The following is a 144,179-nucleotide window of genomic DNA, read 5'->3' on the forward strand; positions in this document are numbered from 1 at the left end:
TGGAAGTCATCACCAAGACAGTAGATGAAGGCATCCCAGTAGACGTTGTGTATCTAGACCTGGCCAAGGCTTTTGACACAGTACCACATAGAAGACTAGTAGAAAAGATTAAAGCTCATGGCATTGAAGGCAAGCTGTTGTACTGGATTGAGGCATGGTTGACAGATCGGAAGCAGAAAGTAGTTACGCAAGGAGCAGAGTCGGAATGGAAAGAGGTGACAAGTTCGGTGGTTCAAGGATCAGTATTAGGGCCCCTCTGCTTCCTGATATATATGAATGACATGGAGAGCAATATTAGCACATCAGCTACAGTGAGCAAGTTTGCCGATGATACAAAGCTAGCAAATCCAGTGGCAACAGATAAGATACATAAAGAATATGCAAGACGACATAAACCACCTGCAAGTCTGGGCAGAAAGATGGCAGATGAGGTACAACGCAGACAAATGTGCCGTTATGCACTTTGGACATCAGAACCAGCTGGCTTTTAGAAAAACGGCTGAGTCGTTTCGACCTGAGCTGGCTCTGCGGTGTTGTAGCATGCGAAGAGGTTGGGCGGTTTCTCCTATATCCTGACAGGCTTGCTCACCGACCCGGGCTCACCGAACAGCGTACCCCGTAGACCACTCCACTGATCCTACCCTTAGGCTGTTTGTCCTTGGGATGCACTAAGGACTGGCGGATCGTGTTTGTAGGTTTAAAATGAGTGGTGATCCCGTGGTCGCGATAAATTCTTTTGAGTTTCTCAGACAAGTCACCGTGGTATGGGATACCCCGGTAGTGATACTTGTAGTTCTCCCCGTCTGATTCGTGCTCGTGGCAGCGGTTTTGGTGTTATCCATGTTCAGGGCCTTGTTTATAGCCCAGTCCTGGTAATCACAGTTACCCAGAGCTTTGCGCAGATGCTGATATTCCGTGATCTTGTCGGAGTCCTTGGTAATGACGGAATCAGCTCTATGGAACAAAGTATTTACCACGCCGAGTTTCTGAATTAGCGGGTGATTAGAACCGAATTGTAGGTACTGATCCGTGTGTGTCTGTTTTCGAAGGTGAGCGATCAACTTCCACGGACACTAGACAGTCGAGAAAAGCGAGTTTGTTGTCTGACAATCCTTCCTGCGTGAACTTGATATGAGGATCAATTTGATTGATGTGGTTAATCATCATCTCAAAACACTTCTCATCTCTAAACTTTTCGCTTCATTTATTTTACTTTTTTCAAAATTACAACAGTTTAAGTTTATTTCTATTCACCTCCTTTATTGACCATGTGTAGGCTTATGTTACTCACAGTTTAGTACTGCTAATACTAGGGTTGTTAGATTGTTTTACGTACATCATGTCACAATAGAGACATTGGGATTTCGAAACGTAGACATCGGACGTACGTTGATCTATTCAAAACCACTCTCCTGTATCGAAGCGAGGTCACGTATTTAGCTATTTTGAAGATATTCCACGTGCGAAATAGACGTAGATACATCGTTGAAAATGCACAAAATTTGTCCATTTCACAATATGTTAAAGACAGTCAAAGATAATAAACATACGAAGGAAAGTCTAATTATTATTATGATTCTTTTGTTTGTAACAAATCATTATAATAAAGGTACAGCGATGTATTAAAATGGACTAAATTTAAACGCAATATTCATACGCAGAGATTGCACATTGAAATGTGTGTGATACTTTGCGTACAAAAAATGACATTGCGATTTCCCATTTTGGATTCCAACGTAGAATAAAACGCAGATGCTTCGTTGAAATATGCTGATTTTACCTCAGGTCGAAGTCCATGCAACGCGCCTAATTTTCAGGACGAAAAAGTCTCATTTTGAAAGTAAAGTCATGCATGATGTATGGATGTAGTGATCTTTAATCTACCTAAATATATGTTTTTGGGCAACTATGATATTTGCGGAGGAACAAAAAACCCAATTAAGTTTAATCAGCATGTAGGTCAAAATTTTAGTCAAAATCAAAAGTGGCCTGTTTGAATTAGGCAGAGACTCAGCTTACTGTTATTTTTTCAATCACTATGCCCTCTATCGACCTAGATTAGATTAGATCAAATATTATAGTCTTCATTCCAGCTGACTTGTTCTGTTCTCCTTCGTGACGAATGAGCACAATCCAGTTTGGAACCGAGACTAGCAATATTTAACACCGTATTAACGTAGGGCCTACGTAAAAATGTACGTGAAAACGTATGTTCCACGTGCTGCGTTTGGAACATCGCAATCTCTCTAATGTGACGGATATGACGCGCGAAGATGATTTTAGTAAGGCGAGAATCATTTACGTTACGTGACGGAGATGATGCAGCAGCACCTCCATTCATTGACATCATCTCCGCCACTCTACAGATAATGCCCTATCTTAAAACTGGCCAAATGGAAATATAATGATATGTTGCATAATATTAGTTATACTCCTTTCCTCTGTAGGTAAAAAACAAATGTTCAATGTGCGACACATTTTTGCTATACTTCGGTGCAGTTGTGACATCAGGTGCAAAAAGGGCCGATAATATATAAAGTTGCAAATAAAAATTGAGCAACACTTTTCACTACATTGGGGACATAAATCTTTCTTAACCTGGAAAAAAAAATAGAAAAATCTTTTTGAAATGTATATTTTCCAAACCTTCAAATAGCTTACCGAAGAATGACCCACCCATGCTCGGTCCGAAAAAAAGCTAGACTAGGCCTATAGCGCTAGTCTCGAGACTCCCACAGGGTATCAAATAAAAAAAAAATCTCGACTTAGAAATCATATTCGAAAAGTGTCTTCTATAGTCATCAAATTCATCTCTTTTAGTCTCAAAATGGGTATCAAATTTTCTGATTTCATGCCCACGGATTTGTTTTGTTTTGTTTTTGTTTGTTTGTTTGTTTGTTTGTTTGTTTTTGTTTTGTTTGGTTTTGGTTTGGTTTTTCTAGAATTTTTGATAAAATAAAAATAAAACAAAATGTGTCCTTTTTGACTTTAAAAAGTCATTTATTGTACAATCACATTTGTGATACATAAATTATTTAAGAACGACACTATTATTACGAGCCCAACCAATAATCTCCCAATTTAATTTGCTCTCTGTCCTTCTAATTTCTTTATAGGCCCAATAGGCACTAAATAAATGCATGGTCTTCATCGACCCACCAGCGGATAGAAGCACGCAGCCGGCAGCCCCAGAAATCAATATGACAAATGAAAATCGATCAATTATTAAATTGCGACGGTATAATATGCTACAATATTTACAAACTATCGATTACCATAATGACCTTTGGCCTTCTGTTGGCAATGCAACCGTAAACATTATAGCTGCCAACTCTATTGCACACTAGTGAAGTAAAGTTAACTGACTTATTCGAAATTGTCATGTGGCGTCGATATATAATGGCTTTAATTGAAAAACAATAAAATTGTACAGCAGTAGGTCCTAAGCCACGTTAATCAACTTTTTACCAAAAAAGTCAGTGATAATTTTAGAATAAGCAGGCCTGCTAAGTATGGCAGCTACAACAGCATCTCTATATGGACCGGATGGTAAGTAAACCTAGAATAAAATAGTTCTAAATTAAACCATGTGTAATGGTAAAAACGGCTCGCTGAATCATCTGCGAATCGTTCGTCCTTATCATGTTTTCTGTTTTAATCGCTGAAATGTTGCATGAACATGCCAGTTATTTTGTTATGTTATTAAATGTGACTCTTTCCGTTGTGTAGTGGGGGGGTATCAAAGAAGTCAAGTAGGCTAACAACCATCACAGTATCTACATTGATGAATATGTCATTACCAAACAAAAATTAATCATGATAGGCCTACATTTATATAGCAGTCAAGTTAGCTTAGGCCCTATAAATCGATACGGCGTTCGACTATGGTGTGAGAGGTTATGGGTTCGAATCCTGCCGGTGGTTTAGTACACTGTAGTGGAAAAATTGAGTTAGCTTGAAAATTAAGCTCTGTTTATAAAATCTCTGAAGGGGTTTCCAAAAAAAGTTGGCAAATTTTGTTCTACCAACAATAACATTTATACTATAATAATTAGTATGTGTTCGAAAAAAATACACGGGGTCTTGAATGACAGCGATTCTGAAAAAAAAAGTAGCCTTTTAGACCTTCAAGGAGAGGAGTGCACCCCGTCCCGCTTCATGTAAAGGCATTTGTCAGAAGCCAGTGAGCTGAAAACGTGGAATTTTTGAGTACATGCTTATAATAGAAACTTGGGAGGACACCCTGGGAGCACAAGCTAGAGAGGTGACTCTACCAAAAAAATACTCGTTTGCAAATTTAAGCGCTGCAAGAAGCTCGAAGGTCCGTGCTGTAGGCTAATACATTGTAGCTGTCAATACGTGGGTTGGTCAATAAGTCCTCGCAACTACTATATATCTCCACTCAAACATGACTTTGGTGACTGTTACTTATCATAAATACAAGTTTGTACCTTTGTCTTTCAATGACAAATGTGTAATATATCGAGGTTGCATACTTGATGACGTAATCACATTAGCATAAACACAGTAGCCTATGGACACTGCATGATTTATGGTGAAAAATAGTGGGGAAAATACCAAGCCAAATTGAGGCATAGTTACATAATTCCAAATATCTGAAGAATAAAAGTATAGAATTTGGCGCGGTTTTGCAATTTTTAAAGCGATAACATAGGGTTGATGCTATACTCTTTTTAGACCTATACCGTTTTTATTAAAGATCAGGGATCATGTTGAATATCTGCATTTTTGAGTAGGCTTTGTCAGCCATTGGTCCTTACGTAATAAGAGATAGCAAGATTTATCAACGACAAAATTTAACAAATGGTACCTGATTCGATTGGGTAACTACTGATTATTAAAAAGGGAGCTTCCGGTGGGGAAATCACAAACATTTCTCTATTAATGAACCCTTTGTTTTTAAAATGTCATGTTTTGGTAATCAAAGTAGGCCTATAGCACACCATAAAGAGGCTCTAGATTGAATACAAATTGTGAATTTCAAAAGGTTCGTTTAATTTTAGCATGAGACTCAGTATAGCAAATCACTCACACTGTTACTGTCCCGCAATATTGTATTTAGTCATATTTTCAGCGCTTTTTTGATGAAATTTTCCTTTTTTCATACATTTTTGGCACTTTTAATCATATAGGCCTATACCAGCAACGCATGCGCATATTTACATTTTTATTGTAACAATTTCTATTGTCCTGAATATGACCTCTCATACCATACCAATAATCATATTTGATTTTGTTTCATTTTGGAGATAATTTTGATTAATGTGTCTACCTTGAATGGTCGTCTCTCATGATTTTCACAGCATTTTTGGTTGTCGTTAAGGCCTATTTTGATGCATTTCAAAGACGGTCTTTTTCTTCATCTGTTAATGGATACATTTCTTCAATATAGGCCTACTCAGATTACTTCATACCAAAAATAAGGCTTGTAAACTGCTTTGGTCCTTACTTCTACCTCTTTCAATTACACGTTCCTTAACTACAATTCAAATTTCCCGCCAATGTTGACAATTATTGTCAGTGCATATATAGCAGTGACTTTATGCGTAATTTAAGGTACTCTAATAGAAACTTTTTATGTGTTTTGAAAGACAAATGTACAAACTTGTATTTATGATAAGTAACTGTCATCAAAGTCATGCTTGCAGAGATATATAGTAGTTGCAAGGACTTATTGACCAACCCTCGTATGTGACAAATTGTTAGATATGTTAGATGTAGGGACCAACGTTCATTGTCCTCGACCGCCCGCTCGTCAGCTCTAAGCGGCACCTTTTTTTTTAAGAAAAAAAAAATGAAATGAAATAAATAAATAAATAAATAAATAAATAAATAAATAAATAAATGAATGAATGAATGAATGAATGAATGAATGAATGAATGAATAAATAAATAAATAAATAAATAAATAAATAAATAAATAAATAAATAAATAAATAAATAAATAAATAAATAAATAAATAAATAAATACATTAATTAATTAATTAAAATTAATTAATTCCCTCGAAATTACTAGTAGGCCTATAGCCTATCAATGTAAAAATTTGCCAAATGAAATGAAATTTTATTACCTTTCGTTTTGGTTTATGTTTGCCCTTTGCAGGACTCCTCTGTGACAGGAAGCTAACCACCATCTCCAATCTCATCGGTAATAAATACCCGGATCTTGGCTTCAAACTGGGTCTTACTGCGGAGCAAATCAGAGCTGCAAAATCTTCGTCACCAGAAAGGCTTGAACATCAAGTCTACTATATGCTAGCTACGTGGAAAGATGAATTTAAACAGGACGCAACCATGGATAGACTTAACCAAGCCTTGCAAGACTTGGGATGGATTTCTGTTCTGACACAGATACGAAACACTCCTGAACATTTTTATGTGGTTTTGTGATTACAAAACCTACAAATACAATAAACATGTAGATCCTCAGCTCAATGGTAATTAGCAATGCGTGATATCGAGAGCATCGAAGTTAAAGAACTTGACACTTGTCATGATCAAGGAGTGGCATGGCGGGAGCCATATTTTCCCTGTTTTAACCATCGTTAAACCAGGCATGAGAATGGTCATCCATGAAAAAGCCTGTAAAGTTTGAAAAAGCCTGAAAAAGCGTGTGAAATTTTCAATCCATTCCACGGAGCCAAATATCTATCAATGACAACGTGCGCTAATGATGCGTAAACTTCTTATAGACGAATCCAACGAGCCAAGTCATGGTCAGGATTTGGTCGGCCATATTTGGTTCCCCGCATGCACCAAACAGGTGTTGTGAGTGCCCAATTGGGTGGATTAAACCCGCTTAAAATTCGATGTTAGATTCTTTTGTGTGGTAAACTGTCATCATTCTTTTGTCTACGTGTAACACGGGTGATAGAATGCAGTTTAAAAACCCTTCAAGGCCGCATCATTTCACAATTTGTGAGATAGTTGGGTCCCCGTCGCGGCTATGGCTGCCATTTAGGAGTAGGAACAGTGAAAAGGGGTATAATCCTTCTTGTCTTCCATGAGCAACCGCGTCACATCGGGTATAATCTTCCTTCCAGGAGCAACCACTGTGCATGATTGACGGGCTATTCCATTGCTCGTAATAGGGCAGTGTATTTTAGCGGGACAATGCTGGATCATAGTGGTGCACGCGCGCGTGCACGATGTGCAAGGTAGACTTTCGCCCCTTGGCATGTGGTTGTTGGTGTAGGGGTGTGGGGGTGTGTGTGTTGGGGGAGGGGGCGTGTTGTCCGAGATGTTAGGAATGATTTAATAATAGTTATTAATATTGGAAGAACGTTTTAAACTTTTAATTTAAGGCATCATATAGGCCTACGATTTTATACTATTTTAGTTTAGACAAAATAATAAAATAGCATTTAAAAATTATATTAATAGGCCTATTTATTATCGCACGCCATGGTAACAATAAAAAAAAATGGCACACTTTCCGATAAAAATTTGGGAAACAAATTAATTTTTTTTAAAAATAAATAAAAATAATCTTTCTTAAACCAAATTTTCATGAAATTGAGGGCCAGCAATAAACCAAAATGCACCCCGAATCTGCCGCACATCCCCATAGTAGGCCTACCCTCCTTTCCACCCCCGTTGCCCTAAACTAGACGTGTAATATAACCGCCACAAGTATTTTTTTTTACCTGTAGGCAAGCTCACCCCTACAGTCGCAATAGTTCTAGCCCAGATAGCTTGTAACTCACGCCTACTAATAACGTACTTTCATCAAGTGATGGCGCTATAAGGTTTACCACGGAAGCTGTTTGGTTTACCGTGGAAGAAGATTATACCCTATATGGGAACAGTGGGGTAGCCAGTGGGGGACAGGGGGCCATCGGTTCATGTAAGGCCGTCGGTAGACGGAAGGCGTTGGTTAAAAAAATTGGGTTAACAATAGACTATTTTTTACCCAGGGTACGGTAACAGAAAAAGGGGAGAATTGTAAAAAAATGACGAAATATTTTACATAAAAATTGTGTGTTTTTATGTTGGTACCGCCTATAATCCTTATTATTCGTTTATATTTTATGAACGCGGTGGTCAATTGTCAAAATTAAAAAAGTATATGATAGCTGATTTATTCGACCACGACACCTGATATTTAATTTAGAATTAAATAGGCCTATAGGGACGTTCTAATTAATTAATTAAATCAGGGACTCATCACAAAGTTAAGAAAAGTAAAAAGTAGTGTTAACCCTTTTCTTGGATAAAAGACCTTTTTTCCTGTTCTACTTAGAACCTTTTGAATGTTCTTTCTTTATAGTTCCTGTTCTACAAAGAACATTTTTCTTGGCTACAGAACTTTTTAACCCCATTGAAAGCCAATGGGGTTCTTTGTAGAACCAAAAAAGTTCTATTTCAAAAACGGAGTGGTCAATTGTCTAAGTTGAACCTTTGTTTTCTAAGACTGAGAGTGTACGACACCGTACATGCATATCGTCCTAATTGTTTATTGAGTGTACATGTACAATGTAACTTCGGTGTAAAGAAAATTATTCAGAAAGAGGCATAATCGGCAAGAACTAATGTAGCTAATAAAGCGTAACAATTCTATAGAACCCGTAGTGACATTATTTTGATTCAATTTTTCACCTTGTAATTGTTAATAATCAACATTCCCTCCATCTAAACTTTTTTTAATTCCATAAATAGAAGACGTTATACACTCTAAGAAATAAAGGTTCTAAAAGTGTTCTAAAGTTGTCCTCTCAGGAGAACCCTAAGAGATTCTCCAAAGAACCGAAAATTGTTCAAAAACCGTTGAAAATGCCCCCCCCCCCCCAACAAAAAATGATACAGAACCGTTTTTGGTTCTTTAGAGAACAGTTAAGGGTTCTCCAAAATCAAAGAACCTTTTCGAGAGATTCAAGAGGGAGGGTTCTCCTGAGAGGACAAAAAAAGGTTCCATTTAGAACCTTTATTTCTTAGAGTGTATAGACTGGGAGCTGCTATAGCAGCCCAGCAAACACAAAACGTTTTCGACATCATTCGCAAAAGGTTATAAAAGGTAGTCAGAAAACGTTTAAATGTCGGGTTATATAAAGGGTATATTAAGAGTATAAAACGTTTTCATAACCTTAAAAAACATTTTTTGATAATATACTGCTCAGCAAACAAAAATGTTTTACAGAAAACGTTTAATTGTCGGGTTATATAAAGGGTTTAAAAACGTTTTAATAACATTGCAAAAACATTCTTGAAAACTTGATACAAAACATTCTAAACAGAATGTTATTTTGGGGTTGAAAAAATATTTTGCGAAAATGTTTGCCCAAAATATTTCCAATAACGTTTTAAAAACGTTTTCATGACCTTTATATAACCCGACATTTAAATGTTATTAAAAGGTTATAAAAAAACATTTTAAGAACATTTCTGTGTTTGCTGGGTTCAAATATTTTAACATAATGTTATTTAAGTGTTGACAAAATATTTGGCAAAAATGTTTGCAAAAATAGTTTACAATAACATTTTTGAAAACATTTAAAAATATTGTTGTAGTGTATTTTCATACAAAACGTTTTAAAACGTTATCATGACCTTTATATAACCCGACATTTTAATGTTATTAAAACGTTTTTACCTAAACCAAAAGCCAAAATATAACTTATTTAAAACGTTTTTAAAACGTTTTTGTGTTTGCTGGGAGCACCCCTCCTCCGACTAACCCAAACCACCGGCTTTTTTAGGTTCCTTCACTGTTAGAACAAAACTAAACAAGTTGTTGAATTTGTTAATAGGTCTGTCACACTACGACGGACTGGATTAACGTACATCACCGAATACAATGATATTTTATTCGGTGGAAAAATCACCAGTCCGGCAGAAGATTCGGTGGGATTTTGGGTCCGATTCCCGTTCGTCTCTCTATGCGTTGTGGCCGCTAATAACCCTGCAGGCGTCTTATATCCGATCGTTCAACGTCCGACAAATGACCGGATTTGGGGTCCGATTCCCGTTCGTTTCTCTATGCGTTGTGGCCGCTAATAATCCTGCAGGCGTCTTATATTCGATCGTTCAACGTCCGACAAATGACCGGATTTGGGGTCAACGTCCGACAAATGTACGGATTTTGGGATCCGATTCCCGTTCGTCTCTCTATGCGTTGTGGCCGCTAATAATCCTGCAGGCGTTTTATATTCAATCGTTCAACGTCCGACAAATAACCGGCGAATCCGTGGCATGTGGCACCAACAGGGACGTCCACACTATCAGAAAAGTGGGGAGGAGAGGGTGTTTGAGAGGGTTTTGACCCCTTAGAGGCAGTGACGTAGCAAGCACTTTTTCAGAGGGTGAACAAAGTGGGGAAAGACAACTTTAAGGGGAAAACTTTGACGAAAATGGTCAAATATTGGCTAATAAGTACAAAAGGGCTACAAATCTGATATATCAGGGCAACCAGAGTCCGGGGGCAATAGAGGTGAGGAACCTTTGGACAATGAAGGCCCAATTGAAGCCATTTGTCATTTTTTAGAGCCGCAAATTGGTGAAACGAAAGCCTAATTAAAGCCATTGAAAAGTTTTCACAATTATTGTATAATATAAACAATTGTTTTAAAAATAACACGTGGATGTCCATAGCAAAAGAAAAAAAGGAAGACTTGTCCATTTTTTAAAATGAAGGTCCAATTGAAGCCATTTGCATGGGGACTGTAGGGCCTATTAGGCCTGGGCCTATTGTGTAAAAATTTAGTTTTAAAATGGAAAATTTGGACACTTGTTTTTGGTGCATCATTTTTACACTATTATTGCCTTAAACAAAAAACAAAGAAGGCCCGAACTGAATTTGCAAAATTTAAAATGTTACACTGATCCACTGACACTTTAAGATATAAGACTTCAAACTCGTAATTTCAGGTAAAGCATGCATGGATTGATATGTTAAAGTCAGTAATAGACCGTCTTAAATACTGATTTTGGTGACAAAATGGGAGTACAAAATGTCACGGGCCCTACATATCGACGGGCCGGCAGTAATTTTCACAGGCTTTTGGGCCAAGGAACGACATTTAAAACACTGCCTATAATAATCACAGGCCTATACTTAGGCTTACTATATACTATCCTGGGCCTACTCAATAACATACAATTTAACCTGTTCCATGTTTTCTCTTCTTTTTTTCTTTCTTGTCAATCACTAAAACTGGTAGGAATTTGATATTGCGTCCTCTACCCTTCAGAAAGTGCCCCTCCCTCAACATGCTCAATACTACTTACATGCATAGGCCTACTAAATTACGTGCAATTTAACTTTTTCTCTTCTCTTCTCTCTTCAATTTTTCTCACTTTCTTTTCTTTTTTTCTCTCCTTTCCCCCTTTTTCTACTTGTCAGTCACTAAAGTACTGGGGGAAATATGATATTGCGTCACACACCCTTCAGAACCCCCCCATGATTGATGCACATGTTCGCCATAGGCCTACATCCGGCACAAGCGCCTGCGAAACCTTGCAAACACCTGCGGTATATAAACGAAAGAATAACGAACAAACCCAGGGTATATATACAGAACTGTACGAACACACATCGGACAACTTCCGAACATGTGTATTCGGCACACTCCGTTTCAAGTTTTGTGCATGCACAAATTTTGAAACGTATTGTCGACGGACTAAACAATCATCACCTAACACGAAACGCATTTGGCGGATAATAGCAGGACATATGAAGAACATAAAACGAACATTGACGAACACTAACGGATTTGCTAAAATACCATCCGTTTCTTATACGGAAGACCGATCCGGTGTAGTGTGACACTAACACGGTCTGGGTCAACGTACATCACCGAATGCATAAATATGCTATCCGGTGGTGAAGGCCTCACAGGAACGTATTTGCAACGAACACGGGCCGAGTGCAACGAACAAAGAACGAACATGAACGAAAGGAGAGCGAACAAACTCCGGCAATATTCAGCACCATACGAACACACATCGGATAAATACCGAACATGTGTATTCGGTACACTCCGTTTCAAGTTTTGTGCATGCCGATGGACTTAACGAACATCACCTAACACGAAACGCATTTGGCGGATGATAGCAAGACATAAAAAGAACATAAAACGATCATTGACGAACAACAACGGATTTACTAAAATACCATCCGTTTCTTGTACGGAAGACCTATTCGGTGTAGTGTGACAGAAGCATAAACAACCGCTGTTTACCGGGTGCATCGCTCGGGGATTTGCCATTTGGTCTAATACCATTTCGTCTAATACCCTTTTCGTCTATATCCATTTAATCTAAACCCATTAGGTCTATATCCAGTATGTCCAATAATCATTTGGTCCTATAGCCAGTTGGTCCGATTACCATTTGGTCCCATAACCATTTGGTCTAATAACCAATAAGTCTAAAACCATTTAGTCTAACAACCATTTAGTCTAATACCCATTTGGTCTATAGCCAATAAGTCTAATAGCCATTTGGTCTAATAGCCATTTGGTCTACAAACCATTTGGTCTAACAAGCTGTTTAGTCTACTACCCAATTGGTCTACTAACCGATTGGTCTAATAGCACGTGTGAGGCTGCATAGGCGCAATAACGCTATTTCACATACTGTGAGTGTGAGATCATAGTCCATGGTCACCGTGGTCTTAAAGGAGCATGTTTCATAAACAGTGTAAACATTTCTATATGCCTACATGTATTATCTACACGTAACTCCATATGCAAATGACAAAAACATGAAACCTAATTTGTTTTAATGTTGGAATGACAATACCGGCAAATGCCCTGTACCCGTGGCACCCCCAGTGATGCGTGATGAGCCTATATTATCATATTAACCTTAAAAGACCGAGGAAAGAAGGACAAATAATCCGGCAAAATGTCACTTTCACTCGAGTAGGCAATACATGCAGGATACATGTATCAGTCTTCATTTTTTGGATATATCAATAAACATTATTCTACTAAAAATGCATAAGATTTGATACATATACAATGTAGTACCTTTGTTTACATGTGCTCATCTCATAACACATGCTTGCCTCATTACATGTATTTTCAGCCCGTAACCAGTAGTAGACGAAATGGCAATTTTTTAGACCAATTGGCAAATAGACGAAATGGTATTAGACTAACTGGTTATTAGACCATAAGAGTATTGGACCTAATGGTTATTAGACCAAATGGTTATTAGACCAAATGGTTATTGAAAAAATATTAGACCAAATGGTTATTAGACTATATGGTTAGTAGACATACTGGATATTAGACCAAACAATATTAGACTAAATGGACATTAGACTATATGATTATTAGACTAAATGGCAATTAGCCTTTATGGTAAGAGACCAATTGAATATAGACGAAACGGGAATTAGACCAAATGGTATTAGACCAAACGGCAATAGACCGGTCGCTCAACCACGTTTAAAAATTCAACAACTTGTTTACCAATTAAACAACTTGTTTAAAAGTAACATTTATTTAAAAACAAGTTGTTTAATTTTACTTTTAAACAAGGTTGAGCGCGATGCACCCGATAAACAGCGGTTGTATAAGATCTTGCAAGTTGTTAAAACTTATACACAACATTCAGTAAATAGATGCATTTTGTAGGATTGTAGATCAAATAATTAAACATTTTGCAAGGCAAATCCAATAAAAAGAAACTCACGTCTTTAGCCTTCGCCATCTGGTCTGATGGCTTGATCACAAGTGTCTTGGTCCACTGCTTTTCCCGCGAAACGGCTTGTTGACATTTCCCGGAAGTGATGTTGTTTTTGTTTTGAGCAGTGGATCGTATACGTGATCGAGAGAGACGATACCTTCACCTTTGAAGAGGAGGATCATGGTAAAATCCCTTTCCTGGACACTTTAATCGTCCGCAAAGAAGACGGGTCCTTAAAGCTGCTGGTTTACCGAAAGAAAACACACACAGACCAGTATCTGAATTTTCAGTCGCAGCACCCCCTTCACCAAAAACTTGGGGTCATCCGGACTCTGATGGATAGGATGGATAACATCGTGACAGAGGAAGAAGACAAAAAAGATGAGGAAATAAAGATCAGAACAGCGCTAACAGAGTGTGGCTATCCAAAATGGTCTTTGGATAGAGTTAAACAGCAAATGAAGGACAAGAAACCGAAAGCGAGAGAGAAAAAGAAAGACGACACACCATCAAAAGGAATTGTGGTTATACCCTACGTTGAAGGCTTGGCAGAGAGGCTGCAAAGAATATTTAAAAACACAACATCTCCACGGCGATGCGGCCTACCAACACGCTAAAAAGCCTACTAGTCCACCCTAAGGACAAAAAGGACATAGAGCAGACAAGTGACGTTGTCTACGATATCCCATGTAAAGGGTGCATGTGACAAGTCCTACGTAGGGGAGACAGGAAGACTGTTTGGGACAAGACTCAAAGAACACAAGAAAGACTCTGAAACAATAGCCCAAAGAAAATTCACAAGGGCAAACAGGAAGGAATCAACTTCTGAACAACACAAATCAGCCATTACTGATCACATCGCGCAGGAGACCCGCGTCATTGAATGGGAGGGGGCAAAAGTTCTTGACAGGGACTCGAACGCATTCACCAGAAGAATAAGGGAAGCTATCCAAATCCGCAAAAAGGGGGCCAAAGCAATCAACCGCGACGAAGGTATCGTCTCTCTCGATCACGTATACGATCCACTGCTCAAAACAAAAACAACATCACAGCTCATCACTTCCGGGAAATGTCAACAAGCCGTTTCGCGGGAAAAGCAGTGGACCAAGACACTTGTGATCAAGCCATCAGACCAGATGGCGAAAGCCAAAGAAGTGAGTTTCTTTTTATTGGATTTGCCTAGCAAAATGTTTAATTATTATATACACAACATTGTTTGAAACTTATACAACCTTGTTTAAGATAGTATGTTATTACCAAAAGACTGAACAATGTTGTTTAAAACTTTAAAACTTTAAACAACAACACTTTAAACAACGTCTTTTTAAACAGCAAAATTTTAAACAGTGTTTTAACAGTATGGATGGTCAGTCAAGATGTTCCCTGAATCAAAAAGTGGCCCTAAACGCGTAGTTGTTTAAATTAGGTTACAATCCATACCAAAGTATTCCCCTCATCTCAAGGATTCAGAAAAAGTATAGTTTGACCTACCTGCGAAATACCGTTCTCGAGTTTAATGTATAAAGGTCAAAGCAGGTATAGTTTGCACTGTCTAGAGTGCTTCAGTACGGTAACGAGACAATAAAGGTCAGCCCCCATAGGCCCCATTGCAGCATATAGGGCTTTTTGACCATGACCACGCGTGCTTCTTCTATAGGGATCCTAGATGGTGAGAACTATTCCGTATTCAACTTGTTTGTACATAACAAACAATCTGAGACCACTTTTTGGAAGTCGAGTTGGAGAGTTTCTGACCCCTGCTGACAAAAGACTGATCACCCCCTAGATTCGACCTCTTTGTGTCATCACTCAAAAACCGTATGTCTCAGATAGGTCAAACTATACTTTTCAGAATCCTTAAGATAAAAACTTTAAGCACACTTTAAACAAAACCTACGCGCTTAGGACCACATTTTAATTTTGGGAACAGTCTTGAATGTGTTTTGGGAACCTAAAAAGATTTCGGTTAGTTCTGGGGAAAAACAAAGCCAGTGCTGCTCACTGTGTGCTCAGTCTATTAAAGTTGCAGAGAAAGGGTGGGTTTAACATAAACTGAAGTGATGCATTTCGGATGCTACATCAGACACAACGAGAAACAACGACTTTGTTTACGTTAAATTTATATTAGCGTTCAAGTCAAACTGCTGCAACGTCCATCTGGTATTTAACTAATAAGAAATCAAATCGGTTTACAATATCCGTCAATTTTGGTATAATACTTAAAATTCCACAGAAACACTCCATCTCCTGTTCATTGGAGAAATACTTCTGATAAGCTTCAACATTTGGATGTGTAAGTTTGGTCAAATTATTATCCCGATTCAACAACCCTGTCCAGGCACTCAGAAGAGTCTCCATCTCTCCCCGTGTCCTTGTCTGTATCTCAGCCTCAAGCTCCACTGGTAACTGTTTCAAAGTCTGAACAATCTCCATCTTCACAAATTGTCTTAAAATCCGAAAATTAGTGATATTTTTCAAAAACGATTTCAAAATTGATTTTAAATCAACATCTCCATTTATCTCTGCATCGTCGTCTTCCGTTTCTGTCCATGAAGAAATTGAATCTTCCACTTCACGTAAGTTTGAGAATGTACCATTTTCTTGTGGGGGTTGAATTTTTCGCAGTGCTTTGATGAAGTATCGAGTTGCTTTTTCGAATATTCCGGTGGCAACCAGAGCTGCGTCAAGCTGTCCTTTGAAATAATGGTGTAGTTTTCGTACTAAGTCAAGGAATTCTCCTTTTCTTCTTGAGGTTAAATCTACAACGAAAAAGTCAAGTAAAATATTAATGACGATATTACAAATAAAATGTAACATTACACATCAAGTACCGTAAAACCTCGTCTGCAAGCATATAGTGTGTTTTGATGAAAACTAAGTGACAGCCACACTGAAAGACAACCGTAAATATGCCAATACAATATATTGGTCTTACAATAGTACCTGTTTGTATCTCCATATTATTATAATTTTGTCGTTGGGATGGCGTCTGGATTAATTTAGCTTTTATCAAAGGCACTCTAGGCCTATATGCGTGTAGACGACGTTTTACGGTAAGTTAAGAAACAAGCGAATTAATTGAAACGATAAGCAAAACTATTGTGGATCTCTCATACACAATCAATCATTATATTTAGATATTTCCGGTAGAATGCAAAATAGTAAAACCTTTCATTTATCATGCCCGAATCAGAAAGCTTGACACTTTACTCCGAAAGTCGTTTGTAATTTTGTTTTGGTCATGGATTTGAAAAAAAAAATCATTAATAATAAATTTATGAATATCATACTGACATTTGGTTATGCCAAATAAAAAAATACATGTTTAGCGTCCATGTTTTTGACAAATTTGGAAGGAATATTTGGTAAAATGGTGCAAAACCTTTATTTGCATACATTACGTTACCTGGAAAAAGGAGGAGGCCTTTTTTATTTATTTTTTTCTGGTATAATTTATGCCCCTCTACTGATCACAAAACATTGCCGAAGTGCTTCTTAAACATTTGTAAAGCTAAGGAAGTCTATAGAACTTCTCAAATTTGTCATTAAAAATTTATAACTGAAATTTTAGAAAACAAAAGGAAAATGTAAGAATCTTCAAAAGGAAAGTGGGAGGGGACGCTAAACAAGTTTCTATGCCTATAGTTTTTGAATGGTCAAAACCACCATGTTTAGATATTGGAAATACTCAAACATTAAAGAAGTATTTTATGTATACTTAATGGGGTAAATAACACATTCAAACAAACTCAAGGAAACCTTTTTAGTAAGATAACAAAAGAACAAAGTAAGTTAAACATTGAATGTTCACTTGGCTATTAGACCTCGCACGTATAAGTTTCTTTCTATGTTTGTTTAAAACCATAGTTAAATATTGCTCCTTTACAATTGCACACACTGTCGTTTAAGAAGTCGATAAAAATACATTGATCAGCCATATGTTTAGGTATCGTTGGTTACTATGATTAACTTTATCATTAAATAGTATATTATTGTTTTTTGTTAATCTCGTAAAATTTGCAAGATATAAAACAGTACGAAACTCGAAGCTGTTAATGCAAAAACAAATCGTATATTATTGAAACGCCAAGTCGTTTAATAATTTTTTGTGCATTAATAATTTATATACGCGCTATTTCGTACGTTAATTCGTTAAAAAATTAAACACTTGCATTCAAATTTGTCATGTTTTTTGGTTTAATTAATATTTATTAATGCTGATATACTCTTCTTTATGGTAGTTTTAAGTAATTGATGACATTATAATTGAATTTTCGGTAGCATTCTTAGAGCCTCTACGTACCCCCACACACACACACAGACAGACAATAGGGACAGTGGTGGTGGTGGGGTGGTTGTGTGAGGCCTACTTACCAGTATTCAGTGGTGGACAAGACTTCACCACATCTAAATGAAACTTAAGATCCACATAATTTGTAAAAAAAACAGCAAAAAAAACCCCAAAACAAAAAAAAAAAACAAAAAAACAAATAAACATTATAATCAGCTATCAATTCTGGATCAAATGTTATTTTGGAAGAAGCAAGATTTCAATAAAAATCAAAACTGACGGGTACCGATTATTTTACAATATTATGTCAAAGATGACCACAAATCATTCTGGTGACAAAACTTGTACTAATAATGATTACCGCGATATCTACTGACCGTTTACTTCTGCCTCGCACTCGAAGTTGACTTTGAAGTCTTGTGCTTCAGCAACAAGAGAAATAATGTCATCAGGATCGGCTGCAAAATGTACTTTACTGTGGTTGGTATTCCTCGCAGACATTTTGCACTACCGTATTCACTCGATAGTTAGCACATGTGCTTACTATCGAGGGCTTTTGAAAACGTGCAAAAACGAAAAAAAAGGAACAGCGCCATCCACAAAAGTGACAAAAGTGTAAAGGGTTTTGAGCAAATCATCGATACACATAGCTATATACGAACAATTAAACCTACAAATTTGTGTGTTAACTACATTAGCTCAGTTGGTAAAGCGACATAATTTGAATCATCTTAAGAAGAGCGAACTGAGCAGGAGTTCGAGGCTCGTTATAAACTTTTCCGTTGTTTAATTTTTATTTTGGGGTTTGAGCTTTTCTTGATAAATTTAATCTTTTTTTGCTTTGTTTTTCATTTTGTTTCTTTATTTTTTCTTATTTGCTTTTTTTTTTTTTTTTTTTTTTTTTTTTTTCTTCTTTCTTTCTATTCATACTGGGGTCATGGGCTGTTTATTCAACAATGTAGTTGGGTATGCCCTCAATGTTAAAATGAGGTGGTCATGGTCCTCTTTGCCATTACACGCTACAGAAATTCCATATTTTTCAAAGGCTCTGATGATGGTTCCCTTCTATCAAATGACTATCATTGAAGACTTGAGTTCCGCAGTCTATTTCAAAATACTGACTTCGTTTTACATCAAGAAGGACACAATAACTGCGACTTAAACGTGATATGGACATGCTTTTTAACCGCAAAGAAATCTTTTGCATTTTATAATTTTAACCTTATCCATTATACTTTTATGATTTTGTGCAATACGAAAAATAAAAAACAAAGAGCGTGTGAGCAAGTGAGCCAGATTATGCGGTATTTAGCTGGACTGCCACGCAGTCTATATTTGTTTATGTTTTACTAACCATTGCAAATCTAGACTGCGCGGTAGTTTAGCTAAATAGCGAAAGATTGTCTCACTATAAACACGCTCATTGTGTAACATGTAAAATCCTGCTCCGATTCAATTGTGCCTGTTACATTGTGTGCTTTATTGAATCAGGGACCTTGTATAGAGGCCCTGCATGAAATTATCGATTGGCTCCAGACAAAGGATTTGAACCGGTGTCCTTCACCGTAGTTATAGCGGAGTGCATGCAGTCCATTCAATCAAATGTTGTCATCAACCTATTTGATCGTAGTGCAGGGTTATGTGTGTGAGACGAACTGTCACGGTAGATTGCAATCATGTTTTTATTGAATGCATTTGAGTAGTCCGCCATATTTACGGGATGATACGTCACATGCAAGGCCTCTATATGGAGGGACTGTAAACGGCTTCCACCCATTGTACCATGCGAGTTGCTGGTTTACAAATTATCCTCAGTTGAGCAAGCATGAATAATACGTTGATCAATAGACCCTGGTACGAATCCAAGCACAGTTACAACACAGCGCGTGGCTTGTCTTGTACATTGCGGAATGAGCCTACATGTTTGCCTATAATGACAGACTCTAGAAATGCCAACATAAATCTTCAAAGAACATCATCTTAAGAATTATTTCAGTATCGAAATCAGTAGGAATACCAAGCGTACGATGTACACATTCCAGAAAAAATATAATTTTGTTTGTTCTAGCATTCTGTGTCTCCACATTTTGTCTTCAAAATCCTATGTAAATGATTTTCCATGCTACACAGAAATTGTGCTCGACAAAGGATAGATATTTTACACAATTTTACATAACTTAAAAAAGATATTGGAATATTTTGATGTTTTTTTATATTTAGTAGGGCAACATGAGTAAATAATAAAATTCAAACATAGCGCACTCAGCGCAACTCGCATACAATCGAAGGTCGAAAAGATAATCTGATAACAATAGCTTGACAATAATCTGTTTCCAGTCCCTGATTAAATGGCCAAAAATACGCCAACAATGACATAACAGCAAGCCAAAGACGAATTCTGATCACCAAGTGGGTTGGAGAAGTATGGAAGGACATTACAATGAAGGGAACCAGACCTACTGTACATATTTCGATGCTCAGCATAACAAACACCAATTGGTGTCGTATGACCTTTGACATGCATGCATTCTTTTGTCGAGAGTGACATGGTCTTTCAATTCGTGCCGAGTGTCCTTGTCAGACTTGACTATGCATCAGTGGTCATGAAAGGATTCAATTAACCTCTGCCCCAGTAATCACAAGCAATTTTCTGAAATTGCTCCTCGGAGATGTATCATGATAGTCATTATAACGACCAAAAGATAAATGACTGACTATCATTGAGGACTAAGTTCCGCAGTCTAGGTGAAGCTGAGTCCTATCAAAATCAAACAGGAAACAATTTCGTGCCTAATTTTAACACCGGGATTTTTTTTCAAATGTATATCCAAGAACTATGTTTTTATTCAACATTACTGAAAAAAAAAAGTTTTTTATTTGACCGAGAATTTTCAAAGCAAAATGCGTATTTCTGAATTGTGCTGAGTTCAACATGTATCGACCGACTTTTAGCACGACTATGCGTAACAATTCGCAAGGGAAATGTTACGGGTAATCCGATTATCACTGTCAGCTGGATCACGCTTTTGAGTTCTGCACCACGATCGATATGATCGCAACACAAAGTCTATGGCATTCAACGCCATTTATTGTTCTATTGTGTCCCAGCAGCTATGTCTGCCATTGAGGTGTAGCATGCATGGGTGTAGAAATGCATGAAATTGGATGTAGGGGTGAAATTTTAAAGTTGATCCAATTATTCGCCAGCGAAGTGTTACGTGTAATCCGATTATCACTTTGTCTATTAGAACGAAATGAGCGTATTTATTTGCCTTCAAAAAGGTGCGTGATCCAGTTACCAAGGAGTTATGTAACCACTCCACTTTTAATCCAACTGATCTCTAATTGTTCCTTTGGTAAAAATAAATAAATAAATAAATAAAAAGCCCAGAAAAAAACCTTCAAGAATTGTCAAATGTAGGCCTATATTCGTAGTTAAAAAAAGACCTGTAAAACAAACATGGCAGAGAAAAAAAATCTAAATAGTGAAATACTGAACAGATTTGAACTTCATCGAGTCTCGAAGTCCGGCGTTTTCCAAACTGAGCTAATGGGGTTCAGACATACATTTGCAGGTTGAATTGTTCGTATATAGGTATGTTTTCAGTTGAATAAATAACCCATGACCCCAGTATGAATAGAACAAAAAAGAAAGAATGGAGAAAAAAAAAAGAAAAAACAAAACAAAATAAAGCAAATAAAAAAACAATAAAGAAACAAAATGAAAACAAAGATTAAATTTATAAAGAAAAGCTCAAACCCCAAAATAAAAATAAAGCAACGGAAAAGTTTATAACGAGCCTCGAACTCCTGCTCAGTTCGCTCTGCTTAAGATGATTCAAAGTCTGTCGCTTTACCAACTGAGCTAATGTAGTTAACACACAAATACGTAGGTTTAATTGTTGGTATATAGCTATGTGTATCGATGTTTTGCTCAGAACCCTTTACACTTTTGTCACTTTTGTGGATGGCGCTGTTCATTTTTTTTCGTTTTTGCACGTTTTCAAAAGCCCTCGATAGTAAGCACATGTGCTAACTATCGAGTGAATACGGTATCTCAATAATGCCGGGAATCCAGGTGCAACATCATTTCAATGGTAGATCTTGTGTAATCATGAGTATCATTTCTTGATGATGTGTAAGTACACGGTATGGTGGTAATGATATCCAATTAACCATGTAACATCTTCACTAAGGCAAATAAAAAAAAGATAACTAATGCCAAAGTCCATTTTTCGAATTATCCCTTCTTCCAGTGATATCAAAATAGAAACATAAGTATTTCACCCCATCATTTCCTCTCTGTGGTTTTAAGGAGCCGGTCGCATCACGGGCTATCGTGTCAACATTTATAGTATACTGACTCTGTAACTGACTTTATGATATTAGCTGACGTCATGTGCGACGGATTGACTTTGTTTTCAAAAGCAAACACTGGATCTCCATCCGGGGTCTCAAAGTTTTAGGTTTTACTTTTAATTAACCTTCAAAGGAATACTAAATATGAGCATCTTTGAACTAGGCCTACAGTACGGTGCATGTCTGTATTTGTAGGCCTACATATTTTACTTTCAATCTCTTTTAATGAGTTTTTCATAAAATGTCGGTGATTTTGTGCGCTACACCTAAGTACCAGCAAACTTCAACAATTATCCGCCCTAGCCCTACTTCGAGATTCAATTTCAAAATGCTAAAACAATGAAAATATATAGCCTACATAGGGTTATAATCAGACCTCATGTGTCCGATCTCAGGCAGTCGCCTAAAATCCCTTTCATCCATTTATCACCTATAGTTTAAAGCCATAAGTTTTCTGTGTTCTACTTTTGAAATTCCGTTTTGTCAACATGTCACTTTCCGTGTTTTTCCGTTTTTCACACTGTTTTGTCCGTTTTACAAGAAGTTTAATAAAAATATATTACAAACTATACGCACTTTTTACAGTTTTATTTTATTGAAAACAACAACAGACACATATTGTTTTCTTTTCTTTGCATTATATTCACTTTTTTCAATTATTTCAATTTTATTTATACGAAATCATGATTCCGTTTCCTACCTCCGATTTCTTCTGTTTTTCCTACTACGGAAAACGTATGGCTTTAATCTAGTTTCCTATAGCGTTTAATATTTTCTTCAATACAGAGCCCCATAAAAAGGTCTTACCTTTTGCACCAGTCTGTTTCCTTTTGCTTGATGTAGCTGGTTGTAAAAGACGGCGAAGCTCAAATTCCATGATTTATAAGATACTTGTTGAACGCGATCAGCTGTAGGCTTATACAGGCTCCGAAACTCCTCTCAATTTCGTAAAACGTACCCAATGGTGGACACTGAATAATTAATACAAAGCTTGGAATACAACATCCAACCCACCAGAAGTCCAGACCAAGTTTAGTCATTAATTGTATCATGTGTATGACAAGATGTTTAACAGATAATCCCCTTCTTGAGCTGAGGTCTTATTAAGAATAATCGCAGTGTTTGATCCGTAATTTCAATATCAAATGAATCACCATGTTGAGATTCAGCAAATCATAATCGATCATTTCTCATTAAACAATAAGTTGAGTATGTTTTAGTTTCAGAATCAGTTGTTTGATCAAAAGACCCCCGGGCCAATAAATCCAAAAGTATTCAGCTGAAGTCCTTAGTATTTGTGCTGAAATACTTGAAAACTAAAAACATCTTGAAAGTGGCATCTACACTGGCGGCAAATTGACGTGCGCATTTTCCTCCTGGGTGCGTGAAGATGTATCATCCACCGATGAGATTCTCACCTTCTCGTCTTGTGGGTCCGAATCAGAATTACACGCAGATATATAACTTTATACATAGTTATGATCAATTGATCAAATCTTTCACTACCAATATTATATTGGGTTGTGCTTTTTAAATACAATATAATATAGTACTAGTCCAGAGCACCAGCAACTTTCAAAAGTGCAACATTCGATTTATACCACCAGAGAGGCATGTGACACACATTAGATAAGATGCAATAAAAGCCCAAAACACTCATCCACAATTTAAACAAACATATTGTTAATTCTTAATGAAGCCACACTTTTCAAAACGTTCATTATTTACACCACCAGCTGAGGCAAGCCTGTGTGGCACGAAAGCTCCGTTGCCCAGAAACACCATGTTCGTTTTATTGTGAGTGATTTTATGATTGATTGCCATATAAACAAATACATATTAAATTGGATGTCATGACCTTGCTAATGACCCATACACTGCCAAAACTTTTGAGTATATAAAAGCATATAATAAAAAGTTACAGTCTATGATAAAAGGTTGCATTTTTACTGATTACATTTGACACCGGAAATTTGACAGTTTGAAGAAAACTTATCATAGTGTTCTTCCTTCTTCCCCACCCCATTTAAAAAAAATTACACTTTGTTTAAAAGTCAGTCTGGAATGTTACCAAATAGCAATAGTATGGAAAGTGCAGATTATTACATGCTACTGGTACCACTCTTGTTATTTTCTGAAAATGTTTCTAGCCTTCTTTGCGCACTGTCATATTATACATAAACACATCCAATGTAAATCACAACCACAGCAACAGGTTTATGTCCCTTTCAAACAAAGTAATCATTTTGATGTACAGTTTCAAATATGTCCAACACATACACAGTAATCATTTTTGATGTACAGTTACGCAGAGGTACAAAATAAAGCACTTTTCAGAGTTGGCAAAACAGGAGTGTGAGAGGCCACAGACCCAAAGAGGAAAATGACCAAAAACGCTGAAAAACAGCGTAAAATCAGTGGGAAAACGCCAAATATGGGCTGAAAATAAAAGAAAATGCGTAAATTTTGGCAACAAAAAAAGAGGAAATCAGCTGAAAAGAGGAACTCTCATATCCCTGGCAAAAACTGTTTTGTCATTTTGTTATTGTCTGCAAGATCATATTCATATAGTATGGGAAGTGGAAGAGAGAAACAAATCTGCCCGCCCTAACCTATTTTGCAATGACACAAGACTCCAATAGAACAATGTTTTGTTTGTTTTTTGGCGAAACTGGTTAAGGTGGAACTACACCCCTTGATAAATGTGTGACTATTTATGCATTTTTCTCAAAAATAATAACACACTGGTAACAAAAGTTATGTATATTATAGGGGCAAGGAATCCAGTTACTACACTAGAATTTCAGTGACTCAAGACAAGTGGTAAGTTATTTATGAAAGGAAAAGAGGTACCACTAGAATGTATCTCATTTCTTAACATACAGAATTAACCACTTGTCTTGACTCACTGAAATTTCAGTGAAGTAATTGGATTCGTTGCCCCTGTAATATACATAACTTTTGTTAGCAGTGTGTAGTTTTGAGAAAAATGCAAAATTAGTCACAAAATTTATCAAGTGTAGTACCACCTTAAACCTTCTAGTAACCTCAATCATAATTTAAATGATACAACAAAAAACATTTCTTTCTTTTCATTTTAATATCATTTAATCTCCATATAATTTTAGAGCCAATTTGCATTTTGCCAATTAAAGCATAATATGCAAGTTATAAATATCACATTTAATTGATTTTTTATACAAATATACACCTATGTGTGAAATGCTTTAAATCGGTACAATAATCATCTCATACATACTGACAAGCACATATTGAAGCTATATAGCATTTGATTTTCATTAGGACGTCATTAGTGATTATTTTTGGTCTCATTTTTGTTTGTTTGAACAAGAGTTTCAACCCAGTGGGCACAGTTTGTTTGTTTCACATGTTAGGATTTTGACGTTGAATCAACGTTGATACAACGTCGAAGTTTCAACCTAACCTGATTTAGTTAGTTGAAATCAGGTTGAAATTTCAACATTGATACAACGTTGAATTCAGGTTGAAGTCCATCAGGTTGAAGTCCATTTGCAAATACAACCTGATTTCAACGTCGAAATTGATTTGGATGTCGAGATTTCAATGTGATTTCAACATGATTTCAACGTCAGGTGTGCCCACTGGGAACTTCAGAGCTAGAATGAGATATTCCAGTTGACATCCATACACACCCTATTGAAGACTAGACTTAAATCATCCAGAGGGGTTGTGAATTTCAAATGGGGTTACCTGAATCACAGATCCTGGGAAGAAAGAGTTCAGTGCCTGAAAGGGCAGCTCCATTTGAAATCTACACCCCCTGTATGGGAGATAAAGGTCATGTCATGTGTATGTATTTCACCTGGAATAGACAATGAGGAAGTTATAAACCAAGCTTGTTTCACTTTCTTACAGTAAAACAAGTATTTAGTGGCACCATCGGAGGGGGATTTCACCCAACAAACTTGACCTTTGACCCCATAGTTTCCTCCACACCCAATCAAATCAAAATATTATGAAAAATGACACTATTTTGGACAAACATTGCCAACTTTCAGGCAAATTGATAAACTTTTACCCCCTCCTAGCCCTGGGGGAAAAAGTTCTGGCATCGCCACTGGAAATCTTTCTTAATAATACTGTATGATGAATGTGCCAGTATTATTACTATAGGAACAAAAGCATCCCTAACTCTGACCTATATTTATTGTTACACTAATTAATATAAAGACCTCACAAAAAGTAATGCACCCATTATAAATACGTCTATAGCTTCAGATATTCACAATATTGTAATATAGAAAGAAGGGGGGTTTATTTATGCGAATTTTGATACCCCATACGTCCAATGTCGTTCAATATTAACAACACAGTATTGTTTAAAAAAAACCCAAATTTAAAAGTTTCAGACATTTGTATTGATTTGAATTCAGGACAAAGATAATGGCAGAATTTACATTTGTAGCAACCATTGATCGCTGTAAACTGCCACTTTTAAATTCAAATATTTTCCTTTAAAAACACTATGGTGTTGTTAATATTAAATGCCATTGGACGAATGGGGTATCAAAATGCAGGTAAATAAATCCTCCTCCTTTATATGTTCATTGAGATTACAATACTTCTGAAGCTATAGGCATATTTATACCAACTGCATTACTATCTGTGAGGTCTTTACTAAGGGACACATCTACCATAATCAAAATATGGTAATTGGCATGGTCTCTTTAAATAACCCCATCATTGAAAGCCTTGTGGCTATTTTTCTGAAAAGCAAGGTTGCTTCACTGTCAAGATGCAATCCTCTATGTGTAGTTAGGTAAATATAAACAATATAGGGTCCACAAGTTATAAGTTCCTCCCTAAATACTTTTTAGAATAAATCGAAAAATATTTGAAGAAATGCAAACATGTAAAAAGGTATGGGTAGCCTTATTTGTTTTACACATACGGACCAAATTATAGCGTCACACATTGCATTCAGTCACAATGGTTCATTCAACTTCATTGTGTAAAAAAAGAAACCGTTTTAAACAGTGCTAAAAGTTGCATCTGAGTCCATAGCATTCAACTCTCAAACAATACAGTCAGCCAGGTATATTCATGTGTTTGTTAAAGAAAACCTGACTGCTATGCACTCAGGTGCAACTTTTAAAACTGCCTCTTTTCTTACACAATTAACCATTGTGATTGAACGCACTGATGTGTGACGCTACACATTGGTCCACATGTGTAAAACAAATAGGGCTATACACGCCTTTTTACATTGTTACATTTTGTAAAATACTTTTTGACTTATTTTTAAAAGTATTAGGGGGAACTTATAAGTTGTGGACCCTATATTTATGTCCTGAACACTTTTAATAATTATTGTAGCATTAGAATGTGAACAAATCAAATTTTTACTACAATCAAGAACTAATGTTTTTAACATGAGCATAATTTATAGTTCATATGATGCAATAATGTACATTAGCACACTAACCAGCAACTATACTTTGCAAGAAATTTCTTAAGCAAAATAAATCAGGTAAGTGGATTTCAAATCCAAGACACATTATAGATGCCTACAATTAGTACGAGCCTGGTACACATTTAAGAGGTTTTTAAAAGGTTTTGAGCCACAATTACTGACCATGTAGTATAGTAGCACTTACAAAAACATACACATTTTTCAACCAAAATGCTCCAAATCTTTGAACATCAAGGAACCCTGAAATACTCCCATATTTCAACATTCAAACTATAATAAATTTAAATAAGACATGCAGAGAGATCTGTCACTGTCAAAGCAAACCCCACCATCCACATTTTACATAGAAGTAACTTATCCGAAATTGATTACAACTGTAATTCAATGGAATGGAAGCATAATAATACAACAGTTTGAAATTGCTACTCAAAAATAAAATAGAAACACCACAGCTCCAACTAGACCATTTTTCACCAATGTGGCAGTGGGTCAGAGTGCATTTCATTGAGTGCAGCCTCAAATCGCTAGTGTTCGCTCAACGCACTGGTGTACACTCACAGGTGCTTAAAGATACCGCATAGATGCAAGAGCGAAACAGCTGTTTGAACATGTTGACGTCACTGTCACATCAGGGTGAAAAATGGTTTAGTCTCTGCTGCTGTCGATTTGATTCTGCTCACGTCACACAAACCGTCTACCAATGATAACAGATCAAAAGCCCTTTTCTGATGTGACAGTTGCATGTCAGATCTCTACAGCCAATCAGAAACAGTGTTAAGTTTTGTGTGGAGAGCAAGCAGAATTAAACTTTTGAAGTTACAGAACTACTTTCTGTTTCAAAGTTCTTGCTGTTTCACCTTGTTTCACAGAAACAAAGTTTACAAACACATTTTATCTAAATTCATTTATTTTATTTTTGTTGTTATTCTCTTTTGGAATTCAGTCCTTTTTTTTGCTATGTACAGCAAAATACATATTGCAAGAATTCATTTAATTCATGTATATATATTTGGTTGATACATATTAATAAGTATTTTTTGTCACACTCATTTTGGTAGCCTATAATGTACATATTATTTTGCAGTAGTATAACCATAGTTCTTGGACATATTGCATCACACTATGCATAATATATTGCATAAATGTACAAAATCAGTCTTGTTATTATGATTGGTTTCTCAGGCAAAGGGTAATTGTTTTTGTTTTTCTGTCATTTTTGCTGGACCATTTTTCATTGCAAACACTAAGTTAGATTGAGAGCGTAATATATGGGTATGACCATTTAAAACTACTGTTCTGAGTAATTAAGAAGTGTCAATTTAAGTATGAATGAGTATTAAATAAAATTGAAAGAAAAAATCCAGAAACTTCAAAATTTGGGTAGGTATTCTATTGTACAGTAAAAACTTTCTCAGAATTTTTCAAAATATGTGTCAGTCAGGAAGGCTGACATCATTCTAACCAACAATGAAAAAATATTGTTCATATTCCTTTACTTCCAGTCAAAAATGTTTTTTAAATCTTTCAATATTTTGAGATACACGCTATCACTTTTTTTTTTTTTTATGACTGACATTTTGTTTTTTATTTTAGTATGATACTGATTTAGTTCCTAGGAGACCTAACAAAACCTGTTCTACAGTCCTGACTAACCTGGATGTAGCATTTGGGGAATTTTGTTTAGCTGTAAGCGAGTAAAAACATCATTAGCTGTATGCAAGTACAAACATCAGCTTTTGGACAGAAATGAATGTATTTTGATGGAAAACTTCAAAAAGTTTTCAAAAACACATTTTTTATAGATATTTCAAGCTGCTTTTTGTGATTAAAAAAAATCCTGCCCCACCAACACTACTCGGAAGGTCTGCCTACCTGTCAGTTGGATGTTTTTGGTTGCCTTATCTATATTTCTTCCAAACATATTTGCATTAATAGAATGTGTTTTCTAATGTGTTCCTTTTAACTCAATTTGTTTCAGATTGTTCAAAATATTTGAATGAATACAGGAGTGATATTATTTGCTTTGTTGATTTCATCATTAATAGAAAAAAATAAAGAACAATTATAGAATAAATAAATGTAGATTACAACAGCCTGAGAGGGTTTAAAAATAAAAGCTGCTTAAACATGTTGACCTGTAAATGTGTAAATGACAGCATTAACATTTGTTGATCTGATATTTATCAAATTTCCCCCCATATCCAATCTAGTAGTCTTCTATAAGGTACTGCATTGCCATAATATGCCCTTTGTAATTTTCAAAGTGCACAGGTTTAATGGGCTATGCCATTGGATATCCATACACACCTTAAGGAAGACATGACGTTAATCTCCCACAAAGGGGTCACCCATTTGGGTAACCTTATTTGAAATCACACTCCCTGTGTGGAAGATTAAGGTCATGTCTTCCATAAGGGTAGTATGGAAAGTGGTCTGGCCGGCATTGTGGGATATAGGGACAGTCAAAGGCTAATAGTATACATGAGAAAGCCTGTATTGATCATTCTCCTAATTGGCTCACTTAAGGATCTACTGCCAGTCAGCGGCACTAGCTTTGAAGTTTGCCGTGTTCTACATTAGCTAAGCACTACTTGGTGCGTATACATACTTTTACGTGTGCAATCAAAGTGGCACATATGTACACACAAGAAGCAACGCTAAGCCAATGCAGCAACTTCAAAGCTAGTGCCGCTGACTGGAGGTAGAAATATAGACTATAGATGGGGTAAATAGCTTTGACATCCATAAACATACAAGGTCAGTTGGACAAATTTGACCTTTGGTTCTGGTTCATTTTATTTACGTTTATATAAAGGTAGATCAGATTTTTTTCGTATTGTGTTTTGTACCTCACACTGAGGCGTGTACCAAAATAAGCAAATTCCCAAGCTTTGAGGTCAATTGCACTAACCGTTTTGATATTAGAAGTTAAAATGTGATCCCAACGGTCCATAGAATAAGAAGGTATGTCTGATATACCACAAATTTCACCAGGATTATGATAAAAATATGAGCTTTCCTACTGATGCCAAAATCTCCATTTTGATAGGATAAAGTGTGTGGATGAGGCCACCCATCGTTAATTATCAGTGTCAAAGCTAAACCCCATCATCAGCTAAATGTGCCAATTACAAGCATGGTCTATTGAGTATACCATGACAGCATTTTATAAATAATACAAAATACATACATTATGGATACCTTATCACATAACCGCATAGGCATACACACACACGACAAAGATGGGTTTGTTTCTATTACATATATGGTGACCCACGATTCAACATGTATAATATTAAGAGATGTACTGTTATGGTTTGCTTCATGATGACGTTATGCATCATCACATCTTCAGAAAACAATCTCTAGTACTATTCCATGTAGTTATACCCTGAAAAGAACGAACAGAAATAAAAACAATTAATTTTGATAGCAATAAATGAGTACATGGGGCGTTTTATATCTTGCAAAAAATTTAGGTGAAACAACAAAGCCTTATTCATCAGAGACTTATTTTACAGACACATAAAAATGAAAATAAAAGACCCCCCCCCTCCTTCAATTTCTTCCTGAATATGTGCTGTACCTCAATGTTTGAGTAGTAACACACAGGCTTTATGTGCAGTTCACTCTGCATAATCCTGGAACCCAGGATTGATTGCAGACATCAGAACCATGCATGATCCCCTATCTCTTTTTGAATAGCTCCGACACTTAACATGCACAGGCAGCAGAACAATTTTAAAAGTAAGGGGGCAGTCAGTGGCTGATGATGTAGAAAATGTAAATAATGGCAGTGAAACGGTTCGTGACCATCATGTCACGCTTACGCAACATCTATAGGGTGTTTGAGGGGGATGTGCACCCGATCAGAAGTGAGAAACTTTTTCAAAAGGAAGCCCCAATTGAAGACATTTGGTGAGAAAGGAAGAGAAATAGTTCATGAATATTTATAGTATTAAACTATTTCAATTTGAAAAGCTACTCACATCTAGGATCCATTAACTTCCATTTTCTGACTCCCACTAAGTTGCACTGTCATACACTGAACAATATGATCTAATATATTTCTCTCTCTTCACCAGGAAGGGGGAAGGGTTTATTTGTAGCTAAAATAATATTTCCCCCATGATCCACTGCAAGTTACTGCAATAGAACCTTGCATTAACACACAATATACTGCAAAAGTGCCTTGCAGTAGTAGCCAAGTATAAAGGCTACTCTCATTAGCAGCGAAAGGGAGTTTCATGGGACCCCTCTTCAAAGAATCAACTTATTGTAGGCCTGTAAGCGGAACTTACACTGCATGAAGGGTCATATACATTTAAGAGACAGAAAGTCAACAATAACTAGAGCGGTTCTCGGCTTTCGCGGTTCTCAGCATTTGCGGTTCTCGGTGGGTGTTTTCGACGCAAGGCGTCGAATGGGATGCCTCCACCATGGGGCGATTTAAATGTGTACAAATATTATAACACTAAAAGTTAACTAAGTGGTAAACAAACAAACATAAGTAAAAGAGGAGACTGAATTTGACCTTAGATGACACCTGGAAGACCCCAAAACAACCTTTCAATGACCCCAAAATGACCGCCCAAAAATTCGGCTCTAAATGTTGACTGTACCCACCAAGTTTCATGCCCATATAGTAATTAGACTAATTTGACCGCAGATGACCCCTGGTGACCCCAAAATGACCTTCCAAAAATTTGGCTCAAAATGTTAACTGTACCCACCAAGTTCCATGCCCATACAATAGTTTTTACTAATTTGACCTCAGATGACCCTTGGTGACCCCAAAATGACCTTCCAAAAAATTGGTTGTTAATGTTGACTGTACCCACCAAGTTTCATGCCCATATGACAGTTTTTACTAATTTGACCTCAGATGACCCCTGGATGACCTCAGATGACCTCGAAATGACCTTCCAAAAATTTGGCTCTGAATATTGACCGTACCCACCAAATTTCATGCCCATATGACAGTTTTTACTAATTTGACCTCAGATGACCCCTGGATGACCTCAGATGACCCCGAAATGACCTTCCAAAAATTTGGCTCTGAATATTCACCGTACCCACCAAATTTCATGCCCCTACGACAGTTTTTACTCATTTGACCTCAGATGACCCCTGGGTGACCCTGGATGTCCCCAAAATGACCTTCAAAAAATTAGGCTCTGAATGTTGCCTGTACCCTCCAAGTTTTATGCCCATACGGCCGTTTTTACTAACTTGACCTCAGATGACCCTAGATTTCAGTTATTGATTTGACTTACCCTTTTTGATATTTTGATTTGTAAGATAGCATAATTGATGAATATCTCCTTCAAGTCTACCATTCTTTGTTTCTTAAATCTGTCTACCTCTGTTAATGCCTTCTCCATAAATGACCTGAAATAATGCACAAACAAAAGCATGAAACATATACTAATGAAACTCCGAAACATATACTGGCCGATCTGAACAATACAGTTAAATCTATTAGTGACGGATGTTGAGATTTCACAAACATTGTGAAACCCATAGCTTTGGCAATCTATAATATATTTGAGATGTTTGTTTTTACAACATTTTAACATTTCTCAAAGGTCTACTTTTAAAAGATGCAAAAATTGCTAAACATTAATGGCAAGTTTCTAATCTATGGCCAATACAATTCACCTGCTCAACCTTTTCCCCGATGTCCATTTCTAGATAAATTTGTGGTCGACATCTGTCACTATATATAAGCATGCCTTGATGGTTTTAGATATCACAGGCATATTTCATACTGTCTGAAATCACTCGAGAAATTCATTAACAAACACCTACCAAAGGAACTACCCCTTCATTAATTTTGAAAGACTATAATGTATAACATGTACAGCAACTTCACATTATGGAAAAGCAACAACAATTAAACAATTATATTTTCTACACATTTTGATCTCTCTTGTCCAATAGTCCAATTGCCATAAGCTGCACTAAAAAGTTACCCAAGTCAAAGCCAAACGCCTTGTTTTCATTGCAAGCATCGCTATAGCAACTATTTTTGAATATTGACACAAAAGTAGCATCAACATGTGCTAAAATTAAGTGGGCTCCTTTTTGGCTATTCTAGTTTGAAAATCTGATGCACAAGATTTGAACCAATCAAAAGGCAGTCATACTTTCCTGCCATTGCAGTGCACCATGGCAATGCAAAAAAGATGATACAAGGGATATATAGCTTTGTTTCTTTGAAGTAGCTTGCACCTAAAATGTTCTCTCAATCTGCTGCAAGTTATCTTTCATTATAACACAATGTAATATACTGCAATATGTATCTTGCATTAAACACAATAAACTTACTCTACTTCTTTGGTTGCCTTGGTGACCGTCTCTTCTCCTTCTTCAATTTGGTCTTCTAATAGTTTGACTTGTGCATCCTTTGCTTCTTGACTCTCTGGACCAAATATCTTGCTTCTCATACTTCTAAGTGAAAATGCTTTAGTTGGAGCAGTGCCCTATTCAAACAAAAATGAACAGTTATGTTAGAACTAGCCCTGTTTGCTAACCGTGACACCCCTGGAACAGCGTAAGCGAAGCGAGTCTACTGTTAGGCTGCCTTAGATCATACAGGTATCAGAAACCCAGCACAGAGACTTTGTCAAGTCATGCAATCATTTTTGGGTAACTATGAGTAGTAGGTTATCACAGTTGGCAAGAAATCCGATTGAATTCCAAACAAGAACAAAAGCATAATTTCCAGTATACAGAAAAAATTAGAATGTGAGCAGATTAATATCCTGTTCATGATTTGAGCAAAAGGATTGAATAGTATTCCTTGCATTTCGGTGATACACAACACTATATATTATGTAAATTTTTTGAAGTGTATGAGTACATCAATGTAGCATTTTCATTCAGTTTTAAATACACTGCCGTGTTTCTACATATAATAAAAAGAAATTTTTGAGCCCCTTATTGAATTAAGGAAAACTTCATGCACTTAAAGTTGGATGACCTGATTGACAGCCTCAAAGTTTAGGCCTGACATAATTTTTATGTAGATGTTTGAACTAAAGTGTGGTAGCAGCAGGGCAGTGTACCATGCAAGAGCATGTACATGTACTATTCTATGGGCCAATTAAATTGAGATTTTTACTTTTTGGGTGTTGGGCATATGTGTACATCCATATCAAAAGGATGCACTTGTCGGCTGCTACATGTGTCTCATTTCACATAATAACTGGGAATAAATACCAGACTCATTTCAAGTGGGGGTCCCTTTATATCATCCCCAAGTCACATAGCTTATTAATACAGAGAACATTCCATAACCATGTCACTTGGGGATGATTTGAAGTGACCTCCACTTGAGATGAGTCTGGTATTTATTCCTAGCTATTATGTGAAATGAGGCACATGTAGCAGCCGACAAGTGCATCGTTTTGATATGGATGTAGTGATTAAACTGGACTTCACACCTTTATAATGAAATGAATTCAACATTAACACATGCACTTTTATCAAATATGTAACAAAAAGTGTTTCGTTAATTCAACATTCAAGGGAAATTGGTCAGGAGTAAGATTTCTGTACATTATATGTGACACAATCTGGTCCATGGGGGCCAAAGGCGGCATTTTTGAAAATGGAGTTATTGTAATTATTGCATTACATTATACAATAGGCTATCATTTACTGAAAACACCAAAGTTCTAAATTTATGAAGGTTTTTGATGTCTATTTTCTTACGTATTTTATTGCTTTTTTTTACTCCATATTTTTACCTTTATCTCAGTTTCAAATTTGCCACCTTTGGCCCCCATGGACCAGATCGTGTCACATATGCAGATATCAAAATGCATTGGTGTCAGCTGCAGTAACCCAGATAAATAATGTTTGTGTGTAGTACAAACTTACCAGTATTTGATCTCTTTGTAGTGACCTTGATGCTAAGTTTTCTTCTGCCCTCTCTAATTCATATTGTAGTACTTCTTGCTTTCTACACACATTCCTGTAAAGACAACACAACATGCTTATTAACCAATATAATTTTTTTTAATAGAAATATTTCATATCTATGCAACTGTAGCTGTTTTTTATTTTGGTCCTAAACTCTTTAGGTCATGTATTTTGTGACCTGTAGAACAGGGCTTACATGGTTAACTGTTGGTAATATGGTTAACATCTTGCCTAATATATGAAATATAATGTACATTACAAATGGATACAATATTGCTCTTACTTTAATGACTCGGCAAAGTAAATATATTCTTTGAGTTGGTCAGCTATTTGTTCTTCTTCTGACAGGAAGTCATCTATATAATCTTTATACCTGAAAAAAAATCAAACATAAAAATTGTCATTTAAAATGAGTCTGGGAGATATTTCATCATCATATTGACCTTGATTTTGACCTTCGATATAGACATTGATTTTGACATTAACAGGGGCGGATCCGTTAGAGTGGGGAAGCCTCTACCAAATCCACAAAATCATGCAAAATCAACCTATTTCTTGGTACCAAAAAGCCAATTTTTGCCTACCAGCCTTGTGGTAATCTTATTCTTAGCATTTTTAAAATCCTGGCTTCAACCCTGATTCAGGACTGTACAAGAATCCAAGAAATGCATTGCATACATATATTCATATCATTAACATATTGATTTTTTTTTAATAGGCCTAATGCCTGATATGCCTAAACATGCGTAAGAATCATAACCATTCCAAAAAGTCAATTGGATTTTCAGAATTTTCAACTTTCAGGTATTTAAAATACCTCTTCCTGAACAAATAAACTTTACAATCTCTAGACATTGTTGTGAAGCACACTCAAAGCTATAACGAGAACCAGATAAGATGGGACAGGAATTACATTATTATTGGAAGAGGATTGAATTTAGAATGCAGGAGGGAAATCAGGGTACCCAAAGTAAAACCTACCAGGATGGGCTTGGATATTAAACCATGCCCAATTATGTCACTGCTGATGGGAATCAAACCTGGACCCCAGTGGTGAGAGGCAAGTGCTATGATCACTACACCAAGAAGTTCTACCGAGACCTAGATCTCAAATATATATATAATTGGGATGATTCATACCTAGTTGTTAATCCAACAAATCTCTTTTCATATCCTGATCATGGGGGTGCATGCATATATAACGCAACAGTTAAAATGTCTTCAGACTCAATTTATTTGAGTAGTCAAGTTAGCTCAATTGATAAGGCGTTCGACTATGGTGCGAGAGGTTGCGGGTTCGAACCCTGGCGGTGCCTAGTACGTTCTCGTGGAAAAATTGAGTTAGCTTGAAATTCCCCTGGACAAGGAACTAACTGCTAATTGTCTCATTGTAACCCGTCACGAAACTCGGGAGCTGATCCTGGTTGCGATGGTTATTTGTGGAATGTCTAGGGTGTGCGCTCTTGAAGCAGCAAAGTCCCTGATTTGTTGTTAAATGGTTTATGGAATGATGTGGGCCGTAGTGGTCAGCGACAACCTGTAAAGTGTGCTGAGGCTTGTGGATCAATGTCTAGGTGTTGTGCCTGTGCGTAGCGCACTATAAATCAGTGCGCTTTAAAAAAAAAAAAAATTATTACAAAACATTTGAAAGTGGTGACTGCAAAGGGGGTGGAAAAAAAAGGGGAAAAAAAGAAGCCAAATTGACTTACGCATCCATGAAGTGTCCAGCGCTCTGCAAGCCATCTCCCATTTCTTGCTCAATGCCACTCCACTCACTAAAGACACGGCCATAGTTGCCATGGATTTTATGTATACCATATAGTCTATCTGCTAGTTTCTGTATGGGAAAACAATTCAAATTTAACATATTTAGGAACTTTTTGTTTTATTTGTTTTTAGCGGGTTCACAAATCGGACAAATTTAGAACTGTCAAAGATTTTGTCAGGAGTAGCTCTGACTATTACTTTTCTGTTGACACAGAGTAATCTTCAGTATTAAATGGCTCTTCATTTCAGAACCACCAAAAATGTTCACATTAGCAGACAGGAGTGGTCTGCTTGTTCCCTGTTCAATGGGCAGTCTTTAGTGAACTGCTCTTTTCAGAGCCATCAGTAGGCAAGGAACAGCCTACATGTCTCATACTTAGGCACCTCGTCCTAGTTGCTCTCTCTCTGGGTTAGATGGCGCAGGATTGCGCTGCTGTGGTCTTCACAAGAGTACGCCATCTACTTCTATCAAAAGCCAAACGTGTTGCACCATACATTCCGTGTGATGAAACGTTATTCACATCATTTGTCCAAGATGTTGATGGACGTCCCCTTCCACACGATGGCCTTCCACAGCTCCCTGAAGAATCTGCTTCTCAACTCCACCATCCTTTCTAGTAGCTAGTAGTAGTAGTAAAATTCACTTATCAGATATGGCCATTGGCAAAACGAGTTCATATGTTGATATATGGTGCCCTCTACAGTAAATTTTCTATCATGAACACAATCTTCCTTGGTCTACATGTATATTAGGCTATAGAGGGCAGTGCATATGGTTTCAACTCAGTGGGTAAATTATTATCACAGAGCTGCATTCATCAAGGGACACAGGTTATGAAATTCATAATGAAGATAGCTTTCACTTTTATGTGAATATTTTAGCTCTAAAATTGAATGACATTCTGTCCTCTTACTTCAACATACACATACAGTGTCCACACTGCTAAAAATACACTAAGATTAAAATATCCATATTGGTGCTTCAGCCAATCATCAGTCATATACTGCTGACACGTAGACTCTAACGCATATCAAATACAGTTTGATTTTTGAGTGATGTAAATAAAATTTCATGATATAAACCTACAAGCAATAAAATTAACATTTCAGTGATTCTGCAAACCATATTCTGAACATAGCAATCAGGTGGTGGCCGCATTGCATTCTCTAAATTCAGTACATTTTCATCGTCAACCGTGTAATTGAATGGGATTATTTTGAAATTTTAAAACGCTTGAAATATCACAAACAAATAGGCCGAAGTTGATAAATAATATAAATACAAGCTAAAACCGTTGGGGTTCGATAATAAACCCCACAAAACTAACCGACTATATTGGAAAATGCCATACGGCCGGGCGGTTTCACAAGTTGCCGGCTCGATCATGTCATCCGCTGCCTGATCGCAATTAAAATTTGATAGAAAGTTCAGATAAAGTAGGCTCTAATCATTTCCTAGGACTGTGTAGTCTCCTCACAGAGGAGTAAGATAAAACAGAGCGCGTACCACCAGTCAAAGTCTCCGCCTCATCCGATAATGAGGGCCGATTGTTCCATGAAATGCGACAGGCCAGCTCGAGACTGCTAGGCAATTACCGCGTATTTGTCTATCGCGTAATCGCGAAAGTACGCCACGGGGACTTTGACTGGTGGTACGCGCTCTGTTTTATCTTACTCCTCTGTGAGTCTCCTTCATTTCGGAAGTCTCATGTTCACTGGGCTCCAATAAAAATAAGGGGATATAGGCAGAACTAAAATTGTCTGCTGAAGTGTATCCATAATGAAACTACATGTACATCTATTGACAGTTGTACATTTGTTAGTTACTACTGATGGGGAAATTGCCAGAAAAATGATTACATCTGCTATCGTGTTCCTGTTGTCATCCCATGTAAATTCCTGTAGGAACAATGTTAATCCTGTTGGCATTGTGTACAGGGATGATGATGAGGGAAGTGCATAGTATTAGGGGATTCCCAAGGGGTGTGGCTAAACTTGTAACAGTGAATTTTACATGACATTTCTTTCCTAAAGATGTTGACCTTACGTACATTAGTGCCACATAATACATAACTGCCAATTTAATTCATATGTAGAGCATCATATTTATCCCATGGTTGCCAACATGCATGGTGTGTCCAATATTTTACACTACAAACTATCAGGACCAGGAGCCATCTTTGGGACCATTTTTAGCTCCTGGTCCAGCCATACTTAATATATATAAGGCTTGTATGTTTGATGTTTTACTTAATTTTGCATGTATAATATTCAATGTAGTTCTATGTATCTAAAGTATACATGATCTGCATGTTTGCAAAGAACTGAAATAGTAATTGTAATGAATACATTTCAGAATGTTTAGCAACTAAATTTGTTTCATATGTAAATGCATATGTGCCAGAAATTAACCATGGATGCCTGAACGAACAAGTTTGTGACACCTGACTCTGAAATATATCTGCAGGATCAATCTTGTACATTGCTGATCTCCTGCAGGAAGGGAGGGTGTCCTGTAGGTTTGACCGTAGGCATTTCCCGTAAGATATCAGAACCACAAGGGGGATGGGGGAATACAGATAAAGACTGATCTACACTTGTGTGCGACATAAAAATGGTGCTTGTTCATCTTCACAGCTGTAGTCTTGATGATTGACAACATAAATTTGGTTATACTACTAATACATTTATTTTAGAATCGAAAACTTTTATTGGTCATTCATTATATCTATGTTTGCAGGAACATGACAACGCTACCATTTTATTGATGTCAAATAAAGAGTATCTTTTACAGATTTTAGTTTTGAAAACAAATATACAATGATTTTATGTACACAATATGTTTATACACTGTAAGGCCAAAAAAAAAAAAAAAAAAAAAAAAAAAAAAAAGGTTTGTCTCTCACGAACGCCACAAGATAAGTATGTGAAAGCGATACAGCTGCTTTGTCTCACGCTGACCGCCTTTTTTAAAGGTTGTTTTTTTTTTCCCGATTTTCCGGTTCCCGATAGTTCACCAACGTAGTAAAAATGAATTCCTCAATGTCAGAAAACCATCGAAAATGTCAGGCAGCGCGATGCCATTAGTGTTGCAGATAGCCCGTGATCCCACACCGTAGCCTCAGTCTCGCTAGTTTCACGCCATCCTTGCAACGCACGCACGGAGCGTAAAGTCGACAAGCAAAGTGGATGCAATATAAAAGGACTTAGCCTCACGGAGAACTCTGCGATCGAGTGAAGCCATGTTGTTTTCATAAATTTTTGTATTTTTTGTAGCTGTTTTTTAACTAATTTTTTACCGCTTATTTCAACATGATTGTTCAGATTCGTGATAGTTAAAACAGGGGGACTGTGCTGAGGAATTGGGCACTGCATCGGTGCTACCGATTCGGTTACTCTGAATGCCCTAAAAATGAGTTGGTGTCGGGCGATTCACCTCTATGGAAACATCAAATCTCGCTCATACCAACATTTGTATCGTAACTTTGTATTTTGCACTGATTTTTAATAGTGATCAGCTCTAGGAAGGCAAATAAAATACAGTTACAGAATATTAACATTGCAAATTTGTTGCTTCTCTTTCATTGTAAGACCACTTGTAGTTTTCCAATACCTGTCTTGTGATTTTCATTTGTCTCAGGCTAAAAAAAAACAAAAAACAAAAAAAAACCCGCATTAGCATAGCTTCTAAACCAAAAAAAAAAAAAAAAAAAAAGCATAGCACTTAGCTTTTTTGGCAAATGTTCGTGAGACAAACCTTTTTTTTTTGGCCTAATATCATTAATATTGCACCTATTATAGAATGAATCTTTTATTATTTCCTGATTACAACAGACATTTGCATGGACATGTTAAGGCTGTGTGTATTTATACTATTGTGAAAAAATATAACTTTAAATTTATAGATTTTAGTTTCTAAACCAAAAATAAATAAAATATATATGTCCACAAACATGTATTCTAGTTTGTTTATGTTACACTTACTGTTCTATTATTCATATTGTTCCTATTTTAGGATTAGAACTTTATCTTTTATTGGTCATTCATGCTTACACTTAGCATATAGGGAAATGACAAAGCAAAGTAATCAATGCCAATATGAAGATATTTGATAAATTTTAGTTTTGAAAACATGATTTTATGTCCGTAAACACTTGTTCTGTTTTTGTTATCTGAGCTACATGTATTATTATTGCAACTATTTCAGTATTATTGCAACTATATGTATTAGTACATGTACCTTAGAATTGAAACATATCATTGTTTATTGGTCATTCATGCTTTTTATACATGTATGTTGCATTTATAGGGAAATGACAAAGCTATTTGCAAATTTGATGTCAAAAGATCGTTTACAGATTTTTGGTTTTAAAACCACAGTTCAATGACATCAACAACACTTTCATTCTGTGTCAAACTGTCACATGGTGATAGGCCAGTTGCAGGGGTAGCGTTTTAAGGGGTCTTGGGGCCCAGGACTCATTGATTTGGCAGGTCCCCGTGATTTGGACCCCTTAATTTTGTACGTCTGTGTAGAATTAGATGCCTGGACCCCTTTATTTAACAATTTGGACCCGTGGACTCAGCAGGTCACCGCTTACCCTGGGCCAGTGTATATAAATCTGACTTGCTTTAATTATTGTTAGCCCGTCTTTGACAGCTACTGTGTTTAGTAGAGGCCTACATGTATATACATATGTAATTGTTTTCAAGTATCAAAACAGTTTAATTTCTTCAATGTCAATTTCTACTTAAGAAATATCTTCAGTTGGTGAAGTGATCCATTTCTAATAAATTCACAGGAAATTGGTAGCAGCAGTAAGATTTGTATGGCATGGCAAGGGTCAAATCTCACTGAATCATGCATAGCGGTGGACATTTTTGCCAACTTTTTATTTTCATATGTTTTTCACTGCTAATTTCAGATCCGCAAATATGTTTTAACATGTTTGATTATATATTAGAGGTTAGGCTTAGGTGTTGGAATTTAGGTTTGGGTTAGGGACAGTAGTGCTAAAATCACACAAAAAAACTTATATTGCTAAAATCACACAAAAAAACTTATACTGCTAAAATTTCAAAATACATTTTATATCATTGGACACTGGACTGCTACAGGAAACCTCAATATTTATGATAATGAAATCAAATTATCCTTAAACAGGTCCCTGACATGTATTCTCAAACCACAAATTTGTCAAGAACTCTTCAGTTAAAGTCACAAAAAATTAATACCGCTAAAATAACACAATACATTTTGTAATATTATTAGACATTGGATTTGCCACAGGAAACCTCAATATTTATGATCATGAAATCAGATTATCCCGAAACAGGTCCCTGGCTACCTAATTGAAACCACTCTGCAAGAATATAGCCCAGACTTTTTTTTTTTTAATATTATCAACACACAGTTCATACTTGAATTATGTTTGCTGGTGGGTCACTGTGACCATCAAGGTGCCTATAATACTTTTATTTGGCTTCTCATTGACTAAAATCATTTTGACCCGTATTTTATCGGTCAGCCAGTGGGTTGTGACCTGAGGGGCACAAGATCAACACATTTTTAACATGGTGTTACCAATGGTCTGACTTTCAAACAAAATGAATGGATACCTTGGGCTATACTGTGTCTCGTCTCAAGTTAAGATTTTGCAGTGGCAGATTCGAATTGGTGCATTTACAAGGTTGCCTCACCAGTTTACAGACAAATCGCCATTATACGCATGCATATACGACCACGGGATTAGGTTAACATGCCACTGCAAAATCCAACAGTCTCAAATTGAGACAATACAGACTATATAGGGCCTAATTCATGGGATGCAAATAACACTGGTACCCATGAGGCATCTGGGCAAGTAGGTTTGCCTAGTATTTAAATAAAATTGCCCACGTCCTATTACTTATTAAGAGCCAGTCTCCCTTATTATGTACATGAATAAGGGGGGTTGTGAAAAAAAAAAAAATAGAATTGTCTCTAAGAAATACATATTAGCACCAACAACTCACATGTAAAATATGAGCGTGCACAGCGCCCTCGTTCAGCTTAAAAAAATTCTTGAAATTTCAGCCTCTCTGAGTCTTACTTGCAAATGGTAAACTTTGGAGGTGCATAACATTGTGCGCCATCATTATCCCAACCTGCATTTTGCATTTTTTTTAAGTACCAAATGGTTACATTACAAAAACCAAGAAAACAAATTGGGATCTTGATGGCACACAAAATCAGCAAATCCAATGATTTGATGAAAAGCGCCCTCGTGCAAACTTCAAAGCATCATAACCGGCTGCGCCCATCAAGATCGCAAGTCCCAACAAGTTTGAAATTAAAGACCTCCATGGCAATTTTTCAGCAAAAATTTTTTGGGATTTCGTTGGCGCACCCGAGTTAACAGAGGTCAAAGGTCAAAATTTCCTATTTTCGCATATATTTGCATGCCTGTATTATCGCTACGCCAACGCCACCTGACTCTCCTAATAGCATTTCATCAAAGAAGAGGTAAGTCTCTGCAAGAACTGAAAAAAATTAGCTTGGGATCTCTTGATCTTCATATTTTTCTGATTTTTTGAAAAAATGGACCTCATTTTGGAGGTCAATTTGACCTCTTTTTCCCACTCGCTGCACAATGTGGGTTTTTTACTGCATCACAAAAAGATGCGCCAAAAAGATCCCAATTTTATTTTTCATCGCCTAGCTTCTTTGGCGACCAGTAGACAAAAAAACAAGCAACAGCTAATTGGGATCATGTGGGCGCACTAATATAAAAGAGGTCAAAGGTCAAGCTTTGTGCCAAAGTGATGCATATTTGCCTATGTGCAGCACGAAAGTGGAACTTTGACCATAATAAAAAATATGCGCCAACAAGATCCCATCTTACTTTTTGGATGATTGGATAAAGGGGCTTATGTATAACTAATAACAAGTAAAAAAAAAGTGGGATCATGTGGGCGCACTAATTCAATAGAGGTCAAAGTTCATACTTTGTGCCGAATTTTTTTTCAATGGGGATCACCAGACATGTCTCATAGAAACTTGTGTGAGTGCATTTCAGATGATGCTGATTCCATCATGGTAGTTGGTGAGAGTAAAAAAAATTTTGTCAAAATACTTTGTCATATTTTGCAAAATTTGAGTGAAAGGTTGCTGAATTCGGCAACTTTAGAATAAAAATCGATTAATTTTGTATGAAGTATGAACTTTGACCTCTATTGAATTTGTGCGCCCACATGATCCCACTTTTTTTTTTACTTGTTATCAGTTATACATAAGCCAATAAATAAAATTGGGATCTTGTTGGCGCATCTTTTTGTGATGCAGTAAAAACCCACATTGTGCAGCGAGTGGGAAAAAGATGTCAAATTGACCTCCAAAATGAGGCTAAGTCCATTTTCAAAAAATCAGAAAAATATGAAGATCAAGAGATCCCAAGCTAATTTTTTCAGTTCTTGCAGAGACTTACCTCTTCTTTGATGAAATGCTATTCAGAGAGTCAGGTGACGTTGGCGCCCAATAATACAGGCATGCAAAAATGTGCGAAAATAGGAAATTTTGACCTTTGACCTCTGTTAACTCGGTGCGCCAACGAAATCCCAACAAATTTTTGCTGAAAAATGAAACTTGCCATGGAGGTCTTTAATTTCAAACTTGTTTGGACTTGGGATCTTGATGGCGCAGCCGGTTATGATGCTTTGAAGTTTGCACGGGCGCTTTTCATCAAATCATTGATTTGCTGATTTTGTGCGCCATCAAGATCCCAATTTTTTTTCTTGGTTTTTGTAATGTAACCATTTGGTACTTTAAAAAAATGCAAAATGCAGGTTGGGATGATGATGGTGCACGATGTTATGCACCTCCAAAGTTTACCATTTGCAAGTAAGGCTCAGAGAGGCTGAAATTTCAAGAATTTTTTCAAGCTGAACGAGGGCGCTGTGCACGCTCATATTTTGCATGTGAGTTGTTGGTGCTAATATGTACCAAAATTATTTTTTAGAGACAATTCTTTTTTTTTTTGTATCGCAAATCCGTACATAATAAGGGAGACTGGCTCTTAATGTCAAACATTAACCAGACATCTATAGCATAATTGTGGGTTCAAAGTGTGTTGCTATGACCTTAATATTAAATAGACTTTCTCAACACCTTTAATTTTAATATTAAGGCATTCATTTTCCTGTCATAGGACTAGGAGTCAACTCCCTGTAAAAATGACAGGCAGATGTATGGATAGCTAAAAACACTGGCAGAGAGACACACGTCACAACATAAACATAAACAATTGTGTAGGACTTGCAAACTTTGTAGCATGCCAAATTGTCAAAATGAAATCAAACAGTATCCTCAAAGCTAATTTCTCTAATAACAGATTCCTGTTAAAGGTCTCATTTAGTCTTTTAATACAAGGCTATAGGCTTAACCACTAGCCAGCTATGTTAGCGTATGACACTAACAAATATGCCAAAATCTGAATTTTGATGATTTTTACGATCCTCCGGATGAGCTAATCACTGAGTAAGCCGGCCTTTAATGTACAACGACATTTGTTTGTACCTACATACGTACAGAAATGAGGTATCTTAATTGCAAAAATTGCCCCTAAAATTATGCATTTATTTTCATTTCTCCATACATGCATTTTTTCCAAAACCCAATACTTTATTCTGTGACATTTGTGGTTGGAATGTTATCATTTCTATCAAGTCCTTGAATTTGAACCTCTGAACGAGGTCTAGTCTATACACGACAAACCAACCAATCATACAGTAATAAAATGCTACATTTGTAATATATCCCACCAAATCATATTATGACATGGTCGATTTTGTCTGCATATAGTTTAGTCATATCGTCATTTAGGCTAGCCCAAAGTATGTATGATACATCTATACATGAACATCCCCATACATGAGGATGTCTACTATGTCTAGTCCTTGCAGACAAGCCCAGAGGCTTCAGCTCATCTGAGAGACAGTCCTGTCATGACTTGACAAAGTCGTTTCTTAAACAGAAATAGGAGTGTATAGTATTTGATTAAAGGGACACCAGTGGCGTACCGTGGCCGCCCCTTCCCCGGGGGGCTGAAGAAAAGCCAATTTTGCTGCCCCTTCCTCAACAGCCCGAAAAGGTTGCCCCAATTTTTTTTTACGTCCGTTTGAAAAGTGAAGAAAAAAAAAAAAAAGGGATTTATAGGCGCTACAGCCCCAAAAGCAACACATTTGATGTATAGTACAATTTTACTAATTCTTTTTGTCGCCTTCTTCTTCCGCCGCCTCTTTTTGCCGCCCTTCTTCTTCCCACCGCCCTTCGATTTTGCCACCCCTGCTTTGACTCCCGGGCTGGCGCCCAAAATTTCCATAACAAATAGAGTTTTAACTTTTTTTCCACAAAATGTTTACTTTTCACTATCAGATATGTCCCCTTAATTTTTGTCAGTCACATCACATACAGACCTATAAGTTTAATATCATTTTAAACACAATCATTTCACATACAGAGCTATAACTTAAATACCATGTTCCACAATGTTACTCAAAAGATTCGCATATAGAATTCACCAAAATTGAAACTTTCAAGTTCCTTCTTCATAAAAATACCGAGTTGAGAAAGTTAATTTAGCAATATTAAAGTTTGAGGCTAAATCTAAAACCAGTATTGTACAGCTCTGTATGTGAAACACTTTTGTCCGTTTTTGTATAGATCAGTATTTGATTGACCGACATTTTGAGCCAAACAAATGAGATAAAACAAACAAAATCGCTATTTCATTCCACGCTTATATCATCGATGTGTGTATTAGTTTGCCGATCGTTATGAGGTCGAACGGTTCAATATGCTATGAACATCACATGAATTCACACATGGACATATATAAGTAACCCGTATAACATAAAGACGCATACTAATATGCGTCAAATTTCATCTGAGCAATGAGACATTCCAGCAAGTTAATTAATTCTGTGATTTGATTTTATAACAGATTTTGCCATAAATATATTACCTAGGTATGTTAGGCCTTAATTTGTGTAGGGTATATAGTGCATTAAAACACATTACAATGGGTAAAAATTAGAATTTTGAAAATAAAATGATGAGAGCATTTGTCATAGTAAATGTTACAATACTGCTTTATCTCCTTCAAGGCTGTCAAATTTGAAAACCCATGATCAAGAAATGAATAGTCAACACTGGAAATACATTGTAGCCATACAAAATATAGAGTTACTTGCAATGTCTTATGAAAATAGGCAGGGGAATTTCGTGATCCACAGCCTCATCTCCCCTTGACTTTTCTCAAAAAAAGTTGAGATTTTTAGACCACTGGAAACTCTGGCTTCATAATGTTTATGTACACAAAATTTCTTCCAGGGTTTCGCAAAAATAACGTCAAATTTGAATTACGTTCTGGTACACCAGAACAAAATTACAACACAGTGGCCTATGGAGTAGTGTGATACACATTATCATGCCTAACTCGCAAACGTAAAATCACAATCAACTGAAATTCTCTTCTCGGAATAAGCTTTTTTGTGTGGATATCTACTGATAAATGTCATAAAAGGAGGATGCTAGGATCACAAAATACTCCTTTAATTATCAAAGGTATGCTTGTTGATCATTTGATGAGGCTGAAGGCAAAATATTTTGGACAGAAAGTCTGTAACTGTTCCTTTAATACAAACCTACATGTACAGGCAAGGAACCCTTTCAGTAAGATGATGAGTCCATAAGATACACCCTTCTGACATGAAAGGACTGTATATGCTACTTGCAATGACTAATATATTATCACAGACAATACTGAATTACATTGTGGCTGACTCTTTGACCTACTGATGAGGGGTGAACAATGTAGGAAACCCTGGATAAAATGTCATTGAAAAGTAGTGGTCTGATTATTATGCTGTGTTGCACCTTACATACAAATCTGTCACCAATTAGAGGTTAATAAATGCGTATCACTTGTTGGGAGTGAAATTGTACATTTGAAATAATGCACACAATGAGATGTTGATGCGTCTACAATGTATACGGAAGGGGGGATGTATTAGACGCATAAACATTATTTTGTACAATTTCTCAAGCAACAACTGATACACGTTTATTAACCTATTTCAAACATGAGAAAAAATCTCATGATTTTTGCTATTTTTATAACAAAAATTGTCCCTTAAAATGTGGTTAAATATGAACCAAAAGAAAGATGAATGCGTCCAAAAGCATTGCAGGTACATGTTTGTGCATAATACATAAATAATGCATTGTTAGCATATATTTCAATCGTTTGCTCTGATTGGTTCTCACTATCTAAGCGTGTATGAAAACATACTTAATCACAGCTTTTGAGTAAAATTTGCTTCAGCAGTTTGGCTATTAGCTGGCAAAAATGTGTATGCAGTACTGGCATGTGATAAACATGCATACATTTAAACTGAGCTGGAAAAAAAAACCAATAACTGAAAAACCTGAAAAAGTTGCAAATAATGTCCAGGCCCACATATATATTGTTTACTTACAGCTCTAGTCTTGAGTAATGTAGTGATGTTGCTTTGTAAGTCTGTAGCATAATTCTTCAGTTCTTCAAATTGTCTGTAAGACAATACAATCAAAATGTACATTGCTAGAGTCATAAAATAAAGCCTTATATTTTATCATTATTTCCTGCTAAACGAAGCTAATTACATAATGATTTGATTAAAAAGTTCAGTGTCAAAAGCAGTATCAGTATCGGCAAGAGGATTTTTTTTACATGGGGGATGTGGTGGCATTGGGGGGAAATGTGAATTTCAGGGGGCTATGGGGGGGGGGGGCAAGAGTTGTGACTGGGGAGAATTTTCACCCCATGCCCCCATGGCAACACTAGTATTTTTCTTTCCTTCCTGAAAGTATTACCTTTTATGTACAATTTCCCTTGTATCTTATCATTCAACAAAAGAATAACAGCAAGATTGGTTCCTGTACTTGTACTTGTTTTCTCTTATATTCTCAAATTTACAGTACTGATCACCTTTTTCCCCCAGGGAGATATCACATTACAAAATAGTGCAGAGACATATATTTCAATTGAATTGAGGAGTTGTATTATACACTCACCTGTCTGGTTTCTTTAGACGAAATTGTGCATTGAGACTCTTCAGTCTGGAATCTTGCTGTAAACAATAATAAAAAAAGAAGAAACTCTCTTACCGGCACTCTTTAAAGGCTTCAAAATTAATCAATCCGACACTATAGTTATAATTATTGTACACATGCTATAATTATTACTTACTCAAGCTATAATAGTACATTTATTTCAAAACAGGTCAAAATGGTGTTAACAATAAGCTATCTAAGTGTGTGTCATCTCAAATTGAGAGTAATGATATGTTGGAGTTTGCAATGGAAAATTTGAATCAGTGCATTTACACGGTTGCATCGCCAGTGTATGGATAATTCCCGGTTAATTAGGTTAGCATGCGCGATTCCAAACTGCCACTGTAAAATGGTGTTACTCTCACCTTGAGACGAGACAGACTACAGTAATGAGCTAAAAGTATCTTGCATGTTAGTATGCTGACACATGTAACTGGTAAACACATTGAGAAACCTTTATAAATGCAAATATTTATGTTAAACCACTACCACTCAATTTGCATATTAATTTGGGTGGTTTAACATGAATATTTCAAGCTAAGTTTACCCTTTGAAAAGAGTAAATAATTTTGTATGACACGTTTGTTTGAAAAATTCAACAACAGCTTTACTTTCTTTCAATGAAGAAAATTAAGACTGCACCTCTGCAAGGCATAATGTAATCAAAGACACTTTACTAAATAAAGTGATACTGGTGAGGATTGCCAATAAAGAACTGCTGTTCCTACAATATCCAACTCCAACTCAACATTATTGCAGTGAGTGATTCAATAGCTTCCACACAGTTTTGCATGGAAGAAAGTTATATTCAGGCTGGGATCTATATTTAATTATTTATACCAATTTTCCACTAAAAAGGCAAACCTGAAACTGACCATTAGTGAAAAAAGACAAAAATGCTCTAAAAAATAGGAAAATAAATGCAAAATCATGATAAAAAATCTCAACTTGGGCTGAAAATTACAAATAATGCATACATTTCAGGAATAATAAAAGAGGAAATCAGCTAGAAAGAGGAAAGGTTTCAGGTCTGAAAAGGGTTCATATTTATAACCGAAACCCAGATTGCCAAATTTTTAAAAAAAGTTCGCAAGTTGCGCTCCAGTCGGATGAAATTAGTGTATCTGTTTGAATTTTTTTAAACATTTTCATACCAAAATTGACATGGGGGTGGGTCATTGTTTATGGAGACATGTCCCTGTGTGGTAATTTGTATGAAGTACCTCCTCCCCCCTGGTTTTGGTACGATAGATACCTGTACCTTCAAGACTACGTCACACAGGGGCAATCTGATTCAAACTGTAAGCTTCAATAAATCCCTGGATTACAGTCCAGACATCCATGTTCCTCTTTACGTTGCCCAAGGATTTGGCTACTAGCCAATCACTAGAAACTAAAATACTATAAATTCAGCTGTCTTTCAAACAAAATGAAAATTAATTTTAATAGAATTGAACCATATTAACTGCCTGCAGCATTCTGTTGATACATTTAATATTACAACAATTTACTCTTCATGTTGCTATAAGGCCATGTGTTTTGAACTCGCCACCCTTGGCGTTACATCACAAATATTATGATTTTTTACACCAATAAAGTTTCAAATTAGAATATCTCCACAACTATCAACCCTAAACTAGCAAAAGTATACATTTTTGGAAAGCTGAAGGCATAAGCAATTTAAATATATACATATGAACTCATTGTACAGGGTGACCTTGAAGTTATACAGGGTGGAATAAAATATTTCCAAATAAAAAATTGGTTACATAATGCATTGCTTATTACTAACTTGCAGTAATAAACTGAAAGTAAGCAACATTTATTTGGTTAGAGGATAGGGGGAGCCTACTGACTTTGGAAGAAGAAAAAATCACAGCTGTTTGGTAATCTCGGAATACAGGGTGTCCCAAAATATGTTCAAATTTTTTACAATTCCAACTTATTTTGAACTGAAACATTTTACCCCTAACCCATACAGAAAAAATAAGCCCATATTTAGATTCCTCATCAAATTTCCTCTCAGAAAATGTATACATTGACTATGATAGGATAAGTAATTAAAAATTTACAGCAACTTTTAGATTTTGAAGACATCCGCATTGCTTACTACAGTGTTTCATACGAAAACGGGTAGTTTTGTATGAAAAAGTTTGTATTTTATAAGCTTAACAAACCATAAAGAGTTCAAAATGATTAAAAACAATTAGCAGAATTGTTTAGCTGTAAATTAAGACCAAAACCAAGTTTATAGCCCCTGTATAAGTTATTTTATTCAAGTTACAAACGTGAAGCGCCCTGTTCCCATAGAGTTTATGTGCTCCTCCTCCCCCACCTCCTCCTCCCCCACCTCCACCACCCTGACTGCTCTCAATTCAATCAACCATAGCTTCGTTAGTTGAGAAGCTATATTGCTCATATTTACAGGGTGGTTAGTGGTATTAATTTGCTTTCAAATGAGACCAAAACCATGACATTATCTTTTTGTTTAGCCGAGGTATGATGAATTTAACAGATCAAAATGTGAAAATACGTAACACCACCACCATTTTTGGGTGGCGAGATCAAAACGCATGGCCACAAGGTAAACTACTGGGGGCCAATGGCATGGGGAATAACAGCGGTTTGTGGCAATTTTATTTCCACAACTACATTTCATGCTCCAGTAAGGTATTTTCACAACATATTGAGCAGAACCAAATCACAAGTTTGGCAAAAATTATGTACAAGGGGCATGCATCCAGGCACAAATATTGACAATGTAAGCAAAACCAAAAGAAAATACCTGTGCATTTGCTCCGTGCATTTGCTACGACAATAAACCGAGTGCACATGTGCAGAATAATGATGGTCAAAAATAGGTGCGTGGCAAAAGTAAAATAAAAACAAAAATTAATCAAAAAGGTTTTTCATTTCATCCGTCATATTAAGAGTCTACCATGCCACAATATAAATGCTGTTTAGTATGTTTCCTAGTGCAACCAATATTCAAAAGCAACAATTATTTCAAATGCACTGATTTTAATATTTCATTTGCATATCAAATTAATTATTACAAATGTACTACAGCTATAGATCTTGCTCTCCTTTACACTGTCTCCTTTACACTGTGAAACCAAAATGTGACTGGACACCATGAATCAGCCGTAAAGTCGGCCCCCGGTCAATTTTGTTTTATTTTGTGCTTAGAAAATATATATCATAAGCTTTAAAATGGTATATCATTTGACTTCAAACAATAACTCACTAGAAGCGGGTTATGGTTTGTTGAACTCTGTTTCTTCAACAAAATTGTACCTTTTTCGGTTCTACATGTGTCTTTTTTTCCACATTTCTGATAATAAATATCAAACAGTCATAATTGGCGGTCATTTCAAATCATCCCCAAGTCAACGAGGTTCAGGAATGTCCTCTCATTGTTATGTTATAATTGGTTATACATACCTAGACAAAACACAATGCTTTGCTATCCACCACTTGAACAGGATTTAGCCAAAGCAAACAAAGACAAGAACTATTTAAAGATTCTATATAGCTTATTATCCTCTTCAGCAATAGGATTATTGATTGGTTTAAACAGTGTTTGATGAGATACTTGTCGCACCGAATTGAGATACCTATGAATACGACCTTCACGCACATTTTACACTGTAACTCAGAATACAATTTGCCGAGTTTACGGCTCATTCGTAGTGTCCAGTCACAAATGTCCTAAATTGGCAAACAAGAGTGGTAATCTCAAAAGCTGCAGGATGGTACACTGTGTGTAACGACACTATGACCCACGTATTGTCAACTACTTTTCACGTTCGCAACCTTTATGACCCTGCGGTTGCTAGTCGAGTAAGTTCACTCATATAATTTTGACTTAGTATCCAAAACAGCACTATAGTTAGGTTCAAATGCTAGTACATTAAAATTGTAATCTAACATTAAACAAAATTTCATGAAAACTGATCATTATAGCTATGAAACGTTACCCTTTTTGCTATTATCCAATAAAAACAAATGTATGCAAATGACCTATATACTTAATATGCGCATTTTGATGACACACAGCATGAGCAATACTTGTTCCATATCAAGTTCCATTCCATTCCATATGTCAATGCTTTGTAGTTTTAAATAAATATGTATGTCAGTAACTTTTAACGTCTGTTAATAACACACAAACGAAAGGTGGGACATGGTTGCATTATTACAATAACTTGTATCACACTTTTGTTCCATTTCCCAATTTACCTTGGCTTGAAACCCAGTTGCTAGCACAGACTCTTTCCAGCCATCCTCTTGCTCCAGAAAACCATGGAATATCTGCTCCGCACACATGGCAGGGTGAGAGGCTACACGCTGCAGGAATCCTTCCAACCCAACACGTCGTCTCTCAATGAAGTCTGCATCAAAATTGTCCACTGTGGTCAGCTGCTGCCACATAATGGTCATCTAGGAGGAAAATATAGGAGGCAAATATGGAAACATACTGGTAAATATGATCTGAGAATGCTTACACCAAAGTATATTACAGACAAGGAATATTTAACCCTCCGACTCAACACTGGTAAATAAATCATACACACCCAATAGTACTAGCAAAATATAAAGGTGGACCACTTATTCAAAATATTACCGATCTGCAAAACAAATGAAATGCTCTGGTTTTTTGCTCCTTCTTTTTGCCTGTATTTCAATTATAAAAAATTTCCAACATGGTGGATTAGATGTCTTTGTCCAAATTCTGCACTACACAAAAAAGTTTATTACATTACGAATAGGTTTGATATTGTACTGATGTACTGTACTATCTTTTGTCTTTAATAGGTTGGCAGAGGTGCAACTATAATTATATGTGACATGATCAAGGGGAATGAGTCACATGTCGGCCCTGGTCGAAAATGAGTTTTACACATGTTTCTAAAGTGGACATTTAGAGCTTTTGGAAACTGAAAACCCCATGTTGATATGACTTTTCATTGTAAAGTTACGTTAATTTATCAATCACTGAAAACAATATAAAACAAAAGAATTTTAACACTTTCTTTGCCAATATCTCAAAATCAATATTAGCGACATCAGACTCATTTCCCTTGATCTTGTCACATATAGTACCCCTAGAAATTGGTGAAACAATAAAATGGTGGTAAATTTGTGGTAAAATGTCCTAAAAATTGGCTATTTATCAAATAAAAGCACAAATATTTGGACTTTAAAAGGTTCTGAATTCAGGTTAAAACCTGGAAAGTAGCATCTGAGTGTGATCGGAATCCGTCCCTCACGTGAGGGACGGACATCAATAGATTAATTGCTGTGTTTAATTAACCCTTGTTAAAATTTATTCCTCTAAGTTAGGTTAATATAGAACCCTTCAACCAATAGTTATTTCATGCATGAAAATGTTGCCACATGTGCATCAATTATTTCGCTATACAAAATTTTCACGCAGTGAGGGACGGAAATCAATAGAATAAGCAATCACTACCATTAGTTACATCTTCAAGTTTTCTATTGAAACTTATACACATGTTTAATCAATATATACTTTTCATGAAAGAGTAATGTTCCATCCCTCCAAAAATTAAGAAATTTGACTCAGTTTGTTTTCAAGGCGCCTATGAAGCGGGTCCAAAGTTTATGTGAGGGACGGACATTTTCTATGTGAGGGACGGACAAAATGTTACAAAATTTCAAATTTGGCAAGATTTCTCCAAATTCACCCCTAATGCTATCCTTGACATCTAAATGAAATGCAGTTGTCAAAATAATTCAAGTTCAGTGGAAATATCATATGATTATACCCGCTAAATACTTGTGTGAGGGACGGACAGCTTGTCTGTGAGGGACGGACATATGATGGCCTAAATATCTTATTCAGTGTGTAATTCACTTTTAATTTCAAATTACACAGAAGTTTTACTTCATGCTGTTTGTTTTCAATATCCAATTGTAGTTTTACTGATAAAGAAGCAGTAATTAACAATAATATTAATTTTAATAAGTTGGTGTGAGGGACGGACAGACCATCTTTTTTAGCAACAGGATCTTCAATTCCAAATGTTTGGGAGCATGACCTTCTGGGATTGGCATGAATTTGTTTTAGACAGACTCTCTGACTGGGTAGAAGAATTGGGTTTAATATTTAGTGGCCAACTATTTTCACTCAACATACATTGGTACCTGTACATCCAAAATAAGTTGGTGTGAGGGACGGACATGTCAGTCCCTTAATTAGTTAAGGACTAATAACTCTTAGATTTAAAGATTGGTAATTTTAGTTTCTTTATCTCTAGTAAGGTGAGCACTAATATTGATAGATAGGGTGTATGCTATTTTAATTCCTTAGAATATTTCTCAGAGAAAACACTTTTTTGGATTTTTATCCGTGAGGGACGGACAAAATTTCTAGCATTCACCTTCCATGACCTCCAACTCTCTTCTGAAAGACATCTAATTAAAAATCTCATTGATATTTCATGTGGCAGGGGTTGCACTATTGATATGTAAACAAAAATATTTTCACTCAACATACATTGGTACCTGTACATCCAAAATAAGTTAGTGTGAGGGACGGACATGTCCGTCCCTCACATTAATTAAGGACTAATAACTCTTAGATTTAAAGATTGGGAATTTTAGTTTCTTTATCTCTAGTAAGGTGAGCACTAATATTGATAGATATGGTATATGCTAATTTAATTCCTTGAAATGTTTCTCAGAGAAAAAACTTTTTGGATTTTTATCTGTGAGGGACGGACAAAATTTCTAGAGTTCACCTTCCATGACCCCTCCTATCTTCTGGAAGACATCCAATTACAAATCTCATTGATATTTCCTGTAGCAAGGGTTGTACTAATAATCTGTAAACAAAAATTGACAATAGCATATAATCTCTTCCTAAGAGAAGTATTTTCATAAAAATGCAATATAGTGTCCGTCCCTCACGCTACAAATAATGCACGCAACTTTAGCGGCACGGAAAACACAAAATTTGCGACAAATTTTTCTTTTTTCTTTTAGATTATTAAAATATAATCCTTTCCACCAAATTAAAACCATTTTTATGGAAATTTGAATAAATCCTATTTTTTCACCAAATGTTACCCTATTTCCGATCACACTCATCTCTGGGTAATTTAGGCCACATAATGTTGACATGACATGACCGCATTGCCAGCATAGTGAGAAAACTGTCACTTTCCACTATATGATTTTATGTCACATTCTAAAAAGATGCCTCTATTTGGTGATTATGTACATACATGCTTGTAACTTCATGTGGGAGATTTCTCCCTGCATAATGTCATGTCTAAAAGGTAATATAAAAATTTGAAGATATTTCCATGTGCATTAAATTATGACAATGGTTTACTTCCACCAAAAAATGCTTTAGGGATGTTTTAGGAAGAGGAAGCAGAAGGTTTTGTTTTCTGGATTTATCACAGCGGAATTTATAACTTCAAAAATACATTGTCTGTGTTACACATCCAAGCCTATTTTTAATATGACATTTTTGATCAACAACTACTAGAAGGCTAGATGGGTTTGGTGTCTACAGTACAGAATTCAATTTTCATTATATCTAGGCTAAAGTGGCAAGTTTTGCGTGACTTAAAACACCAAATTCTGTGATTTTCCGTGGGTGGTGTTAAATACTTAATTCCGTAATTTTCTGTGATGTAATTTTAAATCCGTGTTCACATTCCGTGATTAAAAATCACATTTCACAAATCAAAATTAAATAAGTGTATATCTACTCACCAATTTACAAAAGAAGTTCTTGCATTATATTTTTACTTGCTTTAAGGTTGATATCTTTGAAGACAGGCTTCGTTTTCATTATTTTTACCTCACATTCTCGTTATTTTTTCTTCATTTTTATTTTTCTGTGTTTTCCATTTTCCCCCCTTAAATTCTGTGGATTTGTCCGTTTTTCCATGAACTGAAAACTTGCTACTCTAATCTAGGCCTAATGTAGGGACCATATAGGACCCCATATTATCAATCAAATTGTTAAAAATCATGGGTTTTCAAGCATTTTTGGGAGTCATAGTCATACACACCAAGACCCCTGCAACCAATAACCATGATCCACTAGTAATCAGTTCATCAACCTCTCTATTCCAATGGAATCTACACTATTCAAGGTTCTTTTCCATTTAACCATTCATATAGCTTTCAATTACTTCCTTCCTTTTACCCTCAACCAATGTTGCTATATCATATATCAGTAATTTTCTCATGTCCTTGTGGCAACATTTATAACCATATCATTTTAAACATGATCACCATTCATGATCAATTTCATAATGGTAAAGATACGATTCCCTAATTAGATACACAGGCTTTGGATCATCAGCTATTCAGACACAACTATTTTAATCCTTTACTTAAGGGATCTAAAATGAGCGTTTATTAACGTTTCGACAGTATTTTTTGTGGGACATGAGAGCACCTCGGACCTATCGAATTGCATTCTGAATACTGGCATGTCTTTCTGATATCAAATAATTTTCATTTTTGAAAATCACAATATAATACAAATTTTATGACAAATTATAAAAATTTGATATTTTTCAAATTTTGATAGATAACAGTCCTAAAGTAAATTAAATAAATCTAATGATATATTCTTAAAGTGTATGTAGCAGGAGGAAAAGCCGACGGTCAATTGAAAATTTTGACCTTTCATATTGAAGATATGGATTTTTTCCCAAAAAGACCTAATTTTTTTGGGTGTTTTGGGAAAAAAATCCATATCTTCAATAATGAAGGTCAAAATTTTCAATTGATCGTCGGGCTTTTCATCCCACCTACATACACTTTAAGTATAAATCATCAGATTTATAAAGTTTACTTCAAGTACTGTTAAATATCAAAAATATCAATTTTAATGATTTGCCATAAAATGTGTATTAAATTGCTAATTTCAAAAATCAAAATTATTTGATATCAGAATGACATTCTTCGTATTCAGAATGCAATTCGATATGTCTGATGTGCTCTGATGTCCCAAAATAAATACTGTCCAAACGCTCATACCCCAGCCCTTAAGTGACTCGGATGAGTAGTCCAAATCTTCAGATTTATCCAAAATTTAATTGCTATCCTCATCAATACTATACAAACAAGTTACATATGTGTACATCCAAATCAAAACGACGCACTTGTCAGCTGCTACATGTGCCTCATACTCATCTCAAGTGGAAGTCACTTCTAATCATCCCCAAGTGACATGGTTATGGAACATTGATCTTTGTATTTTAATTAAGCCAATTAGTGACTTGGGGATGATATAAAGTGACCCCCTCTTAAAATGAGTCTGGTATTTATTCCTAGTTATTATGTGAAATGAGACACATGTAGCAGCCGACAAGTGCATCCTTTTTGATATGGATGTACACAAATGAGAATCAAAAATAATCACTGAACCGCAATCGACCCAATAATTGGTGTGTGAAATATTTTTTTCCGGGAATTTAGTCAACAAGCTGTACTTTTGCTATCACTCATACTTGGGTGAATAGTGATAGTGGTCACATGAGGTGAGTAATTACTTCACCATAATTAATAGGGCAATATTGATTGCTCAATACTTTAAATGGGCATATATCATGACCAGTCAAAAATTTTGTGATAAGAAGGCCAATTAACAAAGTTAAACACTTTTTAAGCAACTTGTAAAAGCTTTTGCCTATTTATACCAATATGGGAGCAAACTTTCAAGATTTGCAAAATTATACCAATGGTACCTGAAACTTTAAAACAGTACAATAGGCCTTTAGTACAATGGATATTTAGAAATAGTACATGTATGCTTGCCTCTCTCCAATGGTCTAGCCTTCATGAAGAATAACCTAAACATCAGCAACTCAACAATAAGCCTTTTTGAAGTATGGCGGGCACAAGAGGAGAGGGTGTACTTTGATTTCAGTACTCATTTCTCAGATGAGAAAGCATACAAAAGATTACTCAAATCAAAGTATGCCCTCTTCTTTTGTGTCCGCCATACCTCAAAAAGCCTTATGACAAGATTGGAGCAGCAGCAATTAACTGCAACAACAAAAGTGACACCGCATATTGGATATTTCAAAAGACATTGCAGATAATGTAGTTAGAAGGACAAAATTGCAAAAGACTTGGATCAACTCAAGTACCTGGTATGCTGTCACTACCACACTCACTAGACAGGAGAGACTGACCCCCTTCCTGGCCAGACAGTAAACCTGGGAAGGGGTAGCTAGCTAAGGTCACAAGGCCCAAGAGGGACCCAGGCAATACTGGACTGACACTGTAAACCTGGGAAGGGGTAAGTCTTATGTGCCAAGACAGACTCAGGCAATTTTAAACTCTTTTTGGGGACTGCAAGGGGCTAGAATTCCATCAGACTGACAAATCTTACAATCTTACTCAAGACGGACATTAAAAGTACAAAGTTTTAAAATTCAGAGCATTATAATACACTTTGCATCAAAAACTGACATCCCTGAAGGAAATTGCCATCAAAAAATGATACAAAAATTAAAAATATATTTGTTTTGTTTTTGTTTTTTGGTTTTTTAAAATTTAAATCAGGAAAAATCATACTCCTGCTTTGTGTTCTCCAAGCACAGAAAAAACAGAGGACACCAGGGAAGGGCCCCCTGGTTTAATGACACCTTCAAAAACTTCATCAGGTGAGGAGGGCATCTATGTGCCTCCCTCTACCAGGTTTCCCTATCATACGTCTTACCATTTTACCAGCATAGACCGACGAACTGTTGGACAACCAGAAAACATATATGCGGTGCCTAAAAAATAAGCCTGTTAAAAAGCCCAATATGCTTTTGCAGACCTTACTAGCACAAGATGTTTGATGCTCACCCTTTTCTCTGGTAATGGTGGCACAACCACATGGGCATACGCCACCACCAGATAGTTGCGTAGCAGCTCAAATTCACTGTAGCGTCTCCACAATGCAGTAGGCCCAGCCTCAGACACACCTTTAGAGTCATCTCTTGTTCTGAAAATACATAAAACATATTTATATTTTACAGGTGTCAGTTAACACTAAATAAACCATCAGGATATCTCCCTCCCGGGATCTTCATAGGGATTCTTGAATTTGGAAATAAAGGGGTGTGTAAATTGGAGTCTGAAAAATACACCAAAACAAACATATTTAACCAAATTCGACACATGCAAAAAAAGGACTCAAAATATCATTTCTGTTCAGAATTATGGTAAATTTGCCAAGTTCTGGAAAAATTTTTTGATGAAAAACAATGTAGAATGTGCACTTTTGCCCTATTTTTGGAGAAAATTTGAAAAAATTGAACAACTCTAAACCAGTTTACTGAAAATTGTGACCCAAAGTTATATCACAAAGCCTGACATGACATCATACCCCAAATAGATTGCAAACCTGTACCACACTGTCCACTAAGAACCCCATGGCCGGCATATCTTACTGTGATGCAGGCATTGCTCCGCAGTTGGGCACGTCTCTACCTTTATTTTGCCTTTCCAATATAAATTGTAATAGCTCTAGATACCTTTAATTCTAACATGTTAAATATTTAATTGGATGTCACTATATCCCTAGCCACAAAATATACATCCTAGCCATTTAGCCAAATCATTACTAAATATTTAATTTCAAATCCTCTGTGCAAAGGGTATATGGTCTTTATTGATACAAATTTCATTGCTTTCCTGCCGATATGCATCCACTGAATTATTATTGTTTTTCTTTTGTCTTCCTTATCCCCAATACATATGATATGTGACATGATCAAGGGAGATTAGTCTAGATATAATCAGGGTTGTTGATTTTTTTGATTTTTTTTTTAATTTAAAAATTTGATTTTTTTTTTTTTTTTATTTAACCCCCTTTTTTAAAAAAAAATTTATTGATTCCAAGAACTGCTATACCCCATGATAAAGTCAAAAGAGTACCAGTGGAATGCTAGTCATATGCACAATCTACATACCAGGTATTTACAAAAAAATTAAAATCATGTTGTATGTGAAAATATCAAAGAAAAATTTGGTAAAATCTTGGGAAACAACCTGTTGAATTCTGCATGTTGAAGATGATTTTTTAGCAATACATAAAATGACATCATAGAGGTATTGTATCCAAAAGTTGTAGAAGCATTAGGATTGAAGTTAAACAGACAATTTAAGAAATTAACTTAAATTGATCAAAAATGGTAACAAATTAAAAAGTTGATTTAAATCAGTGATTTAAAAAACAAATCATTTGATTTAAATTGCACCAACCCTGCAATAAATACATCTGAGGAGCCATAGGTTGTTTTTGCAGCCTTTCCTGTGTCAAGATAGATGTCTTGTCTGGCTAATACACTTTAAACAAATGAACCTCATTTATCCTAAAGTCAATTCAATGGTTTGGTTACAGCCACACAGTCTGGCAGTTGGTTATTTTAAATGTCATAAGTCACGGTAAATTGAGTTGCAACATTTGACTTGGTAACAAGTGGTTTACAAATTTAAAAAATTTTAAATCCAAAATTTTGAAATACTGCTCTTAATTTTAAAGCCATAATACAACCTATTTTGGTTAATTTTGCTATTCGGTGCCAAACATTTTGAGATAATTTTAGTCAATTATCAGAAAGGTTTTATTTCTTGTCCATATTTTAAGGAATCGAATAGCAACATTTGCATAATTTTTTTTGTGGGACCTGAAAGCACATCAAATACACACTAAATAAACTGAATATGTGGAATGTCTTTCTGATATCACATAATTTGTTTTGAAATTCGCAATACAAATTCTATGGCAAATTGTTGACCTTTCAGATTGAAGATATACATTTTTCCTCAAAAAGACCTCAAATTTGTTTTTGGGAAAAAATATATATCCGGGAAAATGCAATGCTAAATAAGTGGCATTGTTATTGGCATGGGAAATCCCTCGCACTCCCAGTCAAAATCAAATCCCACTTTTTGGGGGCAAAAAGGCAAAAGTCAAAAGTTTCAGCTTTTTCCACACATATTTCACTTTGTCCTCCTTGCTACCGCTCTATCCCCTGGAAAAACTCACCCCCTTATCATTTACCCAAACACGCATATTTTACCTAGTTTCCACAAGGTACACTGTGTACTGGTCCTTCATCCCCATGGCTGATGCCCCTTGTCTTTTCTCTTGCTCAGATACAGATATCTCTACCTTCTCCAATAGGGTACCATCCTATTGAAAAAGTAGGTACAAAACAAATTAATTATTAACTTGAGATTATAAACAAAATCTATTTCACAAAATAAAATTTATAACACAAATGACTAACAAAATCATTCAGGAAATTTACAGACTATTTGCAAGGCACAATAATGACGGAGGGATATACATTCGACCGCTTGCAAGATAAAAATGATAACTGCATGGCCTAGAGCCCAAAAGAGTCAACTGCCTATTAACCCTTGCTTTTGTGCACTACATGTAATCAGTCCATACAGTTGACCTTTTTGTGCTCCGAATATTTGAATAATGAAAATATTAAGGGATTATGCTTCAACTGTAATCATCAGGATCATACATACACAAAATGCATTACATTTTTTAATCTTAGAAGTAAGTACCATAACTAATTAGTGCAGGAATGTGAAACAACAAAAAAGCAAAATGACATTTTCTTCAAACTGGAACATTGAAAGAAAAAAAAAAGATACAAAGTGTACATGTTTTATGGAAATGCTTTAATAACAAATAAACAAGAGAGTGGGGATAAACAGACAGAGTGAAAGAGAAAAAGAGAGATGGGAGATCTCATGTCACAACATGTTGGGTATGCAGTAGATAAAACAATATCGTCCCTACTCCTCCTTCTTGTTGAGCTAGTTTTCATGTATAATTTTAAAGGTGAAGAATATTAACTGACAAAGTCATTTTAAACACATAAGTAGCAGAAGTTTAGATCTGAATTAGTAGGAGTGTGAAGGATGAGTATGCATAGTAGGCCTATGTTTAAAACTATTTAATTGTTGTATCTTTGTAGCTTTCATAAATTATGAAGCTTTTCAATGTCTCATCCGTAGCAACACTTGGACAGTATTTTTGTGGGACATGAGACAGCACATCAGACATATCGAATTGCATTCTGAATACGAAGAATGTCCTTCTGATATCAAATAATTTAGATTTAAAAAAAAAAATTTTAATTCACAATATTTTTACACAATTTATGGCAAATGATTAAAAATTGATAAAACAGTCCTCGAAGTAAACTTAATAAATCTAACGATATGTACTAAAAGCGTACGTACATGTAGCTACAATGAAAAGCCGGCGCTCAATTGAAAATTTTGACTTTTCGTATTGAAGATATGGATTTTTTCCCCAAAACACCCACAAATTTAGGTCTTGATGGAAAAAAAATACATATCCTCAATATATGAAAGGTCAAAATGATTGTCGGCTTTTCATCCCAGCTACATGCATGCACTTTAAGTACCTATGATCAACTATGCATTGAATGATGTCCAGCATACAAACAGAGTCTGGAAATACGTTGATGACCTGACAATAGGTGAAAATCGGGCATATAGTGATGATAGTGAGATCCAAGAGAATCTTGATGCCCTGAATGAGTGGTCTAAGAGCAATAAATTGAAGTTGAACCCTTCAAAATGTCAGGCCATGCAAGTTTATTTCGGTAAGAAGGCTACCCCACATGTTGATCTGTCCATTGATGATCATAAATTAGCTGTTGTTGAGAAGGTTAAACTCCTGGGTGTTTTGATCCAAAACAATTTATGTTGGGATGAACAAGTTGATTCAATGTATGCGAAGGCCAATCGTAAACTCTTCATGCTCCGTAAACTGAAGGAAGCATCTCTCTCACCCGAGGAGTTGTTATTGGTGTACAAGGGTACATCCGCCCTGTTTTAGAGTATGCCGCCCCACTTTGGCATTCTGGTCTTACTCATAATCAGGTGGCCCAGCTTGAGAAAATTCAGAGACGTGTTTGCAAATACATCCTTGGTAGAAAGTATACTACCTATGCATATTCCTTAGCTACCCTTGAACTTCATTCGTTGTCTGAGAGGAGACAAAACATCTGCAAGGAATTTGCCCTGAAAGCAAGCACGTCTGTGAGGTTCTCACACTGGTTTCCACCTAGTAAGTATCACTCCCACATGACTCTTAGAAGACAACCAAAATTTGACTCTTTTAGATGTAGGACCAACAGATTTCAAAATAGTCCCCTACCATTTCTCACCAACATCCTAAAAGCAATGTAATTTGCTTTTATTGCCAGTCATTTTTTGATATTGTTCCAAATCCAGTCAAGTGCAATTATAATGTGTTCTTATTTATTTGTATGTTTTTTAATGTTTGAGTGTTTTAATTATAAATGTATGTATTTTTTATGATGCTATTTTTAATGTAAATGTCATGCAATTCAGCCGTTGGCTGCTATGTGATTTCTAATAAAATACAATATAATATACAATATACATATCATTAGATTTGTAAAGTTTGCTTTGAGGACTGTTAAATATCAAAAATTTTTAAATTTTTAATAATTTGTCATAAAATTTGCATTTGATATCAGAAGGACATTCCTCGTATTCTGAATGCAGATTGCATTCAGAATGCAATGTCAAGGTACTTTTGACAACTCCCACAAAAAATACTGTGCAACCGTTGCCTCTAAATAAATGCACAGAAGTCATGTCCTGTGGAAAACCACATAATACATTTTCTGAAAGGAAATTTCACACAGTTTTTGTACAAGCGTATCATGCCTTTTTGCTGGTTTCATGTGTAACAGTTAGACACCTGACTGACAATTTTGGCAAATTTGCAATGGTTATAAATGTTAAATAACCTGACTCACACACCAGTGCCAAAATACAAAATATCTCGCCAAAATACAAAATATCTCGAGTTACAGTTTTCACACTACATACACAGCTAAACACGGGTAAAGCAATTTTTTGATGCAGCCAACTTGTAACAAACTACAAAACAAAGTTTGAAAATGTTTAAGGAATATTTACATGCAATACTGAAACATAACTTGTGATTCTAAATTCATATGCATGCTTGCAAACTGCTAGCAAGGGATATACAGACTGAGTATGAGCGACTGGGAGAATTGCAATCACTGATGAGTGATAATGTTCATAAAACAATCGCAACTTTAAAAAGATTTCACTGAAACTGACGACACAAATTTATACCACAACAATTTCTGGGAGTATCCATCTAAAGTTATATTTCCCTGTTTCCCCAAAGCTTCACAATGAATAAAACCAGAGTGGAATAAAGCCTATGTGACACAATCTGCTTCATTAAGGTGGTACTACACTCCTTGATAAATTTGTGACTATTTTTGCATTTTTCTCAAAAAATAATAACACACTGGTTTCTATTATAGGGGCAAGAAATCCAGTTGTTCTATAATACACTGGAATTTCATTGACTCAAGACAAGCGGTGCGTTATTTATGATAAGAAAAGAGGTACTGGTCACTAGAATGCAACTCATTTCTTGATAAATAAACCACTTGTCTTGAATCACTGAAATTTCAGTTAAGTAATTGGATTCTTTGCCCCTATAATATATACATAACTTCTGTTACCAGTGTGTAGTTATTTTTTGAGAAAAATGCAAAATTAGTCACAGCATTTATCAGGGGTGTGCCACCTTAAGGCCAAAGGAGACATTTTTGACAATATTGCTCACCTAAAATACAAACATTAATATTGACAGGATATCATACTGAGAACACCAAAGATCTAACACACTTTTGTTCTAATGTTCCTAAGTTTCAGTGTATTTTATTTTACTCTGATTATTTTATTTTTTATACCATAAAAAGTACACACTTTTGCCTCTATCTCAATTTCAAATTTGCCGCCTTTGGCCCCCATGGACCAGATCGATGCAGATCATGTTGTGAAACTGTTTATATAACATAAGATTGTTGTTGTTGCAATATATTCAAGTAGTTCTTTGTGTTTCCTTAATTCGCATTTCATATCATGATCTGCATTGGATTGGGGGGGGGGGTGGATACAGAGAGAAACTAGTACAAGGAGATTCTCTCTAGGATAAATCAACATCAATGATACATTGTATGTGTACATCCAAACAAACAAAAATTACAAACCTTACAATCATGTGTGGTACATGTAGACATGTGTAAATAAATTTGTATATATGGCCCTAAATCATATTTTTTTAAAGCAATATTATTTGGGCCAGAGGTAAACTTGTACCACTGCTCCGGATGCCAGAAAAATACAACACCTAAATTTTTTAAGAATTAATTTGTGTCTAAAATCAGTTTTGCAAGATTAAACACATCATAATCCTTTTTATTTTGACCGAGAACTGGGAATGAAAGTTAAATTCAAATATTTGATCACTGTTTGCAAAATGTTTTGTAATATTTTGAACAATTTTAACGTATAGCCTTCGCACAAGTCTAAAGAAGCATTCAAAATCCTGACAATATAATAAAATATACCCTAAACTTTGAATTATATGCACAATGTTGAACCATTTGTTCCCCTCTTAAAACAGATCAATGAATATGGAATTCTAACTTTAATTCCCAAACGATTAGGATTGACCAAAAGATGTTTCATCTCTGCAAAACATTTATTTTTATTTTTCATTAAAAATGGGTACTGTATTCGACTATTTTGTTATTACCTGTTCAGAGTGCCCAGTTTGACTTTCAAAAATGGCACTCATAGCTGTTAGCTTCCACAAATAGCTTAATTACTTTAAAAGTGAGTAGGTACCATATTTCGTCAAATAGTCGCCCCGCTTCAAATAAACGCCCCCCCACCACTTTTTTCAACCAAGATGTTTAAAAAATGCCGATATCTCCATGCTATCTTGTGTAAGTAAGCTTACCAAGTTGCTCACATGGTCGATAATAGCAGCAATAAATGGCGAAAATCTGCATCGGAAACCCAGAAGTGAATCAAAAGTCAGTGTTTCTAGTTCATAGTTCGTCATTTTAGCGTGACTTTTAAGCTTACCTAATGATTTAAACGGGAATTGTGCTAAAAATGACCTCTAATAAACGACCCCCCTTGGGAAAATGGGCGTTTATTTGACGAAATACAGTAGCTTGAATAATGAATATGGTTCTGTATTTTTCTGGCAACTGGAGTAAATTGAACTTTGTCACTCTACAGGTTGAAGGATAAATAAATCTTTCAGTTTTAATGAACCCTATCATTTTTGTTTTTCTTTTTTACAAAATTGAATTCATCTTCACCAGTGTTTGGAATTATCCACAGGCGCTATTCTACCTGAGACTTAGTGACTGAAGCCCTTTGTGGTATGGGTCGACGAGACTATGCCAAGGGGTGGGTGTGCATATAAACACCAACACATACCCCATGTAGAAAGGTGCACAGCAAATTGATTGAGATGAAGTGTAGTACAAAGGCAGCAAAAGTAGAGAAAAGAATTGATCAGTAAAATGTGGACACATGTTCATTTCACAAGAGTATGTACATTGTACATCTTATTCAAAAAAACTAAGTACCGTACTGTATTGTCTGTAATAAACACTCCCCCTCTAATAAATGCCCCCCCCCCCCTCTCCCTCTAATTTGTCAATGAAAAATTGAAAAAAATTCAAACATTTTTATGCAATAACATGCAGGTAAGCTTAAAACTTGCATCAGTCATCTCAGTCACGATCGCAATTACGACTCAACTCCCATACATTTCATTGCCTAATTATGATAGAATTTCACTAATTCCATGCACTTACAGGTGTAATTTTGTTGTATTTCCCACGAAATGTCATTTTCCGTGGGCACCGCCATCAAGTAGTATTAGTATAGTTATAAATCCTCCTTTTAACAGGAGCACCATCGGGAAATTGCACCTGATTTTTAAGCATTTTTCACTGCCAATTCACTTCCAATAAACGCCCCCATTTTGGAAAAATGCAATATAATGCCACCTGGCATTTATTACAGACAGTATGGTACAAATGTATACTGACTTTCAGCATGCATGAATTACAAAATTCACCCTGGTAACCTTGTTTTTCACACCAGCAAAACTATACATTTTTGGAAAGCTTAGGTTCCAAGGAATCCAACTATGCAAAATTGTAGTTGGTATACAGGGTGCGTAAGAAAATATATAGGGTGATATCATGAAAAATTTTAATTTTTTACGAGTAAATTGATTGATTTATTGCATTTTCTACTGATGGAATGAAATGAAATCTAATTGTGTGACAGGCCACACTATGAGCTTTAATAAAATGTATACTTTTGCTATGTTATAATTGACCAAAGTGGTGATACAGGGTGCAAAACTATACGTAACTTCATGCCAAGGCATTAGCCAGAGGGGTGTCCAGGTGTCATTTGGACGCCCTGTTTTCAATTTGGACACCCTAAAATTCTGATTTTTATAATGGAGTGAATAGGAAGTGGACACCCTGATTTTGTAGAATAAGGTATTTTGGACCAAATGTTGTTTACATTTTTAAAAATATTTTCTTTAGAGTGTATCCTACATTTATTTCAACTGCGATTCCTGGGGTAAATAGCTTTCCAAAAATGTATACTTTTCCTACATGTATCTTAGGTAGGGTGTATCGTGTATAATTCTCAAGATACAATTGAAAGCCAAAACGCATGATGAGACTGAAAATCTTGGCATTTGTGTGTACCGTAAGTGAATAGGAAAAAATTGTGGTTCTTGTGACTTGCGGTTCTCAGTGAATACTTGTAACACGATTAGATAAAATTAATAGCTGAATATCATGAATAATGAATGAACAAGCTTTCATTTGAGGTATGATTAGCATACAGTGTACAGCACACAATTTGACAACGAAATAATTTAAAATTCAAAATGATGTCATGTCTTCAAAGCATTTGCCATACAGATTGTACATAGGCCTACTCCTCTACCACTTACATGTATCTACACTGCTATTCAAAAGTATCTCATTTTGGAAAATGGATCTCATTTTGGAATCATCTCAAATTGAATAGAATTGAGAAGCAATTTGAGATCCAATATGAGATCCAATTTGAGTGTCAAATTGAGATATAATCCACCCAATTAGTTTTATTGGGTGCTAACTATTATAGTTGGTGAAGTATGGTACATGGAACCAGATGTACCCAGTGTCTGGACTTCTCATGGTCAAGTATATTAGGTTTAATTGCTGTTCATGGTCTTTTGTAAACAACCAATTCATGCCTCTTGTTTTGTGTCCTCAAACAAGGTCAACCCTCTGTTGAATGCATTTGTAGTAAACTATAAATAGTAACTTCAAAAGATTTTTCAGCTTTTCTCCAGTTAAGTTTGAGAGGGAGGGAATTGAACAAACCTTAATCAAGTTTGTAGGAAAAAAAATAGAGAATGCAATTTTCAATGTTTCAGAAGTGTTAGCCGAGAATGTGATAAATTTGATGTGCACGTTCCTACAGAAAAGTGGTTTCATTTAATTCTTGAGCACCAACATTGAGTGAAAAATATGTCAGGTACTTTTAAGTGGGAAATAAAAAACAGGTAGGCCTAATAATGCCAAAACTCATTTGCACAAAAATACAGTATAGTAAAATAGCAAACTTAATTACTAACAAAGAAATATCCAACAGAATAGTTCATTTCTGGTTGGGAATTGCTACAGTATTTATAAAAAAAATTAAATAAAAAGAGTTTTGTAATGTGGAAATAAGAGAAAACTGAAACAAAACCCTGCTATTAATGTGGGATACATTAGTGTAGTATCAATAACACATACTATGCTCTGGTATTGACCTTGTCTTCTTGGCAGAGAAACATGATCCGTAACTTGTAAGCACTATTAAAATTCCCAATGTTAAATTGGAGCATTTAGGCCTTGCTCTCCCAAAATATAACAACCCGTTTGGAATAAAATTTGGTCATTCATTGGGGGGGGGGGGTGGTTACTTTTATGTGTTCACAATAGCAATGGCATGAAACGTTGATTGTTTCATTTTCATTTTGCCACCACCATTTCATAATACGGAGCAAGTTCAAAGTCAGCATTTCCAGGGGTCTCACTCCCAGGGTCTGTGACAGATTATGCTGGTTTTTTGACCCCATGAAACTTTAGCATCATATAGATTTTGGTGCGTGGACCCCTACATGTACGATTGACAGGTAATTACCACTTATCCACCAGTCCAGGTTTATCTTTGATTCTTCGTTTTAAAACATTTTAGTAATTTTTACTATAGTAGGAATTCCAATTGAATGAACGCAGCTTTCAGCTGCTGTACTCGATCCAACCGCGATCGTATATCGCGTATTTCAAATTACAACACAAACGCACGACCTTGGATACAATGCTAACCAATCACAAGTGCGTTGGCATGGTTGGATTCACTTCCGCGTTACTCATGCACAGTCGCACATCGCAAGCAGTGTACGCAAAAAATCGTCACGCTATTGAAAGCTGCGTTCATTCAATTGGAGTTCCCACTATATAATTAACAAATTTGAATTCCAAATTGTGAAACATATTTGAAAATTAGAATAATCAAGCTGTATAATGAGCCCATACTTTTAATGCAATTGGACCAAGAATAGCTTTGTGACAACAAGTTAAATCAGAAAGAGGAGAGAAAAATGTAACGCCACCAGGTATTTTGGGTTTTACTTTGACACATGAACACTCGTCAATTTATTTTTATTGATCTAAAAGTCAGGATCGCCAAAATGAACTTATAATACGCAAAATAAAACATGTACAAATGCAGTAAACCTTTGACGAGCGCGTATTGTAAGTAGGGGAGATTGGGGTTAGTTGAAACATTTTTCACAAAATCGTCTTTTTAACGCAAACCGATTACTTTCAAGAAACACTAACCATATCAGATAAACATATACATACATACAGCCTTAAACTTTATTGGACCTGCTTATGATTATTCATATAATCCAATTTGAAAATTTGAAAAAAAGTGTTTCAACTAACCCCACCCCTGGGGTAAGTTGAAACATAGGATGGGGTTAGTTGAAACACGGCTTGTAAAAATTTAAAAATAATTATTATTGTGTTGTTAGGGTTATACTTCTCTTGAAGGCACCCTTTAACATACAATCAGTGTGAAAAAATGAATAAATAAATATGTGGGAGTGCGGGTCAATACTTTGGACACAAGGTGACGAGTGTCACCATGGACCAAAATATGAGAAGCCTAAAATATTATAAAATGTACTTTCTGTGTGCACTTTTTGCTTGTATTATTGCTTTTTAACCATATTAAAGCAATATTGAAGAAATGGTAAACGTGTTAAAAAAATTTTTAAAGTCAATTTTTTAACCATATTTTTCTATGCGATTTTCACGTGCCAACTAACCCCACCTCAAAAGTTTCAACTAACCCCGATGCCTATTTTTACATTTCAAAGTTCATTACACAAAATAAGAAATACAATAAAACTTTTATTTAACATTATTCTGGGACTTACTACTAGTGCTTATGATACTCAAAAAATATTATTTAACATTATTCTGGGACTTACTACTAGTGCTTATGATACTCAAAAAATAATCCCCTGAATCTTCAAACAACATGGAGATAACGCATCTTTTCTGAGGGGTATAAAAATTAGTCAGTAAGTCAAAAACAGATATTCCTTTCCCAAGCCAACACTGGTGGGGCATCAGTGCTGTTGCTAATTTGGTGGATGACCCTTACTAATACCTATTACTAGGTGCCAGTATTTTACCAAATTAATTTTTTGTGTCAGAAAAAAATACAATGTTTCAACTTACCCCGCGTTCCAACTAACCCCAATCTCCCCTATACATCGCATATTTACTGCGTTGGACGCACTTGTCTCTGATTGGCTGCTGAGGCGATCTTCTGTTGCAGAGTGGAAATTTATGAATGAACTGTGCGCCGTACGCTTTGTTAGCGCCAAATTTGCAACATCACGGTAGTCGCGCTTGTCAAAGGTTTGCTGCATTTGACTATAGAGTAATGTACTGTGTTAAAATATAATTATGGCTTACATGATGAAAGACAAAGATAAAGACAATTTATCGTGTCTGACGTCACCTGTCAATCAAACTCGAGCACGGTTTGTTTACAAATGTCGTGATGATGATGACTTCCTGAATGCGGATTTATAACCGGGCGCCTTATTGTTAATTTTGCACCTTTTGACATGCAAACCATCTCAAAAGTTAGGTCTTTATAGTAGGAAACTTTCTTTGGTGAAGGCACCATGTCGACAAAAAGCTGCTTTTTGCCTTGTAAAAGTACGAAATTTTTCTAGTACAAGGAACTTATACGATGTCCTCATTCACAAACTGATACTATCTGTCCATCGTATAAGACTGTTACTGCACGGCAGCTGGTTGAAGGAATATTACACAGTCAAGAATAGGCTCCATCATTTTTTTTTTTTTTTTCCCTCCCAGTCTCCCAAAACATCAAAAGCATTGCACATTTACTTACTTAAGACTGTCCTTTTTCATATAACGCAGACAAAGTAGGGCCAAGCTACCTAGAAATGGTCAAATTTTGGCAAGAAATATCTCTGTGTAATCCTATGTAAGTCCCATATCACATCGTTATCGGCGATCGTGATTTTTTTTTTCTCTGAAGTTTGGCTGGTACCCACTAGCGTCATGCATGTGACGTGACACAGCTAAAATAATCGACCGGGAATCGGGGATCATTAAAACGTCAACAAATTTCAAAACACGGAAAGCAGTATTTTTCGCCATTTGCTGCTATTCCTTTTCTCCGATCAGCACCAGATAGATCGGTCTTCCTTTTACGCGCTGATTAACCTGTGTAAACCAATCAAGGATCGTAATTGACAGTGACATCAGACGCGATAAATTGTTTTTATCTCTGTCTTTAATTATATTATGTACCGACAATGACCGATGTACGACAAAATAGGGAAGGGTGCAGAATTCTGCGCTGACGGAAAACTACTGCGTTAGTGTACCTATAAAACCTGTGTTTTACATCATTATCCATCTAAATTGAAAAACAAAGACTAATTCAGATATTACCTTAGCTGCAATCTTTGCAAATTCGCCCAATTTGCTGCGATCGGTCACAGCCGAATCGTAATTTGGAGCAAAGATGCTGTTTTGGTCCTGATCTGCCTCCGCCATCTTTGTTTTTCTTTGCGTTTTTTGGGTGTTACTAGATTAAAGGTGCTTGCTCTAATTTAAAAAAAATAAAATAAAAATATATAAACCTATAAAATTCATCAAAAATATAAACCTAGATCAAAATAGGGTTTTTGTTTTTGTTTTGTATTATTATTTATTCTTATTGACACTTGACTTTAATTAATTAATTTAATTGGCCTAGATTTTTTTAATTTATTTAGTCTAGGCCTAGGCCTAGCTATTGATTGATTTATGATTATGATGCAGTCATAAGCTGAATTTATACTCGATCGCCGAGCGATGCGATTAATCGCTTTTGAAAAAGCGATTTGCAATCGCCGAATTTTGCGATGCATCGCCCGTCGCTTTTGCATTTATACTTATCACGGCGATAGCGATTGCAGACGACAATTAAAATATTCTAAATGCCACAAAATACATTTTTAAAACATCAGTTGCTGTCAATAATTATTGCTTTGAATTAATTCATCACCAAAAGTTAAAAATCGAGAAAGGTAAATTAATTAGCAAAATAATAGATCCAGTTGGTTGTATATGATTGGTTGACGCATTCACGTGTCAAGCGATATCGCTGGGAAGTTGAGATTTCTTCAACTTGCAAAAGCGACGTCGTTTTTGCCTCCGCGATTTGAATCGATTGATCGGCTTGACGCTCTGGAAATGTAAGTAAACATTGAGCATGCGTGAAAATCGCTTTTCTGCAAAAGCGATCGAGTATAAATTCAGCTATAGTGATCGAGATTTAAGTTGATTGATTGATTGATTTAATAAGAGGGGAAGGTTTTTTTTTTTTGGCAAGCCGGGGGGCAAGCATTTTTTGGCAGGTAAGCTGAGTGAGCGATTTTGACAGGTCGAAGGGGGGCTGAAGCGATTTTTAGTGGCACATATGTTTTGGCATCGTTTCTTTATTAGACCCTACGCCCTAAAAAGTAAAGAAAACGCTGAATAGGGGAGTAGGGGGTAAAACGTTTTTGACACGGGGGGGGTCAAAGGTTTTAAGCGATTTTTGGCAGACCAATGATCATCAAGGGGGTAGGCCTACACCGTTATTGCATAGCCCCTAATTTGACTAGGCCTAGATTTCCAAAATAGGGTCATTGATAAGCATGTAAAAAATAGTGCCAAACTGCAAAAAAAAGAACATTGGTTATTTGAATCAATTGGACCACTATTTCATAAATTCAATGTTCACAATGTTTAGGCCTATGATTAGGTCAATATTCTCCAACATTACCCCTATGTTCTGTGCCTTGAGATGTAGGCCTATGCGTATATTAAGACGCATTAAAATCTGGTGTTGTTGTTGTTTTCAATGTTGTTACAAGATGTGACAATTACATAATATAAGGGAGTGTTCATAAATACTTTGGTGGGGGGGCTGGAAAACTTTTTTTCATGTCGAAAATTTTAACCCCCCCCTCTTAATGGACCCCCCCCCCCATAGTAGGTTCAAAAGGAATCAAAACTATTTTTGACCCCCCCTCATTTAATGTAGCCTACCATTCTACATCAAAGGACAGTGGAAACATATTAATGATACTAACATTTGTATTGATGTGCAATGAAATTGTATATATATGTCCATGTCATTGATATAAAATATGTGAAATTGTGGAATTGTTTTAATACTTTTTGTAAAGTAGAACATTTAATTTATTTATGTTTTATGCAACCCAGTATTAAAAAAAAACCCGGAAAAAAACCATCCATTTATGATTGGAATCAGTGGCGATGGAAGCATTTGAAATTTAGGGGGTCGGGGACGAGTATATAAACGGTTCCAAAAAAGTAAGTCCCCCCAGACATTTTATTGTAATCCAAAAACGGCCTGATCAATTCCCTTGTTTTAAAGTTTGCAACATAGACTGATTAGTTATACATCAAGGATTTGTTGCTACTTTTTACCATCTTCATTGCAAAATGCAGACATTTATGCATTTTTCTACATAGGCTTTTTATTCTTCAATTTGTGTTTGACAATTTTGACCCTAAGTACGGTACGTAATTTAATCAAAAAGAAGCATAATTCAATTTAATTAAATTTAAGCTTTTCCAGATTTAGGTGTCACACATTCAAAAACAGTTTTTATGGTTCAGTGAATAAATTAAAATGAATGCTGCAGCTTATTAAAGCCATATTTAACATTTTCAAACAAAATAGATTAGCATTTCTTTGCCATAAAATGTTAGCTTTTACTGTCAGATATACGGTATCCCCTTTTATTTTTGAGCCGAACAACTAGCTACGGCAAAGCAAAGAAAATTGGAATTTACTACCAGCGCACATGTCGCCAATACGTAGGCCTACCACTCCTTCGGTCGTGTTGTGGTAGGGCCTACGACCCTTTGTTGTGTATATCGCCGTCCCGCACCCCGTGTACGTACTGTGTGTTATGAACATCGTGTATGCGTTCGACTAATAATTCCATCGTAATAATAAAGCGCCGGTTCCGGCGTTTTATTCAAAATCTCGGATTTTGACAAAACTACAGCACCTAGAGTCTTGATTTTTGCAGGGTATATTGGTTTAACAAAGTACCATGATGCAGTCATGTCTACAGTAGAATTCATCTCGACCTTTGCAGGACTTAAACCCCATTAAAAGCTATTAAACCAAGATAACACTCATTGAAGCAGCTCAACTGATTAAATCAGATCTTCTCTGGTTGTGTACAAGTGTCTGTTTTCAATGTGCGACATCGCAATAAAGCTGGTATTACAGCTTCAGTTGGGTAACCGATTATAAAGGAAACGAAAGGAAACAATGGTATGTGTACCATTGTTCACGAAATGACACAAAGAACTGCTTTTTGTTAACCAGCATTCTTCAAAATGAGCAACATAATGATTGTTGACTTAAGGGATCCAAAATGAGCGTTTATTGCGTTTCGACAGTATTTTTGTGGGACATGAGAGCACCTCAGACCTATCGAATTGCATTCTGAATACGAAGCATGTCTTTCTGATATCAAATAATTTTCATTTTTAAAATCACAATATAATACAAATTTTATGACAAATTATAAAAATTTGATATTTTTCAAATTTTTGATATATAACAGTCCTCGAAGTAAATTATATAAATCTAATGATATATTCTTTAAGTGTATGTAGCAGGGAGGAAAAGCCGACGGTCAATTGAAAATTTTGACCTTTCATATTGAAGATATGGATTTTTTCCCAAAAGACCTAATTTTTTTGGTGTTTTGGGAAAAAAAATCCATATCTTCAATACGAAAGGTCAAAATTTTCAATTGATCGTCGGCTTTTCATCCCACCTACATACACTTTAAGTATAAATCATCAGATTTATAAAGTTTACTTCAAGTACTGTTAAATATCAAAAATATCAATTTTAATGATTTGCCATAAAATGTGTATTAAATTGCGAATTTCAAAAATCAAAATTATTTGATATCAGAATGATATTCTTCATATTCAGAATGCAATTCGATATGTCTGATGTGCTCTAATGTCCCAAAATAAATACTGTCCAAACGTTCATACCCCAGCCCTTAACACAGTTTGGAAATAATTTCTTCATATTTTTGGTGTTATCTGTCGTTTACATATCCTTCCTAAAACACAAAAGTACGACCCTCTCCAAACATCTAAATTAGCTAAAAATTTAGGACATGTTACAAAACTTTATTTTCTAGAACCTATTTAGAATAATTTAAATGTAGCTTTTACCGTTTTTTTTTTTGTGGCATCCTTCAGAAGTGAGCGGTCCGATACCAATATTTTCGGTCAAATCTCCATTCAATTAACACGGGGAGTTGGCTAGCTATGCCTTCCCCTCACTCATATTTTACAAAAGTACGACCATTTCTGAACATCTAACCTAGCTGTAATTTTAGGTCATGTTAGAGAAATATATTTGCTAGAAGTTTTGGAGAATAAATAAAATATTGGCTGGTTATTTTTCACACAGTGATGTTAACTAGGCAAGTGTCCATTCTCCCAACATACATCATTTGTTGAGGTCACACGTCAATGGTGAGAGCACTGTGTATTGTGTATAGGAAAACGGACAGTAACTGCAGTATGCATTGAAAACAGCTCAACTGATTAAATCATATCTTCTCTGGTTAAATACACACAACATATGTGTCTGCTTTACAGTTTACACGTACAATGGAGCAATGAGCTGGGATTATACTTTCAGTTGGGTGAACGATTATAAAGCGAGCGCTAGAGAACAATTGTGTGTGGTCTTTGTTTACGAAATGAGACAATACGTGCTTATTGTTAACCAGCGTTCTTGAAAATGAGAAACATGGTGGTTTGCAGACTTAACACGGTTTGGAAATAATTTCTTCATATTTTTTGGTGTTATCTGTCGTTTACATATCCTTCCTATACACCAAAGTACGCATATTTCCAAACATCTAAATTAGCTAAAATTTAGGACATGTTATAAAACTATATTGTCTAGAATTTTAGAAGAGTACTTTTAATATTGGCCGGTTATTTTTCACACAGCGACATTAACTAGGCAATGTAGGCCTACTATTACCTATAACATTAACTAAAACACCAAAGTACGCATATTTCCAAACATCTAAATTAGCTAAAAATTTAGGACATGTTACAAAACTATATTTTCTAGAACTTTAGAAGAGTACTTTTAATATTGGCCGGTTATTTTTCACACAGCGACGTTAACTAGGCATATCCCCATACTTTTAACGTAGGCTATTTGTAGAGGTCACGCGTCAATGGGAAAGAGCACTGTGTATTGTATAGGCCTATAGGAAAACGGACAGTAACTGCAGTATGCAACTTAATCGTGTAAAAAAGGAATTTTAAAAATTCAGTGAGGGCGTCTTCCTCAGCAAATGTTATAATATGGCTTTAATGTTTTTCAATAATAAATAGGCCTTCCTTCATGTGAGATGGCTTCCAAGCATCGTTCTTCTCTGCTGTTGGTCAATATGGTTCGCATGCTGCAGGATTTGCTGCAAAGACCTAGAGGTGGTGTTGTCCCTCACTTGTCCGCTTGTAACCAGTTCAGTCTTGATAACGGCCACCCATATAAATGTTTTTGAACCATTCAAGGAAAGACCAACGAAACCAGTATATAGGGATCCAGCATAAAAAGCTATAAAAGATCTAACCGTACCAGGAATCTGTTAGGTCCATTGGTTAAATTAATCAATGAACACAAGATTTATCATTGAAGTTAAAGTTGTTCCTTGCTAATAATTTTAATTAGAATGAAATTTAAGATTTTTGCATTTTAATGCATACAAAAAGCCAATTTAGAAAAGTTGATGGATAAAATTTCAGAAATGGCTAAAAGATTACTCACTGAACCATAAAACATGTTTAAAATTTGTAAAAATTAATTCATGAACACCTTAACTTAAGTTATTTTAATTAAAAAAACAATATATATAGAAATGTTCCTTTTTGATTAATTTTCTTCAAGTGAAAGAGGTCTGAAACCAAAAGTCACACATAAAAAGCCTATGTAGAAAAGTGCAACTTTTTTTTTGGCCGAAAATTTTATAAATGGTTAGTATTTCTCAGTGAAGATGATAACATATAACAACAAAACCCCGTTCCCTTAATGCATAACTAATCAGCCTATGTTCCAAACTTTAAAACAAGAGAATTGATCAAGCCGTTTTTGTATTATACCAAAAATTCTTAGGGGGACTTATTTTTTGGAACCGTTTATTTTGTTCTGGTTTTACTGGAACTTGGGGGGGGGGGAAATAAAATTTCGGGGGCACAGTTGACAAAAAAATTGCAGTTGCAAATACATATAGGTCCTCAGTACCGGTTTTGTTTTTTAGAGAGACTCTAATTGAGCATTTCATGTATTTGAGCTTCCAAAAAAAGGCTTTTATTGCGATAATGTAGCGTAGCATGCAAAATTTTGAGCAGACCAGAAGGAATTGACACAAACCTCAAAATTAATTATAGGCAACAAGACAATTTTTAACACCTCATACTAAATATATCTTTGACTATTGAATGACTTATCAAAATACATAAAGGACCTGATCAAATACACGTATCTGGTATGAACCTTTGTTCTGTTTTTGAATACTGGAAATTTGCGAAAAAATGTCAGGTTATTTTATATTTTTTGCTTTAGGACTAATGTTGCTAAAGTTTTTACACCCCCCCCCCCCCTACGTGCCAAAAAACTTTACAACCCCGTTCATACACCCAAACTTTTAACCCCCCAATCAGAACTCCTAAAATTGTATGACCCCTACATATTTTCCAGCCCCGCCCTACCAAAGTATTTATGAACATTCCCTAATAGCTCCTAATGTAAGCAAGCTATCACCATTCGTTGAAGCACACCTTTTTGGGGGCGCCCGCTACGGCGGGGCCCCCTTATTTGGTTTGACTTTGCAAACTGCTTCTAATTTCGGTCTTGCTAGATTTACTTTGCAATTATTTTGCTTAAATGTATGCCCAACTTAGAAATAAAAACACAACTTGCTTGGTTTTGATTTTATTATTGTTTACTAAAATGCACGGGATGAAATCGTGTGCGTGGTGTAGGCCCGTTATCCTTTGTTTAAAATACAAAATTAATGGACTCATAATAAAAACACCAATGCAAGAGATGGCGCTATTACGAAAGCAAAGTATGATACAGATGAAGAGCGGTATGATTTGATGCGGCATTGATAAAAAAAAGCTGCTTTTTTTTTATCAAGGAACCAGGAATTCCATTGATAAACATGGTTTCTTATTTAAAAACAAAACAAAAACAACAGGGATGGATGGTCTCTTATCCCTGGGAAATCTAGCGCAGTAGTTACAGTTGACCTTTGATGTGTTATTTAAAACATTTACCTTTGAAAAAAATCATTAAAATCCCGTGCGTATAGGCTTGTTATCTTTGTTTGAAATACAAAATTACTGGGTTAATAAAAACACCCAATACACCGTGACCTTTGTGTCGCTTAAACATGTTAAGCAAGTTCAAATGCTCTTAAAACCTGATATCCGCGGCGACTTTCCGTTAAATCAATAACCAGGCATGCAATATTGTCAGGTATTACAACCGACAGTTATGTTCTAAATTGAATAATTCTGCTACAACAACAACCCACAACATGATTTCCTAACAATAGTAACCGAAATGGTAACCCCGGATCTTTAATCCTTTTTATTTGAAACCAACTGCTTTCATTACGATTTTACACCTCTCTCACTGCAATAAATATATACTTTACATTTAATCTTTCTTTGTTTACTATGCTAATGTTACATTATTGTTTTAAAGAAAAAAAAGGTGTATCCAAACGGTTACATTTCAGCCCCGGGGTGACACTTCAATATGAAATGGATAGGTGTAGGGCTGTACAGTAAGGGGCATCCGTTGAGAGCAAAATAAAAAAAAAATATGGGTGAGAAAAAGGGTGAGAACATGACTTTTGGCATTCGGTAAGAGCAAAATGTATTGGGTGAGAGTATGACTTAAATGGGGTCTTTGTGCGAGAGCCTAAATAAGCCTCGAAAATTGAATAGTTCTAAATGGCTTCAATTAATGGCTTTGTTATTTTAAGAGAATTAACAAAATCAGTGATAGACGAGGCTCGTTGCTGTTCAGATGGAAATATATGGGTCAACTTTTGAGATGGTTTGCATGTCGAAAGGTGCAAAATTAACAATAAGACGCCCGGTTATAAATCCGCGTTCAGCAAGTCATCATCACGACACTTGTAAACACCGTGCTCGAGTTTGATTGACAGATGACGTCAGACGCGATAAATGGTCTCTATCTTTGTCTTTCATTATAAAACCCAGGTTTTGTTTTCAATTAACTCACTGGAATTTCAATTAACTAAGATACGATTATCGTGTTCTTTCAACACATATATTTATCTGCATTTTCACCGAAATGTTTTTAAATCGTACGATAATAATGTGATATACTAGTATTCAACTGTTTGAGAATATAATAATTAGCATTAGAATATAATAACAAGCATAGCCCATTCAGCTCAGACCATAAAGCAATGTGAAACAGTATAAAACTTTCTTTTTCTGCGTCAATAATAGAATATTGATTTAAATGAAATTGAATACATCTTTACATCTGAGTTTGTACTTCATCAATGAGCGATCTAGCGATCGGTTTCTAGCCAATCAGATAGGACTCCTTTTCTTGCGTTCGCTGAAATACCAATCTCCCAACGCTCACCAACGGAGTATTAAGACGTGATTCATTGCAGGGAAAAAATATTTACAGGTTGTCGACACTGTGCTACATACGCGTCACCTCACCTCCGAAGTGGGAGTGCCCCCCCGGATTTCAGCATATCAAAGCTCCCATTGGGCGACCCATTCCTTTTTAAAGGAATTTTTATTTAAACACCCTGTGTGTATGTACGGGGTGTATCAAAATGATTGGTACCCATCAATTTTGATATTTATTGAAAAGTCTGCCTACTTTTTCAACAAAATTCAACATAGGATACTCTTGAAATATTCAGAATGTATTGTTTATGACTTGTTATGCAATTAATCAACAAAAATTATTATTTAAATCTTATGTTGAACTTTGATGTGTCAGACTCATCCAATAGGCTATCAATGAAAACTGAATAGTACCAATCATTTTGATATAGCTTGTACTATAATAGTATCTTGTACACATTCCTTGCGGGAGTGAAATCCTAGATCTTCTGTGGTCAGAAGCGTTGGTCAAAGAGTTCAATCTTAGTGTAATTCAAGTACTAGGAAATGATGTCATCCTTCTTTAATACCCCTGATATTTCAGTGTTACTATTATAAATGTCACAGTTTATGATAAACCAAATAACAGTGTTCTTTTGCTTTTTAAAGAAACTTTTAAGGCGACCATATGAGGACCAGAACTCTCAAAATTGTATGAGTTGTGTGCCAGGGTGTAATCCCGGGGTGTAATGTAGGCCTATGCCTACAAATTCACACTTTTCCAAATAGTGTACGTAAGTAAAAAGATTGCTTGTATTAAAATGTTCTTCCGTCAAAGTTGAACAACACCTGACCACAAGTACAGTTCTAGCTCACCATATAAAATTTTGATTTAAAAAAAATATATATATTTTCACATCCACGAAAGTTTTGCAGGTTTCTGAGTGCAGAGCGCCGCCTAACTTTAAGCTACTTCACTCGTAACAAGTGAAATTTCCTCTCAAACTATATCTGTACCACTACAGACTACAGAGAATCAGCCAGTGGTTGTCACTTTCACTTAGGCCACATCAGGCTGTGACAGGACTCGAAGCGTGTTCACTCAAAAATAAAAACACTGCGACATTGTGTGTGAACGTCTTCGAAGATACTATACCAGCACTGCTGATGATCAGAAGATGACATAGGGGACATTATTTTATCCCAGGACTTTGTCTCTGGATCAAGATTGAATTACTGGATTGAATATCACCTTAAGAATTAATCAGCAGCTTCTTTTGTTACTAAGGCAACGGATTTGTATCATTAAATCTCTGCAGGGACATAGATAATCGCTTTAATTAACCTACTACCGAAAATGCCTTAAGCGCTGTGTCATGGTGTCACATACGGGGAAGTCTACTTAAAAGTTCCTTAAGTGAAAGTGTTAATCATCATGTTAATATCTACTTATGAAGAAAATGTGTCGTAATTGTTTTTCTGCAGTGGACTGGAGTGCGTTATATTGACCAAATCAACTTGGATTTTATGGAAAGTTCCTTTATATTAAAAACTTCTCTGAAGTAGGCTATATATATATATATACTTCTCGCACATCGTGGCTACTATGTGCATGTATTACAGGAGCACGTAGTATTCTCTTAGCGCGAGTGAATCATCTTGGTACAGTTTTGTAGTGACAACTCATTTCCAGTGCAGACGGTTTACCCCCTTGTGGAAATTATTACTGAATATCGAATATATTGTCACCTAAATTTGAGCCAATTTGAATTGTATATAAAAACAATGGCAGCTTTATCACGATGTCTTCTTTCAAGGATAAATCTACATCCTATTGCCTTCATATGTATTTTATATGGTGAGTCTATTTCCTTGTTTAATGTATATTTTTAAGTTAAGTATCTATAGGCACTGTATATATTTAAACATGTTAAATGTCACTTACTAATATTACTACGGATGTGGACGTATATTGGTCATGTTTGTATGCGAATGGATAGACCTACTAATATAAACAAAACGTATTACGGTTACCTACGTCCAAATACTATTGCCTACAGTATACCATGTAGGCCAGGCCTATAACACTACCCTACATACATGGTTATTTGTTGCATAATAATGCAAAGTAATGTCTATTCTAAACATTTCTGAAAGAGGCACTGTGGTACAGCGGTACAGGCTCTACCTCGCAATCGGAGGGTTGCGAGTTCGAGCCCCGGGGGGGGGGGGCATCGTGTTGTGCACTTGGGCAAGGCGCTTTACCTCAATTGCCTTTCTCTACCCTGGGTGAAATGGGTTAGATGTCCATTGAGCGCCGCCCAAAGGTATATGAGCATGCCTTGGGCATTGTATGGCAACTGACATCATTCTAATGACAGCGGAATAAATGTAAAACACTTTGATACGTGAAAGGCGCTATATAAATGTCAACATTTATTTATTTTTTATTAAAAAGTGCATTTTAATACATATTAATTGTTATAGTATTATATGCTTCAGTGTTTTATGAGAGATTCTTTTATGAACTCTTTGCAGTTTACTCTATACTAAACTTAATGCAAGTTATTTAATCAGAAATGCTTTATTTATTTAACTAATGCTCGGGCTTAGGCTTATAACGCGTATCGTTAGTAAAGACAGTGATTTTTATAAATGTATGTTATGCAATGCTTTTTTTAATTTTAATTGCGTATTAAACCGTGAATTTTAAAAATACGCATAATTATTTCCCCAAACTTGCAACACACATTGAATTCGAATGCCAACCCGAGTTGTGTGTAATTTTAACCGACCTTTTCAGTACTGAGTTTTGTTGGTATCATTGTAATTATAAACATCACATTTTATCTGAACATAATTAGTTTTGTTTATGAATTGGTTTATAGAATTTTGGAACATGAGTGTTTCATTTTCACTTTAATATGTGTCAAACATCGAAAGATAAACTCATATTCAAGGTCGAAATAAAAATGGGGGGGGGAGAGGGCAATGGCACCTGGCCCAAGTTATTGGGGGACTTACGGTACCGTTGCCCATACCATCAAAATCACCCCCCCCCCCGGTACCGGAGACACTGCTGGTGCATGACTGTGGATAACAGTGGATGAGTCTGAGAAAATTGTATTCAATTTTCATAATAATAGGCGCTGCTTTTGGTAATCGCATCAAATCTCCTCTCTGGCCCAGACGCATCCCTTTTTGAAGGGATTTTTTTTATTGTAATATACTCCACGATAAATAATCCCCACAATAAACACGAGAAACTGCAAAAATACCAGTGAGAATCACCATCATCCCTCCTGGTCTCGCGTTTCTAAGAAACTTTAATTTGAACCATTCGCTTCACACCTATCAAAGCGTTTGACCCACATACATTTGAATTGAGGTTTGAACTTCCAACCCTGATATTGATACTGTAACCTATTGCATTCTTTGTTATTGTGTAAATTCAGTTGAATCTTGTTGTTATGGTAACTGATATAGTGGTTTTGATGAGAGAGAGTTCATAAATTCTAGTTGACACTTTTCTTGTTGGTATATACGTATACACTCTAAGAAATAAAGGTTCTATGGAACCTTTTTTGTCCTCTCAGAAGAACCCTTCAACATCTGATTTTGGAGAACCCTTAAAAGTTCTCTAAAGAACCGAAAACGGTTCTGTATCACGATTTGGGGCCATTTTCGATGATTTTGGAACCATTTTTGTTTTTTAGAGAACCTCTAAGGATTCTCCTGAGAGGACAACTTTAGAACCTTTTTACAACCAATATTTCTTAGAGACTATAGAGTGTATATCAAATAGAAATGCTACAAGTTTAAAAATAGCTCGTATGAAACTGATATTAAGCACTCTCAAAATACTAGATAACGCTAGGTTTAATTGACAAAGCATTCAATATTTTTCCTTCACGATTAAGAAGCACATACCTGCAAAACAAACAAACAACAAAAACTTTTTTTGTATTCTTGAACATTTCAAACATAATAAACGTAATAAGACGCGATACATTTGAATTTTAAATTTAGACGTTTGAAGACAAAACAACAGCAAAGCAACAATCAAAGTAAAGCAGTGTAAACAAAACAAGGCAAAAAGGAAGAAAAAACACAAGGAAACAGAACAGAACAAACTGAAGAACAGAACAAAAAAATTATCCAGCAGTGGCAAAATACTGATTTTATTTACTTCAAAATATGACCATATTATTTAAACAAATAATTTTCTTACCTGTGACTTAGTATTAAATATTCTCTTTCTGTCCTAAAATAATTATTCTAATAAGCAGGTTGCTGCCTGTGCTGAATGTAAAAAACAATAATAAAAATAAACTGAAGATGCTCATTATATTTACAGAATCAATTTACACATATCCAAATGACACAATTGATATAACCTCTCAACCTTTGCATGATTCAAGTTTTATGATCTGTATTCAGTTAGTTAATATTTCTTAAAGAATACCAAAGTGACATACCATTGAATTCCAGCCAAACTATGTTATTGCCTTTGAACTTGTGGGATTTCCTCTTTCTATACGCTCATCGGTTTTAATCATTCGGATGTTACTTGTAGGTATTTTATAAGATGAATGTTTTGGCCTATATCACAACTTTATATTTTATTAAATTGTTGAATAGATGCATCGAAAAATTTGGTACGCGGATGTACTACGCAGAATCTCGGATGTTGACTTTACCTACTTTTTGCTGGGTTTGCAACCCTTCAGTATACCAATTTTCCATTAAAAGCACACACAAGGCACACACATTTGACAGTTTTCCAGTTCGGTGGTTTAGAGAAAGTAGTCAAAGGGTCAGTCATACTCAGCTACTCTCCGGGGGGCACTGCCATTACAAGGTGGACACCATGCTCGTGTACAAAAACGCGTAAAAAGGGTACTTTTTCACGGACGGGCGATGTACTCGCGTATAGTGGAAAGGGTGTCAAAATTGCCAAAATCGGTGGAAAAGGGTATACTTTTACAACAGCTTGGTTGCGTGTAAAGGGTATATAAAGCATTTATTGACGTGTACAGTTAGATATCTTAACCATTACAGTGAAATACAATGCATGACATCGTATGCAAAACATTAATGAAGGCTTACTTGAAAAGGGTACTTGAGGCCCTAATTTCAGACTTGATTTGAAAATACTTGTTTAGGGTGTGGAAAACATGACAAAATACTTGTGGGTATTCTGAGATCGAAGGATAATTACTTGTTTAGGGTCCATTTTGAAAGTCCATACATGAGCATGGTGTCCACCTCGTAATGGCAGTGCCCCCCCCCCCCGGGGCTACTCTCAGCATAATGTTGCTCACTATGCAGCCTTTCCGCCAAATTGAAATGGCAGACATGTTGATTAATTCTAAGTGGCAGAGGGATAGGTCTTTAGTTCTATTCCACAACCATTCATAGCTATAACCTAGTTTATTGTATCATGCGAATCTTCATCATCATCATCATCATCATCATCATCATCATCATCATCATCATCATCATCATCATCATCATCATCATCATCATCATCATCATCATCTTCATCATCGCCATAAATTATCATCGAGTGTAGCTAATGATATCAGTCATTTTGGAAGAGTTTTGTTCATTAGACATGGTATTACATGTCCTTTGACCTGGTAACTAGCTGTGACTGGAATCCTGCGTTTTTGCATATGAATTGAACTTGAACACAACAATGGGATGTCCAACTTCCTAACGGAAAACCAAACAAATTAGTTGGTAGAGATATACCCTGGTTGACTCCTATACGACCTAAGCTATAAAACGTACGAAAAAAGATTTTAAGAATGGAAGTTTTCTGTGGTTATCATGTTATCCTGTACTTAAGGTCATCGCATAGTTATCTGGCCTTAAAAGCAATCTAAAGATGATGACATTTTCCCGACTTGTATTGTTTTATTTTTGATTCTATATTGCTTATGAAACTAAAAATTGTTTTGTTTAAAAATGTTGACACGCAAATGACCCATTTTACAAGGCACACGACGAAAAACCGCCCACACATAACACATTAGCTAACAACATGAACAAACCAAAACAATCTTTTATCATTTTTGAAAATGATTGACCAGAAAAAACATAAACAATTATACAAACAATTTTTGCGTGGTCATGGGTAGCCATCTTGAAAATTGCGAGAGAAGATGATTAGATTGAGTGCATAATAATGGTAATAAAGCGCACGTCCAAATTGGAAATAGACAAATTTTGTTGCTATTCAACGGACTGGGACAGATTATACGAACAAGCTAACCAGAACCTATTTTCCCACCCGAATACACGGACTATACTTTCATCCGAAGTGAGGCATGTGAAAATACGGTGTTGGTTCACTAATTTTGTGGACGTGACAACATGAGAACTTTTTCTTTTTTCTGAACAGGGTGTTGAAAGTTGAGTAAACCACAAACTATAAGGCATTCATGTTCAGCACAGGAAAATCAAAACGAATTCACCCCATTGATAAAGTGACTAACCAATGTACATATGTAAACTCAACCCAAAAGTATCGAAACGATTATAGATGGTCAGATTCAGATATATCGGGAACTGAAATATATAGCAAAAATGTATTTAATGTATATAAAGCGCAGCTTTCTCCTGCGCATTTTGATACCTCTTTTGTTGCTCTACGATATCATTTGGTCAAGGTATGGGCGCTTGAGTGGCTTCAAGTCGGATTTTGAAAGTTGCACTTAGCTCCTATTCAAGCCAAATTCTAGAACACATAGACCCGAAAGGTTTTTGCTTCGAAGGATTATTTATCCGAAAGGCATTTGGTGCATAAGGCCGAAAACGATACAATGGTCATTACTCCAAAGGAATTCAAAAGATACATTGGTCTGAAAATATTGGGTCATTGCTCCGAAAGCACATATTCATTCGGAGCAAAAACCTTTCGGGACAAAAACATGTTTGCCATTTTCGGAGGGATGACCCTTCGGATAATAACCCTGCAGAGTACCTAGGGGGGAATGACGGTCTTTCGGACGAGCAAAAACCATTCTGAACCAAAACACTTTGAAATATTATAGACATATCCATCGTCTGTTTAATTTTTCAAATATCTGTTAATGTGGGAAATGCCATTTATTGAAGTTGAAAATAAGTACACCCCTCCCCACAAACACACACAAATTTTGGTTGCATATCTCTATTAGTATCGATATCATAGTTTGAACAACAATCTACAATCATACCAGAATTTGAAATTTGGTTATGACAATATCATTAACTTTGCAATAATAGGTTACCTCAATTTGTCTCAGATTGTAGCAAACGTCAAATCATGATGCAGTCATGTCTACAGTAGAATTCACCACGACCTTTGCAGGACTTAAACCCCATTAAAAGCTATTAAACCAAGATAACACTCATCGAAAACAGCTCAACTGATTAAATCATATCTTCTCTGGTTAAATACACACAACATATGTTTCTGCTTTACATGTATAATGGAGCAATGAGCTGGTATTATGGTTTCAGTTGGGTGAACGATTATAAAGCGAACGCTCGAGAACAATTCTGTATGGGCTCTTGTTTACGAAATGAGACAAAACTCTGCTTATTGTTAACCAGCGTTCTTGAAAATGAGAAGCATGGTGGTTTGCAGACTTAACACGGTTTGGAAATAATTTCTTCATATTTTTTGGTGTTATCTGTCGTTTACATATCCTTCCTAAAACACCAAAGTACGAATATTTCCAAACATCTAAATAAGCTAAAAATTTAGGACATGTTACAAAACTATATTTTCTAGAATTTTAGAAGAGTACTTTTAATATTGGCCGGTTATTTTTCACACAGCGACGTTAACTAGGCAAATCCCCATACTTCTAACATACGCTATTTGTAGAGGTCACACGCCAATGGTAAGAGCACTGTGTATTGTGTATAGGAAAACGGACAGTAACTGCTGTATGTTCAAAGCCAGTTATTCACCGGTTTTGATAGTTTCGGTTGATTCTAAAAGGAACAGGTAATGATTAGCTATAATTAATTGAGTTATCGTGTACCAAATCGTCATTTCACTGAGAAAATGAACTTGGAAATAACCGCCGTTGAAGATAAAAGTGGTAACATTTTGCCCTTTGATCGAAGCTCACGTGCAGGATAATGCGAGTTATGCGACAACTCTCGTTTTTCTCCCTCATCTTACCATGGAAGTACTAAAGGAACCGGTAATAATTAGACAGGTGATTACAGCAATTAGGGGACGGATGTTCAATGTCAAACCATAATTATTGCTATATGTATAAACTGGTGTTTGATAATCTGTAGCCATGTAAAGATAGGATACGCACCTGCTAACGGATCAAAAGTGTTAGGAAAATGCTAATAAAAATCTAGGCTAAAAACGCACTTGATCAAAAGGGGTTCTGACAGCAGTAGATATTCAATTAGATTATATCACCGCATTCGCAGGAAAATGTTGTGCTTAGAGATCATGTAGATGTCGCCTCTTGATTAAACTACATGCCTATGTAGAACGTGCTTGCTCTTCTTTGAATATGTCTCTTTCTTCTTGTTTCTTTTAAATACTCCAATGTAAACATATAAGGCTTCTTGTTCTGCCATCGGTGTTACCAACCACTATATGAAGAGCTTATTTCCAAACCGTGTTAAGTCCACAAACCCATGTTTCTGATTCACCTGTGATGCTATTATAATTTCAGCAAAAACTGGATGGATGCACAGTAAAAATACTGTGTGAGGCCTTTGTTTCCCAAATGAGAACAATAGTCTGCATATTGTTCTGCAGCATTGTTATGGTAAATACTGGCTTGTTGATGGTACAACTCATTGTTGCTAATGTCAGACTAAATTGTCAAAATAATTGTTATTGTATCACACAAGTAAATGAGACACATGGGGTTGTGGACCTAACACAGTTTGGAAATAAGCTCTTCATATATTAAAGTCTTGTTGTGTGCGTTCTATTGTAATTTCAATGTAAACAATTTCAACTGTTCGTGTCACCAAATAATGTACAAAGTTCTATTTTAAAATCACATTAAGGGGTGGGGTATGAACGTTTGGACAGTATTTATTGTGGGACATTAGAGCACATCAGACATATCGAATTGCATTCTAAATACGAAGAATGCCCTTCTGATATCAAATAGTTTTGATTTTTTGAAATTCGCAATGTAATACACATTTTATGGCAAATGATTAAAAATTTATATTTTTGATATTTAACAGTACTCGAAGCAAACTTTATAAATCTGATGATTTATACATAAAGTGTATGTATATAGGTGGGATGAAAAGCCGACGATCAATTGAAAATTTTGAGTATTGAAGATATGGATTTTTTCCCCAAAACACCAAAAAAAATTAGGTCTTTTTGGGAAAAAAACCCATATCTTCAATATGAAAGGTCCAAATTTTCAATTGATCGTCGGCCTTTCCTCCCAGCTACATACACTTTAAGAATATGTCATTAGATTTATAAAATTTACTTCGAGGACTGTAATATATCAACAATTTGAAAGATATCAAATTTTAATAATTTGTCATAAAATTTGTATTATATCGTGAATTTCAAAAAATAAAAATTATTTGATATCAGAAAGACATTCTTCGTATTCAGAATGCAATTCTATATGTCCAATGTGCTCTCATGTGCTCTCATGTCCCACAAAAAATACTGTTGAAACGCTCAAAACGCTCATTCCAGATCCCTTAAGGTTTTTTTTAAATATATATATTTTAATGCATTTTGTTGCCAATGCTTTGTAGGTGATGATAATATCTTTAAAAAATTGAAATTGCAATAGTAACGGAATGCAGGACGTCCGAATGAAGTCTAACCAACGTACTGCAGGAGGGACTTTTAGAAACAATTCAAAGATTATATTGCTGGACAATTGTAACGATTTTAATAAAACACTGGGTAAGAATCTACATGTCTGTTTGAAAATGGCACTGTCTGTCTCCTAATAGATATTTCGGAAACGGTTTGACATACAATAAAGTGCTAATACAAATGTCAGAACGCGATTTGAAAATAGGATTTGCCTAACGCTGCTGTAGCATGTCTCGGAAGCCATAACTTAAACCAAGAGCAATACTACATAAGCGAAAATTAATTATATTTCCCATGTAATTTGTATTTGGGGAAATATTGCTTATTTATCATTGCTTAGCGAAGACAATATATCAAAGTCATTTTGGATATTCTGAATGATCCGTTGCTGCTGATAGTCAATGAAGTAGTGAGTCATTGCTGTCATTCCACCATAAGTTCGTGAATCGTGTATAACTACAAGCAAGCATCAGTTGTCTCAAAGAACTATTAGAGAGTTTGCGATATCCAAACGTACGTATCATACACCCGTGCAATATCTATTCAAAATGTGACAGGATTTTGAAAAGATGCTCGGGCGTATGATACGTACGTTTGGAAATCGCAAGCTCTTTAATAGTTCGTTCAGAGACACCTGATGCTTGATTGTAGTTACGTGATTCACGAACTTTATATTACCGTTGGGAACTTTAATATGCTTGGGTATGCTAATGCTTGAATCAAACATGGTCGAATACTTAAGGGTAGGCTAGGTATTGTTGGTCGAAGTAGCCAAAAAAAATCCATTTTCATTAGCTAAATCAATATATTATTGAAAATAACACTTTGATGTTTTGCAATAGTTCATTCTACAAATCATGAAAACTTGCTTGATTTATTGTTGTTAATGAGTTATTTACGTTTTACAAAAGTGTTGTTTCAGGCCTTTTTACAGCATAACTCAAGAACCACTCAGGACCTACAATTCTTCATACTCGCTATAAAATGATCAATGCGAAATTTGCCAAAGCTCACTACCATTCGCAAGATGCCATGAACTACCAAATCGCAACAGTTTAAAATAGTTGCTAACCTTAATGTATCGACAGGGAGACCATTCCACCATTTAGCTCCAGCTACTTCAAAAGCCCACTTTGGATCACAATTACAGACCAATCCAGATTAAAACAGATTAACTTATGTAGGCTATGTAGCTTTATAATATTGAACTTATTTCATAACAAAATCACAATTTGCAAATAATTATCTACAGTAGCCATCTATGACCTAGATATTTATTTGAAGGCTCTACATGTAATCGGCACATGACCGTACCGATCACAAAGTTCGAAGACTTTTTTAATGACGTTTAGCAACTACAGTTTCTGTTATGATTTCAGTGACAGCCGTCCTGTTTTTTTACCTATAATTCTGTTTAAAATAAAACCCAAATGACATCCACCTTCCAGGTCACTCAGGACAACGTGCTAACTGCCTCCATTTCCGAAATGAATACTTGAAAAACATCCTGTATCTAATAGGCCATCAGATGAACTCGACAAAATGTACTTTGATTACCTTTGATGGTCCATACGGGTGGTATGGAAGATAATAGGCCTAACCAGCGACCTTTATTGGACCACCTCGAATTATTATGAGATATTGTTATTTTCTACACCGACGCGACGCTATAACTTCTTCCAGTACATACGTCAGTTAAATCAATTCAAAATCATTCGACTGTGACTGGTTTTCAATTGGCGTACGCGTAGAAGTAACAATTGACGTAAGAAATACGGAGGTATGATTATGCCTAGACCTATACACTGCAAAAACTCCGGTGTTAAAAGTAACACCGGTTGGAGTCAATAGAGGACTGCACCAGGAGTGGTATTTTTTTAACACTTTTGGCGTTATTGTTATACCTTCCAGGTGTCAAAATGACACCAAGAGTGTAAAAAAACACCACCACTGGGTGCGGTCTTCTATTGACTCCAACCGGTGTTACTTTTAACACCCGAGTTTTTGTAGTATACGTATGAAACTTGGATAGTGCTTCTGATGATATGGCTATTTATAATGCTTAACTCGTATTTTCTCCTACGCATGATTAAAATAGCTAGTAATTTTATCAGATTTTGAAAATTATACAAGATTATTTTAGCTTTACAACAACCGAATCTGCAAGAAAGTTTATGCACACATTATGACACGTACATTATGAAGTCCTAGATTTCTGTGGTATAAAAATCGTAACTTTTTTGGGTTTATCCTTTTAAAAAGAGAGCACGAAATACTAATAGGAATAGAGTTAGGGTTAGGGTTAGGGTAAGGGTTAGGGTTAGGGTAGGATTAGGGTTAGGATTAGAGTTGGGATTTGTTTGGTATTCTCTTACACGAAGGACTTACCTTTTTTGGCAGTAGGTTGTTAATGATGCTGTGCATCACGTAATGCTCCTTTAATTAGTAACGATGATATATTAAAAGGGTAATGGTGTCAATAATCGTTTACAGAATAAATAAATAATCCTTATATCACCCAAAATTCTGATGCATCTAGTATTAAATTGTAAAACGGCTAATTGTGCGGTTGTTTTGTCGCATGTCAAAGTCAAGTCGGGCAAATGATCTGACTGTTCAACTTCGCAGACAACTTTAACTATCTTTCTTTCTATCATATAAGTGTCTTCCAAAATCAATTTCGTTTGGTTTTCAAATTAGCAATATTGAAAGTTCAACGGCACAAAACTTGCTATAAATGAATTTCGAGGAAACCACACGGAGTGCTGGCAAATAGGCATGTACCTTCATTTGAAAAGGACCAAACAGGAAATGTGTGTATATAAGTTTTCAGTTGCTATAAACAATGTTTCATTTATGGTTTAAATATAAGCCATTCCGGATCGATTGGAAAGCTGGAACTTTACTTACCCAACAGAACGTCCATTCTTCTGCGTTTGTTTGTGTTTTTTATTTTTTTTATTATTATTATTGGGGGCTTTTATGAAATAATAAACATGAAAAGGAATATCTTTAGTTGAGATTTAATAGTCTTTTGTATAGACGAATAATAATTTCGATATGCAAGATTTAGCCAAAAAAAAATCTTACCAATATCTTGTAGGCAATTGGGAAAGTTTAGTTATCACTGATTATTATCCAGAAAATTTTCCAATCTTATATAAGTCACATAAATGTAGACTTTCAAACATACTGCCCGAATAATATGAAAATGACAAATGACACAGGAACAAACAAAAAGAGTGTCGTTTCTGGATGTTCTATTTGGTTATATGCCACAGAATGTATACCAACCACCTTCTGGAAGTCTCACCCCCACTATCATGTTCTATTTAAAACCAAAGGCTCTCCTCTATCCACACTGCCCAAACAGTGTTTAGAAATTAAACACTTTTCTAAACACAATTTTGCCTTCACTTTGTCAATACGTTTGGAAGCTAAACATCATGTGTCAAATTTCTGAACATTCTAAACATCTGACATGGATATTCTAAACATAAAATTTCTAAACACATTCTTGCCTTCACTTTCTAAACACTGTTTTTGCAGTGCAGTGTTTTTAAAACACGTATCAACATACCCCATTAAACATTTAAAAAATACATTTCTTGCAACATGTGAAAATAGTGATTTTACATCACAATAGGTCAAAAAGAGTCTAGTCGTAGACAGCCCGGAGAAATAATATTCTCAATTTTGTTCTAAAATATGATGCAGGCAGTCACTTCTACACTGGAAGTTACTATAGACATCGGAAATAAGCAAAGCACGCGTAGTGCAAAAACTTTGACGTCACTTTGTTAGGACTGTGACGCATATTCAAGGGCTATATTTTTTCTTTCTTTAAAAAATAATTTCTGTATAAATATTTTGTTATTGTTATAATACCGGTTGATACAACCACTTTTGTTTACATTTTCCAGATATGATTTATTCAACTCTAATAATAGCACTTCAGTTAACTGTCTTTAAATGCGTGCTTTAACAACTAGAGGTTGTGATTTTTAACATATCAGTTCGGGGGCACTGCTAATTCAAAGACGTCTCTGATATCAAATACTCTTGAAGCGTCATGTCACATAACAGTATCATATTTCAGAGACGTCTCATAAATCACATACTCCCTAGTTTCAAAACCCAGTCGCAAACGATATAAGTAATTTTGATGAACGTGCCAGCGCAGTGAGAATAATTTTGTGTATAGGCCTTGTCAGGGTTGTAGCTAGCCCAAGTTGAGCATGTTGAGTGCCTGCTAATTTTACTATCCAATTCATGAATTGGATAGTAAAATTGGGATTTTTTTTACTTCAAAACATTTGATTTTGGCCATTGCAATCTAAGTGTGTTCTGGGACCATTTGTCAGAATTTGCACAGATAGATATAATTTTTGCACAGGTAGATATTTTCTAAACATATGAAAGCTTATTCTAATACACTCAGCTTTGTTCCGATGTGCTGCATCGGGCGCCGAGCTGTCAACAAAGCTCGACGTATGTGATATCACAGACCCCCGTATGTGAAATCACTGACCCGCCTTTGAAATCAGAGACGTCCGGTTATTACGAGTGCCCCCGAACTGATATAGGTTCACTATATAAACAAGTACAAATGCTGCATGCATACATATACTTTTTTAGTTATGAAATTGCGTATGAATATATTCGCTGTAGAAGTTATGTAATAATTGGATTAACTACCATAGCAATAGATGAATACAATTTTGACTATATCGCCCTGCACTACAAGCAAGTTGCACTCATCACCTGTGTATATCTGCAACCATAGATTTAATACAATACCACTCTTTTCAAAGATTCCAATCTTACAGGTGCGAATGTTTAGCATTTCTTTGACATCTATGGTTTAATGCATAGATACCGCGTGAACGTAATAGTGCAGGGCGATCTATTCAAAAAATTGTATTCATCTATTGCTATGGTAATTAATCCTGTTACATCGTCACATCGACGGCGAATAACTATACCTTATATGCAGATTTGTGATTAATTTATTCTGTTCAACCAGAAAACTCATTTTGTTTGGTTATATGGAATCACAGACGTTGTGACCAAAACCTTTGGTCTTAAGCTGCGTGGATGACCTAGACCAGGGGCGGCGCGAGGGTATTTTGATAGGGGGGGGGGCAAACCAATTTAGGAAATTTGTTATGCAGCGCGATAGCGCTGCCCGTCGCGCTTGCGCGACGCAGGGGGGTGTCTGAGGGGGGATGTGCCCCCCTCAGAATTGGGAAAATTTTCAAAATGAAAGCACAAATGAAGCCATTTGATGCACCATTTTCACCCCTTTTTTAGGGTTATTTATTTATTTTCTAATCGCATATTTTTATGGATTTCATTCACGGGCCCGACTTTCAGCCCGCTGGTTTTAGGCAAATCCAGCACCTTTTGGCAACAGAATAAGTTCATGGTACAAATGTGCGAGAAGTGAAATATGGTGGAAATGTAAAATAAAGTCGCGCGAAGCGCGAAAAAATTGGCACTTTTTAGTCTAAAATGGCCAAATATGAGGTTACTTTAGTCAGAAACCAGGAGCGTTGGAAGGTGCCCCCTATGATCACTAAAAGCCGAAAAGGTCCACTTTGCGAGCGAAGCGAGAAAAAAATGCTTTTTCAGTCAGAAAAGGACAAAAATTGCCCATTCGCGAGTGTAGCGAGCGAAAAATTAGGTTCTTTATGCTTTCTTGGTCAAAATTTTAGGAAAAGGTCCAAAACAGGGCCATCATTTCAAAATCAGCCCCCAATAAATCCTGGCTACGCCCCTGGCCGGCCGTAATGAAGCCAATTGCTTATATTTACGCTCGTATATTCGTGCATAATGTTTACACTATTTCTGATACAATGTGATGAAACTCCGTAAAAGTTGTGTAATATCGGACTGAAAGTAAACTTATTTAAAATGATTAATTGCTGCATGACACAGACTTGCATGTGTTGCCGCGCCAGGAAAATGACGTAGCCAGGATTTTTCCAAAGTTGTTGGGAGAAAAGGCAAGAGAGAGGCCAAGCGACATTTATGGGGGAAAATTTGCCGAAAATGGGCCCAAAATATAAAAATCAACAACTTTAAAACCGCGTAGGTCAGCATTCCACAAGGGGCAAGATCCGAAGGGGGGAGTTTCCTCCTTTTAACCATGGCCAGGGAGCCGGGAATTTCTCCTTTTCTTCTTCTCCTCCTCTCTTTCTCTCCCTCCTTTTCTCTCTCCTTCTTCTCTTTCTCTTTTTCCTTTCGTTTACCTCTTTTTTGACAATTATAGGGGGGGGCAATTGCCCCCCTTGCCCCCCCTGTGGCGCCGCCCCTGACCTAGACTCATCCCCGAAACTTCCTCGCGTGTGATCTAGGTCATCCACCCAGCTGACGACCATAGCTTTTGGTCGCAACGTTGGTGATTCCATCTAGCCAAAAAAGCGAGTTTTTTTGGATGACCAGATTAAATTAATTACTATTTGATCCTGTCCCAGATGATTGAGAGTATGCACAGCTTTATGCAGATTTGTTCATGTACCTCGCGGAAATATACTCGGAACCATACTCAGGCAAATTGCCAAAGCCTGGATGATAATATGTCAGCATGAATAAGGGAAATCTTATCGTAAGGCCAAGAAAAAAATTGTTTGATTGCCCTCAAGTGAATTTTAACAATTGGGTCGGTCGGTCGGGATTTTTTTAAATTAGTAGCAAACTCTACTGTTTGTATTGATTAAGGCTCAAAATATGAAAAATTAGACAATTTTGGTGTCAAAATGAATCAACTAACATTACAAAACAACTAAAATGTTGAACACAAGCTCTAAAATACATTTTTTACATCTTCAGAATGCAAAAATTTGAATAGAAAAAGAAAACATTTTCAGGAATTTCCAAAATTAGGGTCGATATTCTTTTGTACAGTAAATAGAAAAATTGTTCTTATTGTTTTGGTCTAATGGTTTTCCCAAGGCTTAGGCTAAATAACTCAGCAAAGATTATGTAAATCAGAACCTTATTTGTCATGTAGGGAGCAAACTTGGAAAATAAGGGTTCTCTATTATGTTCAAACCCCAAAAAAGTTTCCTGATAGAACCAAAAGGGGTGCTAAAGACCATATAGAGAACCTTTAATGAAGAACCACTAAAGGTTCTCACTGGAGGACAGGGTAAGAAAACTTAAGAACCCTTTTAGAGTGTTATTGCTTCTAAATGGTCGATTAATTTGTAAAAATTAAATCCTTTTCTCTTTTTTTTCAGTCATATTGTCATCGTCATGGAGAACGTCGGCGAAGGAGTGCTACACATGTGAACTAGCAACATTAGAATGCGACCCAGATCTTAATATATGCACTAGTGATTGCAATACAAAATCCAAATGTGACTCGAAGAAAGCTTCTGTTTAATTGCAATGGTCTCAAACGAAACGACCATTCAGCAAGCAAACTTCCAGTGTTTTCCAAATGAGGTGTCACTGGGACCTATTGTGGAGGTCACAGATCATTATTGTGGGGTCATAGGTGAAGACTATTCCTTTTATTCTTCATCATATGAAATGCTTTATACTTGTATGTGCAGTGGAGATAGCTGTAATGGTGCAATATATCTACCAGAATCGAACCCACCACCTAAAGGCAAAGAAGGTGGGGAGAATGACACTGATAAAGGTGAGGGTTCGGGGGCTGTAATAACACCGGTACCAACCAAAAACGAACAACCGAAATCGAACAACACACCTCAGCCAAACAAAGGTGAGACTTAAACCCGGGCTTAAACCCCCCTTTCAAGACAAGTGAAGTGCAGATAATATACTAATAGTTTGTCAACGTGGGTATCAAAGTTCGGCTAAAAGTTAAAACTGTTACAAAGTGTTCCACAGTAGGGCTATCAATTAAACAAGCCAGTTATTCGAAATCCATAAATCCCCTATGGAAAACATGACCACACTGGGAGTCGGGATTTTAAATCGAGTCAGCCAATCAGGTGTCCCAATTTGAAATCCATACTGTGCGAGATTAAGGTTACGTCTTCCATGGGGTGTATGGATTTCAACTGGAATAGCCCAATTTGGGTTAACAATGAGGAGGTGTAAATTATATTCACGGAACCATATTACGTCATGGCGTAATTTATTCACCTTCTAGCTCTTATATAGCAAGTTTTGAATGGATTTGGCCAATAGGAGTTAGTAGTAAGAGTAGTCTGTAGAGACATGATTGTATCGATTAATTTCTCATGAATAATTAATGAGGATGTTCGATTTTTTTTCGACGTTATGTTATTGATTAATTTACGAGGACGTTCGAAATTAATTTTGTAGACATGATTACATCGATTAATTTCTCATGAATAATTAATGAGGACGTTCGATTTTTTTCGACGTTATGTCATCGATTAATTTACGAGGACGTAAGGATTATATCGATTAATTTCTCATGAATAATTGATGAGGACGTTCAGCGTCGGAATTTCAGACGTTCAACGTCCGAATTTCCAACGTTCATCAGCTCGTGACGTTCGACTTTTGGGACGGTCAGCTCGTCGCGTTCGATTTGGGGGCGTTCCAACTTCTGGTATGAAAGCTATGGTATCAATCATGTCTCTACAGACGACTCTTACTACCACTACTGGAATTTCAATATATGTTGGAAAACCCATCTTTATACGAAGTGGAATAGTTGAATCGAGTCAATTTGAACATTATCGTAATTGACTTTCGAAGCTGTTTGTTTTAGGAATCAAAATAATCATTATTATGTCATAACATAATATTATAGGCTATCAACCACCACTTTTGCACTCTTGCCCTTTGTTTTCGATGACAATAAGGAAATACACGTATACCATTAAGTAAATAGCATGTTTACTCTTCTGTTACTTGTATAGCAAGTAAGAAATTATTACCTCAAGTCTTGGAGCATGGGATAATTTTAACTTGTACGTTGATGCTGTATTTTAGTGTCTATCGTCTTCCTATACTCTAAATCATTGTGCTTGTTTTTGTTGAGTATGCTTGTGTGAGATTCTGCTATGTGTGACCGCATCAGTGCTTATTGTATAAAAGGTGATACGTTTTGCGCGAAGTCTGAAGGGTAAAGCAAGTGGAAAACTATCAATCATAAAGATAAAACATCATATTACATTATTTCTTATTCAAATTTTAACATTTCTTTTCTTTTTTTTTTTTTTTTATTGCATTGATTTGTTTTATTTCTAAACATACAAACTTTTAATAGGCGCAGGTAGTGACCATCAAACTGGTGCAACAACAGGGACAAAGATCGCCATTTTTGTGTTAGCATCCGCCATCCCAGCTCTTATACTCAGTATCATCATGTTTGTCATTGGCTACTTGTATATGACGCGGTGTAGGAAACACAAAACATGCTTTGACTCTAAAGATCACATACCAACTAGTCACACAGAGAGCACAAGTATTGATCTTACTTCAGATAGTGATACAAAGATCATTGGAGAAGACAGTCCTTCCGACTCTCCTATTAACTTACAAACCAACTGCTTGCCTTTGACTCTGGATAATGTAATTGGAAGAGGACGCTTTGGCGCTGTGTGGAAGGCCCATCACAAACATGGTGACGGTAAAACGCATCTGGCAGTTAAGGTGTTCCAAGATTTTGATTCAGCTTCGTGGAATGTTGAGAAAGAACTGTTCACAGATGAATCCGTAACACTTCACCATGACAATGTAATAGAGTTCATTGCTGCAGAAGTAAGAAGAGTTGGTTACGATCAACAAAACAAGCAGTTCTGGTTGGTTACCAAATATTATCCAAAGGGTTCTCTGCAAGATTACCTGACAGCCCGCACAACCACATGGCACGAACTTTGCCGATTGAGCGGTTCAGCCGCCCGTGGATTGGCGCATCTTCATGCAGATGTTTACGGCTCACATGGTCTTCATAAGATCCCTGTAGCACATCGAGATCTTAAGAGTTCAAATGTTCTTGTGAAAGATAACGGAGAGTGTGTGATTGCAGATTTTGGTTTGGCTATCAAGTTAGATCCAAGAGTTTCGACAGACACACTTGCAAACAGTGGACAGGTAGGACAATTATTGCAATATTCCAGTTGAAATCCACACACTCCTATGGAAGACACGATCTTAATCTTCCACACAGGGAGAGTAAATTTCAAATTGGGTTACCCAAACGGGTGGATCCATGTGAAATCTATACCCCCCTGTGTGGGAAATTAAGGTCATGTCTTCTATAGAGGATGTTTGGATTTCAACTGGAATAGCCCATTGTTTTTAATAATAAACTGTGAATGAAAGTAAGGAAGATAGTTCGATCAACAACCTCATCCTCACTTTTCTCCACCAAAAAACGGAGAGTTTGGTATCATGAAAAGCCCCCTTTTCTCAGAGACTATGTAAAAGATTAGGGCTGCAAGAACTTTTTACTTTTCTTCTGAACAAAATGTGTCAAATCACAAGGGGTTTAAAGGCTTAATGTACGATTTCCTTCAAATTTGAAATTTGTCATTATATACTCAAAATGCTGAAATAATACTAGTAATAATTATCGGGAATGGTTTCTGTCCATTTTGAGCTGAAATAACGAGGTAATGTGAAAGAAACACTGCTTGTTATTTTGGCCGCTTAACACGCAGTTCTATGGGAGGACATAAAGTCATAATTTCTTGAATTATGACTTATGTCGAACTTTGCTCTGTTTACCTACAAACACAACAAATTTGGCTGATTCCATTTAGGTGCAAGTTGTGACATGTGTAAACATTACAAATATGCTACAAAATCAGGTTTGAAAAAAATTAACCAAATTCATATTATAAGATCGTACATTATGACTTTAAATACCGCTATTCCAATGTGCTTCCATCAACCAACATGACATGACTAATGAGGACCACGATGAAAATAGCTCACGGCGAAATTGGACTATCATCCTATTTAGCTCACAAACCATGTGTATTCTCTAAAAATTTACTCTTTGTGGATTGCCTGCAGTGATCACTTCAGCAAAGCGTGAAAAGTCACTGAATCACTAGTAAATTTCACTCTTAAAGAGTAAAAATGCACTAGTAAAAGTTTATAATTTCACTCTTTGCTGGAGTGACCACTAGATACACAATCTAAAAAGAGTGAATTTCGAATATCATTATTTCCCGCATTCTTTTACATTTAAAGAGTACCAATATAATATTATCCATACTCTTACAAATCTATTCTTTAGCCGGCAATATAGGTATTATCATGGTATAGTGGATTGGGGTGGTAGTGATTATCGGACCTCTGGAGTACACAGATAACAATTTATATTATTAATCTTGTAAGGTTCTTAACACAGATCACAGTTTACAATCACGTTTTTTTATGATAATTTTACATGTTTTCTGTTCCCTCGCGAACCACATTAGTTCTAGAAAAAAAGTCGTTATAACCACACATCCGCTCACAGCGAGTTCTCACACTTAATTCAAATTTAATTATCAAATTAAATTAATAAAATTAACAACGGTTGAAACAAGCATAACATGGAACATAAAAAGAAACCATAACCTACGAAGAACTTCCAAATTGATCGTACAATTAACTTGTCTCATCCGATTGGGAAAGTTTTGGATATTTTAATATTTATAGTCATTCAATCAGATAATGAAAGTTAATAATACGATCAATTTGAGATTTGGCAACAACTGCTCCCGCAACAGAATAATAACCACGCTTTTTCAGCTGATGTCCAAATCAGACACGCCCCTGGAATTACCTGATGGTTGAAATAGGTGATCTTTACTTACTATATAGCTTTCACAGTACTTTCACAGTACTATTATGGCAACTTGCATGATTCTCAAGTAAAAACAGCTTAACCACATTTCTGACCGAGTTTCACGATGGGGCGTGACACTAGTGGGCGTGAGGAATATTGCACAGCATGCTGAGCGAATAACAACATTTAGTATTTTTCTGTGAAAGTGTCACACCTTCACGATATATTCTATAACAAATCAATTCGCACGAATGATACGGCTCGCCAAATTATTTTGGAGAATCTCCAATTTGATGAGAGTTAAAGAATTCATGATAATTTTTAGTGGATCACTGAATATTATAAGACAGTGGACATTAATTATTCTATTGTATTTGTGACTGGTGAACTGTCGACATTTGCCTCAATGAATTCCAGCAATATACCCCGGCAATATGCCCAAATAGTTTGGCGGTTTTCCAATTACTATCATAAGAAGTTTGAAACAAACGTTTAGTCAGACAATGTACGTTTGAACTACAATGAATGCATTATTGTTTGGCGCAGATTCTTATGATTTAATTTGACATAACGCAGGTTTCGATATATATCAAACAATGAGTTACATACATTATGTCAAATTCTATGAAAAAATCTTTCAAGGAATCGGATAGCAACGTTTGCACAATCTTTTTTGTGGGACCTGAGAGCATATGAGGCACACCAAATTGCGCCCTAATACGATGATTGTCCTTTTGATATCGCATAGTTTTGATATTTTGAAATTCGCGATATAATCCAAATTTATGGCAACTTATTAAAAATTGATATTCTTTTACATTTATGATATTTAACAGTCCTCGAGGTAAACTTAATAAATCTAATGATATGTACTTAAATTGTGTATGTAGCTGAGAGGCAACGCCGTCCATCATTTTAAAAATTATAGGTATTTTGGGGAAAAATTTCATTAGATTTATAAAGTTAACTTCGAGGATTGTTAAATACAAAAATATCAATTCCTAATAATATTAAAAACAGGGAAAATATGACACAACATGATCAACATCCAATGGGGGAGTAACACAATACATATAAACAAAGTTTAATAATATGCCATAAAATTTGTATTTATACATCGCGAATTTAAAAAAAAATCAAAAATTTATTGGATATCAGAAGGACATTCCTCGTACTCAGAATGCAATTTGATGTGTCTGATCAGGGACATGAGAAAAACCTGGTCTGATGTGCTCTCGTTGTGCAAACGTTGCTATTCGATCTCTTGAGGTGATCGGCAAATATTGGCAAAAAAATATTGACATGTTTAGAAAGTACACTTGGATTCTCATGACTTCAGTTGGAATAAGAGCCAACACGAGACGATGTTTACTGAGATACCAATTACAGAATACGTTCACCATCATATGCTCCCGATTGAGCCAATTTGTTCCCATTGGGGTACTCGCTGTGTTTTGGGTCATTTGAAACTCACGGGGCGAGCTCAAAATATTTAGATCCACATTGATCTGCTGGTTGATTTACATTCAGATTATGGTACACATAACGCGACACGCGGTACCGCATTATTATATCGATGCGTTTCGCATCTCAATCTTACACCGCATTTGAAAACGCATAATAATTGAGTCTATGTGCAGTTGCTTTAAGGGAAGACCCTCATCAAAAACACCCATTAATAGTCATATTTCATTGTTACTCCAGGTAAAAGAGCAGACTTTTTTTCTTTCACATACTTTTTATTCTACAACTTGAAGTGAAGCATCTTGTTACCAGTGTACAGTTATTTTGTGAGAAAAATGCAAAATTTGTCACAAAATTTATCAGGGGGTGTAGTAACACCTTAATTTTGATCTTAAATCTCCGGTATAGCTCGCCCCAATATTCAAACTTATTTTTTGTGCCAAACAAACGAACTATCATGAAATACGTCTCAAACAATAATCGAAATCTTGTTGAAAATCACCCCATAGTGTGGGTCATACTTTTACTGTGATTTTTTCTAGATTGCGATCTTTGCTTCTTTTATTTGAAACTTGGTTGAACTCATAATCCGATGTCTGGGTCGATAAGGGGTACACGATCGTGATCATCAGTCGTAATTTGTACAATTGATTTCAGCATTGTGTTATCATATTTTCATTTACATTACTTGAGGCAGTGTTTTGATCTTTTGACACTATCTTAGTAGGGTATCTCTGAGGGTATCTTATGCAGGTAACAGGTGCGACGACGTCGGGAAAAATTTAAGCGTTTTTATTCCTATTTATTGTGGTGGCAGACATATAGTGTACCTGTTGTTTAGGAGTACACCGAAGAAGCCAGCACCTACTGTTATCAATAAAACAAATCAAGATTAGAAATTAGAAAGGTTACGTAGATAAGGTAGATGTACATACGAAAACACATTTTTGTTTATTTTTCTTCTTGTTGCCATGGTTATGATGCCTATTCCCTATACTTGATCTGTTTTGCCACAAATGAAAGAGCATAATCCTAATCCTTAACCCTAGAACTACTGAGCCATACTTTGTAACACGAACTACGAAGAGGGGGGGGGGGGGGTTGTATCGACCCTTAATTTTTAATATTATTATAAACGCCATATACCATTATATTTGGTATTAATGTATAGATATGGATCTCCTCTATTCAGTGATTCCAAAAAAGTCCAAACATTCCCCACATAATATCGCTATGACGTCATAATGTGAGGGCCCCCATTCAAATTTGGGAAATTCTGGCTATGTACAAAAGTATAGGCAAAATTGATTTTCGGCTAAAAATTCTACAAAAATGCGATTTTCACACAATTTTCTGCTAAATATAAAAGGAAATGACTATTTTCACCTAACTAACAAGTTAAAAGTCAGTTGCTCTTGAAATAATGTCACAAGAGCGAAATGAAAATCATTGGGGCCTCACCAACCCCCTCTATGGTCATCTTTGATTGTCAGTCCTACCCCGGGTAAGGTGCTGGGGTGAACATTTTATTACCAAAATGAGCGCAACGGATGTATCTACGATTAGCTTAGGGCGTTTGGGCGTAAACTAACAAGTATAAAGTCAGTAGCTCTTGAAATAATTTCACGAGAGCGAAAATGGAAATCATTGGGGCCTCACCAACCCCCTCTATGGTCATCTTTGATGGTCAGCCCTACCCCGGGTAAGGTGCTGGGGTGAAAATTTTATTACCAAAATGAGCGCAACGGATGTATCTACGATTAGCTTAGGGCGTTTGGGCGTAAACTAACAAGTATAAAGTCAGTAGCTCTTGAGATAATTTCACAAGAGCGAAAATGGAAATCATTGGGGCCTCACCAACCCCCTCTATGGTCATCTTTGATGGTCAGCCCTACCCCGGTAAGGTGCTGGGGTGAAAATTTTATTACCAAAATGAGCGCAACGGATATATCTACGATTAGTTTAGGTCGTTTGGGCGTAAACGCGTGTTTTTTATTTTCATGACGGATAAAAAAATATGGATTACAAAAAATAAAATACATAAGAAAATAGACATCACAAAACTTTAAAACTTTAGAACCAAGAAAATAGACATCACAAAAGTCTATTATGGTTGTAAGTTTTGAAGTTTTGTGATGTCTATTTTCTTATGTATTTTATTTTTTGTAATACTTAGTATGCTAGACCTTAGGTGTTTTCAGATTATGTAATAATTGTAGTAACTCAATTTTCAAAAATTTCATTTAGCATTTAGGACAGCATTGGAATAAATGTGGAAAGGGTGGATACTTCAGGAAGATATGTATATCCTGTATTGCAAATGAACTAACATGTCAATGTGATACCTGGGTCGGAGTTTATTATCTGAAAAAACAGAAAAAAAAAACCCAAAACAAATCATTTATAATCAAATCAACTGGACAAGCTATGTACACAAAATAATTAAAAAGAGGAATTGATTTAATGTAAACATTTTATGGGGTTGATCAAACTGACTAGATATATATTTTTGAAAGGCGGCAACTCTATCATGTTTATACAGTATAGGCAATGAAGGTTAATTATTCCACTTTTGTTTATTCGTTCTTGATCGCTGCTTCCTAATAGAACCAGTTATTGGGGATGGGCCTCTTATCTATTGTTCGAATTATCAGAAAATGTTGACCTCTATTACTATATATGAAAGTAAGATTTCAAAATGCACATCGAGATGTAGGCGTAAAGGAAAACAAACAAACCAAGGGAAAACAAATCCTGAACACTTGAAACTTTAATTTTGATAGCCTCATCACATGATATAGTGGACTTTTTCCGGTATCAATGTGACTGATACCTATCATCAGGTTCCAATTTGTCCGATTTTAAATGACCAATATGTCACATCTAAAGATATCACTAGTAAATTAAGGGGGTACTACACCCCTGTGGTAAATTTGTGACTATTTTTGTATTTTTCTCAAAAACTAAACACACACTGGTAACAAAAGTTATGTATATTATTGGGGCAAGGAATCCAATTACTACACTGAAATTTCAGTGACTCAAGACAAGCGGTTCAGTATATATGATAGGAAATGAGGTACATCCTAGCGGTACCTCATTTCTTATCATACGAACCGCTTGTCTTGGGTCACTGAAATTCCAGTGTAGTAATTGGATTCCTTGCCCCTATAATATACATAACTTTTGTTACCAGTGTGTTATTAGTTTGTGAGAAAAATGCAAAAATAGTCACAAATTTATCGAAGGGTGTAGTACCCCCTCAAAGGCAATGAAAAGGTTTATATTCTGGACATTGTGGATCCCACAGCATAGTATACAAATGCTCTTCCCATGACTCCTGTCATACACCATCTGATTAATTTGAGAATGGTGCCTTATTGTCACAGAATATGGTAAAGTTCAGCTCATGGGTGGTGGACCGGGCAACCTATTCCATTTGGCTTTCTTGAGACAATAGCATCCGTGTATAATACACGCGGGATCAAAGACGGTGTACATATATCTGCATCGCCGCATCGAGCTGAGATACACCGTCTTTGATCGCGCGTGTATCACACGCGGACGATACTGTCTCGAGAAAGCCAAATGAAATACAAGAGACCTTTTGTTTATAACAAGGTAATCATTGTTCAGCGAACAAGGTCAGTCATATATTCCTCAAAATAAATGTCCTAACTTAGCAAGATTACAGATCTGTGATCTGAAGCAACTGATGATGGGAAGCCATGCTCTTCTGCTGTCAGTGGACCTAATGCTATAATTATTCGTTGCAAAAAAAACAAAAGATAGGTACCTATCATTTTTCGTTTTATTTGTCAGATACCTTTGTCATGCAGATTCGGAATGAAAAATGCAGGAAATCAAGTCGGTGTGCTTTAAGTATTTAATGTTACGCACCCCAATCTCTGTAATCTTTTCCTCATGTTGAACATTTTCTTTAAGATCATTTTACAGAATTAGCTCCTTTGATATTAATATTTTTACAATACACTGCAAAACGTCGAACTCTGTTGGCGGAAATGTCTCACATGCAGCGTCTTGAAACAAGAGGGCGTCAACTCATTTATAAAGTAAATGTTAAGGATGTAGAAACACTATGAAATCAAATCACTGACATCTGAAATGAACACTGAACATGCTGAAAAAACGGTCTCTCTGTAATAACAACTAAAATAATCACTGAAACACTCACTGAAATTTGATCATTTCAGTGGGATTAGTGAGTTTCAGTGTGATTATTGAAATGACCTTGGACACTAATCACACTGAAACTCACTAATCCCACTGAAATGATCAAATTTCAGTGAGTGTTTCAGTGATTATTTTAGTTGTTATTACAGAGACCGTTTTTTTCAGCATGTTCAGTGTTCATTTCAGATGTCAGTGCTTTTTTCAGTGATTTGATGTAGGAAAGCACAAACTCAAATTATTATTAAAGGATTGTATAGGATTTTAGCTGCTTCTTTCTGTTTTAGGTCCTAAACGCAACGAGTTGAATTGATTTTCATTTATTTTCTTTGTGAGTAATGCAATTTCAAAACAGGTATTTATAATTACCTGTATTTAATATCACACAAAACGCAGCACAAAAGTGGCTATTCTACGGTCCATTAGTTTACGAGTATCTTTTCATGAAAGTGGGTGAACTTTGAGTGGAAAAATAATTAGTTAATCAATAGCCATTCGATCATCAGCAAAATAAACCGAAATTAATAAGCATAAGAATAACGCACAATAACCAACATGTATGCACACAGGCAAATAAAAGAGTTTATACCAATTCCCTGGGAAGAGCTGGGTTTTTTTTCTCCCAAAAAGAGATATTGCGGGGGATCGTGTCGCCAGTGTACTGCCACTTTCTTTCCAGATGCATTTTCAGTGATTGTGGTTTAGATATGACCCCTTCATCATAAAATTGATTAGGAAGGAGATTGACTTCTACCCTGTTCATAGAAACCAATAAAAGGAGAATTTGGTATTTGCTTGTTGAGAAGCACTCTAGAGGTGTAGATTTACACCAATCTAACTGCTATACCAATTATTTCATTCGATAGGTTGGAACACCAAGGTACATGTCTCCTGAAGCCTTAGAGAGTAAAGTGAATCTTCAAGATATCGAATCCTTCAAGCAGATGGATGTCTTCTCATTAGCTCTCGTTATCTGGGAGATTGCAACAAGATGTACACTGAATAGTGGTAAGGCACAGACCGAAAAACAAACTGTTTTTTTAAATATTAAATAATAATCAATTTGTATGATAAGACTCTTGTACATCCTTTGAATGTACAAGCATATTGGGGAGAAACAATTTTTTGTCCAGTCGTAATTGTTGGAAATCCAGACGTTTAAAGTGTCCAAAGGAAAAAAAATCCAGCAGAAAAATAGTTCTTAATCAGAAATTCGCAATTTGAGACCTCATTTTGGACATTTCCGTGATATTTTATTCATTAATTCCATTTTTAAGCCTTTTCAAGTAACATTGGCAACTGGAATTCCAGTCGTTTTCACAAAGCAAACGTGGAAATCCAGACATTTCTTTTATTGAAAAGTTACTATATGGGGTGTGCACTTATTTTCTGGAATAGCCCAATGTTGTTACAGATGGGTGTGTTTGAGGTCCAAGTGGAAAATCCTGCTAGAAGGTAAGAATTTACTTTGACTGAACACAGCATGACGAACGCCCGCTTATACTGCGCGACGCGAAAGTGACTCCAACTCACTCCAGATTGGTTTGATACTTTCGAAAATGCCTTTTGATTGGTTTGATCAGTATTTTCTCCCGCCCACATTTTGTCCTTGAAATGCAATCGCGTATGGCTGTGTTCATTCAAATGAAATTCTTGGTGATGTATTCAGGCTGAAGAGTTTATACCCTTCGCTTTTTTCCAGGTTTCTTCCAAAAGAGGTAAATATGCAAATTATATTTACACACGTTGACATGTCAGAGTATACAGACGACTTTATAATTAGATTGGTTCCCAGACACATGTGATAAAAAATCAGAATTATTGGTAATTGTTTACTGACTGTTTTATCCTTGATCAGGTGTAAACTACATCCGTGATTGAAACCAGCCAAGTCTGGAGTTTCACAAGCCTGAACTATTCCAGAGCTCTCAAAACTGCAAAATTGTGTACGTGACTCTACACGTACAAAATATATTTTTCAACCCTATAAGTTTGTGCATTTGGCGTTCGTTTTAAGGTTTTCCGATAAAAGATGCCAGTTGTAACTTCTTTCAAAGAAAGAAACAAAAGTCGCCCATGACATACTTTTACAAAAGATAACAATGGTATCTTAACTCAGGTCTTAAAATGGACGTCAAAAATGTAGATACGAACCTAGAACTTTGAGAATGATTTACAAATATCTGAAAACAAACGAGGATGAAATGTTGAGATTGGTGTAAATGTGTATGGACCAAGTGGAATTTCAACAATTCTTTAAGAACTCATTTTGCTTTCTTTCTCTTCAACCTTTTGAATAATGTCAGTTGAGTATCTGACAACAATGTCACTTTTTACGTTGCAGATTTACACGATTATTACCTACCATACGACGACTTAATCACAGGATATCCAACAGTGGAAGAAATGAAGACCATCGCGGTTGCGAGGGGACTGAGACCTACTATACCAGAGAACTGGACCAATTCTACGGTAAGTAAACGTTCAAGGGCCATTATATCGTCGTGATAACGTCATATGTGGCACTACGAATGAGCCGTAAAGTCGGCAAATTGTATTCTGAGATACAGTGTAAAATGTGCGTGAAGGTCGTATTCATAGGTACCTCAATTAGGCGCGACATGTTTCTCATTTGATAGCGTTTAAACCAATCAATTCACGCGTTAGATAGCGATGGTTTATGATATATCGTTATTCGTCTCTATGCCGAATGTATAACGAATACGACGTTTTTGAGTGCTGTTTTCTTCCGTTGCGACTAATGCTGCGTTATCTGTTCTCTGTGGCGATTTCTTGCCTCTGTGCACTGACACTATTAAACTAACTCCGATGTTTGGTATATAAAAACATTCCATTGAAAAAAAAAAAAAAATGTTATAACCATAGCTGAGCTGCACATGGTTTGCTTAACATTGGGTGATTATTACCCGGTATGTTAACATTGCAAATGATAAAGCTTTGTTTAAGATCTGTTTCTTTTACGACGATGTATCCATATAGCCCTGTACCGCAACGTGCTCCAACAATCAACATGCAACATGTTGAATTATTATGTACCATTAATTATAGAAAGGTTTGGCTACATCTATGCAGTTTCCACCTCGATACACCTGAGCACACAATTTCGTCCAAGAGCTTTGAAGCAAGCAGTCTACACAGTCTTTGTTTACACCGATTGAGTGCATAGCATCATAAGAGCTGTGTGAGGTTCTAGCTGGTGACTAGTGGAAAATAGGCATCTGTGATGTCATCCAATCAGAATATTTTTTATATCGAACGAAAGCTAACACGTCTCCCTAAAACGCATTTTTTCATTACGTCAACAGATAACGCAATTCAATGTTTACAGCAAGGCGAATGTGGCGAATCTGTTGAAAACGACCTATTCTATTCAAGCACAATTTTTGACCAAAATGTAGGTTTTAAAAGTCAAAACCTCAAGTGATCCTTACAACTTTTTTTAGATTTTATGTCATTAAATGAAAGAACACACTTATATTGTCTATACACTAGCTTCATTTCATTGTGCAATAACAAATTCTCTTTAGATTGCAAATCGGGTGCAAAAAGTTTCGAATGTTTTGTCATACGGTTGTAAATTCAATGAACAATGACTTTGCTTAAAGAGCGCTAACAAATTCATATATGGGCTTTTAAAGTAGTCAGGGGTTCAGGGACGACCGGTATTTCATCAATAAAGTGATAATTATGTTTTGATGACTAAGAGTTACTAAAGCCTCCAACGGTTTGAATACATCAAGACTTGTAAGAGTGAGGGCGGTCGTCTGCAATATCATGCAGCTGAACGGATACCTTGGCGGTTAGCCCTGCATATCCAGCCTCTTGTCACACTTTCACACTTTCACGATATCCGACGGGTACCTAACAAGCGCTACGAAGCGCGCCTCTTCACACCTTACGAAATGCTTACTAGCTTTGCGTTGCGTTCCGTTGGAGTTACTTAGGCTACTATTATTTCCTCTTACTTAATAAAAAGAAACGAAACAAGTTAGATTTAAAATTCTACCAAGGATCGACTGGGGTTCGAACCAGCAACCTATCGATCCATAGTCGAGGCACTACACCCTATGCTACAAAAAGTACAAGTGGTTGTGCTATAAAGCCGTCTATTTATTATACTTATTGTTTACGGAATAAAGCGCGCGCACACGGTATACTAGTACTAGTACTAGTATATTACCAATGAATAACCCTAACCCTAACCCTAACCCTAATCCAAACCCTAATCCTAGTCCTAATGCTATGCGCCGGGCAAAACAGGTACGCCGGGCAAAACAGGTACCTGATCGACGCTACTAAGCGAAACCCAAAACCCCTTTTGATTGCTACGAAGCGAGCTAAAATGTGACAACGGGGTGGCATATCAATCATTGTATTGAGATTTTTACAGAATGCAATGTAGTTACTAGTTATACTGTAGAGCGTCCTAATAATCTTACACTTTAACCTATGCACCGAGTGGGAAAAGTCGAAACGCATTTTCTTTCCATCATATACCCACCGTGGAACGGGCAAATGTATCATTTAGGATTTTTGTGTCGAATATAAATGTTGTATTCTTGTTCGTTCGGTATAATCTGCTCATTGTGGAGATTAAAGCGGCCGAACTACTAGATGTATATAATACAAAATAATGAGAGTACTTATCACATGTATCAGAGGCGTAGAAATAAAGCGGGTGGACAGGGTGAACGAAGTCCAGGGGCCCAAGGGTACAGGGGCGCCCAAGCCAAAGGGATAGTGAAAATAGGGATAGGGCTGATAAACAAGATGTCAAAATGGCCCCGAACTGCTCCTTGTCTATGGGCCCAATGCTCTCGCAACGCCCCTGGGACTTATCGGATCCGCCGAGTTGAACCATGCACGGCAACGAGCACAACAGTTTAAGTTGCCATTGTGGTGGCATGATTTCAATGTGAGAGTTTCAGAGGTACACAATTTCAGATTGTGTGGGGGGGGGATGTGTTTACGTGGCAATTACTTTTAGTGATGTGTTTACGTTCCATAATTATGTAATTTTTGCTCTATTCTCTTTTTTCGGTATCTAGGGTATGGAGCTTGTAGCAAATACAATGAGAGAATGCTGGGATACCGACCCAGAGGCGCGTCTTACAGCCTCATGCGTGGAGGCACGGTTCAGTGACATGATGACATGGGTGGAAGGCGAGCAACACTTGGGGCATCGGGACAGTGGCCACAGTGTTACAATTGTATGAATGACGTCTGTAGAGACAAAGTTGGCGAACGTGATGATTGGTGTAATCACGAACACGTAGCTGAACCCGGGAGCTGAACTCGCTGAAATTAACAGAGTTGGGAATTGGTACGAGAAAGATGATTCTCATTATGCAATATTTATAGTATATTACAGACTTGAGTTGTGCCTTCGTATATCATGCAGTAAAGGCATGGATAACCCTCGGGGATGACCTTTACGTAAAATTATACTTTTGAACGTTTGGCTTGTTTCCCAGGCTTCGTCTGAAGGATGTAGTGGACAAAGCACAAGGTTTTCTGAATCAAATCAAAACGATACTCGTCATAATTATACATACATATTGTTCTCAAACATAGAAGTTAAAGAAACTGGCTCTAGAACGGTTTACTCCACAATAATATAAAAAGAGTAAAGTTTCTGATCCACCGCCTTTATGAAGAACTTTGGACTTACAATGTAGATGTTTCATCCACTCCAGTCTTCGATAATTTATTGACCAATTGACATGCAGTTCTATGGCAAGTCCCCCCTGCTTTCAGAATTGTTCTCTTCGTTTAACCATGCTTGGACATATCTGAAGGAGAGGTGTTAATATCACGCAAATAGATTCATCAGGATTGTCCATTAAAATTATATTAAAATGTTCTCAAACAAATCCAAATAAAGGTGATGTTAACATACCTCAATGACGTTTCAAATTGAATGACCAGCTTTGACCTTTGACGTCGGCTGCTTCCTGTTAGTAGCTGACGTAGGTGGTGCTGTCAATAACATAATATGGATAAGGAAGAGGGGGCCGGCTAATACTCTCAACAGGGATTGTGGGAACTACTTCCTTCCGCACATCTATGATCAGTTATTGACAGCACCACCTACGTCAGCTACCAACAGGAAGCAGCCGACGTCAAAGGTCAAAGCTGGTCATTCAATTTGAGAAAGTGCTGTGTTACAGCACGAAACGTCATTGAGGTATGTTAACATCACCTTTATTTGGATTTGTTTGAGAACATTTTAATATAAAGTGTTAATATCATATTTGACATTTGTTGTAAGTATTTGCTGCTAAGATGTGAAAACTATGCAAAATTGTCGATTTCAAGTTGTTAGTCAATTAATACAATTGTGTACAATGAGATAATAAATTACCTCATAAAATGTATACGTTTATGTTGTAATGTTTACAGTAATATCGTAATTAAGAACTGATGAGGAGAAAGAACTTCCATTTTTTTAATTTCTCAGGGCATTTTTTCCCAATTTGAACGTGAAAGCATACCATGCTGCAATGGATGTATGTTACAGGTTATAACATTATTTGCAAAGACTTTTGGATATCAGTTTAAGGTGCCAACGTCTGACCTCATTCATAGACAACATAAATGACTTACTGCTGTTTGAATAAGTATCAAATTTAGGTGGTGTTACATGTAATAATTATAACTACATGATTCTGGTTGTTCCGTACACTGGAGTACAGCATTCATGTTAACAAAAAAGGTAGACAAGCTTTCTCTACGTGAATTCATAATAAGTATTTCTACGAGTGAGTACACCGTCGGTTATCACAGAAAATACTTTGACTTATCCAGCAATTTCTCCAGAACATGGGAGGATTTTGTTGCTTTCTTTTGAAGATGGGATAATGTAAAGCAAGGTTTATTGTATTTTTTACTACATACGATTAATTCTTTTAAATTTTAAATGATTAGTACCGGCGTATACCACATTCGTTTCAATGACATCGTTGTGTAAAATTAACAATGTATTTTATGTTTAATTAGGCAATCTGAAGTTTATCGCCAAGACGAATCTTGTGTAGCCGCAAGATTTAGGTGAGAAATGTAATTTCGAAATATTTCTGAAGTATCGCACGGAGAGGGTACATGATGTTCGGATAGCCTGTAGATTATCTCGAATTATATTCAACAACCATTATGTTAACGTATTACGGGAAAATGCAAATGCAACATCACGTCACACCGTGGCGGTTTCTTGAAAACATGTTTATAATAATGCGTTACATGAAAAAACGAAACATATTAATATTTTACATCCATGTATAGATAACTAACGTAAGTGCAATAAGAATAATTTGTATATTTTGATACGTGTAGATATTTTTTGATTTAAGAAACAAACAAAAACTTCGTGACCAAGAATGGACGAAAGTATATATTTTAAAGTATATTAAAGTAAGCCTACCACAGTAGAAAATATTATATTTATCTTAAAGATATCATGCAATAAACTGCGGATGACAGTGGGAATGATTTTAAGAAAGGTTTCTGCAATGAAGATGTTCTGGGTTTTATTAAAATATGCTGTAATGGATAAGTTGTAATTAAGTGTTTCAAATGTGTTTCATTTTAACAGCGTGTAGACTAATCATGCTAGTATTAGGCTTTGTCAATAGTTATCACTCTAAAAACAGACGTTAACACTTTTTAAACACTTAAATGCGTTTGTATGGATACGTTAAAAATCACATTTTTACGCTTGTGACCCAAATGACCTTTGGCCCGGTCATTATTACGTGGCATGTGTCGGGCTTGATTGTATTGGTGATTATTGTGGCAAGATTCAAAATCTGACAAAGTACGAGAAAGCTACATTATCAAAACAATAATGGGATTGAGATATTGACAAAAACTTGGTGTGTTTATAATCGGCAACATAAACAAGTTGTTGATAACACTTAATAAACACTTTAACGCATTGTAGTGTTTATCAATATCTTAATAGAAAAATTGCTCTGTCGCACTTTGTCCGATTTTAACTGAATCTAGTTACAATATTCACCAATCAAGCCCGACATATACCATGTAATAATGATCGGACCAAGGTCATTTGGGGGTCACAAGGGTAAAAATGCGAATTTTAACATGTCCGTATAAACGCGTTTAAGTGTTTAAAAAGTGTTAACGCTCTAGTGTTTATAGCTTGCGACACCATTTTGGTGTCTTCATTCAGAGCTGTGTTTACAATTCTTACATGACCACTCGGTGGATAGTTAAGTAACAACCGATCGACGTATATCACAAACATGACTTCAGTGTAGACAATGTGGGAAATATCGGCAGAGCAGATGATTTTTGGAATCGGGGAAACCGTAGAGATTAAAACCCCACACTCAACAGGGATGCTCGATACCTGCGCGCCATCTACGACGATTTGCTGTTACTTGACCATCCACCCGTGTACTTCGGTTATATATATAAATGCGCTTTTATAAATACGCACGTGACCACCTCCGCGCTGCCATAACAGCTTATAGACAGTAAGTCTCGAAGTGACCTTCTACATAGCGAGTGGTCTTAGGCGGAACAATATGAGACTGATGTGCAGCAAATTTGTCAGTTTTGTTCAACTTTGTGATTATATTGTGTTTTTGATAACATATTATTACAAATTCGGAATTGCAAAATGTGTAATAATTTTGCAATTCAATTTATTCAATTAATACTTAAATTTGATGATATTAATCTATAGAGTTCCTAGCCCTTTCTGTATAGTGGTCAATGCATGAGGATTTGGTCACGCTTGCTGGTCTTGGTATGCCGTGCCCATGGGTCACGTGCATATTTACAAAAGGGCATTTATAGATATAACCGAAGTACACTGCCCACCGAGTGGTCATGAGGCTGGAGGATTGTCAATAAGACACTGTATGAAGGGGCACGAATAATTAAATAAAGCGCTCTAAAAACGCTTTGGAGGTAATTCATGTTCGCCTCTGTGTTCACATTGTTACGAATCGTTAGTGACTCAAGGCCAAAAACACCTTTTACACAAATTCACTTACACCATGTACAATAAAACACACTGTTTGATTAAGTTACCAATATCTGAATCTTTAATGAAGAGTCAAGTATGATTAACAATAATTTTCCGAGTAAACATAAATTCATACAATCAGTCAGAATTAATACAAATACACGGTTTAGTAATGTTACTTACCCAGCAGCCTTCTTCTTGTCCTGCAAAGATCACTGTTCCACGAAATCCACTGAAGACCAATTATCCTTTGCATAAAATCCTATACGACACTCTCCAAAATAGTGCTCTTTTCACCTTTCACACAATTTCTAATGGAAAAATTTGCCTGCCTTGCATCCCCCTGTTTTTACTTACATTGACAGATGTGCTGTTTCATAAATTAGACTTCAGCAACAATATATTCCTTTCTTGGCAGAGGTACGCACTTTGACGTATTCTAGATCTTCTCCATTACTGGATAGTGCACTGACTACATTTCTGGTTCGCAAGTTCCTTTCTTTGAAGGCATATGTAAGCACATTAACTAACTCACAACAACACTGTAATAATTCTCTCCAAAATCACGTTTACATTTTCTTATATACTAAAACCAAAATGTCCCATTGTACTCGTATCCATAGCCAATTACTACATTCACATTTTCACAACATATGATGTAATCTGGACATTCCTAAACCTAATTATAAACATTAATCTTTCACATTGCAACACTTCCGGTGGGAATTTACACATTTATTTTACATAGGGAATTCCCAATAATAAATAGTCCTGACTTTGTTTACTGTGATGACATGACAAAGGGGATTCCCGACTTTCATGAAGTAGCTTTAAATAATTGTAAACAAAGATAATTGGTCAAATTAAATTACTCAGGGCACATCCCAGCATGCACACATAGAGCTCGTATATTTGCTTACATGCAGGCATTGGTCACAAGATACGACCATGAACGTGATATACAGGAAGCACAACCACTGATACAAGTACATTACTATGGGATGGTGTAAACTATCACAAACAAAGTACCTACTTTGATCACATTAAGTTATATTTGTTTTTCATGCCATTCATGGTTTCTCGTAAGGGTTCTTTATACACTTAGATGACTGACAAGAAAAGTTAGACCTGTATACCGGAACATTTTACCCGGAATTAAGGGATCTAGAATGAGCGTTTATGGCGTTTCGACAGTAATTTTGTGGGACATGAGAGCACCTCAGACGTATCGAATTGCATTCTGAATACGAAGCATGTCTTTCTGATATCAAATAATTTTCATTTTTGAAATTCACGATATAATACAAATTTTATGACAAATTATTAAAATTTGATATTTTTCAAATTTTTGATATATAACAGTCCTCGAAATAAATTTTATAAATCTAATGATATATTCTTAAAGTGTATGTAGCTGGGAGGAAAAGCCGACGATCAATTGAAAATGTTGACCTTTTATATTGAAGATATGGATTTTTTTCCCAAAAGGACCTTTTTTTGGGTGTTTTGGGAAAAAAAAATCCATATCTTCAATACGAAAGGTCAAAATTTTCAATTGATCGTCGGCTTTTCATCCCACCTACATACACTATAAGTATAAATCATCAGATTTATAAAGTTTACTTCAAGTACTGTTAAATATCAAAAATATCAATTTTAATGATTTGCCATAAAATGTGTATTACATTGCGAATTTCAAAAATCAAAATTATTTGATATCAGAAGGACATTCTTCGTATTCAGAATGCAATTCGATATGCCTGATGTGCTCTCAGGTCCCACAAAAAATACTGTTCAAACGTCCATACCCCACCCCTTAAACAAAGAAGTATATTTTTAAAAAAGAAGAAGAAGAAAGTAAAAGAAACTTTGGCTCATCTCAAGTTCGGTAGTGACCGTAACTTAAATATTTTTCGCGGTTGAACCGCAATCGTGCCTAGTAATAGCCCCTTCGACGCGTGAGTGTACAGTTTCTTCGATTAGCTTTGCGCGTGCGATTCGATACTGCGAATAGCTAAATACTACCTAAGGTGAACCGACACTAACAGGAACAGCACCATAATCAAAAGAAACAATAATACACATTTTATGAAGAAAAGTAATTTATAATAATATTAATAATAATAATAATAATAATAATAATAATGATAATAATAATAATAATAATAATAATAATATTAAATATTAATAATAAAATAGAATGAAAGTGATAATAAATAATAGAAATAATAATCTGATGCAATAAATTGGTGAATTTATAATGAGAAAGATGAGTCCGGTCGGAGTATCGTTGTCGCAGGCGGTGGCGGATGCGATATCGGTATTTTTGACGGCGCCATTGGATTAACACATAACCATGAAATCTTCACAAACAATCCTACATTTGTTATGTGGTGTCAAAGCAAAATTATCTTACTCTAAAACCGTTGGGGTTCGACAAAGTACCCCACTGTATGTATGTTGTTTTTCAATTTATAACTGCTAACTGTCTATTTTGAATGGGACTGTTAGCCTTGTATTTTCGCCAGCCTCGAACGTCACGTGTCGCGTGTCCTATGCCGCCTGCGTTGTCGCGTGCAAGCATGCACGCCCCCTGTCGACCAAATCCCGTTATTAGAATTAAGTATGCAACTCATACTAAATTCAGATGACCTCATTATGCATTATAATTAATCTAGGGTCCTCAACGATTCTCTCGACACCGCGGTCACAGTAGCATCATTTTATTAATATTAATGATGGGATTTTAATGTTAATAAGTGGAAGAGGAATAATGCGCAATGAGATTATTTTGTGAAGATGTAATATTATTAGGATTTCAAACGGGATTGAACGGCATTTACAATTAATAAACCTGTTGTTTTTACTTGGAAATGATCTTTGTTGCATGAACATTATCCAGAAACCAATGATTAGAATATTCTAAAGGCGATTGGGAGAATTTTTCTTACGATCACCGGAATTAAAATGGCGCTGTGTGTTATGCTTAACGTCTTGGTCGTAATTTATTTCATCGCTCCATCGGTGGATGCTGGGGACACAAGAGTAGAAGTAACAACGCCGATTTATCCTGTAACTATTGGAGGGATTCTAGCAGTTAGCTGTCAGATATGGAATATGCCAAATGAATATAGTATCAAAGTATTTCGCGTTCATAATGGACGCACTGAACAATTAATTACGGGAGACACTTACGTGCAATCTTCAATATGGCGTCGTGTGTATTTTGCTCAACGATCGCATGCGGACGGAAGCATCGTATATTTCATGACACTTATAAATGTTGAAGAAAATGATGGTGGAAAGTACTTATGTAATGCGTACTCTATGACAGAAGGAAGATTAACCGAGTTAGCATATGGGGCCATAACAATTGACATCAATACATTTCCAAGTAAACCATTTCCAATCTGCAAGACAGTTCCAAATCAAATGGTCTTTAGCAAAGGCGATGAGCTTACCTTAACATGCAGTGCTGAAGTAACACGACCTCCAGTTGAATTAAAATGGTCAAGCTCAAATCAGTTGCTAATGCCTATACCTGATAAGTTAAGTGATGAAGGTCTTTCTTCTGTAAGTAATTTAATTATAGACTCTTCGCACCATGGAGCTGTATTCATATGCACAATGACAAGTTCAGGTTTTCCTGACAGACAAAGATCATGTACGGTAGGACCAATATCAGTCAGAAATTCTGGGACTCAAAATGAGCATTTGATAACACCCAAAGAAACTATACCGGCAGCTGGCGGTGTTCTAACAAATGACCGACAGGGTTCCACCCATTGTGACTTATCATGTCCTACAGATGATGGTAACATAATAGTATATTTAGCATCAGGAACCATGGGGGCTACCCTCTTGATGCTTACATTCTTGACAACAACAATTATAATGTGTTGTAAATATTGTAAGGTGTCAAATGAGATCAGGATAGCACAAAGAAGCACGTCTAGTGCAGGTACTGATGGGAATGAACCAATATATGTGTCATTGCAAAGGCGTCCCGAACCTGACAGAAGCTCGTCATATTCTACATATTCTTCGTTCATGACAGTGGAAGATCCTAATAACCCGGGAAATAAAGTTTTGATGCCGAGGGAAGTGTTTGATGAATTCTACAGATCTTTAAGTCTGAAGAAACGCGAAGCGCGGGATATGTCATGAAAACGGCCATCATTATATTAAACACGTCATACTACAGATTCCTAAATGTTGTGTTATGTATGTATTTGTTCGGATAAAATAATTCTGTAGGTGATATGAAAGAATAAATATTAAATAAGTGATGATTTTCGAGGAAAAACAACACACATACAAATGCAGACTGAGACAACGTGTCTGTCTTTTGGCGAACTACTTGTCACACCAAATCGATCTCGATGCCAGGGGAAAAACAAACAAATATATTGAACATGCTATGTCACATGTTGTCAAAGAGCAATATTCCTGTATAAATGAAGGTATTTTATTACCGGTATAAAACACAAGTTGGAGGGGATGGGGCGCTATCCCTAACGGATCGGCTACTAAAACAATAAAGAAAGTGATCAAAAGCTTCCAGGTAATTGTTGGACCATCATCTGTGCTGCATTTAATGACAAGTATTGACAAGACTACCTTAGCCAACCGCCCTTAAAAACTTATGACTTGGGCTAATCGTAAGTCCACAATTTGAGCGTATTAGCATTATCTGCGGAGCCCCCTGGGATACCTCCAGTACAATTGTTCTTGATCAGCTTAATTGGAAGCCGTTTTCGTATAGGCATCAATATAACATCTCAATTTCGATTTTCAAGATTTTAAACAACCTTGCATCTCCTTACCTTCTTACTGTTTCAACTTTTTCAAATAAAAAATATCCTATATCCTACAGAGGTGCAATCATTTGGAATAACCTTGATAACAATGTCAGAAATTCTCCAAATTTAAATATTTTCAAAAATAAGCTGAAGGAGGTTTTGTTCTAATTTTTATATTTTAGTTTAAATTTATATGTTATATAAATTTAGTTTTCTCTCAATGTAATGTAAATAATTATGTCCTCACATTTGTGTATCTGTATTTAAGTAAGTTCCTGTAAAAATGTGTATATTGTATGCATGTATTGTATTTAGGGTTGATTTGGGCCCTCCGTGGTTAAATAAAGTTGAATCTGAATTTGAATAGACGTTGAATTACCACTTGGACAATTGGGTGTGTGGTGATAGGCGAGGCCTGTGACATTTCTTTTTGCTCTTACCTAAATCGTCTAAGTAATACTGAGTACAAACTTGATATTATATTAAAATAGTGATTTCTTCTTACATTAATTTTTAGCCAAAAATTCGGTAAAAAGTTGATTGGAGCCATATTGTCATGCGACTTTATTCAAAGCCGTTTTTGGGCCGTCAGCATTTCTTTGATGGGGCGTGTGATTTCAAGAAGTGTTCAAACTATATTGCGCAACAATGTTTGAAAAAGTCCATGCAAAAATTACGCAAACGGAGAAAACAAAGAGCATGGTCCAGACAGTGTCCTTACACATTTTCCAGGATTGTTATTATCCAGATACAAGATTTTTACAAGCGTATAGTATAAATTATAAACTAAAATTATTCTCAATATAACCATGTTTGACTTCATGACATTAATGTGCACTGTTCGTATTTTAATTTCTATTTATTATTTACGACGTTAATTTCTTCATTTAAAAAAAAAGAACAATAGCTACGTGAAAAAAACCCTGCATGTTATGTCGTGTGCTTGGCATCACGCCACCTATCGACGATTTTGTGTTATTGAACGTAATTCCATTGGTATCATTGGTACGCATAATCAATTCAAATGACTCATTATTTATTATAATTAAGCTAGGGTTATCAATTATTCTCTCGACTCCGCCGTACAATCCTTTGTGATATGCACATCTCATTATTAAAAAGCATGCATTACTGATTGTGATATGTCAATGCTTTCATCGGGCTGTTCCTTGTTTATTTGTTCCAAATTGGTAACAATTTATTACGGAGAACGACGGAGGGAAGTATATGTGTAATGTATATTCTATGACTGAAGGGAAATTAACCGAGGTGGCCACTGGTTCAATTACGATGGACATAAATTCATTTCCAAATAAACTTTATCCAACCTGTAGAACCTTTCCAAACCAAGTTAACTTTAACAAAGGTGATGAGCTTACCATAACATGCAGTTCCGAAGAAACACAACCCCCAGTTGATTTAAAATGGACAAGCTCAATTTCAAATCAGTTGCTTGTATCTGATGATGTAAGTGATGTAAATACAATTTCCTCTGAAAGCAGTTTAATCATAGATTCGACACACGATAGGGCTATTTTTATATGTAAAATGACCAGTGCAGGGTTTCCTGAACGACAAAGATCTTGCATTGTGGGACCAATAACAGTAAGAAATTCTGGGACTCAAAATGACCGCGTAAAAACACCCAAAGAAACCATGAAAGACACCGATCGTTCAAAACAATGGCCATCAGGCTTCAACGGATTGTGACGTGTCCTGTCCCACAGATGATGGTAACACTATATTATATTTAGCATCCGGGACAATGGGAGCAACCGTCTTAATGTTAACATTCTTGACAACAACAATCATACTTTGTTGCAAATATTCGAAGGTTTCAAATGAGGTAAGGATAGCACACGGAAGCACATCCGCTGCAGTTACTGATGGGAATGAGCCCATGTATGTGTCATTGCAAAGGCGTCCTGAGCCTAAGCGAAGCTCAACATATTCTACATATTCTTCGTACATGACAGTGGAAGATCCAAATAATCCCGGAAATAAAGTGCTGATGCCAAAAGAAGTACTTGAAGAATTCTACAGGTCTTTAAGTTTAAAGAAACGCGAGGGTAGAGAAATGCCATCAAACCAGTGTGAATTTGGAATGACAAGTGCATGAATGTTCTGGCAAATATGTTTGGTTAAACTTAAGGGATCTAACAAAATAAGGATGATTTAATTAGAATGTATTATAACGAATGTCAGTTTACATGTTTACCGATAGAAACCCAAAGTTGTAAAGTTGCACCGAAATATAATTTATAGGAATTTTAACATAATAATTAAAAACAAATGTTGACCTTTGTCAAATGTCAATGTTTTGTCGAAATATGATGTGTCGTTGGAATTTTCAAAATAGGACCCTTTTGTAACATCCCAGCAAACACAAAACATTTTCGACATCATTCGCAAAACGTTAGATAAGGTTGCCAGAAAACGTTTAAATGTCGGGTTATATAAAGGATAAATAAAGGGTAAAAACGTTTTCATAACATTCAAAAACATTTTTTGATAACTTACTGCAAACATTCTAGCATATCGTTATTTAAGTGTTGACAAAATATTTGGCCAAAAAATGTTGCAGTAAATATTTTTCAATGCATTTTTGAAAACATTGTAGTGTGTTTTCCTACAAAACGTTTGAAACGTTTTCATGAACTTTATATAACCCGACATGCTATTAAAACGTTTTTACCAAAACCCGAAACCCAAAATATAACCTGTTTAAAACGTTTTAAAAACGTTTTGGGTTTGCTGGGAAAATTACTCTATACTCCAATAATGTGTATAAAATCCGTGTTGAAGAAACGATAACCATTTTAGACAGATATATAACACACGTACACAATTGAGTTTGATTTCGAAACGTTTGCATTATGTTGAATTTGCATTAATAAGGCACACATAAAAATCATTCATATTGGTTTTGCCATTACCAAAAGGGTTTTTTTTTTCCAGAAAACTGTAATACAACATCTGTTAACATGGTAAAGGCTATATAAAACCATATCGTCAAGGAAAGTTTGAGGACTTGAGAGTGTGGATTGAGTAAATTTGGTTGACATAATTATGCATGTGTTATCGATTTTGCACAATTATGTGAAACAGAAAGAGTTAAGAAACTGTAACAGTTCATTGTTCATCTTGGTTATTAATACGAAGAATGGTTCAATTCAAGGTTTTAAGGGGGTATTAACCCTGGAATTACGGAAAATTTTGGGCCTCATAACGGCTAAATTGTTTGTCTAAAGTGTATAAAAAATATACATTTAAACTGGCAAAGACTTTATTAATTCATCTGTGATGTCGAATTTGCTAAATATACTCAATTTTAGGAAACCTTTCGACAATGCAAGTAAAATGTTATTAATATTGATAATTGTCTAATTTAGCTAATCAGAATTTCCTTTGGCCATGTTAAAAGCGCACTGTGTAGTTTAGTATGAATTGCTACTTATGAATAATTATAAAGACAAAGTCAAATAATTTATATAATCATTATTATAATCCAAGAAGATTTAAAACCATCCAGTGGAAAAGTGCTCAACCTATAAATAGGGGGCTGGATAGAAATAAAATCCTGGAAGCTTGGTTTTGCTACATTATTGTTTTACAAATCTGTTTCGTAAGGGCCAAATGGCCTCTCATCAGAACCTAAATGCAGAGTTTAGTCATTAATTATTATTATAATATTCATTATTATAATACTATTCGATGAGTCAGTTTGCTATTCCTTAAGTATATTAGTTGCAGATAAAGATCACGATTTTAATGAGTGTTGGTTATGATCACATAATAATTCAAATACAAATTTGAATCTGGTGTTGAACGGGCACTTACGCCATCTATCAACGGATTTGTGTTATTAAAATTAAGTACGCAAATGCGCATGCTCAATGTATATTATAATTAAGCTAGGGTTATCAATGATTCTCTCGACTCCGCGGTTGAATCCTTTGTGAGATGCGCATCTCATTATAGAGAAATATTAATGATAATGCGTTGAATTCACAGCAGGGTGGATGATACGTAAAAACGGGTTATTGTTAAATCGCCGTTACAATAATAAATATATGAATTGTATCAAATTATTTTCTTCATCGCATCGTTCGAACGTTAATATGTTTGACATGGCATAAAGAGATAACTTTCACATGAAAAATCCTTATGTATAATGATTACAGATACAGCAGCATATCAAATGCCGCAGACATTTAAAATGGCGACATGTGTAAGCATCAGTATATTTATCGGCTTGTGTTTAATGCCTGTAGTGTTGGATGCTGCCAATACAAGGGTGGAAGTAACCACACCAATCCATCCTGTAACTGTTGGAGGGATTTTAGCTGTAAGCTGTCAAATATGGAATATGCCAAACGAATATAGCATAAAGATATTTCGTGTTCATAATGGACGTACAGAGGAAATCATATCGGGAGGAGACTACTTACAATCGTCCTCAATATGGCGCCGTGTTTTTCTTGCAGAACGAACACAAGCAGATGGCAGTCTTGTATGCTTTATAACTTTAGTGGATGTATCATCAAGTGATGGAGGAGAATATCTGTGTAATGTGTATGCGATGTCAAGAGGAAGACTATCGGAATTAGATTCCGGATCTACCACTATCGAAATTCATTCTTTTCCCAATAAACCATATCCAATATGTAACGCCGTTCCAAATCAATTACTTTTCAATAACGGAGATTCGCTGATCTTAAAATGCAGTTCTGAAAATTCACATCCTCCTGTGGACTTGAAATGGACGAGTTCCCTGTCAGATGATTTGATTTCATCCAGGAATTTAAATGATGAAGATGGAGTGTCTGCAGAGATAAGTATTATCATAGACTCGTCACACAATGGAGCTGTGTTTATTTGTACCATGACAAGCTCTGGGTTTCCCGATAGGGAACGGAAGTGTACATTTGGACCAATATTGAATAGAAATATTAAGACTCAAGATACTTTACGAAGTGAAGAACCCAAAGAAATTGGAAAGGACACGGGATCAGTCGGAACAGGTGACAGGGTAGCTTTAGATAGCTGTACAGTCTCTTGTCCTGACGAAGATAGCAATTTGATTTTGTACCTAGCGTCAGGAACAATGGGAGCAACAATTTTAATGTTAACTTTCTTAACAACGACAATCATAATGTGTTGTAAATATTGCAAAGTGTCAAATGAGATCAGGATAGCGCAAAGAAGCACATCCAGTGCAGGTACTGATGGGAGTGAACCAATATATGTGTCATTGCAAAGGCGTCCTGAACCTGACAGAAGCTCGTCATATTCTACATATTCTTCATTTATGACAGTGGAAGATCCGAATAATCCTGGAAATAAAGTATTGATGCCAAAAGAAGCACTTGAAGAATTTTACAGGTCTTTAAGCTTGAAGAGACGCGAAGTAAGAGAAATGCCATGAAACCAACCTAATTCTGATTTTGGCATGACAAATCTTGTTGGTGAAACTTAAGGATTTGCATGAAGTAATGATATTTCAAGCTAGAAACTTTTGACTAATATCATACAGCTTATCGATAGAAATACAAGGTTGCAATGTCGCACCGAAATATTAGATTTAGTAATTTATATAAATGTTAACATAATTGTTAAAAATAGTGATCTGTTTTAAATGCCAAAATTTTTGTCAACATATTATTACGCGTTGTTGAAATAATCAATTTAAGACGTTTATGATTGGATGTTTATACCAAACGACTCTACAAGCCAGTTTAGTATCGAAATAATTTGTATAAAATTTGGATTGTAGAAACACAACACTCATACACAACCTTTGAAAGCGCGTGCTTTAAAAGCAATTGAATTTTATGATTAGTAATACTTTAAAGTGTGTTTTTTGTAGTTCTCAAATGAATTGGTTTTGAAACGTTTTACATTGCGTTGAAATGGCATTAATACGAAAAACTTAATATCACCTATATTTGTTTATGTCCATATCTTCCTTATTTGTGTTTTCTGTTTCCGCACATTGTAATACAACGTGGTTATTGTAATAAAAATTCCTTTAAAAGGAATAGGGTGGGCAAATGAAAAATTGTCAAGAGAAATGAAAGAATGAGTAAGTCAAGTTCACAATAAATAAAAATTCCTTTAAAAGGAATAGGGCGAGCAAATGAATTGACAAGATAAAGGTGTAGTTCCATATTGATAAGTCTAAGTAAAATAAAAAACATGTTTCACGTCCAGGTTTTTGAAAAAAAAGGAGTAGGAGGGCCTTTTTATTTTGTATCGCAGAATCGATGTAAATACCCATATTTAGAGCTATTTTAGCGTGCACAATAATGCCTGCAAAAAGGAGGAAGCCTCTTTTTATTTGTTGTTCTGAGGGGTAGGCCCCCTCTAATGATCTCGAAACCTTCCAAATTGTTTCTTGTATATTGAGAAGGCTATAGAAAGCATCTCAACTCCCTAGACATAATTTTTAAAAGTTATAACTGAATTGCAAAATATAAAAATATAATTGAAGAAACCTCCAAAAAGGAGGGAGGGGAGGTGAAACATGTTTATTTTTGTATTTGGCCTAATGAAGTATTACTTCGATTATCACTTGTCATCATTAGCAGAGGAGTGAAATTTTGATTGAAAGAATTAAACTAAGGGACGCACCATTTGATACTGAGAGGGGGGGTAGGAAGTTGGGGTCGGGGAAAGTTTTTTATTTTTATAGTTGGTGGGGAAAGTTTTTTTTGCTCATGAAGTGGGTGAAGTTTTTTTTTTTGAAAAACTTCCTACCCCACCCTGAGAATCTAATGGTGCATCCCTAAGAAGGTTTGTGTTTGAAGTTATATAAATAACGAACTAAGAGCAATCGAATTAGGACAACAAAATAAAAAATAAAACCCACACCATAGGACTGTACGGTAAAACATGTACCAACAGGCTACTTTTTAGTCACCCACCTTTGTAGGACTACACAACAAAATAGCCCTCCACCATAGGACTTTGTGGTAAAATATTTAGAGGAGTATGCCAATTAAGGCCAAGTAAAAAATATGTATATGTCCGGACTTTTTCAAAAATTGGTGAGGGAGGTCCTTATTATTTGTTATCGTGTTATTGTTTTACCATTCATTTCTGTGTAAAATTGCAATGGCAAATGTTTGTCAACACATCATAAAATCAGGGGAGGCCCTAATATTTTTGTTATTTCCCCAAAGCCCTACCCCTAGCTTGAAGAAAGTGTTTGCAATGTGTTTATAAATGATAACCAAGAACTTCTAAACATGTCATTTCATCACAACAATTTTATAAACAAAGTAAGGAAGCAAATAGGAAAAATAACTAAAATATTTGAAAATCTCCAAAAATCGGAGAGGGCGGGGACGATATACACGTTATTTATTTTACTTGGCCTAAACAATGAATCACCACTCATGACTCGAGGTCAAAACCATTATGTAAATAAGATAATGTTTGCATGCGATGTCAAACAAGGAAATGTTGACATAAATTAATTGACTGTTTGGTTTTCACGATGCTAGTATTAATTTAGCCCAAAGATTAGGAAAACTAGCAAAACTGGTGAACTGGTACTGTTCAAATAAAAACATCTGCAAATCTTGCTGCAATTTCCAAATAGTATTTCTATTACTTAAATAATTATTTTTGTTATTTCTTTTAATACAAACACATTACTGCCTATGACGACTTTATCGTATTACTATATCAAAATCAAGTAATAATTACAAAACTCGCCGTAAACTATCACCTCTGTGGGTGTTTGGGATATAACCGGCACGAATATTTTCTCAACACTGCGGCATGTGAAAAAGTAGGTCAATAGTCAGAGAATACAGGGTGGGTGCGGCACGCCGCACCCACCCAAAAAGATATCGCCTTCTGATATTAAAGTAATATCTCTTCTGATATTTATTATAATGTCAGAGTTTTCTTGAGCATGACCTTTGTAGAAATATGCATAGTTTGGAAATCGATTTTGTATAATTATGTAAAAACTGAAAGAGTTATGTAACTGTAACAGTTTCGGTCATCAATAATTTAGGTAATCAACATTTCCTTTGAACATGTTAGAATTGCATTATGTAGTTGACTGTGAATCGTTACTTTTGAGTTTAAAGTTTAAAGTTAAATATTGATTATTGACAATTAATGACCTAAGCTGCGGGAGTGTCTAAGTCACATGTTGGTGCAATTGAGCTATTAGAGGATTTGATGTTTTTATTCTGTAAACTTTTAATGGTGGCTATTCATTTCAGTTAAAACATACATTTGTAATTAATATTAATGCACAATTTATTTTCAAAATTTCAAAATTGGACTCAGATCTTCAATTTGTAAAATCAGTGTACACTTCAAGGAGTCAGTTTGCTATCCCTGACCCTTAAGTATATTAGTTGCAGATATCAAGATATCAAATGAACGTACTGGTATTTGCGCACTTACGCCATCTATCGACAATTTTGTGCTATTAAAATCAAGTACACGAATGCGCATGCTTAATGTATATTATAATTAAGCTAGGGTTATCGATGATTCTCTCGACTCCGTGGTACAATCCTTTGTGAGATGCACATCTCATTATGGAAAAATATTAATGAGAATGCGTTGAATTCACAGCAGAGTGGATGATACGGGTTATTGTTAAATCGCTGTTACAATAATATTTACACATCAATTGTATCAAATTATTTTCTTGATCGCATCATTCGACGGTTAATATGTTTGATATGGCATAAAGAGATGAATTTCACATGAAAAATCCTTATGTATAACGATTACAGATACAGCATATTAAATGCTACAGACATTTAAAATGGCGACGTGTGTAAGCATCAGTATATTTATCGGGTTGTCTTTGATGCTTGTCGTGTTGGATGCTGCCAATACAAGAGTGGAAGTAACCAGGGGCGGACTGGTGGTTTTAAGCGGCCGTGGCAAATTTATGAAGACCGGCCCTATTACACAAATAGAGCGCAGCGAGCGAAGCGAGCGTAGCAACTAGCGCATGGGGTCCAGGGGCCCGCGTAAGGGCCCCTGGTAGGGTCCAGGGCAAAGCCCTTTTGGGGTCCAGGGGCGAAGCCCCGACAACTAAGGGTTTTAGCTATTCTAGGGGGCCAGGAAGCTCGGATTTGAAAACGATTTCTGAAGCCAAATTCCATTTGTACAGACTTGAAATATTCTTTATCCATTGTCACTCACTTGCAATAATCAAGATCAAACCAACAGTTATTCAATTTGTAAGTAGTGTGCATGTTTTATATTTGGACTCATTTGCACACATGTATATAGAATTAGGCCTACATGTTTGCAGAACTGTGTTATCATTATCGTGAGTATATTCAATCATTAAAAGGCAAATGCTAAAAATTGCTTAGGCCTACTGGGTAAAGGTTAATAGCAACTTTTTTAAACTATTGCGATTTGGTAGTTCACAGCATCTAGCAAATGGTAGTGAGCTTTGGCAAAAATTGCATTGATCATTTCATAGCGAGCGTGATAAAACTCCACAGTGGCGTAGATTTGTTTTTGACATTGGGGTTGGAAAAATATTCTTGAAATAGCACCTTTTTATAAGTTTATTGTACAAATGCGCGTGAAGCGCACAGACATTTTTGGCATATTGAAGCTAAACTGGTGATTATGCAGTGGAATAAATTCGCGCGAAGCGCGAAAAAATTGACACTTTTTAGGCTAAAATGGCCAAATATGAGATTGATTTGGTCAGAAACTCACATAGGCCTACAGGTGTCATCATGGGGGGCTTGTATGGACCAGACCCTTTTAAAATATTGGGGAGGGGGGATTTATCCCCCATCCCCCGGGATCTACGCCTATGAGTTGAAACATCAAAAGGGAAAAAATTGGTTTGAGTATTGAACTGAGTAATGTGGCTGTAAGTATTATGTAATGTAATCCCTGCATTACAAGGAGCACCCCAGCCCAGAGGTTTTCTAATGATGGTCTAGCCGTGCTAGTTTTGATAGCTGATGGTGGTCCAAAGGGCCAAAGGCCTGGAGGGGGGCACTCACTAAAAATGAGTGAAGCGATGTGCGTGTAGTGCAGCCACAACCCACATTAACCCCCATTTTTCAACTCCCTCTCACTCAATGACCACTTTTTTATTTTTTATTTTACTGAATTACTGAACTCCTCACTCGATGACCCCTATTTTTTCTTTTCCTGTCACAAAAACCCCCCTTTGTAAAGAATTTATGACAAATTTCTGGTAGTCTTTCACTGTTGTTTCTCAAAAAAAATCCCATTTTGATGACTTTTGAAAAACAATTATCAAAAATTTGTCAACTTTTATATTTTGACCCAAGTTTTGTCCCAGTCTCACTGAAAGAACCCCCTTTGGAGGCCTCCTTACTGAATGACCCCCTTGGTTATATGGCGTCGAAGCTCTCACCAAAAGACCCCTATTATAGCATGTATAGTTTCAAACTGGTGTCCCATGTCCGCACATCCCCGTCACTTCGAAAGTCGAGTGCCTGTAGGCCTATCAGCCCCTATTTCTACAGGCCTTAGGCCCTATCACTATGCAGATAAAAAGCGGGCACACTGTGTAGGCCCTTATATTACTCATCCCCCCTCAATGATCCCCTCCTTTTTCTCTTTTCCTTTCTTTCTCCTATGTCTGCCTATATACCAAATGCTCATGACAGCCCAATATTTTGCTATTGCTTACTGTATCGCATCTAGAGTATTGGCCTTTTGCTGTGTTTACTTTCTAGAGAATTGATTCAAAAGGCCATTTGTAGGTGATGCCGAGCTATGCCGCGACGGTGTACTAGTGGCCGGCCTATAATAGCTTAGTGTTAGGGCCTATACCTTAAGCCCTAGGGCCTATGTCTTAGGCCTTCGGCTCTCGGACCTATGCCTCAGGCCCTAGGGCCTATGTCTTAAGATACCCCTTCCCCATTCTCTCCCCTTTTCTTCTATTTTCCCTTTCTTTCTCCTCTTTTTCCTTTTCTCTCTTTCTCTTTTTTCTCCCTTTCTCCTTTTTTTCCTTTTTCTCTCCTTTTTGAGCAACCGGCCCTGAGCGGCCCAGAACCAAGCGGCCCATGTGGCGATCGCCACAACGCCACAGTGGCCAGTCCGCCCCTGGAAGTAACCACACCAATTCATCCTGTAACTATTGGAGGAATTTTAGCTGTAAATTGTCAAATATGGAATATGCCAAACGAATATAGTATAAAGATATTTCGTGTTCATAATGGACGTACAGAGGAAATCATATCGGGAGGAAACTACTTACAAACGTCATCAATATGGCGCCGTGTGTTTCTTGCTGAACGTTCGCATACAGATGGTAGTCTTGTAAATTTTATGACTCTGGTAGATGTTGCTGAAAATGATGGTGGCAAATATTTATGTAATGTTTATTCTATGAATGATGGAAGATTAAATGAGGTGGCGTATGGATCCACAACAGTTGATGTTAATTCTTTTCCCAAAAAATCGTATCCAATCTGTAACGCAGTTCCAAATCAATTACATTTCAATAACGGAGATTCGCTGAGCTTAACATGCAGTTCTGAAAATTCACATCCTCCTGTTGACTTAAAATGGACGAGTTCCCTGTCAGATGATTTGATTGCATCCAGGAATTTAAATGACGAAGATGGAGTGTCTGCAGAGATAAGTATTATCATTGACTCGTCACACAATGGAGCTGTGTTTATTTGTACCATGACAAGCTCTGGGTTTTCCGATAGGGAAAGAAAATGTACACTTGGACCAATATTGAATAGAAATATAAAGACTCAAAATATAATACGAAGTGAAGAACCCACAGAAATTGGAAAGGACACGGGATCAGTCGAAACTGGTGACAGGGTAGATTTAGATAGCTGTAAAGTATCTTGTCCTGAGGATGGAAGCAATTTAATTTTGTACTTGGCATCAGGAACCATGGGAGCAATCATTTTGATGTTAACATTCTTAACAACGACAATTATGATGTGCCGTAAATACTCTAACGTGTCAAATGAGATCAGGACAGCGCAAAGAAGCATGTCCAGTGCAGGTACTGATGGGAATGAACCAATATATGTGTCATTGCAAAGGCGTCCTGAACCCGACAGAAGCTCATCATATTCTACATATTCTTCGTTTATGACAGTGGAAGATCCAAATAATCCCGGAAATAAAGTTTTGATGCCAAAAGAAGTACTTGATGAATTCTACAGGTCTTTAAGCTTAAAGAAACGCGAAGTAAGAGAAATGCCATGAACCAGCCTACTCCTGATTTTGGAATGACAAATGCATGACGGCTCAGACTAATCTTGTTGGTAACACTTTAGTATTCGCATGAAGTAATGATATTTTAATCTAGAAACTTTTGACGAATATCATACAGCTTATCGATAGGTAATGTCGCACCGAAATATTAGCGATTTGCATAGATATTAACATAATTATTAAAAATATTGATCTGTCACAAATGAAATGAATTTTGTCAACATATTATGACGTGTCGTTGAAATACTCCATTTTAGACGTTTATGATTGGAATGTTTATACCAAATGACTCTACAAGCCAGTTTATTACAAACTGCTACACGACACACATACACAATCTTGAAAGTGTGTTCTTTAAAATAATTTTATGATTAGTAATACATCAAAGTATGTTTTTCATAGTTCTCAAATTAATTAGGTTATCAAACGTTTTACATTACGTCGAATTGACATTAATAAAAAAAAACTTTAAAAAAATCATCCATAGTTGTTTTTATCCATACATGTATCTATCTTCGACCTGTGCCAAAACGAAACACGTCCAATACAGGTACTGATGGGAGTGAACCAATATTATGTGTAATTGCAAAGGCGTCCCGAACCTGACAGAAGCTCATCATATTCTACTTATTCTTCGTTTATGACAGTGGACGATCCAAATAATCCCGGAAATAAAGTTTTGATGCCGAAGGAAGTACTTGATGAGTTCTACAGGTCTTTAAGCTTGAAGAAACGTGAAGTAAGAGAAATGCCATGAACCAGCCTACTCCTGATTTTGGAGCGACAAATGCATGGCGGTTCAGACAAGTCTACTTGGTGAACTTAAGGATTCGCATGATGATGAAGTAAGGGTATTTTAAGCAAGAAACTTTTGACGAATATCATACAGCTTACCGATAGAAATACAAGGTTGTAAAGTCGCACCGAAATATTAGATTTAGTGATTTATATAAATGCTAAAATAATTAAAAAAATATTGATCTGTCCTAAATGCCACAAATTTTTGTCAACATATTATTACGCGTCGTTGAAACTCAATTTGAGACGTTTATGATTGGATGTTTATACCAGATGACTATACAATAGTGTCTAAATAATGTGTATAAAATGTGGATTGTAGAAACACAACGCTTATACACAACCTTTGAAAACGTGTGCTTTAAAAACAATTGACCTTTATGATTAGTAATACTTTAAAGTGTGTTTTACATTATGTTGAACTGTCATTAGTAAGACAAACTTAAGATCACCCATATTTGTTTTTGTCCATATCTTCCTTCGATCCGTACCACAAAGCTTAATATTTTTGTGTTTCCTGTTTCCGAGCATTGTAATACAACGTGGTTGTTGTAAATGAATGTCACCGAAAGAAGAAACTGATATATTCTCTGATTTGTTTTTCAAATATTATAATGTCAGAGTTTTCTTGAGCATGACTTTTGTATGCATTAGTTTGGAACTCGATTTTGTATAGTGCTCCATTGAGCGATGTCATCAATGCTCATCATGATATTCACCATATAATTTATGCCGATTATACTCAACTTTACATGACCCTGGAATCTACCCATCATCCTAAAGTTCTAAACAAGCTTGAATCATGCAGTTCAGACGTTCGCTGTTGGGCAATCCAAAACAAACTCATGTTAAATGACTCAACAACTGAAATCATTCATTTCCATTCCAACTTCCGTACGTATTCCGTGTTTCCGACTGTCAACATTGGCGGTTCCGATATATCTCCATCAAATTCTGCGAAAGATTTATATAGGTGTTTTGCTTGATGACACTGTTAAAAGATCATGTTCGCAATATATGCCGGAAAGCCTCTTTTTGGTATTTATAAGATCTGCCGCATTTGCAAGTATCGTCAATCTACTGAGCGCCTCGTCCCCGCTTTTGTTTCATCTCATTTGGACTGCAACAACTCTCTTTTGTATGGTTTACCTGACAATCTCCTGTTATCACTTCAGAATTCAAAATTCTGCTGCCCGTCTCATTACTTGTACTAAACATATACTATGAACATATCTCTCCTATTTTGACGGACTTCATTGGTTGACTGTTGAGAAAAGAATTCGTTTCAAGATTCTGCTGCTAACATACAAAGCTCTTAATGGACATGCACCCAACTACATCTGCATCCTCATATCGTTATCCACCAACAGCTCTCTCCGTTCCGCTGTTAATTATCATTATTATTATTATTATTATTATTATTATTATTATTATTATTATGTAAAAACCGAAAGAGTAATTATAAAATTGTCATTGCTATAATGATTTGAACGTGTGTTTTATTCATGGTCATTAATACGGGGTATGAGTTAATTGAAAGTTTTTCATTAAACTATAGCAGGACACTTCAATAATAGAGCTAATTCCAATCAGATCATTGTCTTTTCATAAAGTGATTTTTTGAAATATTAAGGAAATGACTGTTACGAAATTGGACTCAGGTTTTGAATTGAATACATGAATACAAAACCCACCCAAGTCCATCGAAAGCGATTTTGAGAAAACTAAACAACAAATGTGCATCATATATGCTGGGTATAAGTCATGTTCGATTTCTCATGCTCAATAGACGCACGTAGAGGGTGGATTTAGGTTCAACCTTTATACATATGAAAGACCTGTGTATAAGCAACAATTTCCCTTACTTAACTCAATTTGGCCAAAGTATGGACTTGGGTGGGTTTTGTATTCATATATTCAATTGGTAAAATCAGTGTACACTTCAAGGAGTCAGTTTGCTACCCAGTACATTTATATTAGTTGCAGATCAAGATCACGATTTTACTCAAATGAACGTATCTGGTATTTGGTATAGAACGGGCACTTACGCCATCTATCGACAGTTTTGTGTTATTAAAGTACACGAATGCGCATGCTCAATGTATATTTTAATTAAGCTAGGGTTATTGATGATTCTCTCGACTCCGTGGTACAATCCTTTGTGAGATGCACATCTCATTATGGAAAAATATTAATGAGAATGCGTTGACTTCACAGCAGACTGGATGATACGGGTTATTGTTAAATCGCTGTTACAATAATATTTAAACATGAAATGTATCAAGCTATTTTTCTTCACATCGTTCGAGTGTTAATATGCTCGATATAATGAAAAGGGAATTTCTCGTGAAAAAATTCCTGTGTATGACGATTACAGAATACGGGATATGAAATACGACAGCTATTCAAAATGGCGATGTGTGTAATCTTCAGTATTTTTATCGGGTTGTGTTTAATGCCTGTGGTGTTGGATGCTGCCAATACAAGGGTGGAAGTAATCACACCAATCCATACTGTAACTGTTGGAGGGATTTTAGCTGTAAGCTGTCAAATATGGAATATGCCAAACGAATATAGTATAAAGATATTTCGTGTTCATAATGGACGGACAGAGGAAATTATATCGGACGGAGCATATTTACAAACGTCCTCAATATGGCGCCGTGTGTTTCTTGCAGAACGATCACAAACAGATGGCAGTCTTGTATACTTTATGACTTTAGTGGATGTATCCTCCAATGATGGAGGGGAATATTTGTGCAATGTGTATGCAATGTCAAGAGGAAGACTCTCTGAATTAGATTCCGGGTCTACCACTATCGAAATTCATTCTTTTCCCAATAAACCATATCCAATCTGTAACGCCGTTCCAAATCAATTACATTTCAATAACGGAGATTCGCTGAGCTTAACATGCAGTTCTGAAAATTCACACCCTCCTGTTGACTTAAAATGGACGAGTTCGCTGTCAGATGATTTGATTTCATCCAGGAATATAAATGATGAAAATAGGGTGTCTGCAGTGATTAGTATTATCATAGACTCGTCACACAATGGAGCTGTGTTTATTTGTACCATGACAAGCTCTGGGTTTCCTGATAGGGAACGAAAATGTACATTTGGACCAATATTGAATAGAAATATAAAGACTCAAAATACAGTACGAAGTGAAGAACCCAAAGAAATGGGAAAGGACTCGGGATCAGTCGGAACTGGTGACAGGGTAGATTTAGATAGCTGTAAAGTATCTTGTCCTAAGGATGGAAGCAATTTAATTATGTACTTGGCATCAGGAACTATGGGAGCAACCATTTTGATGCTTACATTCTTGACAACAACAATTATAATGTGTTGTAAATATTGTAAGGTGTCAAATGAGATCAGGATATCACAAAGAAGCACGTCTAGTGCAGGTACTGATGGGAGTGAACCAATATATGTGTCATTGCAAAGGCGTCCTGAACCTGACAGAAGCTCATCATATTCTACATATTCTTCGTTCATGACAGTGGAAGATCCAAATAATCCAGGAAATAAAGTATTGATGCCAAAAGAAGTACTTGAAGAATTTTACAGGTCTTTAAGCTTGAAGAGACGTGAAGTAAGAGAAATGCCATAAAACAATACAACCTAATTCTGATTTTGGCATGACAAATGCATGACAAATCTTGTTGGGGAAACTTAAGGATTCGCATGAAGTAAGGATATTTCAAGCTGGAAACTTTTGACGAATATCATACAGCTTATCGTTAGAAATACTAGATTGCAATGTCGCACCGAAATATTAGATTTAGCGATTTTCTACTAACATATTAAAAAATATTGATCTGTTATAAATGATACGAATTTTGTCAACATATTATAATGACGCGTGGTTAAAACACTCCATTTGAGACGTTTATGATTGGATGTTTATAACTGATACACAATCTTGAAGGCATGTTCTTTGGAAGTAATTTTTTGTGATTAGTAATACATCAAAGTGTGTATTGCATAGTTCTTAAATTAATATGGTTTTTAAAACATTTTACATTACGTTGAATTGGTATTAATAAGAAAAACTTAAAAAAAATCACCCATAGTTGTTTTTGTCCATATCTATCTTCGACCCGCACCGAAAAGCTTAATATTTGTGTTTTCTGTTTCTGTGCATTGCAATGCAACGTGGTTATAATAACAATGGATATCGACGAAGGAAGAAATATCTCCTCTGGTATATTGTCTTTCAAATATTATAATGTCAGAGTTCTCTTGAGTATAACTTATGTATTGAAATATTAAGGAAATGACTGTTACGACTCAGTTGTCCTTTTGTGATTTTATTCATGACCATGTGCACTACTCTACCCTTTAAACACAAAAACGTTTTAAACACGTTAAATTTTGGGTTTTGGTTTAGGTTAAAACGTTTTTTAATAACATTAAAATGTCGGGTTAAATATATAAAGGCCATGAAAGCGTTTTAAAACGTTTGGTATGGAAACACACAAAATGTTATTGTAAACAATTTTTTGCAAATATTTTTTTCATCATATTTTGTCAACACCTAAATAACACTATGTTAAAATATTTGCAGAAGGTTATCAAATGATGTTTTATAATGTTATGAAAACGTTTTATATCCTTTATATACCTTTTATATATAACCCGACATTTAAACGTTTTCTGGCAACTTTTTATAACCTTTTGCGAATGATGTCGAAAACGTTTTGTGTTTGCTGAGTTCACTATAATTCATTTTGCAGATGATTGTGACGATATATGATTTTGACCGAAATACCAGAAGGAAAGAAAACCCGAGATTCCGTGTTGTGTTATTGTTGTATAAAATCAGTGTGCAAAATTTCGATTTGTCTTCATGTTTCTTCTTATTATAGAACTACAAGGAAAATAAACAAAGGATATCAATATTATCATTTCACTGATATTTAATATTTTCTAATAGGCCTAATACTAACTAAATTAATTAGCCCAAATACAACAATACAGGCGGAAAACATCAATATTGAGAACTGTCTGTGCTAATGTAGGTAAACAACATTGCCTTTGAACACATTAGAAGTGTATGTATTTGACTGAGAATCGTAACTTTTGAGTATGAAGTATATATATAGAATATAATATTGATTATTGTCCATTAAAGACCTAAGCTGGAGGAGTGTCTAAGTCACATGGTGGTGCAATTGACATATAAGTAGTTTTGATGTTGCTAGGGTCAGGCAATATAATGCAAGCATTTTGTTTGAGCCTGACCCATCAGGACCCAAGCGTGTCTCCACATGGAGCGACCGTTTAAACAAACAAACAAACAAACAAACAAACAAACAAACAAACAAATTGAATTTAGTTCCATCACTGATTCAAGCTGCTGAAGAGCCTGTCACCTTACCCAAGATACTCAGTCGGGATGCTAAGAGTAAATGTAAACTGGACCAGATTAAGTTTTATAACAAATCAAGAATGTATTTATTTATTCAAAAAAAAATAGTCTTTATGACTTTCAAAAAGATAATCTTACAATTAATTTTAAAAGATACGTATATACTTTGAATTTGGCAGAGATCTCTTTAATTTTTTTATAACGTCCAAAATACTGTCTTATTTGATAAAAAAATAATTGTGCACAGTTTCCTGTTACCGGTTTTCTATGAATACGCAAAAGTTTGACGAAATCCGTGATATAAAAGTTCACACCATACGATCTTCCTTGAAGCTGAAGCTTGTTAAGATTGAGGTAGATTCCAGGTTCCAATGATGTTGAAAAGACTTCGATGCCAATGATTTTCCCAAACCCAACGAAAACGGGGACTACAGATTTAAAATAGACCAAAAAGATCCTAAGTTTCCGAATTTCTGCAGGCCTTACTTTTAATCAAAATTTTAATTCAAAAGTCATCATGCTCGGTTTGCTTAACTCCAAAGTCTTATCTGAAATCATTTTACGAAAGTAATAATTGAGCATGAATTTAATATCTTTTTCCATGCAACAAAATATCATTTATATTTACAATTGACTTGATCCGATGCTCGTATTTTGTTTTGCTGACGACCATTTGTATCCTTCTTTCTACACATAATTTACTCAATTTATTTACCACATAAATAATAACATAATCTATATATTCTTTAAATCCAGACACATTAATTTGTCAATTTCATTATGTCCAAATAGGTTTCCAAACATTCAAACAATGATTGACATTTGGTTATTTAAATTATAAATTAATGATTTCCAAAACATGTCACTCTGTGAATATCTTTTTAATGACTGCATGATAAATCTTATAAAATGCAACATTTTATTTTGGATAGTTTTATCATTAAAGTCTTTACCTCAAATATCATAATAAATCTTTGTCTGAAAATAACTAAGTTCAAATTGCTATAAAACATGAAAAATAATGGGCCTAAATTTCTTTCATGGTTTAATTTGGTAAAGTTTCGGTCTGATAAATATCAGGATAAATTTGCATTGCAGAATGTTACGCACATTCTGCAAAGCTAGTTTGTAAATCCAAAACATGATATTTATATAAAAATACACCAGCATAATATGAAAAGTGAAATTACATAAAACTTGAAATTATATGACTTGCATCCGGAGATGACTCTGTAACATCACACCAACAATATGTCTGTCATGGCTGCCGTTCCTCACATCTTCGCCGAAGTTCAAGTACACTTGGTTATTTACTCTCGTCAGTAACATAATTGAAGATGAACGCGCAAGCACAAATGAAATTTTCCCTGCAGAGCCTGGATCTCAGCATCCAAGTTGCAATTAAGTGGAAAATTAAAATATTGGTGTCACAACCCTATGGGTAAATTGTGAATTCTCTACATATTGATGTTGTCAACCTGGTGTCCAGATAGCAAGTGAGGTTGGCTTTCTACAAAAAGCATGCTTCCAATATTCATTCAAATAACAGGTGCATTTTTCATTCAAGGTTCATGAATAGAACAAAACTCAGACCCGGAATTTTCCATGGAGAGATTTAGCTATATCCATATCATTTCTTTGCTTGAATGCTCACACACAAATTATAACAAAGGAATCCAAGATTTATTTCCAGTCTATCTCAACTTCCCATATTAAAGTACTGTAGACTTGTATTGAGATCTTATTCACCATGACAGAGCCCAAGTGCAACAGTGTTTTTATTGTGTAAACCTTTAATAGTGCCTTTTCATTTCAGTTTTAAAATGTTTGTAATTAATATTAATGTACGATTTATTTTGAAAATTTCAAAATTGGACTTAGGTCTTCAATTTGTAAAATCAGTGTACATTTCAAGGAGTCCATTTGCTATCCCTTAAGTATATTAGTTGCAGATCAAGATCACGATTATAATCAAATGAACTTATCTGATGTTTGGTATAGAACGGGCACTTACGCCATCTATCGACAGTTTTGTGATATTAAAATCAAGTACACGAATGCGCATGCTCAATGTATATTATAATTAGGCTAGGGTTATCGATGATTCTCTCGACTCCGTGGTTGAATCCTTTGTGAGATGCACATCTCATTATAGAGAAATATTAATGTTGATGCATTGAATTCACAGCAGAATGGATGATACGGGTTATTGTTAAATCGCTGTTACAATAATATTTATATGAATTGTATCAAATTATTTTCTTCATGGTATTGTTCGCATGTTAATATGTTGGATCAACATAAAGAGAATTTCACATGAACAATCCTGTGTATATAGCGATTACGGATACAGCATATTAAATGCCACAGCCATTCAAAATGGCGGCGTGTGTAAGGATCACTATATTTATCTGGCTGTCTTTGATGCCTGCAGTGTTGGATGCTGCCAATACAAGGGTAGAAGTAACTACACCAATCCATCCTGTAACTGTTGGAGGGATTTTAGCTGTAAGCTGTCAAATATGGAATATGCCAAACGAGTATAGTATAAAGATATTTCGTGTTCACAATGGACGTACAGAGGAAATCATATCGGGAGGAAGCTACTTACAAACATCATTATGGCACCGTGTGTTTCTTGCAGAACGTTCACATGCAGATGGTAGTCTTGTAAATTTTATGACTCTGGTGGATGTTGCTGAAAATGATGGTGGCAAATATTTATGTAATGTTTATTCTATGAATGATGGAAGATTAAACGAGGTAGCGTATGGATCCACAACAGTTGATGTTAATTCTTTTCCCAAAAAATCGTATCCCACCTGTAACGCCATTCCAAATCAATT

At 35.9% G+C, this 144,179-nt stretch overlaps 4 protein-coding genes across 8 annotated transcripts; 2 read left to right on the forward strand and 2 right to left on the reverse strand.

The window, feature by feature from the left end:
- Positions 1-3,443: 3,443 nt before the first annotated feature.
- Positions 3,444-6,991, forward strand: LOC140142878 (uncharacterized). Its single transcript, XM_072164897.1, has 2 exons — positions 3,444-3,549; positions 6,126-6,991. The coding sequence occupies exons 1-2, from the start codon at positions 3,513-3,515 to the stop codon at positions 6,410-6,412; spliced, it is 324 nt and encodes a 107-aa protein (XP_072020998.1). The 5' UTR covers positions 3,444-3,512; the 3' UTR covers positions 6,413-6,991.
- Positions 6,992-15,790: 8,799 nt separating this feature from the next.
- On the reverse strand, positions 15,791-18,449 carry LOC140142242 (uncharacterized). The gene is made up of 2 exons (XM_072164210.1): positions 18,323-18,449; positions 15,791-16,413 (listed from the first exon to the last, which is right to left on the reverse strand). The coding sequence occupies exons 1-2, from the start codon at positions 18,444-18,446 to the stop codon at positions 15,791-15,793; spliced, it is 747 nt and encodes a 248-aa protein (XP_072020311.1). The 5' UTR covers positions 18,447-18,449.
- A 10,867-nt stretch (positions 18,450-29,316) lies between these two features.
- On the reverse strand, positions 29,317-73,712 carry LOC140142002 (sorting nexin-4-like). 5 transcript variants are annotated; one of them, XM_072163901.1, is made up of 14 exons: positions 73,600-73,712; positions 67,865-67,909; positions 62,665-62,777; positions 60,443-60,581; positions 53,831-54,031; positions 52,374-52,397; positions 49,550-49,605; positions 48,973-49,045; positions 37,398-37,525; positions 35,972-36,061; positions 35,647-35,740; positions 34,090-34,244; positions 33,036-33,150; positions 29,317-31,150 (listed from the first exon to the last, which is right to left on the reverse strand). In XM_072163901.1, exons 1-14 carry the CDS (start codon positions 73,702-73,704, stop codon positions 31,103-31,105), a joined length of 1,386 nt encoding a protein of 461 aa, XP_072020002.1. In that variant the 5' UTR covers positions 73,705-73,712; the 3' UTR covers positions 29,317-31,102. The 5 variants fall into 5 exon arrangements, with proteins under 5 accessions (XP_072020002.1, XP_072020006.1, XP_072020005.1 ...); XM_072163905.1 differs by lacking the exon at positions 67,865-67,909 and having other exon boundaries at positions 62,665-62,756; XM_072163904.1 differs by lacking the exon at positions 67,865-67,909 and having other exon boundaries at positions 62,665-62,759.
- Positions 73,713-82,823: 9,111 nt separating this feature from the next.
- Positions 82,824-116,690, forward strand: LOC140142503 (TGF-beta receptor type-2-like). The gene is made up of 6 exons (XM_072164490.1): positions 82,824-83,737; positions 98,962-99,452; positions 100,938-101,764; positions 109,976-110,117; positions 111,454-111,581; positions 114,179-116,690. Exons 2-6 carry the CDS (start codon positions 99,113-99,115, stop codon positions 114,344-114,346), a joined length of 1,605 nt encoding a protein of 534 aa, XP_072020591.1. The 5' UTR covers positions 82,824-83,737; positions 98,962-99,112; the 3' UTR covers positions 114,347-116,690.
- The last annotated feature ends 27,489 nt before the right edge of the window (positions 116,691-144,179 follow it).

Source organism: Amphiura filiformis, chromosome 20 (assembly GCF_039555335.1).
Source record: "Amphiura filiformis chromosome 20, Afil_fr2py, whole genome shotgun sequence".
Lineage (NCBI taxonomy): Eukaryota > Metazoa > Echinodermata > Ophiuroidea > Amphilepidida > Amphiuridae > Amphiura > Amphiura filiformis.

Bases quoted from the DNA above. Each gene is read 5' to 3' on its own strand.
- LOC140142878 (XM_072164897.1), top strand. From the start codon at position 3,513: ATGGCAGCTACAACAGCATCTCTATATGGACCGGATG. The intron at 3,550-6,125 runs GTAAGTAAACCT...TGCCCTTTGCAG, and splicing joins ATCTCTATATGGACCGGATG to GACTCCTCTGTGACAGGAAG.
- LOC140142242 (XM_072164210.1), bottom strand. From the start codon at position 18,446: ATGTCTGCGAGGAATACCAACCACAGTAAAGTACATTTTGCAGCCGAT. The intron at 16,414-18,322 runs GTCAGTAGATAT...TTTTCGTTGTAG, and splicing joins GTGCGAGGCAGAAGTAAACG to ATTTAACCTCAAGAAGAAAA.
- LOC140142002 (XM_072163901.1), bottom strand. From the start codon at position 73,704: ATGGCGGAGGCAGATCAGGACCAAAACAGCATCTTTGCTCCAAATTAC. The intron at 49,606-52,373 runs GTATTTTCTTTT...TATTGTTTACAG, and splicing joins TGCACGGAGCAAATGCACAG to CAAGATTCCAGACTGAAGAG. The intron at 49,046-49,549 runs GTGAGTGTATAA...ATTGTCTTACAG, and splicing joins CGTCTAAAGAAACCAGACAG to ACAATTTGAAGAACTGAAGA.
- LOC140142503 (XM_072164490.1), top strand. From the start codon at position 99,113: ATGGTCTCAAACGAAACGACCATTCAGCAAGCAAACTTCCAGTGTTTT. The intron at 99,453-100,937 runs GTGAGACTTAAA...AACTTTTAATAG, and splicing joins CACACCTCAGCCAAACAAAG to GCGCAGGTAGTGACCATCAA. The intron at 101,765-109,975 runs GTAGGACAATTA...TTCATTCGATAG, and splicing joins CACTTGCAAACAGTGGACAG to GTTGGAACACCAAGGTACAT.